The sequence below is a fragment of the Tachypleus tridentatus genome, chromosome 4, assembly GCF_004210375.1.
Source record: "Tachypleus tridentatus isolate NWPU-2018 chromosome 4, ASM421037v1, whole genome shotgun sequence".
In the NCBI taxonomy this organism is placed as follows: domain Eukaryota; kingdom Metazoa; phylum Arthropoda; class Merostomata; order Xiphosura; family Limulidae; genus Tachypleus; species Tachypleus tridentatus.
The window spans coordinates 47,952,590-48,080,472 of record NC_134828.1 but is presented as its reverse complement, the minus strand read 5'-3'; the positions used below and the strand labels follow the sequence as shown (position 1 = coordinate 48,080,472).

The window sequence follows — 127,883 nt, the reverse complement described above, 5'->3', positions numbered from 1 at the left end:
AAACTCGAAAAAATGTCAATGACACTTCCTCTGACTTGCAACTTTCACACTTTCATCTAACATATCCCACTCCTTGAGCCTAGATGTCAAAAGCTTTGCATTTGACCTTGTTAGACCAAGATCTCTGATAAAGTCATTGAGGTCTCATTAGTTGGGGTAGTATGAGTTTCTCTCTCTAGCTGCACTTCTTAAAATGTAATCTAGTTCTTTAACGTCTACCTCCTGTTCTACAACATTCTAGAAAGTTCTTGAAAATTCTCTTTCAGCTACTTAGCACTGAATCTACCTGGAATGTTCTGGAAAATGGGTGTAAATTTGAAAATTTCATTACCCAGGTCACAAAAGCAAAGTTTGAAGAGAAAAATAGGTCTTTTTCCATTTACTTTAGGCATAAGCAGTTGTGAAATAGTACTTTCTGCCCAGGAACAAGAAAGAGTAAATATTTTGTTACATAGTGTAATTAAATGAAATTTAGAAGTAATTTTAGAAACTGACTGAAATTTAAGTTTTAACAGATTATTCTTTTGTGGGAGGTTTGTTATATTTTCATTGTTTAATTTTAGATTTAAATGAAGCAAAATGTATGAAATTACACTTGTGGAACATACAACATGAAAACAGAAAGGAGAAAAAAATATTAGTTTATATGACAGTGCCAAACTAAAAAAATTAAGAAGCCTAAGTTAGAGATTTGAATTAAGGCCTGTTGCATGCTAGTCATATAAATTCTAGAATGTTGGTATGCCATTTACTGATCATTCATATGAAATGAAATTTTGAAAAGGAGTTAGTTTTTCTCTTTTCAGGCCCACTTTACCTCAAGACCCATAAAATATCTTAGGTTACCAACCACATTACCTACATACTATAATGCACCATGTCAATTTCACAGTGAACCAGCTGAAATTAATTTGCATAGTGAAAAAAACAATGAATACATTAAACAAATGTAGGGGAACTTTAAGGCAGTGCTTCCCTAACATTTTCAACTCGTAGCATATTAATTGTTTTTAAAATAATCGGCACTAATATTGCAAGAAATAGCATTTATTATTAACTAAAAAACAAATAGATTGCAATTTTAATGAGAAATACTTTATTTTTTGACTAAAAATTAAGTGTGAAATATGAGCTGCTTTCAGTGAACTTAACTGTTGAATATGTAGTTCAGCATTGGAAAGAACTACACAAAGTTCTTGATCCACATTTTTCAAACATGATATTTTCTGTTTCTTGATAAATGAAAAGAAAGAGAAACTAAGTTCACAAAGGCTGGTAGGTGAAAATGACAGCAGAACAATTAATGCTCAATTTGAGATCAATATTCATTTCCCACTTGCAGCTAAAACCGATCCAGTGAAATATCTGAATTTTAGCTAAATGCTGCAATCACTTTTTTACATCCAGATTTCTTCTTTTTTTCCTTCAAAAAGAAACTCGTTAATTCTTGCATAACAAAAGTTTGTATTTCAGTTAAGCTGAGGAATGTGATATTAATTTTCATTGTAAAGCAAAAAAGCTTGATTTATATTATGGAAGTACTACTAACACATATACATTTTCCAAATAAGTGTGTTACTCAGTGACAGATTATTTATTTTTTTATTGCTACACTTTCACATTCTAAAAATACATTTTTTAATTTTGTGAATGTTTAACTGCATAGCATCAGAATGCTGTTATGGTTAAATCGCAGTTGAATTTTTTTAATTTTCATCTTTCTAATATTATAAGTATATTATCTCAAACCAAGTATATTGTGTAAACTGAACCATAATTACAGTTTCTTTTTACTCAAGTTTACAAGGAAAGAGCCCACTGTAGATGGATTATATTACAACTGTTGCATGAAATAGCAAAAACTTTTAATGTGATTGTAAGTAGTTTTGTTTCAATGAATTAGATAAATATGTACATCAGTTTTAAAATTAGTATATAGATGTTCAAAATGGCTAATTATGTCATCTTATTTTCATCTATAAGATAATTTTAGAACTAGTGTACATATTTATTGTTAGACAGTTTTAAACTTTTTAATGACTTAGTAATGTATGCATTCTGTTTACTAGACTATTGGAGAAAAACTGAGAAGCCTTTGTACCTTATCCTTTGTAGTTGTTACAGTATTCTAATTTTAATTTTGTAATTTCATCATATAAACTTTTTCATTGTGGAACTTTAATGTTTTTATAATATTCAGCTGAACCAGTTAGTAAAATCCAGTAATGAACTGCTAAATGCAAGCCTAGAATAATGATAATGAACTCTTTACTTTGAGCAGTAAAGTTCAGATTTATTAAGAAATCTTTTTTATTTGTATCTGAAGAACTTCATGGTTTGAGGTAATATAAAAAAAATGTGTAGTTAAAAACTTGAACATTTTTTATTCATCTCTGTCCTCTCTTTTTTGTTCATTTTTATATTAACTTTTATCTGCTACTTCTTAAAACTTGGTTTATTAAACTATCACACATATTGTATTGGACATTATACATCATAAAATGCAAGATAATATACATGTAACTTCTTAAAGAGTTTTCTTCAGAATAACACAATTTTTAAATTGGATAATATCTACGTGGTATATAATGAGATTTCAAGAGACCTGAAAGTAGGTCTTTCTCTCTCTCTCTGGATTGCACAGTTCTTATTTTTTTTATTAGTTACTTTCTCTTTCATTTTAGATTATCATGAAATAAATTGTTCATGAATAAGATGTGAAGCGAGTTGTAAATGGGAATTTTATCACCAAGACAAATTATTAGTGAATTACACATTTTAGATTTTACTGATGTTATTTGCTCCAGCTTGTAATACAAAGTACAAAATAAATAGTTGCTCATCACTATATTTGCATGTTAATGTCTCTTGTATAACTCACAAATAGGCTTATGTTTGCACTATATAATATGTAAATGAAGAAATAAATTCTTTTTAAGGGGGGTTCTGGTATTTGAAACACTTGTATTCTCAGATGAAAGTGGAAACAAGTAAGCAGTTTAAAAAGTACAATGTGAGCATGGGAGCAATAGAATATGCTTTTTACAATTAATATATTTAATAAACCTGCAAATTTAAGAAATGGAACAGGTATTTTAGGTAAAAATAACAAAAACATTATTGATTACTAAATAAGATGTATTCAACTTTATTCTCTAGAAACTTTTTGTGGACATAGTTCTTTTGAACAATTCTCAACTTGCCAATTTTTACAGTTACCATGTTTGTAAACAGAGGAGACAACAATTAAACCAAGACATTTTGCAGAAACAAACACATGAAATCTATCTGGTCAAATTGTACTAAAATAGCACAGTTTAACTACCATGATTCCTAGTTGCACATACTATGAATCAGTCTTAGCGCTAACTTGGGGAGGACAAATCATCTTTATCTAGAACAACCTTTCAACAAATCAAACGCACACATTAGTGTTACTTAGTCAAGTGAAGCAAACTCATCTAGCAGCTATAGTATGTATACTTAATTGAGCATTTTATGCAAAGGCAACTGAAGTATTTGAGAAAACAAATGTTCAAACTGGATGGATTCCACACGTTTGCACAGTACTGTTGTTTGAATTTCTTTGTTACTCTTATCTTGTCCACAAAAATCAAGTACCTGTTGAATATGTTAAGGTCGGCTGAAACATTCTCTTCTCTCATCGATATTTATGGAAATGACTTCACTGGAGCTTTGATACCTTAGAGGTACATAATCATATTTACTTAATTTCAAAAAGTTTCAAAATTTGAATTAAACCCTTTACTTTCATCTGTGTGTTTCTTAACAGTAATGTTCTTTGTGTAATTGACCCACTTATGTCACGAAACACTCAATAATGGCTTAAATAATGTTCATACACATGTATTTATTTATAAAAGTATATTTCTATATAAATATATCACCATTACACATTATCACAGGATGCCTCTGGCAAATAACTGAATAGTTGATTTTGGTTACATTATACAAGTTACCTCTTAATAACTGTGAACATAATGTGGTGCTATCTAAGAGCCATTAAATTGAACAGTCTGGCTATAACAATCATTAGTCAGAATTATAGTTATGTTACTATAGTATATATATTATAACCATAAATTTTTCAGCCAAAACACATTAAAATTAAACCAAATATGCTGCATATTTTTAAAAAGATCCTTGGGTACAAGCTACAATGTGGGATTATAAAATTTATCCTAGGTTTTGGAAGTGACTGAAGTAGTAGGACCCACATTGTGGTGGGGATACACCATCTGTCAGTCTTAACCTCCAATTTGCTAGTTTCACATAAGAAGATTAGAAATTAGGAGAGTGAGATGTGGGTGCCCAAGTACACAATGTCCAACATCTATATCACCCTTCACTGCCTGCAGACAGTTGTGGAAAGGTAACTGCTCTCCCAAGTTAAAATAAGAAAAAGATGAAAATAAAAAAATAAGATACTATCATTTGGGGGTAAGTAAAATGAAACTAACCTTTTGAAGTTAGCATTCCTGCTTCTAGTATGGTAGAGGCTTTTGAATTTATTGGACAAGATATCAGCACAAAAAAAAAGACACTAAGTATGTCAAAAATGAGATCAAACATGGTGGGTAACTAAATTTCAAAAACAAATAAAAATACAAAATATACAACTATGTAAATTAACATTATAAGTTGAAGATACAAATTTTAATTTAAACCAAAAAGACAGTACAAATGAATCTGTACATGAAAGTATGTACAAGTAATTAAATAAAAAGTTACAAAAAATATATACAATTACAAAAAGAAATGTAACAAAGTTTAAAGTAAAATAAAAAAATACAAAAAACAATTATTTTAAATCTAATTACAGCAAAACAACTGCACAAATCTCTAATCTTATGTGAGACTAATGAATTGGAGAATATGACTGGTAGACGGTGTATCCCCACCGGTGGGTCCAATATCTCAGTCACCTCCAAAAGCTAGGATACATTTTATAATCTCACCCTAGGATCGTTTTTAAAAAATGCAGCCTATTTTGTTTAATTCTAATGTGTTTTATTTTGGCTTAAAAATTTATAGTTGTAATATAATTAATCATGCATTGGTATTTGCTGTTTTTAATGCAGTCCTTCCTCATGATTTTGTTAACTTAATTAACTCCATTTAAATGTAATTATTTAATTTCACTGTATGTATATATATATACATAATCAGATGAAGCATAACTCTCTCACTGCATGCAAAGAAACTATACATGCGTTTAAGTGTGTTGCTAATGAATATATGACAAGAATCATGTGAATTGCTCCATTAGCTTATGCTTTATTCAGTTCCTCAGAAAGGGCAACGATCTACTTTCAGCCATACATTTTCAACCACATTACTGTCCTAGCTTGTGATAATCAAGCAAGTATCACTTAATATCTGGCAGATATGTCTCATTGAAATTCTGCTAAATAGCTTAAAAAAAGCAAGAGTCAATAACTTTGGTGAACCTCTTGTATTCAATTATTGAATACAATAATTCAACCATGCAAACTGTTAATGTAATAAATAATACAACTACTCATAACAATTGTACAAGCTTGGGATACTCATTCAGCTATTACCCTATATCTCCTGGATATCTTTCACTGTGAAAGTTCTCAACAGCTTGGAAAGCAAAAGTTATTAAATCCTACAATCAGTAAACTGTTCCCCTGTAACAAACAGCAATCATTTACCATCTAATGAATATTTCTCATTGTGAAATTGTTTGATAGTGCAGAAATCAATGACTACAAACTTCATTTGTTCCTATTAACCTCATTATCAACAAACTATCCTCGCTTACAATAATCAAGCAGCCATCATTCAATATCTCATAAACATCTCTTATTCTGAAACTACTCAATAGCCCAGAAACCAAAGGTTATTAAGCCATTTTTGTCCCATTAATCTCAAGATAAGTAAAATGTCCTAATAATCAAGCAACACAAGCTATTTTAGTTTATGATAAACTGTCAACTCCAATCATATCAGTCGCTATTATTGTATTTAGATCTGGTGTTTCCTCATTAAGTCCATTGGAAACAGCCAGATAAATACTTTCATCTTGTTGCTCCTCATTCTCTGGGATAGGGTGAAGCATAGTGGTAATATACCTACATACGCAGTTAGTCATTTTATCATGCCTCTTTAATGCCATCATTTGTACATCAATGAAATTAACTTGTTGTAGCACAAGAAAATGCCCTGTCCATCTGAATATGAACTGATTTTATGCAACTGGCACATACTAAAGCCATACCCAGCTTCCATGCTATTATATTTATTCACTGTTTCATGACAGTACCTTTTATATTTTATTCTGACCACTTCTAGCTGTTTTGTTCCTCTGTACACTATCATCATAATCTTAGTGCTTGTTCAAGTTTGGATGGTTAGGATGAACAAACTTAGCAAGCATACACTAGATAAGTTTTTATTATCCACTGTATTAAACCATCAAACTGGTGTTTTAAGGTGAAGTACACAGACAACCACATCTTACACTTTGCACAATTCAGAGAACAGCTGAGTATTTAAATTAGCTCCCTGATACATGTGGATGTTTTCAAATACTGTTAGTGATTATCCAGTTCTCTTCTAATGCATGAGCCATGAATTTTGCCAGCATATATGTTAAGAGATAAATTGTGACTAACTTATTAATGAATACAAGTGCATACAAATAATTTTATTTCTTCTTTGAAAGTAAACAAGTGATATTCAGGGCTGTTATCTGTAAAGTAGAACCAGTAACTCTCTGTCTAAGATTACTTTTTTCTCTTGTCTATTGTGCTGAATATCATATCTCTGATGTATGAAGTATAACTACAATTAAATGTTAGCACATTGGTACCCTCAAGCCTTTGTATTATGCAAAATTTGGAAAATTTCATGCCTTAAAGAATTGGAAATTGCTATCTGCAACAAAAGCTGAGAACCATGGTTCAATAGCTGATAGTAGCACTACAAAAATAGTACTACATTTGTAAATCAACATAAAAGTGTCACAGATTAGATATTGCAGATTATTAATTAAAGTATTCAGTCACTGGTGTAATCACCTACTATATGGTTTTTTTGTTAGGGTAAATATGAGTTAAACTTCCACATGATTTTGAGAGTCAGGATACTCGGTGAATAGACAGAATTTCATTGTATAGCATTTCTCTGTTTTAGGCCCAGATGATCTTGCATGTCTAAATCACACCCTGCAATACTGTTATATAGCATGTAATTGTCTCTTACTGGCTCACAATGTTCATCAGTTATCTCAGTGATGCATATCCCACCTGAATGGTGAATTATACACCATACAAATTGTTTCAGTAGTGTTTTATGAAGACTACAACTTCTAGTAGTTCCTTTTTCGTTGAATGATATCTATACTAAGAAGCTGTGAACAAGTGACTAGGGTGCATCATTATACATTGTACTCTATTTTGTAATTGCGATAATATTGCTCTGATTTCAATATAAATGGCTTTGGTAGATATAAATAATTTACAATCTTGTCGTGAATATGCCAACACTAAAACATCTTTGCTTCAGTAATTTCTGATAATAGTGAGGAAACTTTGAAGACATTGATCCCAAATTGTCAATAGTATGATAAAAAAATCAAGGAAACTGCTGATTTTTAACTTGGTAATGGGTTGAGACCAGTTTCATCACTGTTACCTTAGTATTCATGATCACAGCATGACTGATACATTTCATTTTGTGCACATTAGTGCATATTTTTCTAGTTTCAAATTTAAGCCTGCTTTTTTTATTCATTATCAGGTTCTCAGCCACAGAATCAAATGCTAAATCAAATCACAATGACACTGAGATAGAAGAAGTATCTACCATTTTAGACCTTTAATGTAAGCTTTCCTAGCCTCTCAAAAGTTACAGGTGTGTTTCACAGGCTGAATGGCACAATATAAAATTTATACAAACTCTCTATGTTAAATATAGTCTTAGATCTAGTCTCATCATTCACTTTTACGTGCTAGTATCTGGATTCCAAACCCAAAATACTGAATCAATGGGAAGCTTCCACTGCATCCAAATATTTATGATATGGGAAAACATTTAAAATTAGTTGAATGTGTAACCTGTCTTTAGAAAAACCAAATAACTTAGACATACCTTCCTTCTTTCTGACAATCACTATTGAAGGTGACAAGGCATTATTTGAAGATTGTATGTTCCCATCCTTTAACACTGTATTTCAATACTAGCTGCATCTTTAATGCTCCATGAATTCCTGCATGGGAGACGTTTGATTGAATGCACATTATATAAATTTATGTTATTAGGGTATTGTTATTGTTGTCTGACCCAATTAATCGTCTGGTCCCTCAAATACAATGGCATATTCAACCAACATATTATCAAGACGCTGCCACTGAAATGAGTCAAACTATTTGCAAGATTCATAGATAATGGTTTTATGTGTGTTGACAAACAGTGGCTTGCTCTTGGTTTTGTTTTGATAGACTCAACCCTAGCATTACTACTAGTTTTAATTTCTCAAACTTTGTTTACCATGCCCATGCTGAGTTAAGGCTGGAAAAACGATCATTCATAATAACAGAACACCATCCATCCTTGAACAGGTAAGCACCCAAGCTAGTGCTGCTTGCTTTTTTGAACAGTAAACAGTCTCATTTGTGTGTGGACTCTATAAACATATTAGACAGCATCAAAACACTACATTCCGTCCTTTTGTGCTGCTCACGATTGTGACTTAAGATTGGAGTTAATTTTCTTGAAACATGTAGCTATGGCTTTGAAATCATTAATAGCAGGACAACAATTTCTACCACAAGTACTGGTATACAAAATGTAGTTAAGCATATTCTGCAATGGCGTTTCTTGGGAGTGACTAAACAGCACAGCAGGAAAAACCTTATTTACTAAAATCAAATTGAAAAGAGTATGCTTCCTGAGTCTATGAATTAGTTCAGTGTATATAAGGGTCTGTCAACTTCTTGTTTCAACTAAGCACACTTAATTAATGGCTGTAAACTCTGGCTAAAAAGGCTACAATCAAGCTTACAAGCGACAATAAAATCAGATAAAGGGGGTTTTCATTTAGGGTCTTCCTGCCTGGAACAGGAAGCCACAAGTAGAATTTCATAGAATGGCCATTCATTCAATTTTTACAATACTATTAAGCCACTTAAACGACTTATATTTTAAAAAGTAGCTAATTAAGACATTGTGGCATCGGAAGTCTCCTTTAATCAGTCTGTTTCAAGAACAGGATGGCTTAGACACTGAACCAATGCAACATCTAATAATCCCATGAAATTCATCCACCAAGAAAATGCTGTTACTAGTATTTACTACACTTTTGTTGGGATCGGTCTTACTTTAAACATCAAATACAGGAAGCTTGAGATGTACTACATAAGGGCAAAAACAAATAGATAAGTAAGGTTGGCATTAACAATTTTGACAGGGATAAATATTCTTCTAAATATGTATTCAAAAGGTACAGAAATAATTTTGAGAGTTGTAAAATTTGGAGCGAAGTTTGGAACATTGGCAAAAAGGGCAAAATTTAGGAAAGAAAAGGAGAATAATAAAATAAAGAAGCATGAAGAAAGAGAAAATAAAAGTAGGAAAACAGGGAAAATAAAAATTTATATTGAAAACCTCATTTTGACACCGAAGTCATACCACTCTGACACTGTTGTCAAGTGGAAAGTAGGGAATAATTAAGGAAGAATTTAGTAACTTTGGTTGAGGGTATAAAAAATCAGTGGTGTTTATAAGAGCATTTACCTTGGATAATAGAATTCTAAAACTGACATTTATGGTTGATATACAAGTATCTAAGTGGGGTGTAGGAATACGATGCTTTTTCTACCTTCTTGTTTCAAGTACAATTCAATAATTTTTCATTTGTGTATAATATGTGAAGTTTGATGGCCATAATTTCCTTTGGCAGTCGAGTAATATCTGAGACTGTAACACTTTTAATGTTTTAACGTGAATAACCAGTCAAATGGTAACACAAATCGTTCTGGTTAAGTTTGGCATTACATGATGTTATTCAGTCTGGTACAAAATTTCAACACAGTAAGTCTAAAACAAATCTCCGATAGAGCTCTCCCGTAAAGGCAGGTTTGTGAAGTTAATAAATATTATTTATTATAGTTCTATATTTGTGTCTAGTGCTATGTCCACCAAAGAGGGCAAAATCCGATTTTTAGCATTATAATCCCTGAGAAATTTATTTATAGAATGTATTAAATATGCACATAATTCTATATTCTGCACAGTTTCTTAACACTATGGTCATTTGCTCATCCTTCAAACCAAGTGGTGAATTTTAGATTGATAGATAATTCAAGGATTTTTTTAGCTATACAATTATGTTTTAAATCTACTTCCTCTAAGCCTTTGCGTTCAACAAGAAAATTAGTTTTAAATTTTTTTCTGGTTAATTAAAAAGTAATATTTCCTCTCCCAGCCATAATATTTGGCCCGACATGGCTAGGTGGGTTAAGGTGTTCGACTCGTAATCCGAGGGTAGGCTTCGAATTCCCATCGCACCAAACGTGCGTAGGGGCGTTATAAAGTGACAGTCAATCCCACTATTCGTTGGTAAAAGAGTAGCCCAAGAGTTGGAGGTGGGTGGTGATGACTAGCTACCTTCCCTCTAGTCTTACACTGTAAAATTAGGGACGGCTAGCGCAGATAGTCCTTGAGTAGTTTTGCGCGAAATTCGAAAACCAAACCATAATATTTCAACCTGGATTTTTTTCACATTAATTACATAAAGACCAAGGTGTAAAACAACATTTATTATCATTGCTGCTACTGTTATTAAACTATAACTGAAACAACTTCATTACTTGCTATTTATTCAATCGAAATACAGTACTGCATGAAAACATGGTATTAACCCTATATAAATTAAGAAAATTTATTTGTAATTATTCTTTACTAGACATCAACCAGCTCAGTGTAAGTTACATGTAGTTTTATCATACTGTACGCTTTTCTTTCTTTTAGTTTAATTGTTGCTTAAATTCCTCCGTACTTTTTAAGTTTTCAAACGTCATAAAATTACAATAGGCTGAACGTACAGGAGCCATTGATTTCATAGTTGTGTGAGTGAGTATCAAGGTTCCTTTTACACTACTTAGCAGTAATAAAGGTTATACGTATTTATATGAACGTTTGTACACATGATACATCGGAGGAGTATAATTAATTAAAAGGTAAGATGTTGATACATACATAATTGTAGAAATGATTTGGTGTTTTAACTAATAGTATATACACTTTGCTTGAAATACAGTTTAATCATCCTAATGGATGCTGCTGCGCATACGTGGTTTAAATAAGTTTTCTAAAAAAAAATTACTCGCTGACCTTGAAATTCAAAGTTGAAAAGTAGTAAGAGTTATAACTGTGCCGAAGTCGTTTAGTTAAAGACAGTGAATTATGGTAAACTTACAGGGTATGCGAAATATCAGGTTGTAGCCATGTGCTTGTTCAACAGTGTTGTATGAGTAAAATGTGGCTATACAAGCCTAAGAATTACAAGTCCTGACCGATCGTACAGAAATACCAATTAATATTTTATATGCGTATAAATAATTGATAAAAGTAATTCAGGGTTATTAAGAGATGAGGATCCTACTGGATGAAACTTGATATGATAAAGTTTACAGTAAAAATGTTTAAGCATTTAAAATTACGACGTTTCAGCCCACAGGACAGGCCATCTTCAGGCGAAGTATGATTAACGATAATTACATATTCAAAGTAGAAAGTAGCACTATTACTTTTGACATAGCATATGTTGAATTATAAGTATAAGGAGAAAGTCGCAAAAGTTATACTAACCAGACCATTACAACATTCTATAAACAAGTATCTCGGAATTTCTTTACCTCTACTAATTATAAATATAATGCATATAATTACGCACTATTGTATTTATTTTCACATGATCTAATTACCATCTATCGAAAAAAAATCCTCCTACGAAACCTACGTTAATCGTGCCAACAACTATGCATACATAAAAAACGACCTACTAACTGAACTGAAATACTTAAAGAACATAGCATTATCTAGAAGTCTTACACCCAACACCATAGAGAGGACAATCCGAGGGTCGCGAGTTCACACCAAACATGCTCGCCCTTTCAGTCGTGGGGGCATATAATGTTTCGATCAATCCCACTATTCGTTGGTAAAAGAGTAGTCCAAAAGTTGGCAGTGGGTGGTGATGACTAAGCTGCCTTCCCTCTAGACTTACACTGCTAATTTATGGACGGCTAGCACAGATAGCCCTCGTGTATCTTTGCGCGAAATTGAAAACAAACGAACATTCGCTGAACTTATAAACAGTAGAGAATATTCACACAAATTACAATATTTTACCTATCAATAACAAAAAACGCAACAAATTTGTTTCATTCCCTTTTGTTCCAAAAATTACAAACGAAATCACTAGACTTTTAAATAATTTGAGCATTTACCTTAAAACTGTATACAAACCTTCATATAAAATTAACACGTTACTATCTAACACAAGAGAACCTCTACCCAAAGAACAAAAGCAGGACATTTATAGCATTCCTTGCGAATGTGGCAAGAAATGCATAAGACAAATGTCACGCTATTTAAAAACAAGAGGCGAAGAACACCAGGGTCTTATGTGTAGAGGTGAATTTCAGACATTTGCTTTAACATATCAACAGGCCGGGCATGGCCAGGAGTGTATTACGTTCAACTCGTAATCTGAGGGTCGCGGGTTCTAATCCCTGTCACACCAAACATGCTTGTTCTTTCAGCCATGGAGGTGTTATAATGTTACGCACAAATATCACTATTTGTTGGTAAAAGAGTAGCACAAGAGTTGATAATTTAGGGAAGGCTAGCGCAGATAGCTCTCGGGTAGCTTTGCGCGAAATTAAAAAACAAACATATCAATATTAAATAGGTCTCAAAATACTACGGAATGAAATCCTCCTACAACACCAACCCAAGACCTAAAAATAAAGGAGACTATTTAGAAACAATAGAAATAATCAAAGCTTACGATCTCTCGCTAAAACCGTGAGAATGGACACAGCGACATCAACCATATTTGGCAAATTGTATTCACTAAGCGCATAACTGACCAGACTTGTCTTTAACTGTATCCGGACACCTGCTGACATCAGTTCTGTTATATAAACTGTGTATAGCTTAATACTGATCACACCTGAAGAAGCCAGACCAGTGTTCTGTTGAAACATGTAGTATATTCCAACATGAATAAAAAAAATTCCTTATGCATATAAATCGTTGCGTGCTTACTTACTGACTTGTAGACAATACTTGGCTGAAAATAAATTATAGTTTCACTAATCAGTGATGTCGAGAAACCCACGTGTTGAGAAATTTATATGCAAAAACGGCTCGTTTGGGTTGAGAAAATATTTTACATAGAAGAGCGAACAACGTTTCGACCTTCTTCAGTCATCGTAAGGTTCACAAAGAAAGAGGTAACTGACCGGAAGCTGACCACATGTTTGAAAGGGGTTGTGTAACTGTGTGTCGAAATGTATGTAGAGGGCGGTATTAGATGTTGGAATATATAATTTTATTTATTTTATTATATTAATATAGGTTTAAAGGCGTTCCTTTATATTGGTTTATTTTGGGTTTAAGTTGTTGTATAAGTAAGGCTTCTTTAATTTTGCGTTTGTTTATGTTTGTTTCTTTATTTAGTATTTGAGTGTTTTCTATAGTTATGTTGTGTTTATTTGACTTGCAGTGTTCGAAAACGTGTGAAGGTGACTTTTTATGTTCTTTGAATCTGGTTTCCATTTTTCTACTTGTTTCTCCAATATAGAAGTCGTGGCAGTTATCACATTGTATTTTATAAATAATGTTGGTGTGGTGTTTGTCAGTATAGTTTTTACATAGTATAGACCTCAATTTTGTGCCTGGTTTTTGAATAAACTTGGTATTAACTGGAATGTCGTATTTTGTTACTAGTTTTTGCCAAATGTTGGTTATTTTACTGTTGATGTTAGGAATATATGGTATGCAGCAGTATATGGTTTCAAGATTTTTTAATTTGTGGGATATATTTACTTTTGTTGGTTGATTTTGCTTTCTGTCTTGGTGTGTGCGTATAATGTTTTATACGGTTTGTGGAGGAAACTTATTGATGTTGATGAAGTATTGTTTTATTTTGTCTAATTCATCGTTAATTTTATCTGGTGAGCATAGTTTTATGGCTGTTTATTTGGTTCCTTAGTATGTTGAGTTTTTGTTTTGTTTCATGTGCTGAGTCCCAAGGAATGTATAGTCCAGTATGGGTGATTTTTCGGTGGATTTCTGTTTTGTAAAAACATAAACCTATGCTCACCAGATAAAATTAACAATAAATTAGACAAAATAAAACAATACTTCATCAACATCAATAAGTTTCCTCCACAAACCGTAGAAAACATTATACGCACACACCTAGACAGAAAGCAAAATCAACCAACTAAAGTAAATACAGCTCACGAATAAAAAAACCACGAAACCATATACTGCTGTATACCATATATTCCTGACATCAGCAAACAAATAACCAACATTTGGCAAAAATTAGTAACAAAATATGACATTCCAGTTAATACCAAATTTATTCAAAAACCAGGCACAAAACTGAGGTCTATACTATGTAAAAACTACACTGGCAAACACCACACCAACATTATTTATAAAATACAATGTGATAACTGCCACGACTTCTATATTGGAGAAACAAGTAGAAAATGGAAACCAGATTCAAAGAACATAAAAAAGTCACCTTCACACGTTTTCGAACACTGCAAGTCAAATAAACACAACATAACCATAGAAAACACTCAAATACTAAATAAAGAAACAAACATAAACAAACGCAAAATTAAAGAAGCCTTACTTATACAACAACTTAAACCCAAAATAAACCAATATAAAGGAACTCCTTTATACCTATATTAATATAATAAAATAAATAAAATTATATATTCAAACATCTAATACCGCCCTCTACATACATTTCGACACACAGTTACACAACCCCTTTCAAACATGTGGTCAGCTTCCGGTCAGTTACCTCTTTCTTTGTGAACCTTACGATGACTGAAGAAGGTCGAAACGTTGTTCGCTCTTCTATGTAAAATATTTTCTCAACCCAAACGAGCCGTTTTTGCATATAGTTTCACTAAACTTAAAAAACTTAATAGATCCATATGATGCTTCGTACCCTTAAAGTTGCAGGCACAACTGGCTGAAATAAACTATAGCTATAGCTCCATTTTTAAAACAGAAAATAACCTAATAATGCAACATTTCTATTTATTATTTTTTACGTAGCACTCTAATCTGTCAAAGTAGATCTGTGTATTTTCCTTATAGCAAAGCCACATCGGGCTATTTGCAGTGTCAATAGTGGGGAATCGAGCACCTGATTTTAGTGTTGTAAATCCGTATTGTTATCGCTGTGCCAGCGGAGGACAAAGTAAAAAGTAGATAACTTCAGTAAATAGGAAATAACAAAGCTCTACTCATATAGATTTAAAAGGAAACGTGAGAGGGATGACCTAAAAATAATTAGTTGTATAAAACATAAAACGACTTTATAAGGTCTCTTATATTATCTTTCACCCTACACTTAATTAACATGTAATACACCAGATAGTTTCATTGAATACCGAATTACTTTGTAGGCTTCTTTCTCTAATAGAAATGAGCTGCAATTAGTTTCAATAAATTACCACCATGCAAATAAGGCTCCACGCCTATAGTTGTGTGAACTGCTTTACATTAAGCCTAATCCTTTAGGATTTTTATCAGAACACACTTTCACCAAACGCTGTTGAATTGCAACTACTTCGTTTTACAAAATATTAAGTAATTATAAGACTTGTCCACATTTGCTAACATTTACGATTTCGCTCTAAAATGCTTCATCTTGGCCATTATGTTACGATAACTCGTTGAGTGATATATTGTTTACTAGTTGATTTTTATTTCGATAGTGTTAACTGAATCGTGATTTTGTAACTTATTTGTACTTGTAAGCTACTTTCTTTTGGTATTAAAAAACAGACTATAATTATTGTGTGGACTGTATTGTGTACATCTGTTAACCTGCATTTTGATCATGTATCGGATTGATTTTAAGTAATTAGTAACGGAAGAAGAAATACATAACTGGTACTGGATATTTTTAAACTCGTAAATACAGAGCTAGCTAAGTGAGTAAGCAAAGTAGACATTTGCCACAAAATGTGGGAACGGCAAAAATATTGTAGTGAGGAGACGAAAAAAGGGAGATTTTGAATAAAATGAAGAAGAGATATGAAAGGAACGGCACAAGAGAGAATTAAATAAGAGAAAAATAACATTGCACAGCCAACGTTATCAAAACAGTTGTTTGTTTCTATAGAATTTTCGAGTAAAGCTACAAAAGAGAAAAAAAAACAAGTGCTGTCAGCTCATTCTCCTCCTTACGTTTGAATGTTTGAATTGATATAAATAGGTGGAAGACAACGCTCAACATCAATTGTTATACTTCTCATGTCTAATTTACTCGTAGGCTTTAACTGTTACTCATAGCTGATGTACGGCTCTGAAGTGCCGAGTGTGTTTGTCTGGCAACGGGATGTGAACAACGAACCTTAGATTCGTAATCGAGGCACATTAACTAATACACTACACCAGGGCCCAAACAGTAGAAAGGCATTGTTTTAGACTTCAGTGTTCCTGAATCAAGGCCAGCGTTTTGTTGTTGTAGGAACTTCAAAAGTTTAGACTTGCCTGGCTGCTTGTGGCTTTATGGTCAACATGCTTGAACTGTTATATAAAAGGTGTGACTTCGATAGAAGAAAGTTTTGTTTAATCACGAAATGTTGAATGACATTAGTCACATCACTGAAGTTTTACGAGATTCCGTGTAAGTGGCTAAGATCAAACGTATTGAAAAGGTCTACTGCGTGTGATTTAAAGCTTTCACAAATTAAATGGAAACTGGCATTTTATTAACGGAGGAGACGCAGGAGTCTTGAGTAGTTTGTTCATTCAATCAGTAAAACAAATTTCTGGGTATATGCAGCAAGCCCTTTGCTTCGGCCTGGCATGGCCTAGCGCGTTAAGGCATGCGCTTCGTAATCTGAGGGTCGCGGGTTCGCGCCTGAGTCGCGCCAAACATGCTCGCCCTCCCAGCCGTGTGGGCGTTATAATGTTACGGTCAATCCCACTTTTCGTTGGTAAAAGAGTAGCCCAAGAGTTGGCGGTGGGTGGTGATGACTAGCTGCCTTCCCTCTAGTCTTACACTGCTAAATTAGGGACGGCTAGCACAGATAGCCCTCGAGTAGCTTTGTGCGAAATTCCAAAACAAACAAACAAACCCTTTGCTTCAACACGATTTGACTGATTATTACGAATGGCTGAAGAACATACAATAAATATTTAGTGTGTTTTTTATTTTTGTTACTAAAAGCAAAGCGACATTGCTGTGTCCACCGAGAGGAATCGAACCCCTGATTTTAACGTTGTAAATCCTATGATGTAATTACCGTTGTCCATCCGAAAGAAAGTCGACTGGAAGCATTTGAAAATGTAGAGTCAGAAAGAAAGGAACTATAAATTCAACATTGTGATTTAATAAGGGAAGGTATTTTAGAGAGACTTAAATCTGTCATTAAGTATTTATCACAACAGTATTTTTCACTTCAAGGAAAGTCAGACTGTTTAGTATGTGGAATTACTTACACATTGGTGGGCAACCCCCTTTCAAGAGAAACAAATGAGGAATCGAAATATAACCAATGCAGAACCTTACGAGGCCAACTTCATCCCTCAAATTTTAAAAATAACCTTTGAATTGTCGTGAGGTCTTGCTTCTATAATTGTGGGTAATGATGTATCTTATTGACTGATATTTTCAATGCAAGAAAACAGATTGTATTAATTGTAAAGTGCCCAGAGGATTAGTAATAAGCAATAATTATGGTAATTAAAAGAGGCTTATAACAGTAATGTGCGATTTTTTTAATTTCAATCGGCACAATGGACTATCTAAGCTCTGTTCACTGCCGAGAATCGAAATCCATTAGAAGTCTGTAATCTTACCATTGACTCGCTAGGAACCCACAAAAATAATAGTTTTAGAAATAAATTATTTTGAATATTTTTACATTTGTTGGTGTTTTCAATTTTGTTTATATAATGAGTCTCGTCAACACTGCCGAGACAGGTCTGACGGGTTTTCTCATATTCTGGGATCAAAAAGCAAATTATCGCAACTGTATATTAAAATTCAAACTTTTATTGAATTATTTTATGAATCTCTATCAATACGTTTGATATCAAATTGTAAGTTATAATTTATATTTTAGTATTATACATTAGTTAGTTTCTTAATTTAAAAGTAAATATTTTAAACAATAGTAAATTTCGATTTTTGTGTTTCGTGGTATGTTGAATGCAGCATTGGTTCAAATTAGATGTTTCCAAGTACAGAGTTTATAGTTTAGTACGAATTAGAGACTAAATTAGTAATATTGACAAGTTACATTATAAGATAAGAACTTACAATATTTTCTATTATTTTTAGTTATTATATGTAGTTAATCAATCATGGTGGCCCGCCAGCCTTTTCCGTTTTGAAAACACTTGCTCGCATACATCTACTTCGTCCTGTGAAGTGTAAAAAAAAATTTGAAAGCTCAGAATATTCTGCATGTATTTTGCTAAGTATTTGTAAAGTATTTAGATGAAAATACTTCTTTATTCTCATGGTAGATTCCAAGTGGTAAAGTAAGACATTATTGATCTGGAAAAATGATATTTTTAGACCCAAATACAGCTTAGTTACTAAACCTGATCGATTATAGTAAAATTCTGTGGTATTGGTTTAGTAATTTATCATTTTTGTTATTTAAAAATATATATATGAAACTTTAAAACGTGGAAAAGTTGTTAAAGCTTACCAAATTACGGCAAACAGCAAACGAGCACAACGTTCGTAACTAAAGACGTAAATGTTTTCTATACTTTTGAATTTACTGTTCCATAGTTTAAGAAAACGATTGAAATACAATAACTTATTTGCAATAGCACATATACGTATGTAATGTATTATAACCGAAATGTGATTGTATTTTACAAATTACTGGTCATTCATTAGAACACAGCCAAGGTAGGTCAGTTTGTAAAGGCAAGTTTTATATTATTGGAAACGGGAACATGAGTGCACGTGCGCCGCGTCATTCAACTTCTGTAATGTTAGACCAGGGGTGTGCAACAGGCGGCCCGCGGGCCACAACCCGGCCCGCCAAGCCATTTAGTGTGGCCCTAGTTGTTGTAATCTAACCATGTGGCCTGATCTGTAATCCAACGCAAATGGAATATTTTTAAAAGCATCGATCCTACGGGATTCCCAGGCTTCGACTCGACAAACTTCTAAAATTATCTTTGCTAGAGAGGAGCAGGCCGAATTCGATTGGTCGGCCTCCTTAGGGCATGATGACGTGCACTAGCACTATTGTCTACGACTCAACGTCATGTCCTGAACCTCGCCTTCGCCCGCTGGCGACAATTTTCCCTAACCTCTGCTGTCCGTCATTCATTATTGGTGAAAATTTTATTACCTTTTACAGTTACTACAAGAGATTGAAGGTAAATTGATTATTATTTAGCATATTGTTGTGACTTTACTGAATTTATTAAAATTTTTGCTTTCAGATGCATCTGATTCTATGTACAGTGTGACCTCGTTATTCGCGGGGGTTACGTTCTTTACCCTCCCGCGAATAGCGAAAACCGCGAATATTGGACGCAGTTTTAAAACGTATATGTATGCGATTATATACTATATGAAATGCTTCCCAAACACTAATGATACTTATACTCATTGATGCAGTAATAATGTAGCAATATTGCATACTGTTATGTATTTCACTAAATTGTACCGTGCGTTACCGGGCTGTGCTTTGCCGTTTGCGTTGTTGGGGAAGCTGAGGCAGTCAGCCAATAGCAGTCCAATCTTGTTTGGTGAAGACGACAATTGATAAAACGGCTTGATTGAGTAAATACAACAGAAATCTCCTCGAAAAGCCCTTTCAGTCTCTGTGACCTACAAAAAACGCAGTTCGCGCATAACCCGCGAATATGCGGGGCCGCGAATGGCGAACCGCGAATAGGCGAGGTCACACTGTATTTTGCTATTCTCAATTAATTTAAGTACCAGAAGGCTATGATCGGATGCCAATTTAGAAACATGTGTTTCTGTCCATAAGAGGTTCCATGTGTAAATAAATTCTATGTTTTTTCTACTTTGCTATTTTCGTGAGAATAATTTTTGTTTTGATTTCAGGGCTAGTAAAATGTCAGCAGTTAAGAAACGAAAATTGATGATGAGGGAAGGTTATTCAACAGTGAATGGTGCACAAAATATCTTGTTGTCCCACATAATCAAGGTGTTGTCTGCCTCGTCTGTCAAACTACAATTGCAGTCATGAAAGAGTACAATATTAAGCGACATTACGCAACTAAGCACTCCTCCCAGTTTGATGAAATTGTTGGTCAGGCACGAAAGGACAAAATTGAACATTTAAAAACATCCATTGAAAAGCAACAAGGTGTTTTTACCACTTTCAAGAAAAATTCAGAACTGGTGACAAAACTGAGTTTTAAGCTTTGTGAATGTATGGCAGAAAAGGGAAAGCCTTTCAGTGATGGAGAATTTATTAAAAATTGTTTAACAATATTCACAGAATATGCATGTCCAGAGAAAAAATATTTGGTGGAGCAAACTGGCCTTTCCCGCTTTACTGTCTCACGCAGGACAAAAGATCTTTCAGAGGACATCAAAGAAACTTTGAAAGAGAGATTGAATTCGTGTGAAGCTTTCAGTCTGGCTTTGGATGAAAGCACTGATATCAATGACACATCCCAACTTGTCATTTTCATCAGAGCTGTTACTGCAGGCTTTGATGTTTTCGAAGAGTTTTTAGATATGGCAAGCCTTTCCTCCACAACCACAGGACAGGATATTTGTGAACAAGTGCTTAAGGTTGTAGAAAAGTTTGAACTGAATCCTTATAAATTATGTGGTGTTACAACAGATGGTGCTCCTTCCATGACAGGTAGGACAAATGGATTCACCAAGAAATATCTAACTGCAATTGGAGCACAAGACGTAGTTGTAAGCCATTGCATTATTCACCAAGAGAGCTTGTGCACCAAAGTTCTGTATTTTGCAGAAGTCATGAAAAATGTCGTCCAATGCGTAAATTATATTCGAACACGAGGATTAAATCATCGACAATTTAAAACTTTTTTAGATGAGCTGTACGGTGAGTATTCAGATGTTTTGTACTTCTCTGCTGTACGTTGGCTTAGTAGAGCTGCTACTTTGAAGAGATTCTGGAATCTGCGAGAGGAGATTAAGTTCTTCATGGAGAGCAAACGTCAGAATGTGGACTTCTTGAGCAATGAGAACTGGCTGAATGACTTAGCATTCCTCACAGACATTACACAGCATCTGTCTGATTTAAACTTAAAACTACAAGGGAAAAGTCAACTTGTGAACAAGTTGTTTGAGCATATTTGTGCTTTTGAGAAGAAATTGGAACTTTTCCAGGTTCAGTTGAGAAGAGCCATATTGACCCATTTTACATGTCTTGCAACCAGGAAACTGGAATTTCCTAATCTGGATTGCACCAAATATGGAACCAGTGTACAAAAGCTGCGTGATGAGTTTGCAAACAGATTTCCAGATTTCAGACAAACTGAAATTAGATTGAAATTGTTCGCTCAACCTTTTGATTTGGCAGTGGAAGACAGTCCTGATGATTGCCAAATGGAACTCATTGAACTGCAGGCTGACATGGACACTAAAAGGAAATTCTCTGAAAACAGTTTGCTAGACTTTTACAAACTCTGTGTACGTGAAAAGTTTCCCAATTTGTCCCGTCATGCACAAAGAATTGCCTCCCTTTTTGGTAGCACCTACTGCTGTGAGCAATTTTTCTCCAAAATGAAGCTCATCAAAACCAAATGTAGAAGTCAGCTGACTGATGAACATTTGACCAGTCAGTTAAGAGTGGCAACCACTTCTGTCAAAGCTGATATTGACAAGCTCTGCAAGGACTCTAAATTTCAAGTGTCGCACTAAAATGATCACTCATGCAAAAATATAAAATATTATTGCTTGCATTTTGAGAATTTTTTTTAATTTATTGTGCATGTACACGAATAAGCTTGTTTTTTAAGTGGCCCCGCTTGATTGATGAAGTTGGTTATATGGCCCAATAATATTTTGAGATTTAATAATTTTAGTTTAACTATTTGTTACAACCTGTAGTAGTTCTAGAACTTAGAAAGCGTAATTTATATATTGTGGTTACGAGGTTGGTCGACCAACCCTTTTAGAGATACAGTTGTAAAAATGATAGATAATATATAATTGTTTCTGAAAAAAAAGATTGATAAATATCAGGAAATTGTAAAGATTTTGCATGTGAAATTTGACAATTTTCTGATGCATTAACTGCTTAGAAAGTGATGATTCGCTTTTCCCTTCTAGTCAGCTACCGTGTTTCTCCGAAAATAAGACAGGGCTTATATTAATTTTCACTCCAAAATATGACACTAGGGCTTATTTTCGGGGGATGTCTTATTTTGATATATTAAAAAAATGAAGTTACAAAGTAAAAATTATAAGACCTCTAAATAAATAGAAATTACGAAAAACATTCAGAAACTCATTAACAGGAATTTATTCAAAAACAATCATATCATCATCCTCTGGAATGTCTTGCAAATCATCTGTTTTTTAAAATTCCTGCTGAGTTTTCACTTAACTCAATTTCTTGTAGAATTTTCGCACCTACTCTCTTATGTTGAGCATGAGCATTAAACTATTAAACTAACTGATTAATACTTAAACAAACTAATTAACTAACTATTAAACTAATTAATAAATTAATTTTTTCTTATTTCTTTCCTCTTCCTGCCACTCTTAACTAGGGCTTATTTTAAGGGTAGGGCTTATATTAAAACTATCCCCAAAAATCACACTAGGTCTTATTTTATGGGTAGGTCTATTATCGGAGAAACACGGTATTTGAAATTTGGGGATAGTTATGCCTTATCCACAGGAGTTCCAACTAGCGTTAACGTTTTGTACGCATTCGCATGAGTCTCCGTTGAGGTTGAATATACCAAATAATTGTAAAGAAACTATAGTTGTAAAAATACATACATTTTATCGGTAAATTCGTTATGTGATAGTTTAATCAGCCTAACAACTTGATTGGTTATTACTTCTTCTCTTTATAAAATATGATTAGGATGTTTCAAGTAAAGTTTATGAGTAAATGTTGACTGTTTGTTTGTTTGTTTGTTTGTTTTGGAATTTCGCACAAAGCTACTCGAGGGCTATCTGTGCTAGCCGTCCCTAATTTAGCAGTGTAAGACTAGAGGGAAGGCAGCTAGTCATCACCACCCACCGCCAACTCTTGTTGACTCACCTTGTTTTAGATATTCACAATGCTTGTCTGCTGTTTTTGATGTTTTATGAATTTTTGTAGACCTAAATCCTTTGGTATATATGCATTGTAAATGCTCTGTTAAAAACATATCATGTTCACCAAAATTAGGATTAACCAGGAATTTACTTTCATTGTCTAGTGCAAGCAGTTCACTTTAGCGTTGCGCTAAGAGCTAGCTTTTATTGCCGGAAACTTTCTTAAACTATAAGAATAATATAAATAGCGAGGAAGATTGGATTTTGTAAATTATCCTTAAGGTTTTTAGTTAATAATACAGAAAGAGTAGTTTGAATGTTGTTACAAAGCATTTACCTTTAATTAATAAATATGTTCATTTAGTTTATTCGCTATTGCATAGTGCTTCGAGTATTGACAAGAGAATATGTAAAAATGGCAAAGTATGCTTTCAGAATACCTCATCGAAATACATAAATCATCTACCATTATTTCTTCAGTTGTAATAAGGAAACGGGCATGACATAAAGATTATTAAGGTTAGCGGATTCATACACTGTATTTATTTTCAACTTCAAAAGTATTTCAATAGACTAACAGTCAAACTGGGACTGTTAGTTGCGCTTTGAGAATAATGCCCGTGTTTTTTCCGTATTTTTAATTTTTTGAAAATGATTATCCTTTGAAACGTTACAAGAGTATTATTGGTTGTTATATGTAGTTTCTAACCGTTATTCTGTCGAGAATGCTTTCTTTTTCCGTTTTTGGTAACGATCAATGATATACATCGAAATCGTAAATAAAAATTTAAAGTTGCTGTACAAATGTTACAGCTATTAAGTAATATAGTAACAAATAACAAGGGGATGTGACATTTATACCATGTATTTAAATACGTTAGTTTGTGGTGCTGAGGGCTATAAATTGAAGAAGTGAAGGCTAATTCCATGCTAAAAATAAATACACAACAGAAATGTTATGCATTTCACTCTCTTTCTTTTCACTTTTCAGCATTGAATTTCATAAATACAGATAGTTTTATATTCGAATAGTTATGTACAAATGAGCATATCTCACTCTAGGCATAAGAAATTTAAAACACTTTTTCTTTTCTTTTTTTCTGGTTGATAGGTATTAACTGCCCCAAAACATTACATCTCCCTGCTTACTGGCAATAATTTGAATTTTGTATATTATTAAACGAAGTTGTTGCTTTTGAAACTAATGATTGTTTTGTCTTATTTTATAGGTAATATTAATCAGTCAACCCTGTTTCTTTCTTCTGAATTTTGTGCAAAACAACTCGGGGGCTATCTACGCTAGCCTCCCTGATTTTGAAGTGATAGTTCAGAGGGGAAGCCCGCTCTACGACATTTACAGTCAACTGTTAACTTACTCTTTTATCAACGAAAATAGGTTTTGATTGTTACATTATTTCGCCCCCGCGGCTGAAAAGTGATGACATTTTTAGATTTAAAAAAGATATTTTATTAATTCAGCATAAAATAGCCGTATACGCTATTTATACAACACAAGTGTGACGTTTTAAAAACTAATTTTATTACAATAATTCAAAAACCAGGGAATCAATACCCCTCTCTTAGTTAGAATGCAGAGATGTGTTAGATACCGTAAACTGTAAGACCTTATTATCATATGATAATATTTATAAGCCAATAATGTGCGTAAGTAGCCTGTTGTTCCAGGTTTTGGAGATTTTCGTACTTTTACTAATTTGTCAAAAATGGATAAGGAAGTATTACATATCGGTAAAAACAAAACAGCAAAAATAAACGATCTAGTGACAGTCAGGAAGTAAACAACAACAAAAACAAACTATCATGTATTTCTTCTGGTGACAGCTAGAAGGTAAACAAACAGATGTAATCGTGATAATGAATAACACCAAACTAAAACTTAAATGCATAAGTACCAGTAGCTCGACAGTAAGTCAGAAGACTTACAACGCTGAGCATCAAATTTTGATACTCGTGGTGTACTCAGATAGCCACTGTGTAACTTTGCGCTTGACAACAAACATAAAAACTGAACTTGATGGTATGTATCTAGAACAGTCTGAAATTGGCCACACAATTTGATAAAACCACGGATGTTGCAAACTTGCTTCAATTTCTGGTGCTTATATGAAACTGTCGTAAAGGGGAAGTATGTGAAAAGTAACTAACTTCTTTCCTGTTGACAAGTTTTTATCATTATAAACAGTCTTTCTTGAAGTACACACTGATGGGGAGTCAAATTTATGGAAAACAAAAAAAATAGGCTAGAACCAAAGTAAGTTCTCTTGCTCCAGGTGTAATATTTGCGTATTACATCATAGACAAATACTAGATTGAAAGAAATTGCAACTCAAAGGAAACAGAATGTTACAAGATGCTGTAATCTTTGTGTAATCAAGACCTTTGAACAGCAGATTGTCTTCTATTCTTTATGGAGACATTGAATCCACGCTCAAGAAGTCCCTGGTGCATACAGAGGTGTGCTGGTTGTCTCGAGGGGAGGTATTTATTTTGAAGCTGAAAGACGAACTTTATATATCTTTAGTTGAGGTATTGGCGACTTATAAAATGGCTCTGAATTCATTTTAAAGTGAAAATATTTAGCTTATAGGTCTACATTTCTTGACGTATTTGAAATCTAATTACAGTTTTGGACTTGGGAGGTCAAATCGTTTGGAGTGGTGTATCTGACAACACCCAAGGTCTCAAAGATTAATTTACTTTAAACCTACCTAAAAAAATCACTTTTAAACTACTAGAGATTCTGGTGAGTAATAAAATAGAATCAAGTTAAGACGTGCCCCATTCTAAGTAATAGTTAATAAAAAGTATATCTTATAGATTAATTTATTGCGTAAAAGCATTTCATGTGTCTCGGCTACTGAAAATAGCCACAGTTTACAGTGTATTTTATGAATGAAAACCTTAACTTACCATTACACGGTCGGAATGCCAATATTTTGTAGTTGATTCGTCAGCTTATTTGCTCCAAGGAATTTCTGAATGCTGGTTCGTATAAAATCCTGTTGAACGTGTTTTTGCCTTTCAGTTTCACACTAACATACCAGTGCAAGTCAGCGGCCAATATTTTCTGTTCTGGCAACAATTAAAACGAAACGGGGTCCGGCATTGCTAGGTGGTTAGGGCATTCGACGCGTAATCTGAGTATCTCGAGTGCGAATCACCGTCGCACCACACATGCTCGCTGTTTCAGCTGTGGGGGCGTTATAATGTAGGTCAGTTCTACGTTTGTTCGTAAAAGAGTAACCAAATAGTGAAGACTAGTTATCTTCCCTGTAGTCTTACACTGCTAAATTAGGGACGGCTAGCTTTGCGCGAGCTTAAAAGAAAGAAACAAAAGAAAAGAGCAATCTCGTCTACAGGTAGAGTAGAACTTCTGAATTACTTTGTCAACAATTCCGGCCTAGTAGTGGCTCAGCAAAGAGCCTGAGGGCTTTCATCGCTAAAAACTTGGTTTCAATACACGTTTTGATCACACTACATTGTGTAGTTTTGCGCTTAACAACAATCGAGAAATTGGCCAAGAATGGACCTCATTCCAAACTCAAGCCTATCATTCGCACTAAATTGGCGAGTGAACTGAATCTGTTTGCCTTATGCCATGTACTAAACGCACGTTTAGCTTTTGGATACTATTAAAAAGTTTGTGGATAATGTATTACACTAAATCTAGCTTTCCACGAATAATTACACAGTATATCGAGCGAATCTAGCAGCATACTCGTGTAAGTATTGTACGGGCACTAACTTCACTCGAGTTAGTAGCTAAAAATAAATCATTGTTCAGGTTGATGATTCAAAGATTGGAATTGGAGCAGTATTCTTACAAGAAAGTGAATATGGACAGTGTCCGGTAACGTCTGTTAGTAAAAGCTGTTGAGTAGTGAGAACTAGTCCATGACTGAACGAGAGTGTCTAGTCATCATATTTGCCATTCATAAGACCCAGAACTACCTATACGGTGCAAAACCTGCAATGCAAGGATCATGAAGTGAGAATTATACCTTCAAATCTATCAACTTTGATTGAAGCCACCAACAGTACTGCAAATGTTGGTGCAGACTATATGAGTAGACTTTGCGCACAAAATGAAAACAGTCATTGTGAACTGAAAAGGTATTTGTATATAGTGTGAAAAATATATTTTAAATATTTTTCCTGAAGATGGGCTTATATGAGACTGCTTAGTCTAATAGTTATTATTAATTTATTTGGAGAAGTAATATTTAGTGGTTATATAATTTATCTGCAAAGAGAATTAAAAGTAATTATTTTAAAGGTAATAGTTATAACTAGTTTGATTGCGTAACTCAATAAGAGTCATACATTGTGTGTGTAGTTTAATTGTTACAGTATTATTGACGCCAAATTACTCAAGTATTCGGTTTGATCTCGTTTCTTTAAACGCGTATTATTTCATTATGGCATCATATAGTTTATATAAAGTTCGAGGCCTCAGTGAACAAAATATAAATATAGGCAACCATATGAGTACATATTAAAGTTCAGTCAGAGAAAAGTTATGAAACTTGAAGTTAACCAGCATGTAATTGATTAGCAGGGGCGTAAATCCTGATGGGATGGGGGGATACATCCCCCTTCATTTTAGGTGGGGGTATGGTGCATACAATCATCCCCCCTACAGTTTGGTCTGTTGAATTGTTTTATTGCATCACAGGCCTACAAATTGTGTGTTTGTTCTTGTATTTCTCGTGTTCTCACCAATCGAATTAGGCCTAGATGTAGGCTTTTTCAGTAATAGAAATGTACATTTTCAATAAAGGCGTGCTTCTAAGCTTTCGATCTAAGCGATAGTTCGTAAGTATCAATCAGTAGGCCTAAGTATACATGCAAGTATCGTGACAACAAGATTACTCTGTGACTGCATGTTTACAGCTTTCAGGTTCACGTAATCAGAGATTACCAATTTGCAAATTGAACAGTCCACATAAGTGGTTGCAAAAATCATCCCCCCATCGGGTGTAAAAATTCTACGCTCCTATTGATTAACCATAACGGGCGATATTTTAAAGTGTTTGTTTGTTTTTGGAATTTCGCACAAAGCTACTCGAGGGCTATCTGTGCTAGCCGTCCCTAATTTAGCAGTGTAAGACTAGAGGGAAGGCAGCTAGTCATCACCACCTACCGCCAACTCTTGGGGTACTCTTGTACCAATGAATAGTGGGATTGACCGTAACTTTATAACGTCCCCACGGCTGGGATGGCGAGCATGTTTAGCGTGACGCGGGCGCGATCCCGCGACCCTCGAATTATGAGTCGCACGCCTTACGCGCTTGGCCATGCCAGGCCATTTTAAAGTGAGTTTCAGAGTTTAATACAAATAAGAAGAATAAGTTGTCTCGTCACAGAGTGTTTTTACTTTAGTAATTGAATTACTTTGACGAAAATGAGACAATTTTTTAAAGTTCGTGAAATGACGTCAAGCAAATCTTTTGCGAATTAATTTAATCACGGTAAGTGGTATAGAAAACAGCAGAAACAATCAAGTATTCACTGTAGAATTATTTCAGTTTTGGCCCGTGTTGAAAAAAAAAAAGAGTTTATTCACAAAGATTAATGTCCATAGAGTTTAGTTAACAAAAATCTAACAAGTTATATTACACGTTACGTATTTCTTTTATCCTGTGAAACAACTATTTTGATTCTTTTTTTTAATTGTACATCTTATTAGTTGGTTGTTAGTCACAAAACTGTACAATGAGTATCGAAACCCATTTTTTAGCCTTTTTAAGTCCTCAGACCTTCTGTTATGTCAATGAGTAGCTATATGTCTAGAATTTATGAAATGTGTGTCAGACTGTACAGTTTTCATTGGCACAATTAACCAGTTAAAAACACAACAAAGTTCTGAGTGCTGATTAAGGTTGAAGGAAAGTCATTTTAAGCTGCTTTTTGAAACTTATCTTAACACATTCAAATAATACGTTTAGTACCCCAACTCTACTTCTGGAATATTAAGTTATTTTGTTATTAGATGAAAAGGCACAGTCTTTGCATCTCACTGTTTATATACAATATATAAAAGTTGTGTAAAAATTCACACGTCCCTACGATCACTGTACTCGATCACTGTAACTACACATGTAGAGTGATGTTATCTAATATTTTTGAACCCACGTTCCATTATTACATTTTTCCAAGATTGTTACATACATTCGTAACAGTGATGTAGTGGTAAAGGCAGAAGCGAATACACTAACTTTTTTGGTGGTTGGTGTCCAGCCCAGGAAAGTAGCATGTCAGGAACTAAAGGTGTGCAGCTATTTCTCATTTGGCAAATAATGCATTTACCACTGACTATAACACTTTAATTATATTAACTAGCAAGATACTCTGCTAGCACTTGTCTTAGCATCTCACTATTCCATGTTTTACAGTGTTTCTGTCTAAGGGTTTTAAATATGATTGAACTGGGTTTCTTCTACAGTAGGTGTCTGTGACTTATTGGCTATAAATTTGAACATTAAAAGGTCAGTAGTCAATCCACTTTATTTAAAATAATATATTCAAAACAAGCTAAACATATGTGCAAAAATTATTTTTCACTGTAGAATTTCACAGTTGTGTCTAAGATTCTTAATACTTCTCTTTTCTTGTCAAAACTTCATACAGGCTGATTCAATTACTTTAGAATTCAATTGACAATAATAATTATTTTTGTCTACTTTGTTTCTTACTGTACAATGTGGGATACATTCACTTGCGTTACTCTGTGGGTTAAGGCACTCGACTCGTAATCTGAGGGTCGCGGGTTCGAATTCCCGTCACATCAAACTTGCTCGCCCTTTCAGCCATGGGGGCGTTATAATACGACGGTCAATCCCACTATTCGTTGGTAAAAGAGTGACCAAATGGTGGCTACTAGTTGCCTTTCCTCTAGTCTTACACTGCTAAATTAGGGACGGCTAGCACAGATAGCCCTCGTGTAGCTGTGCGCGAAATTCAAGACAAACCAAACAAAACCTTTTCAGTGCTTAGTACCAGAACTCATCAGAGAGGCTAGTTTTACAACACACAAAGCTTCATTTATATTGTTCACAGTGGAAACTCTTACAAAGTCAGTTAAGAAATTATCCTGAAAATTATGATCAGATTTATTAAGATAATGTATTTATTGCTAGTGTACACATCACATTTCGCCATTTTAATCGTTTAACTAGTTAAAGCCTATCATTAGTTATAAATATGAAGTTCCAATTAGCCCATTATTAGTTACAGTAATTTTAAAAATCTTTCAGCTTATTTAAATGTAAATTAAGTATGTTTGTTTTCGAATTTCGCGGAAAGCTACATGAGGGACATAAATTAATAACTTACTCTGTGAGTGTGAAAATAGTTTATTTATTTATACTTTTCATAATCATATTATTACTGGTAACTTGGAAATAATAAAGATAAACTATTATGTGAAATGCTTAAAAAAAGGATAACCACAAAATGCAATAAGTAAAATATTCTAAAATCTATGGAAAACAATAGCCGTGAATATACAGTGGAGCGCCATTAAGCCGCAGACCAGTAAACCGCGAAATCGCTTAAGCCGCTGTAACAAGTCTTACACCAAAATTTTTGATGTACTAAATCTACTACCTAGCTTTTTAAAGTTTCTCACACTCTCCTTGTCTTTATAACTTTAAGGGGATATTTAAAAAGGATTTGCTTTAATTTGGGAAATAAATAAAATATATTGCAATGGAAATCGACCGTTAATCTACCTTATCCGTTCTCTATGTCAGCTTTATGGAGACCGCCATTGTTACCGAATCACACCTCTCCATACATTAAAGTTAATCCGCGGTAAATCCGTGGAAAAAGTGATCAATAATTAAAGTATTATTTTTAATTCGATAATCCGATATTTTTATGGAATTGTATAAATATTGGCCACAAACCCAATAGAAATCACTCCAGTTTCTGAATTAATAGTGAGCATATCATACTGACATGGCGGCCCGCATGTAACACGGGAAGACGAAATTTTACAGGGAAAAGCGAACCATCGCAATGCATTGGTCGTTTGTGTTAAAACGGCACTTGTCAATTGTATCTGAATAGTCTATACATTAATATTATAATGATCACGCAATGGCCCGGATGAGGCTCCTCGGCGGAGCTGTTGGCAACTTCGGCTTTTCAGTCACAAAGGTTTAAGCCGCGGTTAAGCAGGTTGACCCCCCAAATACCGCGGCTTAACGGCGCTCCACTGTATTTTGTAACTTAACTATATCAAATCTAATCCACCAAGATGTTTACTGGAATGGAAGTTTTAGGTACTCAAAAAATAATATTTAAATTATCCCGTATAAAATTAGAGAAATACCATGTAGATTTATCGTTTCATCAGTTAAAAAATAAGATTCAAGAATTACAAGAAAAATGTATTTTTGTTCCCATTGATAGAGCTAACTGTAATTTTCATTTGTAAAAAGCTTTATACATTAATTATGATAAACGAATTCAAACTCAATGACCAATCTAAAGATACAGTAATTAATTATTTCAATAAAGCTTATAAAAAACTTTATCTTTAACCAAACTATTATTTATATTTACCTTTTCTATACGATATTCCTAAACTATAAATCTCCAATTGAATTTAGATTTATTTCTAGCTCAATGAAAACAATTATTAAAGAACCGACCATTTTATCAAACATAAGTCTCAATAATAAGAAGCATACGTTTTGAATAATAAAAAATAATTGACCCATTCTAGAATATTTAAGAAATTGTGAAGAAGTAATAAATATTCAAACATTTGACTTCACCTTAACTGCACACCACAATTCCAGTAAAAGATTTAATTTTTGTTATAAATTATGTAATAGAGCAGTTCTCTTATGCTTTCATATTGGAAGAAAGAAAATATATATTAAATTTCTGTATTTATAATAATTATATATTTTTCAATAACCAGGTTTTTAAGCACGTAAAAGGAGTTCCAATGGGACCGAATTATTCTACTGATATTGCAAATTTATATATATATATATATTTACTTTCATGAAAATAGGTTTATTAAAATTACATAAATCCAAATGTTTTTGCTTTAACTCAGATGACTTAATTAGTATACATAACCCTGAAATAACTAATCCTATCAACACTATTTATCCGATAGAATTAGAAATAATTCAACATCTAATTTAGAGGCAAATTATTTAGAAACTAAAATAATTGATAACGGTATAAATGTAAATATTTTGGTAAAAGAAAATATTTTGCGTTTCCAATATGTATATGGTTTACCCTCTTTTAGCAGTAAAACACTATACTCTTTTGTTATAAGCATTATAACTTCACAGTTATTTAGATTTTCTAAAATTTGTAATAAATTACAATATGTTATTATTAATGTCGGAATATTGATGCAAAAATTAGTATTTATTTTAATGAATTTAATAAAAAACTATAAATAAAATTATTAAAATATCCTGTGATAAACATAAGAATGTATTATATAAATATAACGAAGTAAAACTTAAGGAAATTCTACTGAACGTTTCTGATGACCATTCGCTTCGTTTCTTCTTTGTGGGTATTTAGGTGTGATGAAGTTTGAATACCCAAGAGGATTAGAAGCACAAGATCTCTTCCTCCGTCCATAACTTTCATGCCGGTTACTATTATGTTGTTGTTACAGTGCTTTTGGACCAGAGTAACCCTCAGTACTCCGGCCTTTTTCTGCCCACCACGGGTATCGAAAGCGGGTTTTTAGCGTTATAAGTCCGCAGACATACCGCTGAGCCATTTGGGGCATTTTCATATGAGAGAGGTACTTAGGACTATGTTCATAATGTACATAGTATCTGTCGAGATCATTTAATAAATAATTTTTATGCCAATTTTTATTATAATAATTTAGTGCATTATGCAAGAGTCTTTCAGATACTGTCTCTATGTTTGCATACTTGTGCATGAATGTGGATGAAGTACTGCGTGGTACTTTATAAGCTGAAGTTAAGAATCAATTTTGTATTTTTTGTAGTTTGTGTAACTGTTTTTGCGTTATGTTTTTCCAGGCTGGACATGCGTATTCTATTATAGGTCTAATATATGTTTTGTAGATTTTTATTATATTATCAGGTAATGTGCCTTCATTTTTACCTGAAAGACTTAATGCATAATTTGCTCTTTTCCAGATTCTTGTCAGGATATTGTTAGTGTGCTATATCCACGTTAATTTGGTATCGTAAGTTAATCCTAAAAATTTAGCCGAAGAAGCAGTCTGTGAAAGTGATCTGTTCATGTATAACTTTGGTGGATCTTTTTTCAGTTTATTTCATTTGGTGAATAGTATAACTTGGTTTTTCGGAATATTTATTTTTATTCCATATTTCTGGCAGTATTCTTCTAAATTATTTAGGACTGGTTGGAGGTTTGTTGCTGCTATTGAAGAAGTGGGGGTACTTTTCCAGACCGCTACATCGTCAGCAAATTGTGATGCAAAGTCTAAGTTTTGGTCCGACAGTGGCATATTACTCACATGCGTGATAAATAATATAGGGCTAACTACTCCTCTCTGTGGGACTCCTGCCTCAGGTGAAAAGGACCCTGAGTGGGCTCCCTTCACATCTACTTTACACGTTCTATTGTCCAGAAAGTTAGATAGCCAGCGAATAATTCTCTTGGGTAAATCCATTTCTGTTAACCGGTGACCGTGTCAAATGCTTTCTCAATGTAAGCAAGCTACAGTGCATTCGTTTTTGTTAAAAGCTGTCTGTAATTGTTTCAGTTAATCTGATTAAGTGGTCTGCAGTTTGTCTATATTTTCTAAATTCGTTTTAAATTTCGGGTAATTTTGAATTTGCGTCTAAGTATATAGATAATCGGTTACTAATTATTCTTTCTAAATATTTGCCGATGCAATTGGTCAGACTGATTGGGCGGTAATTGTTTGGTTTATCTGCTAGCTTTCCTTCTTTCTGGAACATTAAAATTACTGCTTCCTTCCAAGAAACAGGGATATATCCATTTGAAGTTAAAATGAGCTGTTAGGTGTTTATATAATCTCTGAGTACCATATTTTAGGAGAATGGCTTGTATACCATCATCTCCAGGAGTTTTGTTTTTTGTGTTTTTGATGACTATTAATACTTCTGTTACTGTTATATCTTTTATTAGTTGATGAGTGCTGCAGTCTATTGTTTTCTCTGGTTTTATTGATGTGTTTACTGGGAACTTTGGCATGTATATGGTTTTGTTCTGTTCAATGAAGTTATTAACTTTATTATAGAAGTATCTGTTCATGCCTGGTTCATGGTGTGTTTTGAACGTGTGTTTAGGTGGTCTTTAAACATCTCTGCTTTTTCTCGGTTAGTGTAAGCTGTTTTGCCATGTGATTCGAGTGATGGGTACTCTTTGTTTTCCTGCGTTGGTATATCTTTTCAGGTGTGTCCATAATTGTTTTGGATCTGTTTTACGATTTAATTGTGAGCAGAAGGTGTCCTAACTGTCTTGTTTTTGTTGTCGGATTTGATGTCTTAGTTTATTTCGTTTTGTGTTTATTTGTGTTTTTAGTGTCAGATTCCGATTTTGTATGTACTGTCTTCGTAGTTTTCTTCTTTCTTTTATTAGGTGTATTATTTCTTGATGTGGTTGCCATATGTGTGTTGTTGTGAAGTCTTTTTGTTTCGGTATTGAGCTGTTGGCTACATGTTTTAGGCACTCAGATTATATGACTATATGCATCTATATCTGATGCGTCCATGGCAAAGTTTAGTACTTCAGGTGGTAAAGTTTGGTCTATGATTGATTGAAATTGTGGCCAGTTAGCTTTCTTATAACTTAATTTATCATTTACTTTAATTTTGTTTAAGTGAAGGGTGAGATTGAAGATACACCAGACTGGAAGGTGGTCACTAGCTATATCGTGACCAACAGAAAGTTTACGAATTTGCGACACATATTATACGAACACAGGCATAAATCCAGTATTTCACTGGTGCCATGTGCGTACGAGATGTGTTGGTGTTCATCATTTAACAAAATCATATTAGTTTCAGTTAGAAATTTATAAAGTATTTTTACCATTGAGTTTGTACATATACAGTTAAAGGTGGTATGTTTACTATTTAAATCTCCTATAATTACAAAATTGGGGTTGTGGTTATGTATGGAATGTAATATATTGGCATCTAATACTTTGCTAGGCGAGCAGTAAATGCCCGCCACTTTTACTTCAATGTTATCTTGATCTCTTACGTCTGTTGCTATTGATTCATTGAAGGATGGTATTCTTAGTTCCTGAACTATAAGTTCAGTTTTATACAGTAATAAAATTCCTCTGTTTGAATCTCTCTTATACTTTCTATCCTGTCTTATAATAGAATATCCTTTTATTTTAAATCTGTGGTAGTTATAGAAGGCTGTTTCACTAATTACAAAGACATCTGGTTTTATGGTGGTGGTTATATCTTCAATCTCATGTTTCTTGAAAGCAATAGCACTCTGGATATTGATGTGTAGTACTGTGAATTTATCCATGGTTGATAGAGTTCATGATATATGTTGAGATTTGTGGTAGGTATTTTTGGATGTTTTTCATAATTATTTTAATGACTATGTCCATCAAACTGTTTTCATTATTTGGATTAGTGTATTCGGCCATTATTTCAAAGAAAGTGGAAGTAATGGCATCGGTCAATGTATTTTCAATATTCACAGATGTGATTTTATGTGTGACTTCAGTTGTTTTTGGTAAATCTTCACTAATTATTGGTGTGTTTTTTTCTGACTGTGTAATGTTTTTTTGACTGTTGCAGCATGTGAGTTTAGTTGTATGTTTGTAATGCAGGTTATGCTTTCTGGTTTCTGAGTGGTAGTTGGTTTTGATTGTTCTTGGATTGTGTGTGTCTTTGACTTGTGCGTGTCTGGATTTTTAATTTAGTATATATGTGTCTTAATTGATTTATATTTTTGGCATCCTTTATAGTTTGCCATGTGTTCTTCCCCACAGTTACAGCATTTTGGTTTGGGGTTTTGTTTAGTGCATTGTGATATGTGATGATTATCTCCACAGTCTACACAACGCGCAGTTGCTTGGCATGCTGCTGCTACATCTCCAAACCTTTGGCATTGGTAACACTGTGTTACTACCACTGACGGTGTTTTAGTTTGTTCTACAGTGTATCTTTGATACCATTATTTATTAGTTGTGTTATGTCCTGAGTGTTGTCTGTTACTACTTTAATTAAGTTTGTTGGTTTTTTGTTATGTTTGAAATTATGCGTTCAACTGAAATGAATTTTTTATTTTGTTCTGTTAATGCTTCTTTTATGTCGATGGAGTAGTGCAATCCCCGGATTACGAAAGATCTGGGTGTTGATCTCGCTCCAGGCAAGTGTATGGTAATGTGACCTGTTTTGAAAGCGTCTGAAAGCCATTCTTTAAACAATCTATTTAGGTCAGCGAGTTTCTGTCCTTGAACCAAAACGTTACTGTTTGACTTTGGTTTACACCTGTAAATTTCATTAGCTTGTTGAGGCTGGTTGTAAGTCCCTGGAATGCCGAAAATGGCATATTTCGGTTGTTTTGTTTCAAATTTTGAATGTGTTTGTTTATGCTTGTTTTTCTTGTTTTTTCTGACTTCTAGTCTTCACAAGTGTGAATCCTTCGTCGTCAGAAGTAGCTTCCTCACGGTCTGAGTGTGTGTTTATTTCAATATCCAGGGTGGGTTTGTATGTGTTTGTGTTTGTTTCAATATCTAGGGTGGGTTTCTTATTACCTATGCTACTACTCGTTATGTTTTCATTTTCTATTACATTGTCGATCGGTGTAGCCTCAGCTCCACTGTCAATAGAAGTTGTATTAACATTTTCTTTGCTCATTTTACATATTTTTCTTTTTTCCTTACTTTACTAGTTGTATCTTTAACTGGAGTTGTTTTTATCTTTAGATTTTCTTTTGCCAGCTGTATTAAAGTTTTCAGTTGAAGACTGTCGTTCAAGTTTGTGCCACCTACACTAGACTTACTTATTTCTCTCTTTTTCTTCTGTAGTGTCGTCTGCTTCAAGAAGCTTTGCACTGTAGCCCTGCCGCTCTTCTTTTTTAGTTTTTATGTTGATAGGGTTTTCTTTATATGTTTTTCTCTCTCCTCCTGTATTTCACGCAACAGAGTAATGTTACTTCTCAGTTTTTTATTTTTATTTTTTTTCCTCGCCTTCCAGTATACTATGCCACTGCCTGGGCCCGTTCGAGACCTACTACTATAAATCACACCACACAATACGTTCACTCTTCTTAAGAGTCCACAAAATCGCTGCTTATCTCTTCTCTTGCCAATAACGCAATCTCTTGATTGACTATTTTTAGTTGTTAATAAGGCTATTCAAACAATTTTGCACTACTTTATACGGATGAACACCTTATCACATGTATAGGTCTAGTTAGAGTCTGAAAATTGATAGTTACTGTAGGTGGTGGTTGGGAGTTATACTAGTCAGTTTAGATAACTGGTTGGGTAGGGCCCGGCATGGCCAAGTGGGTTAAGTCGTTCGACTCGTAATCCGAGGGTCGCGGGTTGGAATCCCGGTCGCACTAGACATGCTCGCCCTTTCAGCCGTGGGGGCATTATAATGTGACGTTCAATCCCACTATTCGTTGGTAAAAGAGTAGTCCAAGAGTTGGCGGTGGGTGGTGATGACTAGCTGCCTTCCCTCTAGTCTTACACTGCTAAATTAGGGACGGCTAGCACAGATAGCCCTCGAGTAGCTTTGTGCGTAATTCCAAAACAAACAAACAAACCCTTTGCTTCAACACGATTTGACTGACTGGTACGAATGGCTGAAGAACATACAATAAATATTTAGTGTTTTTTTATTTTTGTTACTAAAAGCAAAGCGACATTGCTGTGTCCACCGAGAGGAATCGAACCCCTGATTCGCGGGTTGGAATCCCGGTCGCACTAGACATGCTCGCCCTTTCAGCCATGGGGGCATTATAATGTGACGTTCAATCCCACTATTCGTTGGTAAAAGAGTAGTCCAAGAGTAGTAGGGTGGTGATGACAAGCTGCCTTCCCTCTAGTCTTACACTGCTAAATTAGGGACGGGTAGCACAGATAGCTCTCGAGTAGCTTTGTGCGAAATTCACAAAACATAGATAACTGGTTGGGACCCTTTATGCTAATGTAATTTGTTTTCTGGGCTAGTAATTAATGCCTTACCACCATAATGAGGGCTCGAATGTCAACTTTAAGAGGTAAGTTTATTTAACTTACTTATTCCCAAATGGTAAGACCTTCTTATTGGCCAGGTAGTTAAATCACTAGACTTGTAATCCAAGGGTCTCGAGTTCGAATCTCTGTCGTACCAAATATGCTCATCGTTTCAACCGTGTGGGCGTCGTTGGTAAAAGAGTAGCCTAAGAGTTGGCGGTGGGTGGTGATGACTAACTGCCTTTCCTCTTGTTTTACACTGCTAAAGTAAGGGTGGCTAGGGCAGATAGCCGTCGTGTAGCTTTGCGCGAAATTCAAAGCAAAACCAACCTCATTATTTATTTATTTTGTATTCTTTTTTACTTTAGAGAGCAGTCACTTTCCCACAACTGTTTGCAGGCAGTGAAGGGTGATATAAGTGTGGGACATTGTGGGCTTGAGCACCCACATCCCGCTCTCCATATTTTTATGTCTGTTCCTATCATTATTTTATTATTCTTGATGTGAGACTGGCGAATGGAGATTAAGACTAATAGACGATGTATCCCCATCACAATGTGGGTCCAACTTATTCTGCTACCTTATGGTTTTATTTTCTTCTTTTTTATAATGAGATTGAGTTATTAGTTCTATTTCTTTTTTTTGTGTGTGTAAATATTGGCTCCAAAATGAGACGTCAGTGCTGATACACAGAAATGAGTTTAATTTTATATTTTGAAATTATTTTGTTGAGTTGGGTTAATGGCTTTCTGCACACATATCTTGTGGAATTTCACATTTTAGAGCGAACTGATTTTATATTTAAATTGACCAAACAATTGGCTCTCCCTCCCCCTCGTGAAAGCCCATGGACCGTGCGTGTCCCAGTAATTAGCTGTGTAGGTTCCATTGTTCTTCTGTTACCAAAAACAATATACATTTCACATTTTGGAACCGTGGTGACGGTCGACTCCTAATGTTTGTTCTGGTAAGAGTATATCAAGAGTCAGTGGTGTCGGCTACCTGTGATCCCTCTAATCTTTCACTTCAAGGGACAGCTAGCGCAGATACCTGTTGTGTACGCATGCGTAAAACTAAATAGAAGAAACTGACTTTATATTATAGACTTAATTTTCTAAAGTCAAGCGAATGTATTTCATTAGTGTTTTTCATTCCATTAGTTGTTTTTTTTAACCATCTAACTAAATTTTGAAAATACATCAGTTACACAGAACAAGTTTTTCCTGTTGTCATTAAGAGTATCGAAAGTTTTTATATTACGAAAATTCGTCAGCAGCTGATCGTAAAATCCTACTGCTTTGGTAATATTACGCGGATCATTTCTCTTTGCTTTTGTCTGTTTTCTCTTTTAATGAGTATGAGTTTTGAGAGTTTAATCACTGTTTTACTTGAACTACTGTAAGATTTTGGTAATGATAGACACCTTGCACGCCATGCACTAAAACTTTCTGAATGTTAAAGATTGAAAGAGACGTGGCGTACTTGATCCATCTTAGCCATAGAAATTTTATCTCTATTTGGATTGTACAGTATATTTTTCAAGTTTTTTTGTTGTTTTTCTTTCACTGAGTGTAAAGAACTATGAAGATTAGATATCATTCACTGGGTAGAGGAGGCTTGCATTTATGAAAAATGCATCTAACGTTTCATGATATCGTTCAAACTTATACTCTTGATGCTCAGTAATAGGTCTAAAACGTTAATCTGTAATTGAACACTAACTGCATCCAGTCTATATAAGTTTTGTTGCTTTCTGAAATAAACGTCCTTATTATTTAAAAAAAAAAAACTATTCAACTTTGCAAAATGTGTCAAATCATTCTTTTGTACTTGTTCCGCAAGGAGGTTTAGCTTTAACTGAAATTCATGAATAGTTGTTGTTGTTTTGGATTAAACGCAATGCTACACAATAGGCTATCTGTGCTCTGCCCACCACGGGTATCGAAACCCGGTTTCTAGCGTTGAAAGTCCGCAGACATACCGCTGAGCCACTGGGGGCTTCATGAATAGACTGTGATTGCTTGCAGATTATTTTATTTCTTCCCTGAAGCTTCGTATTCAAATTATTCAAGTGAGCCATCATGTTGCGCAGAAAGTGCAAATCACACTGCGATAACAAAGTTTCAATTTCAGGGAAATTTTCAATTTAACCTTTTTTCAACAAGATACTCTTTTATTTGAGGAAATAAGACTTCCAAGACTTTTCCTCTACTTAACCATCTTACATTTGCAAAATCAGTAAGATCATTAAAAGTACAGTCACCGATTTTCTTTCAAAGACTCAACAAACTAATATAATTAACAATTTTTACAACAATGTCCATTACATTTTCCTGATACAAAATGCAATGGAGAGATGGCAGCTTGGTCTTCACATTATTTTCAATTAAATGCTGCTTCAAAAGAGAAACTAATACTAATTTCGCCATAGTCATGGCGGGAGCACCGTCTGTTGTGACAGAAATCAGTTTTTTTAAAATCCAGATTGAATTTGTTTGACATTTCAAGAAACTTTCAAAGATCTTTTTTCCACATGCTCGATCTCGTAATCCACAAAGGCCAAGAAGATCTGAAGTTACATGTCGAACCCAAAATATCGCTTTGCAGTGTCATTAACATCTGTTGACTCATCTTGTGCTAAAGAAAAATACAAACAGTCTTTTAGTTGTTCAAGCAATTGATTTTCTATGTCTTTCGCTAACTCTAGAATTCTGCGGACAGTTGTTCTTCGACTTAATTGCAAATTATTTACCTTTTGAGAATATCGTCTTTTATTTTTAAATCATAATTCCCCAACAGAGTTTCAATGACCACAATCAATATTTCTTTTACAAGTTCAGCATCAGAAAATGATTTCTTTTTTGAGCTAAAATCCAAGCTACTTTATAGTTAGCTAATGTAATTAGTTCTATCGATGATAAAAATCATTTTAGGCCTCCCTTTCGTTTATGAAATTGCGCTTTCAGACGGCTAATTTCATTCATACGATTTTTGCTATCAACTGGAAAATTTTATATCAAATTCGTTGTGAAAATTGTTAAAGTGTTGCTTAAGGTCGTATACTTTATTATTTCTAAGAACTTTGTTATACAAAAGATACGCTGGCTTATTATTTGCTTTGATCACTGCAAATTTCAATTTCCAACTGTCATTAAATTCTTGTTTCACGTTTTTCCAGTCACGCGCCATTCTCTTTTCGGCAGTAATGTCAGAATCAATTAAATTGTCTTCATTTTTTGAGTGTTACCATCATCTGAATTCTTTCATTTTCGAATTATCTGTTTATCCATATTATGGGATTAAAAACAAAATATATTTAAACACTTGAAAAGTTGCACACTAAAAATATGTTTGCAAGCGCATGCAAAACAACGAACACTCGATAACAAACATCTGTTTGTTTGTTTGTTTGTTTGTTTGTTTTTTGAATTTCGCACAAAGCTACTCGAGGGCTATCTGTGCTAGCCGTCCCTAATTTAGCAGTGTAAGACTAGAGGGAAGGCAGCTAGTCATCACCACCCACCGCCAACTCTTGGGCTACTCTTTTACCAACGAATAGTGGGATTGACCGTCACATTATAACGCCCCCACAGCTGGGAGGGCGAGCATGTTTGGCGCGACTCGGGCGCGAACCCGCGACCCTCAGATTACGAAGCGCACGCCTTAACGCGCTAGGCCATGCCAGGCCTGCACAAACATCTAAACTAGACTGACGTTACAAAATGGGCTGAGTCTGTGGCAGTGATGAAGCGCGCGACATTAGCAATGACGTGTGGCAGTGCAGTTGCTGATTACCAAATTTGCGATAAGAAAAATAAATAATGGAAAAAGTTGATTCCTAAACTCAAGCTGGCTAAAACTGTGCTATCCACTGGCGACATGTGGCTTTTGGCCATGAAGTTCCCCACCCCTATTCCAGAGACTTTCTTTCATTCAGTAAGGTTTATCGTTACCTTCAAAGTATCCTCTAGCGTCGTCGAAATCCTCTTCTGTTAAGATTAACATTAGTTACTCAAAAAATGGCGTTTCTGTTTGCAATGGGTAACATAAGTTAGAAAGGAGAATAAAAAAATCATTTGATGATTATCTGATCTCACTAACTCAGAAAAGCAGCTCTGACCTATCACGTGATAGTTCAGTAAACAGGTTTTTATGATAAACACAGAATAGTAAAACACAGCTTGCTTGTTGGACGTTAGCGGACTTCTATACCGCATTATAATTCACTAAAACGTCTGCCATCCTCATGTGCATGTCTGTGTGTGCTGACACGACGATGACCAAACTGTTTTCTCTATGGACTAAGAGTCAGTTTCTCTGGTATAGTCAGAGACAGCACTCGCTAGCCGCTCCATATTGGATGGCATTTGAAATATTCGTATGCAATGGGAAACCTAGCTCTATGTGACATATTACATCCTTGGTTCCTGGCAAGTTAGCGACTTCACAAATTTTCGACTGCTGTCTTGACCCTCGCATGCGCAGCAGTGGTCAGAACCTAATTCCTATTAAGTACTGTCACACTTCTACATGTACAGGACAACAAGAAGGGAAAGAGAGAGAACTAAGAGATGAATCTGCAAGCATGGAACTCGTCTTTCCTGTGTTCACTATACTTTATAGATTAACTGGTTGAAGTTTATTTCTCTAAGAGTGCCTGATTTCCCTCAACCAATAATTTTATATTCAAGTAAACATGTGTATTCTATGTAATGTTTGCCATACATATGCGCAACGTTCATATTAATATAGATTTAAGATAAGAAAACAGACCCAGCAAAACATGCGTCTCTACAACCAGTAACACAGTGGTATGTCTGCGGACTCACATCGCTAAAATACAGGTTTAGATACTCGTGGCGGGCAGAGCACAGATAGCCCATTGTGTAGCTTTGTGCTTAATTCCAAATTACCAACCAAGAACTGTCTAGTAGCTTTCTATGAGCTTAAACACTAAACTGTACTTACACAAAATAAACAATTCAACACGCCAAAAATATTAGAGATGATAAGAACAGCAAATCAGTGCTGACACTTTGTTCCTTTTTGGTGGAAATCACAATTTGTAAACAACACAATCATGAAAAATATTAATATCTTATGGGCTTTTTTTCTATCTCTTTACTATATATGAATAACCAGTTTTATATATACATGAATCATTCCTTAGTTTTTTTTCATAGTAGAAACATTGGTAATTATTATGTAAAATCATGTACGTTCCCTGTGTTATAACACCTAAATATATATACATATGGAATTTGTTTTTTACGTATTCTCTATAGAATGATGTTCTTTGTATCCTAAACAGCTTGCCAGCCACGGATGTTTTGGGCTCTCTAGCTGTCGTCACTCGTTATCTTGTTGATATTTCACTTTGAAACTCCAGTGGATGACTCCATTTCAAGTGATTAGTTCAGCTTGAGTAACAGATCCAAACGAGCAGTTTTTGAATCTTTTTATAAGGTGATCCTGGACGTTCTTGGTATTAAAGCGGAAAAAGTCGCGAATGTCACCATCTTTATGGACCATTTCAAGGTGGTAATGAGAACAACAGATGTGCTGTGTTTAACGCAAGAGTGACTGCTATGTTGTAATGCTAACTTGCTTATCGATAATTATCATTCTTCGCAACAACGACCATGTGGTCGCGAAGTCGTTCAAGTGATCGGCGCTCATTTATCAACCATGTTACCTGACATTCATCTTTTTTTTCAACTCTATGGAAGTGACGTCAAGGGGCGGTTAGATTTTCATGCCGTAAGATAAAGTATTTTCCTTTATCATACAGTATGCTGGATTTCCCAAGATTTCATATACTATTATTCTCCACAATATGAACATGCAGAATTATTTATAAATTAACTCGGAAAAGTTCATCTGTTACTTCCTCGATCTTAAACCAACTCAAATCTCGTTCACGGGTACTATAATTATTAGTAGCTTTACACTGTACTTTAGATATAAGAAAAAAAAGGCACGTGATCTACATTTTCTGATAAACCACAAGTGTCTGTGATCTGTGTGGCAGCCTTAGAGCAACCTAACATAAACAAACACGCTACAAAACTCTTATGAAACAGTTTTCTTGCCCGAATCATGATGAAAAAAGTAACACCTAATATGTATTTAACGTAAGACCTCGGCCGTATTTAGCACTCTACGAATTATAATTCAATAAATTTTGAATTTTTTGTGATGTGAATTACAGATTACACGTCTGGCAACTTAAAAATATAAAATTTCAGGTGCAGACCTTAATTAAACATTTTATGTCGCAGTAACAATGCACACACATTGAAAATGTCAGTGGGTTACTTGTATATATATAAATTATACATTGCTTTACGGTTCTATGTCATGTATATCACAGAACTAAATCTTTAAGAAACGTTATAAACTTGTTTTCGAGCAACATGTCTGAACAAAACTAAGACCAGTTTACAATTCTCATAAAATAGTTAAGTCATGTTCATACTTTTAAAGAAAAGTTAATGAACGCATGTTGGAGCAAAAAATAGTGATTTATGAAATTGATTTAATAAGTTTTAACATTTTATAACAAGAATTAGTTTCAAGTTTTAAGCTGCAAAAGTCAAACTAGAAGTAAACACTAACGTCTGCTAATCTTAATCAGAAAAGTATAAGCAGCAGTTTTACGTATACGTTGGGATTTGATAGACAGATATTTTGTTCTTATTTGTAATGGCATCTTTGAGAATTAATAGAAAAAAGAAGTAAAATCATCTAAATTAACTTCAGTGTAAAGTTATTATGTATTTGTTTTAATTAGTAACCTATATAATCATCTAACTGTAACATTAATAACTAATTTGTTTATAGGCTTCAGTGATGTCGAGAAAACCCACATACATATGTTTATAGAATTATCCTAAGTTTCTACTGTTAATCAGCTTCAGTCATCAGGGAAGTTCAGTGAAAGACTATTTCTATGTTGGTATTCCATCCTGAAGGGCAGAGGGTCTGGTGTGTTATCTATTCAACTATAATGTTTTCCATTATTATTTTAATCAGTTATGTGAATATTTTCTGGAGAGGGATAGTCTAGGTTTTTTGTGACTTTTGTGATAGGTTAACGGAGTGTTTTGTTAGTTTTGTGGATGGACAACGTATCTTTTAACTTTCCTCTTCTTGTGTGTGGTTTATATCGTATTATTTTAGTATTACTTCAATTTTTGGTGTGGTCTTTCCTGGAATGATATGCTATTGCAGATAAATCAGTAGCTTACTCTTTTATAAATATTATGTTCCTGAATTTTAACTTTTGTTTATCATTTTCTTTCGCCAGTGTATTGGAATCCACATTCACAGTGGATGTTATATGTGTTGTATATTAAGTCTTCAGATGTCTTCGATTGTATTGTTCGATTAAATACTGGTCTCACTTTATTCTGTTTACATAACTCTTTTTGTTTTCAAATAAATAACTGAAAAAGGTAATACAACTGCATGTGTATAGTTCTTTTCCCGTTTATTATTAATATTTATGTTCTATATTTTCTTCTTTATTAAATATTCCAGGTATCCAGTGTTACGGGTGGAGTTTGTAGTGGTGTGTATTTCATCCCTTTTCTTCCACCTGATTGCATTCGTTATAGGTGTTTCGGATATGTGAACACTTCCGACTGACAAGTTACTTGTCAGTTGGTTCTATCTATTTGCTAAGAGGGCCTAGCATGGTATGATGGCTAGGGCGCTCGACTTGCAATCTGCGGGTGTGGGATCGAAATCCGAAGCTTGATATACTTACTCTTTTAGTTGTGTGAACATTATAATGTAACGGCCAATTCTACTATTCATTGGTAAAAGCGTAGCCTCAGCGTTCGTGGTGGTTGCTTGAATCGATTGCTACATGTTATTCGTAGCTTTTTCAATAAACACCTCAAACTGTTTGTGAAAGGTGGCTCATCCTTCTCCTTTGCCACAGTTATGCAAGAGAGCATTAAACATTTCACTATTTCTGTTTCCTAGAGTAAATAATTTTTTCTGTATCTTAAGTGAATTTGTGAAGTGTTAGAGAAAATTAGCTTTTGTTAGTTTCAGTTTTGTTAATAGTATAAATTTACTTAGTATTTATAATATTAACTTAAAAAACGATAACTCGGCAGTAGTGCGTATTGTTGGGATTAGTATATCGTTGTTATCTTCAAACAATATTTTGGTTCTGCACCATGTCTGTACTGATGGCTTCCATTTTGGCTCAGTTAAGTACGAAAGCCAAAACGTCGAGTGTTACTCACGCTGATTAGTCAGTAGGTGATAGCTTATCTTTCTTGTGTTTTTTTCTAATTACTAGAATTACAAATTTCAGTGAAATGAAAACATGAAACCAAGTTTAACATTCAATTTGCCACTTGTCACTAAACCAGGTTTACTCATTTATCTGAAATAAACATCAAATCAAATAATTTTTTAGAATTAAACCTTTCATCAGTAATTGAAAACAAAAGTATACCTCTTGCAGTGGTTTGTATTTAAGTGTATAATGTAGGACTATCGTGCAATCAAAGCTGTGTGTTATAATGCATGTATATAAATTTTAGTGGCTTCTTCTTTCCTTCTTCCCAAATATTTTAGCCTTGCAACATTCTGATGTTTATATTCACTCTTCTGCAGAGCCTGTAATTGTGTATACAGACCATAACCCGCTGCCATTTTTAAGTTTAGGAACAAAAACAAAACAAAAAATCATTAAATTAGAGCTTGGTGTTCTCGGAGTATAATTTGGATGTTAAACATATTAAACGTAAATATAACGTAATTGCTGATGCTTTGCCTGGACATGTAATTATAATGATAGTAGTGTGTTTGTGTGTATATATATATTGTATAAATTTTTATTCATTGACGTAGAATAATGACATGTAAATGTTCAATGTTACATTATGTGCACTTGAATCTTGAATGAGAAGTGTACAAGGTTTGCCATTATATGCCATTATTTTGTTATGAGTGGAGATATTACATTTATATATATTTTAGTAGTTAGTAGCTCTCTCCCCTCCATCTTGGGCATTGATTTATTTTAGAGCACATAAATAAGTGGGCCTACTAATTACTCTTTATAATTTGATTAAAATAAGTAAATGTGGACCACAGGCTCATGGATTCACTAGTTTACTAATAATCATTACATCGTTACATTCGGAATGTTCCAGTGTATGCAACAACACAGGCAACAAATGAAAAGGTAAAGTTATGTTTCTTTTGAATAAATTTTAACGAGTAACAACAAATAAAAATACGCTTAATTTACAACACACTAGTGTACAAATGAGATATTTATACTAAATAAGCTCCATTAATTCGCCTGTTTTACTATATTTGTGTCATTGTATGTTCAATCATTGCTGGAGTTTAGTGGCTCCAGTCCTCAATTAAATGTTGTATGTTATAGTGATTCCTTTCCACTTTTCCCATTAATCCAATTTATTCTTGGTTCTTTTTCCCTTTTGTTTAGATCGTGAAAATCTTTATCACCATCCAATACCAACTAATCAACCGAATAGTCACCAACTGTCAGAAATGTCTGTTGTACAGCAGCATTATCCAAATATTAATGTAGCTTTTCAGATGTCTCGGTATACAATGCAGAACTTTACTATAGCTCGCAAGAAAACACGCCTGTATATAATGCAACCTTGCTATTTCTAGACATTCTTAGAATACCAGCACATTCTAGAATTTATGATAAACCTTACGTAATTGCTATAACTAATTATTATTGTCAAACCCCAGTGACATAAATAAAACTCGATCATTACAATACACAACACTCAGCAAAGAGAAGGGGCACTAAAAGTTATATACATGCAACATCTTCGCACCTAATTTAAAGTTAGCATATAATGGTAAATTTTATATAATTTTTATTCGAATTCACACAATGTAACATGGTAAATACTGAACCTTTTCTTGTCACTGTTCTACTTCAATAAGTAAAACTTTACGCATGTATATATCACATGTACTCCAAACACATATAAATATACTCATATTGATATATTACTACTATTATTATAATTACACGTCTAGTCAAAGCATCAACAATTACATTATATTTACCTTTAATATGTCTAGTCTACAAATTATAATACTACAACACCAAGCTTCAACTTAAGTCTTACGTTTTTGTTCCTAAGCTTACTCAATCATGTCAAGGGATTATGGTCCGTATACACAATAACTGGCTCTGCAGAAGAGTGAACATAAACACATAAGAATTTTACAAAGCTAAATTAACGTTAGCAACTCTTTCTAAATAATGGAATAAATCTTTTTAATGACAAATGAACTTTTTAGAATGATAAACAGTATATTCAATACCATCATCACTATCTTGCCACAGAATGATACCCATACTACAATTACTGACATTGATAGCCAACTTGGACAGTTTGCGAAAATGTGGTACCTTCAACACTAGAGCATTCCATTCTATACTCCAAGCAAACTTTGTTTCTTTTTCGTCAAGTTAGTGAGTGGAACTGCAATCTTAGAAAATATCTTATAAAATTTTCGATAATAACTGGCCATGCCAAAATATCTTTTAAGTGATCTTACAGTTTTCGTGTTTAAAAATTTATAATAGCTACAATTTTAGTTCTCACCTCGACCAAGAACATCACTCAAATGCACCATACTAAATAAGTATATATTGTCAGTTCTGTGAAGGTGTTATTATAAGTTGTTAATATATATACAGATATAAAATCAGGTCATCTATGTAAGCTTGCAAATCCTGAATACATTAACTCATTTATCACACAAATGTGGCTGGTGCATATTCATGTCAGAAAGCATAACCTTGTATTCATAAAAACCATCTGGTGTTACAAATGTATATCCACCTCCTTTTCAGTCAATAGAATGCTAATAATATGCTAATGCCATTTCAATAAACTACATTTGCTCACGGACTTGGATTTACCAATCTTGCCAATAAAATTATCGATCCTGAGGATTGAAAAGAAATCACCCTTGGGTGTAGAATTAACACTTAAAATATCTCTGCAAAATGTAACAAATATATGATTTGGGCAACAGAACACAAGGTGATCTCCAGTAACTTTGACTTGGTTGTATCATGCCAAATTTTATTATGTCCCCAATTTCACTTTTAATTTGTTGTGCTTTTTCAGGTGTGACCCTGTATGAATGATGCTTTGTAAATTTGGAATCAACATCATGAAACAATATATTTAGAAATCTAGAAACAAATGTTTATACATGACAAATAAACTTAATAACTGTTCTTTCTCAACTCGACTCAAGTGTCCCAATTTTATATCAATTTTTGATAAGACTATGACATTTTCAGTGACACTAACATCATTTGTTCAGTTATTGGTGTCATACATATCACTGGCACTTGCCACAACAGATGACTCATTGCAATCATGGTATGGTTGATTGATTATTTGAAATCAAGCACAAAACTACACAATGGATTTTAACACGGATTTCTCGTGGTGAGAGTCTGCAGACATACGGCTGTGCCACTGGGGGCTCGTGGTATGGTTTCATCATGTTAATAGGGCAGAGTGTATTTTCTATGAAGAGATATTTCAATCACATAATCAAGATCACTCACTTTTTTTATCGCCTGATATGGGCCATGAAACATAGGGTAACCTCTTGAGGTTTTCATGAGCTAACTCACATCCCCGACTGAACCTGGTTTTAAACTTGGAGATATAATACAGCAAATTCAGACTCTCTGACTCCTCATTGAACTAGTTCCCTAATCAACTTCAGAGGACTCCTCCTGTACAATTAACTCAAATGGACTGATATTAAGGGATGTCTGGATACAACTAGCAACAACAATAAAGGAGTACCATCATCCCATTCTTTCTCATTATCATAATCTTCAAAGTGAAGTGAAATCATTTTTGAGCTCTCCGAGAGTCTGGGTGATATTCACTAAACTTTTTCTGTTTGGTTCCCATTTGGTGTACAACCTGCTGTAAAAGTCCAGGCATAAACTTCAACCCTTGATTAGACTGGATCTCTTTGTTTTCTTTGCTTTCAGAGTCCAACAATCTAAAATTACTAACATTAATGTCAGACAGAACCACTATAACTCGACTGACATGCACTTGTAGGTGGACTTGATTTGTAGCTTTTACCAGACTACTATTTTCAGCCTTAGCAGAGGACAAATTGGTAATGCTAACCGAATGACCAGTGGAACTAGTACTATCTCCATTTCTGTGAGGGGGAGGACTAGAACGTTTGGGCCTATTGAACCAGACTTTAAAGCAAATTTATCAGCCAGTGTGGCAGCTTGTTGCAAGGTTTTTATTTCCATCTAGTCAATAAGTATGCAACACAACTTTGAAGTTATTTCACCAAAATCAGTTACTTAAGATTTTCAAAGTTGTCATTCACTTTTTTAGATGTGTATCACCTTCCAAAATATACCTCATTTTCATGGGCAAATTTTATTTGGGTTTTGTTGTTATTTTTTTTATATAAGCTTCAGGAACTATCTTATGTATTTTAATAATGGCTGCATATACAACATAGAATCATCATTAGGGAGTGTACTATAATCTTTTTGAACTTTATCTCCAATGACACTTTGCAGTAAAAGAGGTCATGAACTTTATGATCATTCTAAACTTTTGGCTACTTTCTCAAAATGTTGAAAGTATTTATCTACCGCATGATAATTGAATAGTCGTACCATTTGGACATGACGACTGTGGTTAAGTTGTAGTGGTGACTTTATACTAGAACTCTGTTTATATTTTCAACCTCTTTTAGTCTGATCCTTTTTTTCTTTTCAGTTTCTAATTTTAATTTTTCCACTATTTATAATATTTTTAATTATATTTTCTTTTGTCTTTTTTCTCTTCCTCTTTGCAATTTCAGATCTTTTAACCTCCAATCATATTCTAAACGTTTGGATTCAGGACAAACTGTTTTTTGTATAATTCTGTCAATTATATACGAGTCTGTCCCTAATAAAGAATTAAAGCTCAGCATTTTCTCAGTGACTGTTAAATTCTAGTTCCAACAGTTTACACGCCTTCAACAACTCAATAATCATAGAATAAAGTACTTCTTTTTGAGGTTTCTCCAACTTTAACCAATCAGTCTTCCTTTCCTTTTTGTTGCCTGTAGTCAACAATTTAAAGAACTGTTTAGACCTATTCCGGATGAGTCACCAATTAATTATGTTACATACAGAACTGTTAAACAGATGCAACGACACAGGCAACAAATGAAGGCAGTTATTTTACTTTTGAATAAAGTTTGATGGATAATAACGAAGAAAGTTACACGTACTGTACAATACACTAATGTAAAAATAAAATATTTGTACAAAGCCAAAAACACTTAATTCGTCAACTTAACTGTATGCGTGTCAATGGATGTTGAACCCTACTTGAATGAATGTTATAGTAACTCATTTCCGTGATCCTTTTTGTTACTCCCATTAATCCAATTTGTCCTTGGTTGTCCTTCCCTTTTGTATAGATCATGAGATTCTTTATTACCATCCAATGCCAACTAGCCAGTTAAATAGCTAGCAAATGTCAAAAATGTATGTGGTATGGCAATATTATTCAAGTATTAATGTAGTTTTTCGTATGTGTCGGCATACATTGTACAGTATTACTATAACTCGTCGAAAGAAACAAAAACCCAACAACAAACAAACCTAGTTATCTACAATATAACCTGGCTATTTATTGGTATCCAAAATAATATTAGCACGTTCTACAATTTACTATATGCCTTGCCTTATTGTTCATAACTGATTATTATTGGCAAACCTCAGTGACATAAACAAACCTCGATCATTTTGCAAAACGCCCGGTTTCCCTAAGGGGTTGGATGAAATTCTTACCTTTGTGTAAACCTCGAAGCCTAGACGATTTGTTTGCCACTGTCTAGCGAAACAGTGTACCTATGGCCTACATTTATAGGGCTGCTATAATATAAGTTTAATTTCTTTAACTGACATACAAACATTCATTAGTAGGTCTACTTATTTACACACTATAATGTAAATCGATGCGAAATTTGGGGCCTACTTTTGGGGAATCCCCTTAAAGTGTTTTTGCGAAATACCAGGGTTCTTTAAAGGGTTTGGTGAAAAGCTGTACTTTTGTGCAAACCTCAGAACAGAAATGAATTATTTGGTAACATTTATAACTCGTTTAGCAGGAATTACGTGACACACAAACACTAAATCTTATTATATAGACTAGCAGAAATAATTTATTTGGTACCATTTATAACTCGTTTAGCAGGAATTACGTGACACACAGACACTAAATCTTATTATATAGACTAGCAGAAACTGTTTATGCTAGTAATTACTAATTATAATATTCATACCTTATTAAAAATTAAGAAAATGTGAATATTTTCTGAAGAAAAGAATTTTTCTGGGAAGTATTCGGACTGTGCTGATATAAACTGTAATGTTTGTATATGTTAATAGTGATACTCTTTATTGAAAAGTAACAGTTTAAGTATTCCACGTTTTAGTACTATATTTGCAAATTACACCAACAAAAAATACGACAAACCTTCACTACAGTCCCTGCGAAAGTCGCGTTCTTGTGAGGAAAGTACTTTTATTTAAAATTTTGTTTAAATGAGTGGTTGTTACACACATTGTAGTTATTTTTTTCGTTTTCTGAATCCTGAATACCAAAGGCGTGAAGATTTTTATAAATTTTGGTTTGTGGTGCCATTCAATAAATGACGGCACATTGTATTTATTATTTTCGTTACATACATTGATACATGTATACACTATATGTCCATTATAGTATGAAGATTAAAAAGTTTGAAAACCTTTAGGAAATGAATACAACTAAAACTAAAGATTTATTCAGATAATCTGTATAATTGAAAGAGTAATTGTGTGCGTGTGTGCATTGGAAACTTTTTAAACTTCATTTATTAAACTATGCAAAAATGAATCTAACAGTAGGGAAGTATGGACGACGTCACCATATGAGTAAGGAAAATGTGGGTTTAGATAGTACTGTTTATTGCAAAAGGAAAGGTACTTAAGGAATAGATCTTACACCCCAATTATCTCCATTTCAGATAGCAGCGTTTATGTGTTAAGGTTTTGTGTGTGAATTTGCTTCTTTGTTTGTGGACATTTAGCGTAAAGAGTAATATTTGCTCCCGATATACAGGTTTGAAAGTGTTGATAGATTTAGTGTCTCACTAGATAGGTTTATCGTTTGTCATTTTTATCAGACCGTTTGGCTCAGTATGTTTTGTACTAGGGATGTTTGATGAGTATCACGTGATATGAATTGCTTAATCCACTTAGGTTTAACCTCACAATCACTGAAATACCCCAAACAGCCATTAGATTTGTGCAGAACTCTACATACCTACACATGTAAGTACTCTAGGCAGGTTACCTAACTGAAGGGCAACGAAAGAGGTTTTGATTGGTTGTACATTTTATAAACTTTGTGCATTCGAGTACAAAGTACAACAACTGAAAAAACAAAATTTTTTGTACATGAAGCACGAGATTTCTTTCTAATATTGGTGTTAACAAGCAACGATGCTGTTTAGCTTATAATTAGCTGCAGTATGATATAATAAATCTAATATAATGTCTTACGATAATTAATTATAACTCTGCTTCGTCAACTTATATAAAACTTCCACGTGTTGTTATAACAAATGTCATATATGAATAGTTATTCCAACCAATACTGTACTTGTTGTGCCCCAGCTGGTCTGATTAGCTCCTAATTGAGTGAAATGCGTTGTTGACAATAGATATGACAAATATAGTGTGGTTGTAATACAGTTATTGCAAATGGAGACATATTGTAAAAGAATTGAAATTATAGGAATTGGTACATCAGAAAGTGTGTATGTGTGTAATTTTCTTATATCAAAGCCACATCAGGCTATCAGCTGGGTCCACCGAAGGGAATTGATCCCCTGATTTTAGCGTTGTAAATCTGTATCAAGTGGGGGACCTGAAAGTAAGGAAACAAAGTAGGAATAGTCATGATATAATAAAGCTTTCCCTATACAACCTCATAAACAGGCATGTCCAGGATCCTATTCATGCCAACTGCATTTATTTATATTTTATCCTGTATACAATAGGCCAGGTGGACTAAACTTATCAAGCCTATACTTTTCATACATTGATTATAAGTTTTTGTGAGTCGAATTATTGCAGGCAATACATCTACTGTAGTCTATTTATATGACACCAAAATAATCAGATATTTGCGTAGATCCGTAATTTGTGTTTTTTATACTTTACAACTTGCTATTGTTTTTGCAATTGCATGAGAAAGAAACGGGATTTCGTAAAATTAGCTATATAGTAGCACAGTGTTTACGGACTTGCAACGATATAATCTAAGTATAAATTAGACAAAAACGTGTTTAGTGTCGAGTATATATAGCTTCGTGCTTAACTTCAATCAAATCGAATAGAGATGGATTAAAAAACAAAAATAAAAATCCTAAGAAGTTTCTATGTATCGACGTCATGGATTCATTGCTTTCTACAAAAGTAGAAGAATTTATTAGGTTCTACAGAAAAAAGGATTTAGTACTCCATGTCCATTTCTACCTTGTTTCCTCACTTTTGGTGAATTCATTCCTACACTTCCAATTTTTATTTATTTTTTACTTGTCCATGCACTTTTTCACAACAAGGTGTCATGATCTCATGCATTATGTATTCATGTTGATATTTTATATACAAATCACTAAATGTATATAAATAATGGTGTACAGTGCGCATCATAATATAGTAGTATTTGTAAATAATGGTGTGTGGTATGCGCTTTCTTCACTTATTGTATGCATACACATTGTGAGTGTGTATGTGTGATGTACATGTGGTAGCACACACTATAGCGTATAATGCCATTTGGGTGATATAGTGCGAGTTTTGTCTAAAGTTTAATAAATTAAGTAATTAACTGCTTCACGCCAGCACTAGCGCTATAGTTAAGTTTGTTTACACAGCGATAAGCGATCAATAGCGTCAATCAATCAATGAGATTGAAAAGTTTATGGTTTTGCGAATTTTTGTATCTTCTCTGCTGATTTTCTGAAGTGGTTCTAAGAGTTGTAGTTTTGTATGTGCTTTATCTTCAAAGGGTGTCTCTCATGTACTTTTATATATTTGTTATTGGTTGTTAATTGTTAAAGGTGTATATGTGTAAATAGTTTGTATTGAAAGTGTTATGTATTCGCCATACCGGCCTTTTTCTAGTTTTCTAATTATTGAAAATTCTTAAAGAGACTAGATTACAAAGGTAAGTTTGAAAATCGAATAGGTTTAACATATATTATCTTGTGGCAAGTATAATTAATTATAATATATTTTCCTCCCAGTGGCACATAGTTATGTCTGCGGAACACGCCACTAAAAACCTGGTTTCGATACTCGCGGTTGGCAGAGCACAGATAGCCCATTGTGTAACTTTGTGCTTAATTCTAAATGAACAAACAAACCAAACGTTTTATTTGTAAACAAAGAAAAATCTATTCTGCAACAAGTCTGTTTTATAAAGATCGTATATTTGCTAAACAATGTTAACTGTGATAAAAATAAGTATCTAAAATCTAGACATAAATTAGTGCATGGAAAAAACCTAATACATGAAAATTTACCATTGCAGCGTTTAATTGATGCTCACATTGTTGTATTAATATAAATATAATTAGTTATAAGCCGAGCTGTATCAGTTTCAGAAATGACATATTATGTCTATTGTTTTATATTATAAGTGGGTGTAAGGGCGTTTGGCTTTGGTTTAGTGATTTATGAAAAATAAGTGAGTGTGGCGTTCGGACATCCCTTATACTATATATCTGCTTATACAACATTAAAAAATAGTTGTTATTTCCTGAGAACAAAATAGGATGTTCGGCCCGGCATGGCCAGGTGGGTTAAGGCGTTCGACTCGTAATCTGAGGGTCTTGGATTCGAATCTCGGTCGCACCAAAACATGCTCGCCCCTTCAGCGGTGGGGCGTTATAATGTGACAGCAGTCCCACTACTCGTTGGTAAAAGAGTAGCCCAAGAGTTGGCGGTGGGTGGTGATGACTAGATACCTTCCCTCTAGTCTTATACTGCTAAACTTATGACGGCTAGCGCAGATAGCCCTCGAGTAGCTTCGCGCAAAATTAAAAAAAACAAACAAACAAGATATTCGGATCTTCTGAACTCCCTCCATTTAGTTCTGTGCCTGTTTATACAACATTACATAGTATACTTTCTCATTGTGAAACTTTGTAGAATGGACAGCAACTGCCTGTTGTGGAGACACAAGTGTAGAAGACGAAGGCGGAAGACTTTCGAAATGTCATCCTCTACACTCGTGTTTCCACAACAGGCAGTTGCTGTACATTCTACAAAGTTTCATCATGAATACTCTGCCTGAACAGTCTATAAAGGAATACTTACTCATTGTAAATTACAAACAAAACACACAATGTAAAAAAAACAGTAATTTTACACTGTATTCAACGTTTAAGAAGCCAGAACTTTGACATTGGGTGTTGCCAACTATTTAAATTAATCGATTATTTCAACAATCAGAAACAATAACATCGATTCGTTGATAACTTTTGTAACATTAATTGATTAATAATAATTATCGATTAACTGAATAGCTTACGAGACACTAATCAGTGTATTCGCTGGTTATAAGTGATTGATTATATCGATTAATTGACTAAATAACTTACCTCTACATTGCCAACTCTTTAGGTATTCTTTACTAACAAATAATGTAGTTTGTTTTTCGTTATAACGCGCCCACGGCTAAAAGGGCGAGTATGTTTATAATGGAACTTGATCCAGATACACAGAAACTGCGAGTTGAGTGCTGTAACTACAACGCCATGTCAAGCCTTCATTTAATGCTGCTTGATAACTGTGGTGATTTTTTTTTCTCATCACTATGATTATAGATTTCGATGAGAAAGAATAAAAAGACAATACCGAGGATTGACTAGAGGTATCTAGCTTCTCTTTAATCATGATACTGCCAACTGTAAGTTTGGTTGGTTGATTTGGTGTTTTATGGCACAAAGCAGCTAGGCTGTCTGCGCCAAACATTAAAACGTTAAAAGAAAAACTATAGTAATACAAGTTGTAAAGGACTTTCTGTAGCATAATTGTAATTATCATAACTCGCCAGGTTGACTAACAGGTAAGTACATAAACCACCGTCAGTCACCTGAAGTTGGTCTTTCCAGTTCTGAATCTGAGTTATTTGACGTTATGGCCATTTTTGAAAAGAAAAGTAATAAAGAGGTTTTAAAAGACATGTAGCAAAATTTTAAAAATAACTCGCCAGGATAACTAACGGATAGTTCAAACAGCAGCGTTAGTCACCTGAAGTTGGCCTTTCCAGTCCTGGTTTCGAGTTATTTGATGTTATAGTCACTTTGTAATTTCAAATCGAACTAGACGGACTTTGATTCATAAAAGGGAATCACATTAAAAAAGGTCTAATTTATAAATTAACAAAACTTAAATGGCATTAAAAATATTAATGACCTTTAAAAAACTAAAAACATTACTAAGATAGACAGTGTCACCATCACCAATAACATTGTCTAACGTTATGGACAAATCTTGGGACAGAACATGTTTAAAATTATGTCGTCGTTGAGAGTCGTAACGACGGCAAGAAAGTAAAATATGGCTTATTGTGACATGAGTGTAACACAGACTGCACATTATTGCATCAGATAAAATAAAACAAGGAGTTAAAAAAACTGTGACCAATGCATAGTCTAGTTAGAACAACTTCCTCTTTCCGACCCTTACGGAAGCAAGATGGCCAAAGTCCAGTATAGGGTTTTATTTGGGAAAACTTGTTTTTGCGTTGCTCACTCTAAGGAGCCGAACCTTGAATACAGGGTCGTAGTCCATGTGTGGAACAGGCACAGTGGTGATAGTGCCAGAGCAGATAAATTTAGTTGAGGTGTCGGCGAGCTCGTTTCCGTGAATTCCAACGTGGCCCGGTATCCAGAAAAACTGGATGGAAATAGATGTTAAAGAGAAATGGGCAAGTCGGTTTTGAATATCGGCGAGAACAGGGTGTGAACTAACGTCAAGCGATTCTAGGGCCAGTAGAGAACTAAACGAGGCAATATAAATAGTTCAGTTTGAGTACTACTTAGCTTCTATGTGATCCAGGGCAAGAGAAATGATGTATAGTACAGCACTAAACACAGAAGCTGTAGAGGGGATTCTGCACACAACCACCGAATCACAACAAACCATGGCAGAGCTCACACAGTCAACTGATTTCGAACCATTTGTATAAATAGGAATGGAAGGATGGTTCGAAAGATGTTCAGCAAATAGCAGGCAGCATTTCCAATCGGGAGTGTCTGCTTTTCTCAGATGACTTAAAGACAGGCTACATTTGGGGACTGTTAGAAGCCATGGTGGTATGGGCTGACCAGTTGATACAGCAATGTTATCCAAGGACTGACCCAATTCATCCAACTGTACCTGGGTACGAAGGCACAAAAGAGCAATGGCAGATCATCTGTTGTGAAAAAGTATGGCTAACCAAAGGAGGAATACACAGCCCCAGGTGGGATGCTTTGGTAAGGAACGAAGTTTCGAAGCATAGAGTAAAGACAGATGCATATGGCGGAGGTGCAAAGAAGGTTCACGAGACTATGTATATGTTCTGAATTGGGGAGGTGCAAAAAGCCCCAGTGCAGAGCCGAAGTCCTTGATGGTGAATAGGGTCCAGCATCTTTAAGGCCGAGGTTCTGGCAAAGCCATAGACTAGTGATCCATGGTCGAGTTTTTATCGAATAAGAACACGATATATCTTTAGCATAGAACATTGATCTTCTCCCCAAGTGGTGGAAAAGAGGACATGGAGGATGTCCAGTGCTCTTGTACATTTGACCCGCGGCTGTTTGATGTGTGGTATAAAGTTCAGCTTACAGTCAAAGATAAGCCCCAAGAATTTTGTCTCAAGGACGACAGGCAGCACAATTTCACCAATACGGAGTTCAGGATCAAGGTGAATACCCTGTTAGCAGCAAAAGTGTATGCAGACGGTTTTAGAGAGAGAGAGAAGTTAAAGCTGTTTGCTGTGGTCCACTTCAGTAAACGATTGAGGGCAGTATTTCAATTTCGTGTCAGTCGTCGACACAGAGACAATTTGCAACAGTGAAAAGAAGTTGTTCAGTGATGGCATTAATTTTTGTACTGAAAAGTGCGACACTCAAAAGACAGCTCTGAGGTACTCCAAGTTCCTGTTGAAAAGAACGGGAAAGTGTCGAACCCACATGAACTTGTAATCTCCTGTCCATTGAAAAATTAATAAAAAGGTCAAATGGCCACGTAACCCATGTATATGAAGGTCTCGCAAAATACCATACTTGCATGTTGTATTATAAGTCTTATTCAGTGTCAAAGAATACTGATACAAGATGTTGTCGTTTGAGAAAGGCTTCTCTGATTGATGTTAAGTCGAATAAGGTGGTCCACAGTGGAGTGCTGTTGTTAGAACCCACACTGGGTCGACTAAAGGATGTTGTTTTATTCGAGAAACCAAAAAGACGAGCATTAACCATCCTCTCTAAGGTCTTACAGAGACAGCTCGTCAAAGCAATTGGATGGTACTTTGAAGGAATCTTGGGATCCTTCCCATGCTTAGAGAAAGGTAGGACAATAGCCTGGAGCCAGACATCAGGAGAAACATTCTCCTGCTAGATCCAATTAAAAACAATCAGAAGAATAGCAAGAGAAGCAGGATATAGATGTTGCAGCATTTCATAGTGTGCATCATCAAGTCCAACAGATGTACTGCTAGACTGACGTAGACCCAGTATGAGTTCCACCAGTGTAAAGGGACAATTATAGTCACATAGACAATTAGCTTGAACGGAAAGAGGTGATTGCTCTGCCCGAGTCTTGATGGCCAAGAAGATGAAGGAAGAGGCAGAAGTGCTAGATATCCTGGAAAAGGTTTTACCTAGAGTTTTGGCAATGCTCTCGGTATCAGCTACTTCTTAGCAATTGGAAAGCAAGATCGAGAGGGGGACAGAATTATATTGCCTACTGACCTTTCGAATCTTGTCCCATGTGACTTTGGAACTGGTGGAACAAGATCTGCTGGTTGTGAACTTAATCCAAGATTCCTTCTGGCTTTGGCATCTTACCCACCGAGCATGTGGAGTGCTGTTGTTGGAACCCACACTGAGCCGACGAGAGGAGGTTGTTTTATTCGAGAAACCAAACAAGACGAGCATTAACAATTCTCTCTAAGGTCTTACAGAGACAGCTCATCAAAGCTATTGGATGGTACTTTCAAGGAATCTTGGAATCCTTCCCAGGCTTAGAGAAAGGTAGGACAATAGCCAGGTGCTAGGTATCAGAAGAAACATTCTCCTACCAGATCCAGTTAAAAAATAATCAGAATAATAGCAAGAGAAGCAGGAGATAGATGGTGCAGCATTTCATAGTGTACATCATCAGGACCAAATGATGTACTGCCAGACCGATGAAGGGCCAGTTTGAGTTCCACCAGTGTAAAGAGACGATTAGTGTCATAGAGAGAATCAGCTCGAAAGGACGAGGATATAGTGGAAAACGTGTCGAGGATTTAGGATTATATTGAGCAGCTGCTTGTATAATACAGTCAATTACTACTGAACACAATCTGGTCAGTGCAGGATGGCAGGATAAAGTTCTGCGAGAGCAGTGAAAGAAGGCCAGTTTGCATGATCCAGCTTCTGCCGGGGCACGCGAGTCGGGTGGCATCGACCACGGCCAGTCTTTTAGAAGTATAAGAAAATGATCACTGTCTCTTGGATTATTGTTAATCCCCCACGAAAAATGGGATAATAATGAAGGGGAGCAAATTGAGAGATCAATAGTAGTAAAGGACTGACTAGGTGCATGAAAATAAGTATAAAAACCAGTGCTGAAAAGAGAAAAGTTGTGATCAGAGAGCACACGCTCTACGGAGCGACCCCTCCTATCAACATCAGTACTTCCCCAGAAGGGATAATGTCCATTAAAGTCCCCCAGGGTTAAAAATGGAGATGGCAACTGTTCAATGAGAATATCAAGGTCTGATTGATCATATGTCTCTCCAGGCAACAGGTAGAGAGAACAAACAGTGATGGTATGACCCAAGGAAACACAGATGGCTACGGCCTCCAAAAGTGTGTCGAGTGGCAAAGACAGGTTGGGCACATGCTGATAAACCAACAGTGCCACCCATCCATGCACTTGTCCATCACACAGCCTGTCATTTCTGTACAAAGAAAACCATCGAAAGGTGACTGTATCGGCAGGTTTCAAAAATGTTTCCTGTAAGGAAAGACATACAGGATAGTAGGAAGTAGCGTTTTGATGTCATCCAGTTTGGAATGTAAACCTCGACAGTTCCATTGTAATCAAGGTGGCCACTTTTATTTATGTGAAGGCGAATTTGGTACAGAACCCTTCTGTTTATGACTATGTCTCTTTTCCTTACTGTCCTTATTCGAGGGAGGTCTATAGACCTCCATGGATCCTGGCCTGGGTCATTTGGACAGGTCTTCGCTGTTGGAAGGGGACGTGAACGAATGATCGTTTTGCATCTTGAGGAAGGAGAAGATGCATTCGAGGAAATGCATGTACCAACAACCAAAGGAAGTGGATCTTGGGATTTGTTAGAATGTATGTAAGGGACAGAGATGGGTGTTGAAGTTGATTCATCAAGTTTTTTAACCATGGAGGTCAAAAGACTTTTCATTTGTTTTGGAGGCACAGAGAGATCTATAGTAGTGGAATGAAGTGCAGCAGCATATGTCCGAGATGAAGTGGTGGACAGCAACTTTCGATTCTCAGGATAAGTCATGTTATGAATCGTTTTCAAACGCTGCACCTCTTTTTCTTCCAACCATTTAGGGCAAGAACGAAAGTAGGACTGGGAAAAGCCATTGCAATTGACGCAATGAGAGTTTGTTTCACACTCATAGACATCGTGGTCCTTGCCACCTCAACGAACACATGTCAAAGAACCATGACATGACTTCTTTGAGTGACCAAACCACTGACATTGGAAACATCTGACAGGGTTTGGAATGTATGGTTATACACTGCAATTAAGATAACCTACCTTCATGGTGGCAGTGGACGTGGTGATGTAAATGTCAGAACGAGGATATTAATCGGCATCATAATTCCATCTTTGCGAGTGGAGATACACTTCACTGCAGAAACTCCTTGGGTGGAGAAACCAGCGAGAATCTCTGACTCAAATCCCTCGCAACAATAACACCTCATGATGAATTCAAAGTAGCATGAGGTGTAACATCAATAGGTATATCCCCAATCACCTTTGAATGCAAGAGGAGTTCACTGTGTTGAGATGTGGATGTTTCCACCAATATGTCACCAGATCGAAGCAAATTTACTGACTTTGGAGAGCCAGGAAGTCTCTCTAGTCCCTTCTGAATAAAAAAAGGGAAACATTTGACCTAAAGGTTTGTCTGAAAGAGAATATAGTATAAGAAAATGAGGTACAAGTGTTACAGAAGTTGAAGATTGCTACTTAGAATCTTCAAGACATGGTTGTTTACCTATGGACTGTTTTCCACTATTTTATTTTTTATTTGTAGGATCCATAATAAAAAAGGAACATGTCAGTGCACACTGAACCCTCTACCATGGAGTCCTACGAGGGGACGCACTACAATGCCAAACAAGGACGTTTCAGCAATATGATGTCCACAACACCTGTTGAGAACATCCAACACTGGTACTTGGTTGACCCTAGCCAAAATGGACCAGCCAATTGACCCCAGGGGGCCACCCCAAGGCCACCCGTCTACAGGAATTCAAGGCCAAAGTTGTGTGTTAGGGTTGGAACCCTCAACCACCAGGATCCTTTCCTCCCTTTCACGGGTCGCCACGTACGGTAAACACGTGGGTGGATGTTTAGATCCCAGAGGAGGTAAACTGAAAAAAATAGAACCTTCTCTGAGAGGTCCCCTCACCACGTACTAGAATCAACACGGAGGGGCCAACTATAAGAACAGTGACTACCCATGAAATTGTTCCCCGAATTATTAAACCTACTCCAAGAAAAATGTATTATTTTCGAGGAAAACTTATGAAAGTATTGGCTGAGGAATTTAAGAAGTCAGGAGCACTGAAGTTTCTTATCAAAGAACTAGAATTTTACTTTTTAACTGGTGAATCATACTGTGCTTTTGATTTGTTTATTTCGAAACAATATTAGTAAATATATTCTCTCAAATAAACCCCCTAATGGCACAGGAGACTCATACTGCTAAAAACCGGATTTTGATAACCGTGATGAGCAGAGCTCTTTGTGTAGCTTTGAGCTTAATTACAAATTATCAATCAATCAATCCTCAAAGAAACTGAGAACAGTGAATAATACAGAGGGCTGATTACGTTACATTGAGACGATTTTGAATATACAGATTGACAAATCATAACAAAAGTGGTGTTGCAACGCCATGTTTCAGAACTAAATTTTGACATTTTTGGCATTCTTAAATTGTGTGATGCCACCAAAAATTTATTTCTTTTGGCAAGAGTATGCGACAACCCCTTTATATGAAAATTATTAATACACTCTGATAATATAGACTTATTCAGATAAGAAATTTAAATTTTCCTACAATAGTATATTGTGTGTGCTCAATGATATTGAAAAATGAATCATCTTGAGCCATGCAGAAAGAAACTTTCATTATTTCTAAATCAGACAGGTAAATAGTATGGCGTATTGTAGCAGGTGAAAATAAATAAATACAAAGGTCAGTAGAAAAATTCGTCCACGTGCCCCAGTTATAGTACGTAGTATAATTAAGAATCTTCATCTGAAAATGGAACACAAGATACTTGTTCACAAGTCGCTTGTATGACGTATTCGATAAACTCGTACTCTACCTGAACAGCATGAAATGGGTATTCACACTATTTCATAAGAAAATATGCCAAAAGTTGTTGGACACAGCATCTATGGATTTGTGTATGATCATACTGTTGAACAAGATGCCAGAAAACTTTCGTTCTCGTACACTGTGAGGTGTGTGGGAGGATTGCAGGGAACAGTGATATCTTTTTGACATGAAAGCTTAATGATGGAGACTTACAATGGAAACTACCCTGCAGGACTTATGACAAGATACATGGTCATCAGCTAGAACGTGACTGAATGTGGTGTCGTGGACTGTTTTATATAACTTCTACATTTGAGAGTGTGTGGACCGTGAATCTTAAGATTCGTGGTTCACAACATAATGTCACACTGAAGACCATGGGTGTGATACAAGAGTGACATTCAAATCACTGTTTAGACAAACAAGAGTATCTTTAAGTAGCTTCACGTAAAAATACGAAACAAAAAAACAAAAGAAAAATACATCATTTTCATTTTAGTAGTCTATAGAATCACCAAAGTCGAATGCAACTTATTAACTAACTTATGTATGTCAAACATTTTGGTTATAATTTTTCCCTATCTTAGTGCTTGCAGTGACACAAAGTAGCTACAAGCTAGCTGCTTTTTACGTCAAGTCAAATATATGAAATATATTGTTGAAACGAGGGTAACTAAAACTAGGGCTTGACTTTGGCCTAGTGATTAGCATACTGAGGGTCTCAACTCGCGTTTTTACCAAATACACTCAGTAATTTCAACTGGGCGCCGTTATTATTTTTACAGTATCCCGCTATTGTGTTAAGAACGGCTGCTTCAGGTGGTGGGTATTACGACAGATTACCGTCCGACAAGTCATCAGTTCACAATGAGGAATAATTATGACAGAACATCATGGATTTTTCACCTGGCTTTTTAGCTCATTCTGTGTAAAAGGTCTTCAATAGCACAGACCAATGCAGAAGAATAAAATATGGCAAGTTAACAAAATTTCCTAACTCTCAACCTTTGCACTTCTATTGGCCCAGTAATTAAACTTTGTGATCATCACTGACTTTTCCATTGTTCTTAAAGAAACATTTGCATACCAAGATTTATCTGAAGCTATTCTAAAGTGGGCTTTACGTGTTGTATAATATCCTTTATCGATTACCTGAATTAACAACATACAAGTGTAGAGCATCAATAATTCTAGAGTTATCTTTCTTTAAATCAATTTATGGGACGTTCAAGTCCTATTGGTCAGTATACCCGCTAAATCCAATGATTCATGACCTTGTGAACTTTTGTCACAAAAAGCGCGATTTACACTTAGGGATCATGGGTATGAGACAAGGTCAAATCTTATTATTCAAACGTTGGCTGTGAGTACTTTCCATCTAATCTACCACTACAAAATTGGGGAAGGGGGGCTTCATCCGTATAGCCTTTTGTAAAGTTTTGAGCGGAAACTTTGTAGAATGGACGGCAACTGCCTGTTGTGGAGACAAGTGTAGAGGACAACGTTCGAAAGTCTTCCGCCTTTCGTGTTCAGTTAGCAGTTGCCATCCATTCTATACAGGTTCATCATGAATACTTTCCCTAAACAATATATCAAAGAATGGATACTCAAAAGCTTTTAAATATAACTAATGTACTGTAAACCACATTTATAGTCAATTTCAAATTTTCATTAAGAAGGAGTGTTTCCAAACTAGTGACCACACGTACTAACTACCTATGTTATTCCCTTTATAATAAGAATGTCTGAGAGACAACTGTGAAGACAAGTTACTGTTTCTAAAAATAAAACTTTTCTAATGCTATCTTAGAGACACGTTTACTATAATTTTATAATTTTTCAGGAAACATGGAGCTTCGTGGTAATGCTAGTACAGAAGACTTGTCATTTGAGAGTGGTGTTTACTGAGCTGAGGTAAACCAGGCAACCGTTAGCAGCATGAGGTCTCTTGCGAGTGAAGCTACTTCTGTACCAGCAGAATCCTTATCTCAGACTCTTGAAGCTGCTAGAAGGCTTTCCTCTCTTCATTTCAATGTTTGGAAAAATTCTGAAAAGCTAAAGAAATCTCCATCTAGTGGACAAGTGAGAAAAAACATTCCAAACAAAGTATGTATCGTATGTTCATATTATTTTATTTGTAATGCTGTAAGTATTTAGATAATAAGAAAATAGAAAAAAAACAACAAATTATACATTTTGAAAGTGTTGGAAGTTTTTGCTATTGTATCAAAACGCAATTATAACAGAATAAATTCAAACCTCGATTAAAAGATGCTCATGGGAACATTACCACAAAACAAGACTACAAGAACACTACCCTCGTTTACAATAATAAATATGAAATAAGTAGGTGTTACTGAAGCAAATATTTTAGTGTCTCTCTAACAGGAGAATTAATTAACATTTCAAGCTATCAATAGAAGGTAAAGTTTATACGGAGGGTGACCAATTTTTAAATGTGGAAACTAAAGTACATTCAGTTTTTCAGGTCTTGAGTATGAGAAATTATAAACGACTAATTATGCAAGTAATAAATGTAATCATATGAATGTAATACTTCTACTGAAGATATTGCTACAAGAAATGCCCCTCTTACGAGTGATTTTTTCTAAGTACTTTCTTATTCTGTAGCAGTTTGTCAACTGGGTAACTTTTATTCATGTTCATTCTTGTGTAACTTTGTATAAATGCATTACGACTTGAAAATCGAACATCAGTTGTGAACAACACTTGCCATTTGTATTCAAAATATTTCTCTTTTGCTTTGTTGAGTGTAAAATTACATACTCGATGTATCGTATGTGCTAAAGTGATATATCATCTGCTGCTTCCTACCTTTTAGCTAACTTCAGAGGCTACGACGTAGGATCTGCTGAGTCATACCAAGCTGTGTGATAATTTCCTCACTAATTAAAAAATAAACCTGTTGATTACTAATAGTTGAGAGCCGTATTTCCGAAGAAATAACAAAGCTATAAGTTGCTGAAAAAGAAACCTAGAAAATTTAGGCATCCCGAAAGACATCAAGACATCTGGTCACCATTAGTTATCGGGAATGTTTAGACGCGCGCACTCATTGACTGCCTCGGGAGGGGTAGAGACGATGACACCAACGAAGTGATACTGGAGAGCGCATTGCTAGGGGCATGCTGCTACTAGAAGTTCCTTTCTCGGTCGCTTATCTCCTTGTTGGTGTTCAGGTGATGGTTATACCCTGGAGGGTCAGGGTCATTCGACCCATTTCTCCTTCCTTAACTTTTGTTAACACTTCTCTTAAATGTAACTGTAGACACTACACGAGAGCCAGAGTAACCCGCACTTACTCCAGCCCCTTTCAAGACAATGTCCTTGCACTGTCAACAGGCACATTTGTACAAGTATATCATTTCTCTTTTGAACGTTTCACAAGTATCTGCAATTTCATTTGGTAGGCCTGATTAGGAAGCATTTACATTAATACTCTTATAATGTTAATTAATTAGGTCCTACACTAATGTGGGTAAAGACTATATCCGTGATGACGAGAAAACCCACTTGTAGAGAAAATTATATCAGTAAATTCGGCTGGTATGGGTAGAGAAAGCAAACAACGTTTCGACCTTTCTCGGTCATTGTCAGGTTCGCAAAGAAAGAAAGAGATAGCTGACCACATGAGAAACAAACATAAACAAACGCAAAATTAAAGAAGCATTACTGATACAACAACTCAAGCCTAAAATAAATCAATACAAAGGAACACCTATATACCTATATTAATAAATATATTCAACATCTAAGCACGCCCTCTGCATTCCTACACTCAATTACGCAACCCTCTTCAAACATGTGGTCAGCTATCAGTCAGTTACCGCTTTCTTTCTTTGTAAACCTGACGATGACCGAAGATGGTTGAAACGTTGTTCGCTCCTTTACATAGTGCTTACTCTGTCCATACTAGCCGTTTTTACTTATATAAAGACTATAGATATATGTTTGTATATATATATAGTAGTCCAGTAGTCGGTGGCCTGGTTATTTTCTATTTCTGTGGTAATCTTTACCGGTACTTAGTTTAAAATAAATATTCACGGGCATGTGTGTTTTTCTTATAGCAAAGCCACATCGGGCTCTCTTCTGAGCCCAACCCAGTGGAATAGACCCCCTGATTTTAACGTTGTAAATCCGTAGACTTACCGATGTACTAACGGGGTACGAAATATTCATGGGAGAGAGGAACTTAGGTTTATTTGCATAATGTATGTAGTATCTATCGAGGTCACATAAATCATTTTTATGCCAATTTTTTATGGAAATTATATAAAGAATTATGCAAGAGTCTATTGGATAATGTCTATGTTTGTGTACTTGTGTATGAATACTGATGATGTGCTGCGTGGTATTTTGTATGCTGTGGGTTAATTGAATTTTGAATTTTCTGTAGTTTACTTATTTGTTTCTAAGATATGTTTATCGATGCTGGACATGCGTATTCTATAATAGGTCTCTTTATAAAATTTAATTACGTTATCTGGAGAGGTTCCTTGATTTTTACTGGTTAGACTTCTTGCATAATTACGCGTTTCCAAGTTCTGGTCAGTATACTGTTGGTGCGTTTAACCCATGATAATTTGGTATGGTAGGTCTAACCCAAGAATTTTGCCGAAGTAATGGTCTGTTCACGTAAAGTTTGGGGAGGGGGGAATCTTTTTCAGCTTGTTTGATCTTGTGAATAAAATTACTTGGTTTTTGGGTGCATTTATTTGTATTCTATATTTTTGGCAGTATTCTTTTAGGTTTTTAGTACTGGTTGGAGATTAGTCAATGCTTTTTATAAGGTCGGGGCACTTTTCCAGACCGCTACATCGGCAGCGAATTTTGACGCGTAGCCATAATTTAGGTCTTTTAGTGGCCAATTACTCACATAATAAACAAGATAGGACTAACCACCTCTCCTTGTGGGACGCCAGCCTCAGGTGTGAATGTCCCCGAGTAGGCTCTATTACATTTATTTTACAGGTTCTATATTTCAAAAACTTGGGAGCAGTAAATAATTCCCTGGGATATTTTCATTTATGTCAACCGATGTATTAACCCATTGTGCCAAAATGAGTCGAATGCTTTCTCAATATCGAGAAAGCAGGCGACCATGCATTCGTTTTTATCAGATGTAAAACTATCTGTCATTCTTTGATAGATTGTTTAGGCAAAGTATTCACGATGAAACTTTGTAGAATGGACGGCAACTGCCTGTTGTGGAGACATGTATAGAGAACGACGTTTCGAAAGTATTTCGCCTTTCGTCTTCAGGTCAACGTGTTTAACGAAAATGAAACCTTGGCAGGGGTTTACTTTAGAGAGAGAGAGAAGTCTGAAGAGTTCTTCCCCCAACAGAAGTGTTCAGGAACATTGCACTTCCTCTTCGTCCCCGCTCGTGGAAGATTATGTATCTGTACGTGGGAGTTTTCATGTATTTTAATTTGACTTGTTTGGGGCAATGAAGTGAGTTGGGGCAGTATGAAAATGTCGGGTAAGAAGGCAGAGAGAGGCAAAAGCGGCTAAAAGGAAGTGAACAAGTCCGGAGCCCGACGGCAGAAAAGAAGCAAGACGCAGACCAGTTCCACATTAATCAGTGGAACGTCCCGTGATAATGGCCACTGTCCCCATAAAACCCACTTTCACAGGACAGGCGCCGAAAGTTCTACCTGTCTTGTGCCCGTATCTGAATAGAAATACATATAAGTATCAAAATATTCACCTTATCGGCTTCGGCGTATGTGCGTGTTGTTTGTGGTTGAGTTAGTGGTCTGTGAGACTGTTGGAGTTTCTAGCAGTGGTTTTGTGGTATGAGTTGAGGGAATGTTGAGAGGCTGTGTGTTGGTGTTCATGGTTTTAAATATGATAATATTTCTGATCTGTGTATATTTGGGGCAGCCTTTGTAACTGGCGACATGTGGGCCTTGACAGTTTGCGCATGTAACTTGGTTGCGCTCATTTGAGCAATGAGCGACCTTGTGAGGCCCGCTACATCTCACACATCTGTCTTTGGCCATACAATTAACTTTAGTGTGTCCGAACCTTTGGCATTTGTAGCATTGTTTACTGATGTGGTTTCACCGGTTCTGTTGCGTGTTTTTTTAAGAATGTGAAGCAACCACCTTTTAGTAATTTATTTTGATCGTATTTCGTGTTTACGGTTACCTTAACAGGGTGGAGATTTTTTATTTCCTTCTGAATAATATTATTCGTTTTGTTTTTGTTATGTTGTAGCCTTGTGTTTTATGTTCCTCCGTGATTTCATTATCTTCGATGTCAAAATCGACACCTCTGATAACTACAGTTGTTTGAGTGGTGTTGTTTTTGGGTGTCTGGATCGTGGCTTTGACTCCTAAGGCATTCGTGGGCCAATGGGCCAAAATGTGGGCGAAGTCGTGTGCATTTAATCATAACTCTTCCGTTGGGAAGTCGTCTGATATCCGTAAATTGGATGCCTGGGAAATATAATCTCAGTTGTATAACAATCTGAGGAATGTGTGTTGTGTTCTGTATGCCTTCAATAAACAAAGTTAAGATTCTGTATTGAGGATACGTGTGTGCTTGAGTGTTTGAAATCCTGGGGATGTTGTTAGTTTTAACATTATCTGTGTTAGTGGTTGTATTGTTTATTTCGTGGTTCTTAGAGCTAGTAGAGTTATTCAAAACCTTACTTATCATAGCCTTTTTCTTCTTTTGTCTTCGTTTCTCCATGGTTGGTTCTCCTTTTTTTAGTCGGCTGGCTGGTTGGTTGTTCTGGTTCCGAGTCCGAATTATCACTGTCTGATACGTCTGTGGGAGAGCTCGAGATTTCCGAGGCTGGTCCTTCGATCGCCTTGTTCAGCATTTTAATGATCTCTTCGTTAGACATGGCTTCTCCAGTGGATCTAGTCATAACCTTGTTCATAGATCTGCTCTTCATTGCTTTTACTAGTGTTTATAAGGACTAAGGGGTTGCTTTTTTTAGTAAAACTAATATGCACACAAATTCAAATGAACGCTCGTTCGCTATACTATACTCGCTGCTGCTCACTGAACATCCTCTCTCCTCGACGTCGCCCTTGAAACACCTAGTTTGTCGAAAAACACAAACGAACTTGGCAAGGGTTTAGTTTAGAGAGAGAGAAGTCTAATTAATTCTCTTCCCAGAAGGGGTGGTCAGAAACGCTGTAGTTCCTCTTCCTCCCCCTTACGTGAAAGATTATTTAACTTTGCGTGGGAGTTTACCTGTATTTTTGCTTTGACTTATTTAAGATGATGAAGTGAGGCTGGTCAATATGAAAATGATGCGTGAGAAAGGAGAGTGAGACAAAGGCGGCATAAGGGAAGTAAGTCAGGTCAGAGCTCGTGGTCAGAATCGCCTGACGCCCGACAATACGATACATTAACTTAAACGGCTCCATTCAGGGCCAGGCAAGAATGTTGCCTTGGCTGGGATCTAGAGATCCAATGCCAGAGATTTAGGTTTACCCCGAGGAAACCCACTTTCACGGCCTGGGCGCCGAGAGAGAAAAGTCTGAGGAATTCTCTCCCCGACAGGGGTGGCCAGGAACGTTGTGGTTCTTCTTCGTCCCTCCTCATGGAAGTTTGGAAGTTTATTTACTTTTACGTGGAAGTTTTCTTGTAATTTTATTTGGCTTGTTTAAGTTGATGAAGTGAGGTGGGGCATTATAAAAAGGAAAGGTGGAGCGAGACAAAAGCGGCACAAGGGAAGTAAGCCAGACAGGAACCTGCAATCCGAAAAGCGGACGAGATATCAACTTAACTTACAACGGCCGGATTCAGGGCCGGGCAAGAATATTGCTTTGGCTAGGATCTAAAAATCCAATGCCTGAGATTTGGATGTGGAGGGAAACGGGAGTGCCCCGAGAAAACCCACTTTCACAGGACAGGCGCCGAAAGTTTACCTGTCCTGTGCCCGGATCTGAAAAGAAATAGATATAAATATAAACATATATTCACCTTATCTGTGATTATGTGTTTTGTTGAGTGATTTGTAATTGTTGAAATGTTACGGTGAAATGTATTTTGTAGGTGCACTGACTAATTTACATAATGACGCAGTTAGTTCGTTTCTGTGTTTTGCTTTTATGTAATATTTTTATGATATTTCTGTGAACTTGTTTCTGAGGGTGGGGAGGTCACTGATTTGGTGTATGTAGTTTACAGGTGTGTATGATGGTAATCTGGTTGCTGCTCTTAATATTTTATTTTGTTGTATTTGGATCTTCTGTAATGTGTTGTTAGACATATTGTATGTGACCTGACATCCATATTCTATTAACGGACGGATGTAAACCTTGTATATTTGGATTATATTTTCTGGTGAGCAGTTTGAATGTTTTCTAGATATGGTCATCAAATGTGAAATGCGTTTTTTGATGGATAAATGTATGTTGTTAACATGTTTTTTCATGTTAAGCTGGAGTCGAAAGTGATGCCAAGGAATGTGATGTGCTTGATGCCGAGTGAGAGGTTTACTTTTTCTAGAGTTTTTCTGTGTCTTTTTAATTTCCTATAAAAAGTGACTGCTTGAGTTTTTGTTGGAGTTAAAACCACTCTTCACTTGTTACTCCAGCTCGCGACAGTATTTAGTGTTTCCTGAACGCGAGACATGGCTATTAGCGGGTTTCTAGAAATACCCTAGATAGCATTGTCATCTGCGTATTGTGAACTGTAAGTTAGACTAGGAAAACGTATAATACTAACGAAAATAATGTAGAGGAGTGGCAAGAGGACGGATCCTTGGGACACACCTGCAGTTATTTGAAAGATTTTGATAAGGTTTTGTTGATTCTTACTTGAGCTGTTCTATCTGTTAGGAAGTTTGATATCCATTTGATAATAGTTAGATTTACTTTCAAATTAGTTAATTTATACTTAAAGGCGTTATACCAAACACTGTCAAATGCTTTTTTAATGTCTTAAAATACGCCTATGATTACCTGATTGTTATTGAATGCTTTGTAAACTGATTCAGTGAGTCGTGTGAGGTGATCTATTGTTTGTCTTGTTTTCCTGGAAGCGTTTTGAGGTTCGGGGAAGATGTTATTTATTTCGCAGAAATTAAGAAGGCGATTTTAAATTATTTTCTCCATCAGTTTGCCAAGACAACTTAATAGACTGATGAGACGGAAGTTGTCAGGATTAGACCTGTTTGTTTGTTTCTTTGGAATCGTGGTGGTAAAGGCTTTTTTCCAAGTGTCGGGGTAATAACCTGTTAGTGAGAGATTCATGATATTTGTGAGATGTTGTGATAGGAGATTGAAGCCTTTTTTGAGAATAATATTAGGTATGTGATCATGTTCGGGGAAAGTATTTTTGAGTTTTCAGTGTTAATTTTGAGTTCAGTGGTGGTGATTTTTCTATTAATTGAACTGGAATGGTTGTTTAGAGTGTTACCAGGGAATTGTGGCGTGAAAGAAGATTGATTTGTATTATGTAGTTGTTAACTTGTTGTTGGTGTTGCGTGTCAAAATCAGCAGAGTTTAGGTCGCTGAAGGAGGATTCGCAATAGTCGTCTTTCTCAGAGTCCATCCTCGCGATTGTGTTGTTGTGTGTGATGTATTGAAGTAAGTAATTTGTGTTTGTCCGAGGAAATGCTCTTAAATTTTTTCCAAAATTCTTTTGGGTTATTCTAAGTTTTTCCAATTTTTTTTTTTACAAAAGTTTATTTATTTTATTTTAAACTTGGTAGTAGTTTAGGTTTTAAAGACCTTAGGGGAGACCCCTAAGGCAAACCTGGGGCTCTCAGAAACTTCTGTTTCTCTTCAGCCCTGCACATGAACGAAGGATAAAGTCATTAAGAAGAGTAAGGTAAACATTTGGGTGATTTGAGTCTGCCCCCCGATAGTACAGCGGTATGTCTCCGGATTTACAACGCTAAAATCGGGGGTTCGATTCTCCTCAGTGGGCTGAGCAGATAGCCCTTTTTGGCTTTGCTATACAAAAAAGAAGAAAGAAAGAAGAAGATTTGAGTCTCGATAGATTTCTGATGTTTGACTCAGGGTTATTGGGATGTTGCTGTAATGGAGACCAGATGAACTGGAGGGGAAAAGGAGGAACGAGCTGTATTGTGAAGGGGAGAAATCGAGCAGAGTAAGGAAACAGATAGATGTAGATGCAGCATGAGTGAAAGTAATACAGGGTAACGGACCTCTTGTCAGGGCCTGGGTACATAAGTACCCAAAATTTTTGCGGTGGGAGAAACGGGAGTACCCGCGAAAACCCTCTTTCACGTTCAGGGCGCCGAATAATCTACCTTGAACGTGCCCTGGATAGCCAGGGAAGTTTGAGCAAGGATATCTCATAATGCTGAGGTCCAGGCTCTGTAGTAGCTGGGATGTACATATAAACAGAGCTGGAAGAAACAAAGAGAGTAAACAGTGGATCAGTAATCAAGGGGGTGAGGGTTCCTTAATATTGCCCTGGTGAAAGGTGAAAATTCCTCATCCTTGGGCCACCATGGTGGAGAATGTTCAGAAGGCTGACACTGAGGGTTATCGAAGGTAGTTAATCGTGGCAGCGGTGATACAGGGTTCAGTTGCGGAGGGGGGGAGTGGGAGCTGATCTTGTACAGGTAAGTTATCCAGGTGTTCCTCAGTTGTCTGGGAAAATTTATGTCTTCTGGGTATTCTGGTTTGAGTGGCTTGGGATATGGTGGGATGCTTGTCTTTATAGTTGACTTATCTGAACAGGTAGCTTGTGATGTTAGCAGCTGGGAAGGCGTATTAGAGCAAAATGAAGTAAATTTGCTGAGATTCTGAGACTTGTTCGGTCCAGGATTGGAGGTCGTATTGTCACTTGACTGAGAATGGTTGTCGTGCACCTTGATGGAAGTTTGTGCTGACTTTACGGGATACGATTTCTCTGTAGACTGTGAGGGGCGGTTAATAGGATAAGATGATATGAAAGGTGGCCAAACAGAATCTGTTTGCTTGGGTGTCAAAGGTTTAGTTGAGCGACGGCGGGGGCGTTCGGCACTAAAATGAAAAATATGGTAGTAGCAGCCATTCCGTAGAATGGTATCGGTAATATACTTCGAGGTTGTTACTACCTTCATGAAGTTGGTAGCTTGTCTGGAGGATTTCGAGAAGATACGATGTACGGCAAATACCTCGGACTTTGTTTGACTTTCAATGGCGCATTTGATTTTGTAAGGGTGAATGGAAGGGTGTATCCCTTTCAGGAAGACAGATAAGAGGCTAGCTGGGCTCTTGGTGGGTGAACATCTGACATTAATTGGGGTATTCCATGGCTCGCAAAAGTAAGATAGGTCTGCAGGCGTTGACGGCTGGAGGAGAAAAGAAGGAGCGAGCTAACTTCAAGTGAGAAAAAAAAAAGAATAAAGCTAATGTAACGAGCAGGGGTAGGCAAATCGGGTAGAGTAGGGAAGTGTATTAACTTAGATTCAGCATGCAATGAAGAGAAGTCACAGGGTAACGGAACACCTTTTCAGGGTTTGGGTAAAGAAATACTCAAAATTTTGCTGTGGGGGGCAAACGGGAGTACCCCGAGAAAACCCACTTTCACGATCAGGGCGCCAATTACAAAAATTATAATAAATAATAATAATAAAAAACTTGGTAGGCGTTTTGGTTTTAAAGACCTTTGGGGAGACCCCAAAGGCAAACCAGGGGCGCTCAGAAACTTCTGTTTCTCTTCAATCCCGCGCATGAAAAAGGCTAAAGTCATCAGGAATTGAAGGATAAGCACTTGGTAGTTTGGTGACTTGGTATATTTCTGCAGGTCGACTTGGGGTTGTTCGGGGGGAAGTTGCAGTGAAGGCCAGAGAGTCGGAGGAGAAAAGGAGGAACGGGCTAACTTGAAGTGAGGAAAAAAGTAACAAGACTAACGTAACGAGCAGGGGTAGAGAAAGAGGGTAGAGTAGGGAAGTGTGTTAACTGAGATTCAGCATGCAATGAAGATAAGTCACAGGATAACGGATCACCTTTTCAGGGCCTAGGTAAGGAAATACCCAAAATTTTGCTGTGGGGGAAACGGGAGTACCCCGAGAAAACCTACTTTCACGATCAGGGCGCCGAATAATCTACCCTGATCGTACCCTGGATAGCTGGAGAATTTACATCAAATAATTATGGGGGGGGGGGGTAGACATGGCCAATCCTCATAGGAGAGAGACTGTGCTTGTTGGAGCTCCAGTGCTTGTTGGACCTCAGATATAACTTACTAAGTGCCAGCGAGAGACTTTGGTTCTCTAGTCTTTATATTTTGGCGAGTTTCGATTGTAGCCTTATTGTCGAGGGGGTCAGTCGTAATGATTCACGTGTTGAATCGTTGTCTTGGTCAATTGTACTGGCGTGTGATAATCTTAGTTTCGGTGGGTGTGGTGTTTGAACTAGTATAGGTAAGTTTCCTAGAGTTCCTCAACTGTCTGGGAAAATTTATTTCTTTTGGGCAATCTAGTTTGAATAGCTTGAGAGATGGTAGACAGCTTGTCTGTTATGGTTGATTTGTCCGCATAGGTAACGTAAATAGTTTGCATCTGGGAAAACGTTTTCGGGCGAAGTGGAATAGATAACGTCTGCGTTTGTTGAGATACTTTGCCAAGTAAACGCAAACACAAACTAACGTGGCAGGGGTTTAGTTTAGAGAGAGAGAAGTAAGAAGAAGAATTCTCTCTCCAACTGGGGTGTTCAGGAACGTTGTGGTTCCTCTTCGTCCCCTTTCGTGGAAGGTTATTGAATTTAGCTGGTTTTTTTTTTAACTTTTTTGGGTGAAGGAGTGGATAATATTATTCATGAACAAGGCAAAGGTAGCACCGGAGAAAACAGCCAGAACTCGTCCCGATAGGCAGATGCCATAGTAAATGTGAACACAAACGACCCGATTCAGGGCATGGCAATAAAGTTACCTTGGCTGGGATCTAAAGATCCAATGCCTAAGTTTCTGCTGTGGGGGGAAACGGGAGCGCCCCGAGAATAAACCACTTTCACAGGACAGGCGCCGAAAGTTTTACCTGTCCTGTGCCCGAAACCTGAAAAAGAAAATACATAATATTTACGCGAATTTTGCCCTTTAAGTACTTTGTTGTGTAACTTGTGATTCTTGAAATATGTTGTATGGTGAAATAAATTTGGTTGGTGCACTAGTTAATTTACAGAGTGATGCCGTTAGTTTATTTCTGTGTTCTGCTTTAAATCGTATTTGTGTGACATTTCTGTTAGTCTGTTTCTTAGTGTTGGTAAGTTGCTGATTTGATGTATATAATTTACTTGAGTGTATGATGGTAGACTGAATGCAGATTTTAGTATTTTGTTTTGTTGAACTTGGATTTTCAGGAGTGTGTTATTTGACATATTATATGTGACTTGACATCCATATTCTATTAGTGGACGGATGTAAGCCCTGTGCCAAGTTATTATTTATTTAGACTTGGCAGTAATTTTGGTTTTAAAGACCATAGGGAGATCCCTAAGGCAAACCAGGGGCGCTCAGAAACTTTTGTTTCTCTTCAGCCCCACACGTGTGTAAGGTTGGACGTGTCATGAAGGAAGGAAGAACAAATTGACTGTTGTATGACAGAATGTGACAATAAAATATGAAAGTTGAGAGTTGAAGAGCGGGAGAGCTGGACTGGTCGGCTTTGGTCGGAAATCTTCTTGATCATGGGCAGGGAGACCAAGGCTGCAGCAGGTCGCACATTCTTCAGGGGACCAGTGACATAGAGGGAGACGGGAGACATGAGTAGTGAGAGAGAGAAAGAAAGAAATATATATATACACACACACAGAGAGAGAGAAAAGAGAAAAAAAATAAAGAATAATACGTGGAGAGAAAGGAGAGGGAGGGGTGGATAGACATGGGAGTAGAGACAGACGGTCCTTTCAGGGCCAGAGTGCCTGGGATCTATAAATCCAATGGCGAGAAATTAGATGTGGGGGAAATCGGAGTACCCAGAGAAAACCACTTTCACTGGATGGGCGCCGAAAAAAATACCCACCCAGTGCCCAACCTGGAAGGTTAAAAAGAAATATTAATGACATGTAAACACTACATTGTGTGTTCTAACATTACTGGATGGTATTGGTCACTGTGGGTAATGGTCCAATCTAATAGTGAAGTATACTTAGTCCAGGTATGAGGGGTATCTGCTATTTGGAATAATTGACGAGTTTGGAGGTTTCTATCATAAGCATTGGTATAATAGCGTTTGGTGAGTTTGATGAATCAGTCCTTAATTGGTAATAGTGGAGTTAGGGAGTTGAGGTAGCTTGCGGGAGTGTAGTTGGGGAGACGGTAAGCAATTTTAATGATGCGGTTTTGTAATAATGAGTATTTTCTTTCGGTCATGTTACATGTGGCTGAATTACCACATTCAATCAGGGGTCTAATGAATGCTTTATATATAGTGATAATGGTTTTGGGAGAACAGCCTTTGTTGGGGCTACTAATACGTTTCAGAAAGAAGATTCTTTTACTTGCTCGGGTAGCGGTGTTCTGGAAGTGTGGGGTCCAAGAAAGGTTATGGGTTAAGGTAAGGCCTAGGAAGGTTATAGATTTAGTGAAAATAATGTCAGTTTTATTGAGGTTGAGTTTAATGTTTTTGAATTTTTTCCTATACTTGTTAACTTTTCTGTGGAAGGCAATAGCTTGCGATTTAGAGGATTTAAGATGACACGCCATTTATTACACCATTGAGATACTGCATCAAGGGTTGCTTGAACTCGTGAGGCTGCAGTATGGGGGTTACATGAGGTGCTCCAAATAGCGATATCGTCTGCATATTGAGAGATGAGTTTGAGTTTAGTGAGGGAAAAGGTATGTCATTAATATATATATTGTAGAGTATTGGACTGAGTACAGAACCTTGGGTCACGCCTGCGTTAAAGCTGAATGGGTGTGAGATCGAGTTGTTTATCTTAATACTTGCATTACGATTGGTGAGGAAGCTGGATATCCAGCAGACTAAAATATGTGGGATGCAGATGGTTAAATGCTTTTTGAACATCTAGGAAGGTAGCGACGGTTGTTTGTTTTCTGTTAAATCCTTTAAATGTTGATTCTGTGAGACGAGCGATGTGGTCAGTGGTTTGTCTGTTTTTCCTACCAGAGTTTTGGTTTTCGTTAATTAGGTTGTTAGTCTCGAGGTAGCAAGTAATTCTATTGGTGATGGATTTTTCCATAAGTTTTCCTAGGGTGTTTAGAGGGCTAATCGGTCTGTAATTATTCCGATTAGAAAGATCTTTATATTTTTTAGGTATGACTTTAATTAAAGCGGATTTCCATAGGTTTGGGTTGTGCCAAATTATTATTATTATTTAGACATGGCAGTAATTTTGGTTTTAAAGACCTTAGGGAGACCCCTAAGGCAAACCAGGGGCGCTCAGAAACTTTTGTTTCTCTTCAGCCCTGCACATGGTTGAGGGTTAAAGACCTCTCGATGAGCAAATTGGATATTTGGGTAGTTTCTGAAGAATTTCTTGAGGTTGGTTGGATATAGTCGTGTAGGAGACAAACGAAGTCGGAGGAGAAAGGGAGGGACGACGCATGAAGTAGAGGAGTGCAGAAAGATATAAGAGTAGTACGAGACAGGATAACGTGCCGCTTTTCAGGGCCTGGGTATAGACATACCCAATAATTTTGCTGTGGGGGGAAACGGGAGTGCCCCGAGAAAACCCACTTTCACGATCAGGTCGCCGAATAGTCTACCCTATTCTACTGCATCAAATGATTATGGAGGAGTTAGACATGGCCACTCATCGTAGGAAAGGGGCTGCTCTTGTCGGAGCCTAGCAGATAGCTTTCTTTGGTTCTCTCGTCTAACAGCGAGTCTACGACGGCTTCTTATTAAAGCGGCCTGGCGTATTTCTTCATACCATGATCAGAATTCTGGGTCACTTTCTTGGTCGTCTTGATAGGTCTGCGATGGACATGGTTGCGGTTGATGAGGTGTCTGAACTTGTATAGGTAGGTTATCAGGATATACCTCTATTGTTTGGGTAGATTTATGTCTTCTGGGCACTTTGGCTTGACTAGCATGCGAGATGGTAGAGGGCTTGTCTGTTGTGGTTGATTTGTCCTCATAGGTAACTTGAGTAGATTTTATCTGGGACATCGTTTTCGGACGAAGTGGACTGGATAAAGTCTGAGTGAGTTTGTTGAGATATTGTGGCTTGTTCGTTGCTTGGACAGCGGAGATATCATCGGTTGTCTGAGTGAAGTTATGGATCTTATTGGTGGAGATTTGGGTTGAATGGGTAGGCGGTTGTACAGAAAATGAACTGACAATAGTCTGTGGGGGGTGGATACGTAGTTTAGGTGAAACTTTGGGCGGCAAAACAGGTTCTGGTTGCTTGGGTAGTCTAGGATTAACTGAGCGTCGATGGGGACGTTCAGCACTAAAATGGAATATGTGGTAATAGCACCCATTACGCAGGATGGTATCGGCATACTGTTTGGTGGTCGTAACAGTTTTCATGTAGTCTCTAGCTTGCTTGGAGTTTTTCGATAATATCCGGTGCACGGCGTAGATCTCGGATTGTGTTTGGCTCTCAATGGCGTGTTTAATTTCACTTGGTTGGATTGAATGGTGAATTCCTCTCAGGAAGACAGTGAAAAGGTTAGTAGGGCTCTTGGTAGGTGAACATTTAATATTATATTGTGAATTCCAAGGTTCGCAGAAATAGGATAGATCAGCAGGCGTTGACGGTTGGAGGAGAATTCCCCCTCAGCGAAGAATTCGCGTTCTGGAAGGGTCTAGGGAGGCGCCAGGTTTAGCCTGCGTGATGAACGTGGTGATGTGGAGAGGCGATAGGTGGAGTGGCAGGCCGTCGACGATTACCGGCGGGACCGTTGGCGAGTTCGGCACAGCAGGACCAGGCAGTGAGAACGTCATTCTGGTGTAGCAAGAGGAGAAAAAACACGTCTGACTAGCTCGTCTGGGGTTGTGCCAAGTTCAAACGCAAACTAACGTGGCAGGGGTTTAGTTTAGAGAGAGAGAAATCAGAAGAATTCTTTCTCCAACTCGGGTGTTCAGGAATGTTGTGGTTCCTCTTCGTCCCATTTCGTGAAAGGTTATTAGGTTTAGTTTTATTTATTGGGCCTGGCATGGCCTAGCGCGTTAAGGCGTGCGCTTCGTAATCTGAGGGTCGCGGGTTCGCGCCCGAGTCGCGCCAAACATGCTCGCCCTCCCAGCCGTTGGGGTGTTATAATGTGACGGTCAATCCCACTATTCGTTGGTAAAAGAGTAGCCCAAGAGTTGGCGGTGGGTGGTGATGACTAGCTGCCTTCCCTCTAGTCTTACACTGCAAAATTAGGGACGGCTAGCACAGATAGCCCTCGAGTAGCTTTGTGCGAAATTCCGAAACAACCAACCAATTTTATTTATTTATTTATTAAATAATTTTTGACTCTTTTTTTGGGTGAAGGAGGTCACTCTTAATGTTATCCTAGACCGAGGCAAAGGCGCACCGGAAAGAAAGGCCAGGTCCCGTCCCGACAGGCAAGGCAGAGGTCAAAGTAGATATGAACATGGACTCAAACGACCCAAATCAGGGTCTGGCAATAAAGTTGCCTGGGCTGGGATCTAAAAATCCAATGCCTAAGTTTTTGCTGTGGGGGGAAACGGGAGTGCCCCGAGAAAACCCACTTTCACAGGACAGGAGCCGAAAGTTTTGCCTGTCCTGTGCCCGATATCTGAAAAAGAGAATACATATCATTGACATGAGTTTAGTTCTTTAGATACTTTGTTGTGTAATTTGTGATTCTTGAAATATGTTGTAAGGTGAAATGTATTTTGTTGGTGCACTAGTTAATTTGTATAGTGATGCCGTTAGTTTGTTTCTGTTTTCTGCTTTTAGATAATATTTGTGTGATATTTCCGTTAGTCTATTTCTTAGTGTTGGTAAGTTGCTGATTTGATGTATATAATTTACTGGCGTGAATGACGGTAAACTGAATGCAGATCTTAGTATTCTGTTCTGTCGAACTTGGATTTTCTGGAGTGTGTTGTTTGACATATTGTATGTTACTTGACATCCATACTCTATTAGTGGACGGATGTAAGCCTTGCATATTTGGATAATGGTGTTTGGTGAACATTTTGATTGTCTACTGGTTAGAGTCATTAGGTGTGAAATCCGTTTTCTAATTGATGAGTGTATATTGTTAACATGTTTTTTCCATGTTAGTTTTGTGTCGAAAGTGATGCCAAGGAATGTGATGTTTTTGCTCATGTTAATGGTCGTATTTCCGAGTGATAATTTTATTTTTTCTAGATTTTTTCTTTGTTTTTTTAATTTCCTGTAGAAGGTGATTGCTTGTGTTTTGGTTGGATTTAACACTACTCTCCACTTATTACTCCATGTTGAGACGTTGTTCAGTGATTCTTGTACGCGAGACATGGCCATCACTGGGTTTCTGGAGGTGCTCCAGATAGCGATGTCGTCTGCATATTGTGAATTATGCGTGTATATTAGATTTGGGAAAGGTATGTCACTGACGAAAATAATATATAGAAATGGAGAGAGGACTGGTCCTTGGGGCACTCCTGCGGTTATATTAAATGATTCAGATATGGTATTATTGACTTTTACTTGTGCTGTTCTATCTGTTAAGAAATTTGAAATCCATTTAACTATAGTGGGATTTATTTTCAGGTGTTTTAGTTTGTATTTGATGGCATTGTGCCATACGCTGTCGAATGCTTTTCTGACATCTAGGAATACCCCAATGGTTACTTGGTTGTTGTTGAAAGCTTTATAGATTGATTCGGTGAGTCGTGTGAGGTGATCTGTTGTTTGCCTGTTTTTCCTGGAGGCATTTTGGGATTCTGGAAGGATGTTATTTGATTCACAAAAATGGAGAAGACGGTTGGAGATAACTCTCTCCATCAGTTTGCCAAGGCAGCTTAACAGACTGATGGGACGGAAATTATCTGGATTGGTTCTGTTGGTTTGTTTCTTTGGGATCGTGGTTATGATGGCTTTTTTCGAAGTGTCAGGGTAATATCCAGTTGCTAGTGAAATGTTCATGATGTTTGTGAGGTGTTGTAATAGGAGAGTAGAGCTTTTTTCAGAATAATGTTTGGAATTTGGTCATGTCCGGGGTAAGTATTATTCAAGTTTTGATAATAATTTTAGTTCAGTTATGGTTATTTTTCTATTGATTGAGTTTGAGTATGCTTCTAGTGTCTTGCCATGGAACTGTGGTGAGAATGAAGCTTGGTTTATATTTATGAAGTTGTTGACATGATGTTGGTGTTGTGTGTCAAAGTCTACTGAATTTAGGTCGCTAAAGGAGGATTCGTAGTAGTCAGCTAATAGGTCAGCTTTCTCTACGTCCGTCCTTGCGATTTTATTGTTGTGTGTGATATGTTGGAGCATGTGATTTGTGTTTTTGTCAGAAGCAATACTCTTGAATTTTTCCAAAATTCTTTTGGATTGTTCTTGATTTTTTCTAAGTTTTTATAGAAGTTTTGCCAATTAGTTTTTTTTTGCTGTTTTAATTTCTTGTTTAATTTTTGCATTTGTTTTATTGATTTGTGTTTTGATAGATGGATCACATGTAATATAGTGTGTTCGTCTTAATTGTCTGCGTTTGATTATTAGTGCGTGAATTTCTGGTGTTAGAGTCCATTGATTATGTGATTGCTTTCTTCTTGTTTTAGGGATTGTGTTTTTTTATGGCGTTCTGTAACTTGATTTACATAATTGTTTAGTTCTGTTTTGTTGTTAGCATGTTCAATTGGGTGGGGTAGGTATGAGTCCAGTGTAGCATTGAAAATATATGGCTAGAATCGGAATAGTTAGCCGGTTGTTAAAGTGTATATTACAAAAAATGGTTTCATTTATGTTAGATCTAAAGGAATCTTTAGATTGATTATTGAGATTAAATGCGAAATTTCTGTACTAAAGTAGGCTATTATACCTCTGTTGTTTCCTGAGTAAGGTATGCTGTGCGTGATGAATCCGGGGATTGTGGTATTTTGTTTCTCTGTGCAGAGTGTTTCTGATACGATGATAATGTTGGCATTTATATGTTTGTTTATGTTGTATATTTCTATTCTTTTATCTTTGAGGTTTCCTTGGCAGTTGATGTGTAAAATTTTAATGTGTTGTATCATTGTGTTGTTTTACTTCCCTTGCATGAATTTTAAGTGAAAGATGGTGTGGTTTGAGATGGGGAAGGTGAAAGTAATAACTTGCAAGACTACAAAGAGCCTTGAGTGATTCGTGCCTTGATTCAAATGTAGGGAATTCACTCAATTCTATTAGCATTGCTAATAAATTTGTGGTGAATTCTGTGGGGTTGAATGTATGTGTTGTTTTCGAGCGTGTAACGTCTGCGTATGTACGTGTTGGTTGTGGCTGAGAGTTTGTGATCTGTGTGTCTGTTGGAGTTTGTAGTAATGGTTAGATAAAACAGATGAGAAAAGATGAGTTTTTTACTTTTTCATTTTTTCATTTTAGACTTGGCAGTATTTTTGGTTTTAAAGACCTCAAGGGAGACCCTTAAGGCAAACCAGGGGCGCTCAGAAACTTTTGTTTCTCTTCAGCCCCAGACGCGTGTAATGTTGGACGTGTCATTTAGAAAGGGAGACCGACTTGACTGTAGTGTGCCAGGATGTAACTATGATATATGGTAGTTGAGGTTAGAGGAGCGGGAGAGCTGGACTGATAGGCTTTGGTCGGAAATTTTCTTGATCACGGGCAGGGAGACCAAGGCTGCAGCAGGTCTTTCATTATTCATGGGACCAGTGACATAGAGGGAGACCTAAGTAGTGGGCGAGAGAGAGAGATGTAGGAAGATAGATAGTGAGAGAGATTTAAAATAGATAGTGAGAGAGATTTAAAAGGAGAGCGATATAGAGAGTATAATACGTGTAGAGAAAGGAAATACGAGGGCTGTTCAAAAAATACGCGGACTGTTTGAATTGCGCGGCTCCAGTTGGTTCCAGGGGAATCCGCTTGGTGTCGCTAGGTTCGCACAGATCAGCTGATTGCGACGCCATTTCCCGATTGAAGATATCTTCATTTGTGTATTAGCTACGCGGTTTTAAGTGAAATGCGATTTTTTCGTTTGGCGGATTTCAGAATGAATGACCTGAAGGAGCAACGACTTGCTGTGAAATTTTGTGTTAAACTTGGAAAATCTGCAACTGAAACTTTTGCTATGCTTAACACGGCTTACGGTGATGTTGCTATGAAGCGTACGGCATGTTTCAAGTGGCATGAACGTTTTAAGGATGGTCGACAGTCCATTGAAGATGATGAGCGTCCTGGACGTTCTTCCACGTCAACTGACGACCCACACGTCGACAAAATCAACACCCTGGTGCGGGCAAATCGACGTCTGACTGTCAGGGAGCTTGCTGAAGAGTGTGGGATATCAGTTGGATCTTGTTACGAGATTTTGACCGAAAAATTGAAGATGCACCGCGTTTCTGCGAAATTCAGCCCTCAGAACTCGTGTGTTTTTGGCCAAACACTCGATCACTGTTCTTCCCCACCCCCCCTACTCACCTGACCTTGCTCCTTGCGATTTTTTCTTGTTCCCCAAACTCAAAAGACCTTTGAAAGGAAGAAGATTTGAGACGATTCCCGAGATTAAGGCAAATGCGACGAAGGAGCTGGAGGACATTACAAAAGAAGCGTACCAGGACTGTTTCAACAAGTGGAAACACCATTGGGATAAGTGTGTGCGTTGGGGAGGAGAGTACTTTGAAGGGGTCCCAAACCTGTAACTTCTAAATAAAGTACATTTTGTTTTATGACGTCAGTCCGCGTATTTTTTTAACAGACCTCGTAGGATAACGAAGGGAGTAGAGATAGACGGTCCTTTCAGGGCCAGGGTGCCAGGGATCTATAAATCCAATGGCGAAAAAAATTTGTTGTAGGGGAAACCGGAGTACCCGGAGAAAACCACTTTCACTGGGTGGGCGCCGAAAAAATATACCCACCCAGTGCCCAACCTGGAATGTAAAAAGAAGTATAAATGGCATATATATACTATATAGTTTGTTCTATCATCACTGGTTAGTGTTGGTCACTATGGTTAATGGTCCAATTTAAAGGTGAAGTGTACTTAGTCCAGGTATGAGGGGTATCTTCTATTTGAAATAATTGACGTGTTTGGAGGTTTCCATCATAAACTTTGGTATAATAGCGTTTGAATAGTTTGATGAATCGGTCCTTAATTGGTGATAGTTGAGTTAGGGAAATGAGGTAGCTTGGGGGAGTGTAGTTGGGGAGACGGTAAGCAATTTTAATGACCCGGTTTTGCAGGTTTTGTAGTAATGTATATTGTCTTTCAGTCATGTTACATGTGGTTTGATTACCATATTCGAACAAGGGTCTAATGAATGCTTTAAATATAGTGATAATGGTTTTGGCGGAACATCCTTTGTTGGGTCCACTGATGTGTTTCAAGAAAAAGATTCTTTTACTTGCTCGTTTGGCGGTTTTCTGAAAGTGTGGGGTCCAGGAAAGGTTGTGAGTTAGGTAAGACCTAGAAAAGTTATAGATTTTGTAAAAAGAATGTCTGTGTTATTGAGGTTTTTTTAGTTTTTTACTTTACTTTTCTTCGGTCTCTTATAGTGTTCTGGTGGATTGTGGAGGGCGTGTTATGATTGGTTGGATTATCATTGTTTCTGATTGGAGGAGAGATTTCCTGTAGATTCAACCAATGGTAGCCACAGGTTACTCACTTCTAATCCGGAATCTCTGTTCAGTGAAGGTTTTGTAATCTGTAATTGTTTCGGTTAATTTTTACCAGTTGGTTTGTTGTCTTTCTAAATTTTCTGAATCCGTTTTGGATTTGTGGTACTTTCGAGATAATTTCTAAGTAATTTGTTAGTCTATTGCTAATTATTCTTTCTAAAATTTTTTTCTGTGCAACTAGTTAGGCTGATCAGGCGGTAATTGTTTGGTTTATTTGCTGGCTTTCCTTTTTTATGGAAGAAGTTGCTTTTTGTCGGTTTGTTTGTTTGTTTTTGAATTTCGCGCAAAGCTACACGAAAGCTATCTTCGCTAGCCATTCCTACTTTAGTTGTATAAGACTAGAGTGAAGGCAGCTAGTCATCACCACCCACCGCCAGCTCTTGGAATACACTTTTACCACCGAATAGTGCAATTGACCGTACCATTATAACGCTCCCACAGCTGAAAGGGTGTACATGTTTGGTGCAACGGGGATTCGAACTCCCGACCCTCAGGTTACGAGTCGAGCTCCTTAACCACCTGGCCATGCCGGGCCTTATTTTCTGTTAGAGAACGCATTCGAGTGTTACATAACAGAGAACATGTTGCTAAAACCACAGAGGCGGGTTGGTATGATGAGAGTGGAAATAGATCTGTTAAAATTAACTTTATGGTACTAATCTAAGTCTTAAAATTAATGACATGATTTATACAGTTTCTCTTTAGAAATAAAATATTAAATACGTTTTACAAAGGTAGACTGTGTTTCTCTAGGTAGATTGAGGATACATCTACAGTTGGTGTCTGTGACTAGCTGGTGATAACTTTGAACAACTATCAGACAGCACACAATTCACCCACCGCCAGCTCTTGGACTACACTTTTACCACCGAATAGTGCAATTGACCGTCACATTATATTATTTTAAAACAAATTAAGTTATGTTCATTTTTTACACTGTAGTTATCACTGTTGCATCTCAAACTCTAAAAAAAAATTATATTTTCTCGTCAAAATTCCCTTTAGACTGATTTAATTACTTTAGAACCAGTTCATAAGACGAACTATTTTTCTCTCTTTTATGACAATAATATGAGTGAATAGTTCATATACACCACGTTTTACTAGTTGTATCCTGAACTGCAAATAATTATTTCCTTTTCTTCAATGTTTGTACAGACGGGTTAAATTATTTCAGAACACTTTAAACCGCAAAATGCACTTTAAAATATCGCCCTTTATGATTGATCACTTACATGCCAAATAACTTCATGTTTTCTTTGGCTAACTATTTTCTGACTGCTCTGTACTTGATATGCACACACTTGGTCGCATATGTTTATGTGTCCTTGTATTTTCTCTAAACTACGCGAGCGATGATTCAACAAAACTCCGTTAAGGTAACGATAAAAATTCTAAAGATTCGAATAACGTGACGTCAACAATATTAGTAAAACCTAGACAACAAAGTAATCGCAAACACAATGTACAACTCGTGCAGAATTACGTAACAAGCATTTGTCACAACTAAGAGTTTTAAAACAATCAATCGTCCATATAGCTGTCATGAAAACAAAACAATTGTTAGATATTAAGACATAAAATAAATGAAATATTTACGCCTACACTATAGAAGTCTTTTATATTCAACAGTTGTGTTGCTAAAGGTAATGTTTGTTTGAGTGTATTGTACGAGGTATTACTAAGGTCCTATAGGTTGATAGTTTTGCTATGGGTACTGTGTATGTTTTACAAAGGCGGATAATGCCACTACGTTTCTATAGGAATGCCTATAGATTTCATCTTATGTTCATAGTTTTAATTTATATTATACATTACACGTATTTCTCTAGGAGGATAACGTTACTAACACATTTAACATACTGCCGAAAAGTTTCTATTTAACATATTGGTTAGTTTTCTTCCTGTATTTAAATAATACTTTCACATTTCCAAACATTTTCTGTGTAAAATTATTGTTAAACCATTTCTATAGTTACTTTATATCATCTATTCATACTGAAAACGATGATTATTTAAATATATAAATGCTACAGAATAATTTAACATACAAAGTTACTGTTTATATCGAAACCCAAGCACAGATAATTCATTATGTAGCTTTGTGCTTGATTAGAAATGAACAACTAAAATTTTAAATGTTTTGATACCTTTCGAAGGTTACAAATGTTTTTAACATTTTTATAAGGTATATTCTTAAACAGAAAATATTAATAATGAAAGTAATTAAATCAAACTGGGGAAAGCTCTACGAAAATGAAAATCATGTTGATGATTTTCATACTGTGAGCTGGTGAGGAGCGTCGTTTATCATTTATATTGATGACAAAGCTATTAGGATTGTTTTTTGCTTTCCCTAATTTCAAACTACTGAAGAAAAGAAAGACGGCCAAGGATTAACTGTTATTCTTATGGTGCACTCACAAGTTGAAATGTGGGCAGTATTTTGTAGCATTGTACAAGTATGAACCCAGCTTGCGAGCCTGTTGTTTTGTTGTTGTTTTTGAATTAAGCACAAAGCTACTCAGTGGGCTATCTGTGCTCTGCCCACCACGGGTATCGAAACCCGGTTTTTAGCGTTGTAAGTCCGCAGACATACCGCTGAGCCACTGGGGGGCGCTTGCGAGCCTACGCCTATCTTTCATATAAGAATACACTAGAAAGTGTGTTTAGTGTTGTACAGTTTTTAGAGAACATAAATTATTATTATTATTTGGTATTAAGCACAAAGCTACACCTGTATACGTCTGTTGTTTCAACTCTACTCAGAGTAAGTTTTGCAGCCCCCAAGCAGCATGGACAAGAAGGACTTTCGTCTCATTTTCCTCTACGACTTCAAACTTGGACGAAAAGCTACCGAAACTACATGGAAGATCAACCAGGTATTCATCCGTAAATCTTCTACTGAACGTACAGATTTCAACATGAATATGGAAGTTTTGAAGATCACGAAGGTCGTGGAAGGAAGCCATTTTTAGATGAAAATACGTTAAGGGAAGCAGTTGAGACAGACCCTCGCACAACAATGCGTGAGCTTGCAGAAAAGCTAAGCAGGCACAAGCAAATCAAGCATTGCCAATCACCTGAGTGCGATTAGAAAGACGAAAAGCTGGATAAGTGGGTTCTGCATGAACTGACTGAAGGTCAATAAAATCGGCGTTATGAGACCTGTCAGGATGAACTGTCCAAAAATTAAACGAATTTGGTATCGAGATTCTGCCTCATCCACCTTATTCCCCAGACTTTTCTCCTAAAGAGTTTCAATTTTTCAAACACTTTGATAACGTTTTGAACAATAAACGCTTTCAAAACCAGGCAGCTGCAGAAGAAGCTTTCAGGGAGTTCATTGACCATAGAAACTTTGATTTCTACAGCAGGGGCATAAACAGCATCATTACACGTTGGCAAAAGTGTATTGAAGCAAAAGGTGCTTACTTTGATTAAAACATGTTTTACAACACTAGTTTATACTTTTCCAAACTTCGCAGTTCAAAAACGACATTTATTTCTGGACAACCTAATAATAAAGCGTTCTTTGTTTATTAGAATGTGCTTTACGCTAATATCAAAGTGTTATTGTTGATTACACCAAATTAGTTGTTATGCAAAAGTATTCTGGAAAGTAGCATTATGCGTATTTAATATATTTTTCTTTTCTTTGGCGCTAAGTATCGTCATAGAAAACTTGACAATACTTAGTGCAATTGTATTTAAACTTGATTTAGTTTTAAAGATAAGAATCGTTCTGATGATAGTATACGTTATCAGTATGTTTTTTTTCCTTGTTAACGTCCTAGTTATTTTGTACTTTCTTTTATATTTACAGGTAGCACAATTTTCTGCTGTGATTCGTCGAAGCAAAATATCAGACTTTAAATTCAGGTTCTTCTTAGTGCTATTGCTTTTTAGTATTGTAGGTTTGGTAACATTTACGTGGTTTTTATATAAGCAGAAATTGGTGGAGATCGCATTCGACGACAAGATTTAGTTTCACGAGGCTCAGAGACGGCTTAATCTACAAGACAAAGGCAAAGTACGTCTTACTGGATATTTAGGCTTAAACATTCCTTCTATGCTTGGGCCTTACAACTGCCAAAATGTTAATCATGTTCCAGAACCCAACATCTGTATGGAATGGAAATACAGAGCTCGACTGCAATCGAGTACTGGCATGAAAGAAACTTCAGTTGTTACAATGTTACCCCTCTCTCACAACACTCATTTACGAGACTGTTTCAACCTTCAAGGAGCTTTATGGTATGGAATGGGCGAGGTACAGAATATATCGTGGCCGTTGTCTAACGTTTCCTTAAATATGCAGCCCTATGTAACAGGAGACGTCTCACGTGATGACTTAGGTTCTGTTCTGGACCGCAATTGGTTGTCATCAGAAGGAATTGCTATTCATGTAAATCCTGAAATTCCCCTGTATGTTAGTCTGAATGAAAGTGGAAATGAACAACTATGCTTTGAAACAAAACACCAAAGATTTCCTTACCATGTTTTTGATGATGTTTTGGGTGCCTTAAATTATACTTTATGTATTGGTCCAGATATGAAGTCTGTTTACCTTGACACTATGCATAAGTTTTACAATTTTCCACCCAATATTTCCAGTTCAAAGTTTTTGGAAGGTCCAGTATGGGCTACATGACCGAAATTGGGTACTTCATTGAGTCAAGAATCACTGCAAGTGTATGCCAACCACATTATGGAACACGGGTTTGAGGCTGGAAATATTTTAATAGATACCAGATGGCAGACACAAGAAGGAGATCTCCAATTTCGATCAGACAGTTTTACAAATCCCGAAGAAATACTTAACATTCTTCACCATAAGAGATTTAAGGTGTTGCTAGCAGTTCACTCCTATGTCTGTTTGGATTCTGTAGCCTTTAAGCCTGGTATAGATGAAACATACTTTATTTCTGATGACAAATGGCATGTTCCACAACTAATTCGGTGGTAAAATTCAGTTTGTGCTGTTATTGATGTAACAAGTGAGAGATCAGCCAAATGGTTTATGGAACGTCTACAGGAAGTGAAATTAAAGTACAGAGTTGATGGTTTTGTTTTTTTGGGAGGCCAAACTTCATACTTACCAACATTCTATAATTTCGAAACAATGCTTGTCAATCCTGACATTTATTTAACACGCTACCTAGAGATTTCTTCTAAAGTTGGTTCATTCATGGGAGCAGGAATAGGATTTAACATACAAAGCATCTCTGTCTTTGTTGCCATGACACCAAGAACATCTACCTGGGATGCAATTAGTGGTTTGCGATCTATTTTGACAACAGTTATTACACTTGAATTGCTTGGCTATCCAATTATTAATCCAGGTTCAGTTGGAGGAGACGTCTTAATTGTAGAAAATGCTACTTTACCTGATAAAGAACTGTACCTTCGATGGTTACAGCTTGCTGCATTCATGCCTGTTGATCAGTTTTCTGTACCACCAGGGGATTATGACCTTGATGTTATTAAGGCTGCCAAGGTGTTATTTAAAGTCAGAGAAGAACGTGTTTTACCAGTCATGCAGCGTGGTGTCCAAGAGTACCTCCAAACTGGTGATCCAATTCTTAGACCACTTTGGTGGCTTGAGCCGAAAGAATATGATGCTCATATTTCTGATACACAGTTTTCTATTGGCGAGGAGATCCTTGTTGCCCTAGTACTGGAAGAGGGAAAGCGAAACAGAGATATTTATTTACCTAGAGGATGGTGGCGAGATGAGTTATTGGGTATATCCATCGTGGTGGCAAATGGTTACACAATTATTCTGTACCACTAAACAAAATAGCCTACTTTTCTCGAACTGAGAAGCTAAGCTAACGTAGTGTCCCATATAGTATTACATTGAGGTGTTTAGAATAAGCATAACGTTGTTTAAAGTTAATTTTTAAGGGAATTCGCGGCTTTAACAATTCTGTGATTTTTTATTTAAAAAAAAGCCTCAGTACTCAAAACTGTTTTGGCAAATGCAAAGTGAGTTAATCGATTTTGTAATTCTTAGTTCATCTAAGGTGTTTTGCAAAGCGTAAACTAATTCGGTGGCAAGATTCAGTTTGTGCTGTTATTGATGTAACAAGTGAGAGATCAGCCAAATGGTTTATGGAACGTCTACAGGAAGTGAAATTAAAGTACAGAGTTGATGGTTTTGTTTTTATGGGAGGCCAAACTTCAAACTTATCAACATTCTATAATTTTGAAACAATGTTTGTCAATCCTGACATTTATTTAACACGCTACCTAGAGATTACTTCTAAAGTTGGTTCATTCATGGGAGCAGGAATAGGATTTAACACACAAAAATCCTTGTCTTTGTTGCCATGACCTCAAGAACATCTACCTGGGATGCATTTGTTGAATCATATACCAAAATATACATGGCTGTTGCTCTTTTTTCTTATTAAGAGTATTATTTATGGTGAGCGTATATACTATTTTCAGTTAATGATTTTGTACTGTGGCATATCTAAAAAATTAGTAATAGTGCATTGTAATATTTATTTTTGAGAAATATTTTTAATATTATTAAAACCAGAAAATATTTGTATGTATGGCAAAAGTTTCAAGCTAATTTGTGAATAAAATGACAAACTATGAACATCGAAACACCGTATTTTCTGATTGAAGGAATGTTTTGAAATGTACACTTCCAGCTTCTTGCTAATTAATAAGCAAACAACTTTAGTAAATAAAAGAGATTCCAATGTCACAAACTACAATAATATAAATTCACCTAGGAGTTTTTCAACTTGGTTGCTTTACCATACGTTCCTATAGCGTCGGACTGGAAAGTTCCAGCGAAAATTTATATTTTACACCCCTAGATCTTTTAAAGTTCCCTTAGTGGTTCGGCAGTAAGTTTCCGAAATTATAACATTAAAAAGATACGTTTCTCTATGTGTAAAGCAGTGTTATCTCAACTACAATATTTTTAACGTTAATGAAATAATGATAAAAAAGAGGAGCAATTAAGATTTCGGTTTATGCCCTAAAGCTAAAACAACTTACACAATCTAACCTTTGAAATAAAGTTTCTTGCCCGTTTTAGTTATTCATAAATCTTCTTTAGGAAGAGGAAAGTTTAAAAAAGTTCATAAAACTCTTAGTTGAAGGATAAACGTAGCTCCTAACATTTAGGAATATAGGTAACACTGGCGATGTGCTATATAGCATTATAAGCTTATCGCTGAACACGCGTGATGTATTTTGATGTTTATTACCAGATCCTTAAAGAATATTTTCTTCAGAAGCATTTTTCTTTTTGATATAGTAATCTTGGAAGTGTGATTTCTTAAAACTAAATAGGTTACATTTTGTAGGTGGTGTATTTATCTGTAGGAATGCAAATTATATTTTTAACTTGTTTATTATTTAAATTTGTAACTATAACGTTAATGAACATTTGTAGCATTTATTAAAAACGTTTATGACATATATAATTGTGAGTGAAGTAATGCGTTTTAAATAAATAATCAACCAATCATACGACGGATTTAAAGCTTTGAAGTATAATTAACACTCCTACGAAAATTGGGGCCTAACAGGCCCCAGAGCAACTTGAAAGGTTATTAATATTAGGCTAATAATTTTGTATTTAAATGAAATTGCCATAAACTGACCCTATCCCTTTATATTTTAAGGAGTAATAATATTTTGACTTTTCAGACATTTGCGAAATAATATTTAAAATTTTTTTTTTAAAACATCCAGTAAGGGTATTTTGGGACCTATTAGGCCCCAGATCAAAAAACATAAAAATGACTTTATTTATTTCCTGAATAATTCTAGAACAGGCCTAGGGCAACCGAAAAAAGCAAATTATAGTACAAATATATTAATTTTAGAACTTCTTTACAAAAGATGGATATTTAGGATAAGAACTCTACTCCAACAATAATTTTAGACGGTCCTGATTATTGCCTAGTTTGCCCACGCCTGTTCTAGAACATTCTAGAAACTTTACAGAAGTATTTAGAATAATCTAGAATATTCTAGAAGAATCCACAAATCCTATATGTATAGGAGCTGAAATCTTCAAACCGTGTCAAAAATGATATCTCTTGATGAAGCTGTACATTTACTGACAAAACCATCCGACGATGAAAGTGAACATGATAATGTCGAAGACTACTCTGAAAGTTATGATGATGATCCTTCTGAAGCCGAAAATGATGAACAAATCGCGCCGTACCCTTCTGAAAGTGAAGAAAGTAATCAAGAAGATCTTACTACGATGCCAGTGAACGAACTTTTGTCCAAAGATAAGAATTTTCGTTATTCAACAACACCTTCAAGGATCAACAGGAGAACCGCAGCTCTCAATATTCAATGGGAACCCAGGCATTACAAGGCAAGCTGCTCCAAGAGTCTCTACACCATTCGAAACATTCAAAATTTTCATTTCTGATAATATGATGGAACAGATCATTCACTCAACAAACACCGTCATGAAAGAACCAATTTTTGAAGAAGACCTCTGGAAATGGATTGCAGCTAATCTTTTTCTTGGAATAAGCAAATCCAAAAATGCATCGATAGACGAAATGTTTTCAACCGAATTCGGTTTGCCATTTTTGCGAAAACTGATAACACAAGACAAATTCAAAAAAATGTGCTCAAAAATCAGATTTGACATCCACTCTCAAAGAAATAGAGAAATCAAAGATGCCGCCATCTCTGGAGTCTGGAATTTTTTCATTGAAAATTGCAAAAACAGTTACAACCCAAGCGAATACCTGACAGTGGATGAACAACTATGTAACTTCAAAGGAAGATTTGGCTTGAGAACATACATTCCGACAAAGCCAGGCAAATACGGAATAAAGATTTGGTGCCTAACAGATGCAAAGACAAGTTACCTCCTCAACGCTCAAGTTTATACTGGAAAGGTTGGAAATACGACAGAAACAAATCAAGGAGAAAGAATAGTCAGATAACTGAGTCAGCCATTTCTTGGAAAAGGAAGGACAATAACGACAGATAATTTCTTCACAACGATGACACTTGCCAAGTACCTACGAACAAAAGAACAGGACTTGTTGGAACCATACGGAAATCAAGAACCTTCCTGCCTCCTGAAATAAATGCAAAATCTAGAGAGTTATCACCAAAGTTTTTCTACCATGACGACATCACTCTTCTCAGGCACTCAGACAAACCAGGAAAATATGTGCTACTACTGAGTTCTCAGCATCAGTCTGGTGAAGTAGAAGAGAATGGAAAGCCCGAAATCGTCAATCTTTACAATGCAACGAAGGCAGGTGTCGACACTCTCGATCAACTGGTGAGATATTATACAACAAAGAGGCGATCAAAGCGCTGGTCAGTCTGCATATTCTGTAACATTCTAGATCTTGCTGCGTACAATGCTTTCGTTCTATACTCGACAAAACATCCAGAATTTCTTCGTCAACATAAATCAAGAGCCAGAAGAGAATTTATACGGCAATTGGTGCTTGAAATCAAAGAAATTTACTGCAAAGATAATGACAAAACAACCTCATGTGAACCGCCTGCAAAGAGGGCAAAAAGAGGACGATGCCATTTGTGCGGCAGATCAAAAGATAGACAGTCGAAAATTGTTTGCTCAAATTGTAAAAAAAATGTTTGTCAGAGCCATTCTAAAGTTGTTTGTAATGAATGTTGCTAAATCACTGTGTTTCTATTGGAAAAATATATGGGGCCTGATAGGCTCCAAAATCACTTTAGTGGATGTAAATATTTTTTTCGTAGGAGTGTTAACAAGCAATAAGACAAAAAGCTGAGGAAAATATAGTTAATTATTGTATCTCAGAACGGCTGTTATGAATGTGACCGTTCACGGACACGTCTTAGGGACGAGAGTATAAATGGGTACGGGATTGTAGGTGGATGTTAGGTTATTAATCAGTATACGTATAAAGGTGTTCCTTTATATTGGTTTAATTTTGGTTTTAGTTGCTGTATAAGTAGGGTTTCTTTGAATTTGCGTTTGTTTATATTTGTTTCCCCACTTAAGGGTCACATTCAAATTCTTTCTTAATCTGAAGATGACCAAGGAAGACCGAAACGTTGTTCTCTCCTTACCAATAGAAGTGTTGATACCCATACCAGCCGTTCTGAAATATATTTTTATTTCATGTGGATTTCTCGTCATTAAGGATAGTTAATTATTATTCGTAAGCTTCTTATTGCTCAAAGAATGCCGATTGGCTGTCTCAGTGGAGGGGAAGAGGGTGACGTCATCAAATATGACGAAACCACAGTTCAAAAAGTTGTCACAAGTCGTTAGGGACGCGTTGTTGTGCCGCATTGGTAGACGGCCATGATGAAGAATTACGTTACAGAGTAAATTACCTGTTTCAATGTGATATCATAATATCAAATTTGTCACCATATTTAATTATTACATAACTACCAGAAGTTCAGAACATAGCTTAAAAATTATTAATATTATTATAATAAAAAATATGCAGACAGTAATTATTTTTAATATTTTATTTTCTCACAATAAAAATTTTACAGTCTGATCTACATAAAAGGGCACATCCATTAAGGATGTATTTACATGAAAAACATTTTACAACAAAGTCATGAACAAATATATTATTACTACCTTTATCAGATCGAGCTTGGCTAGATGGTTAAGGCACGCAACTTATAATTTCAGGGTCGCGGGTTCAAATCCCCATTGTACCAAACATGGGACTTTATAATGTTATAGTCAATCCCACTATTCGTTAGTAAAAGAGTAGCCCAAGAGTGGGCGATACCATTCTAGTAACACTTTCCAACAATTCAATGTTGTTCCTAAAGGAGCCAAAGACCAAACACTATTCCAAATGTGGCCTAACCACTGTCCTGTACAATGAAACTATAACCTCTTTGGACTTGTATACAGTGTTTCTGTAGATATAAACTAAATTCCTCTTTGCTCTACTACTAGCAACAGCACACTGCTTGGATGGATTTAGATGCTAATTAACTATTGCATCAAGATCATTTTCCTTCATAACTGTGTTGAAGTTATTTTCAACCAAATTATATTTATAATTCAAATTATGAGAACCACCTTGCATTTTCTTGCACTTATTATAATTAAAACCCATCTACTATTTATCTGTTCAACTCACTAAATGATCTAAATCCTTTTGAAAAGTAGCATCCTCTTCAGAGCCAGCAACATCCAAGACCCAATACTTTAATACCATCACTCATGACATTAATTCAGTTTGACTGAACTCCTTTTATGAAAACTCTACTTTCTTCCATCCAGCCACTCTTCTATCCAGTTTGCTAAACTTATCTCTCCACATCTACATATATTTTTTTTACATGCCTTTTGTGTGGCACCTTGTCAAATGCTTTCTGAAAATAAAGGTAAACCGAATCTACACCATTACCCATAAGCAGTAATCTTTACAAAGAATGTCATAAGATTTGAAAGGCAAGATTAGTGAAATCATACTGATTATCCAATAAAATTCTGAACTGTTAAATAACTTTGTAAAGCATCTTTTAACAGACTTTGAAAAATTTTTCCCACAACTGATGTAAGACTAATAGGTCTATAATTACAGGGACAATTTTCATTACCTCCCTTGAAAAAACAAGTTACATAAGCTAATTTCTAATCCTCTAGTACTTTCCCACTCTTTAAATGCTGACAAAAAGTAGTAGCTAGTGGCTCACATATCCAATCTTTACCCTCCTTTAAAACTCTTGTAGAAATATATATCTGGCTCAAGAGACTTATCAAATTTCTTCTTAACCAGCTCAGAATTAATGCACTCATTTTGTTTGATCTCATTTCCATTTATCAATTGTTCAGGATGTGAAATACTGCTTAAATCTTTGTTAGTAAAAACCAAAGAGGAAGCTAAATTTAATAACCCAGTCATCTCATAAATATCAGATACCAGCCTTCCTTTATCATTCCTCAATGTCCCATTCTAATATTTTGTTTACCTTTAATGTATTTAAAGAAATTCAAACTGTTAATTTTAACATTTTTAGTCAACCCTTTGTGTGAACTCTTTGTGAGCCAACCTGGTTTTTTTACTTGCAGCTACCATTTTTTATGATAAGGAATATGTTTACCTTATATAATTAAAAATTTATCTTTATAAACTTTATGCAACTGATCAATGTTTCAAAATAACTAGTCTGTCCAATCCACAACAGATAATTCTTGTTGTATCCCTTCAAAATTTGTTTTTGAAATTTGTAACCAAAATATCATTATTCCTATCTTCATATACAGCAAAACATTGAAACTAATAGGAAAATGATCACATGCATAAAGATATTCACCAATTTCCTTTATCTTCATCATTTCTATATATGAAGTAAACAATAAATCTAAAATAGCATTGTTTTCATTAGGTTCCTTGGCTAACTGGTGAAGAAAGCTATCCTGAAAATGTTTCCAAAAACCTTTCTCCCTCATGGCCCAACTTTAGCATTTCTTAATCTATATGCTTGAAATTAAAATTACCCATAATTATGACTTTATTAAGAGCTGAAATCTTAATTTTATCAAAAGGTTTTCACTAATTTCATCAATATCATTTGGTGGTCTGTAACATTCTCACTATAAAAGTATTTTCCCTGTATATCCACTAACAGGAACTAAAATGGATTCAATCTCTTTGATATCCTCAGTTTCAGCAGGATGTATCTCACATTTTACATATAAAGCCACTCCTTCCCCTTCCCCCACCTTAATACTCTTTCCCTATTAAGTAACCTGTAACCATACATTTCAAAGAAACTTCTGCCTTCAATATCATCTACATTAACCGTGTTTCCTTTATTCTCATTATATCAAAATCCTTCATTCCTACCAGTGCTCTAAATTAAATTATTTCTTATACTTTTAGCATTACAATAACATAACAATTATGCCTATTCTTATAACTACTATATTAACTTCCTATGCTAAACTTTTTTTTACCTCTTATTTTTTTTTGCATTTAGTTTTTCCTGGCTCTCACCACTGGCTGGTTCTAATTTTAAAACTTTCCTTACAGATGAGTTAATAGCCTTAGCAAACAATTCAGCCATTACTCTATTTAAGTGTAAACCATCCATTCCAACAAAATTCTTTTGTTTCATGAACTGATCCCACAAGTCCAACCAGCCTATCTGCTCATCTTTACATACTGACCTAAGCTGAGCATTTAACCATTGTGACCTACTTATAACTTCAACCCCACAGTTAATACTGGGCAGTATCTCTAACAAACGTAAATTATGGTCTTTTTCTTTAAATGCCTTTACCAACCCTTTGTATTCATTTTCTCTTGTAATTAGCTCCTCTGACCTACCTTTCCCTATATCTTTAACCCATACATGCACCACGAAAACGAAATATCTGCTAACCTCCTCTATTTTATCTCCAGCTCTATCATTTATATCTGCCACTTATGCCCTTAGGTAACATAATCTGATTCTTTTCTCCAACCTACAAACTCTATATAAAAATTGCACATCTTCATTACTACCTTTCTTAACTGTGTGTCGAAATGTAGAGGGCGGTATTAGATGTTTGAATATATAATTTTATTTATTTTATTATATTAATATAGGTATAAAGGTGTTCCTTTATATTGGTTTATTTTGGGTTTAAGTTGTTGTATAAGTAAGGCTTCTTTAATTTTGCATTTGTTTATGTTTGTTTCTTTATTTAGTATTTGAGTGTTTTCTATGGTTATATTGTGTTTATTTGACTTGCAGTGTTCGAAAACGTGTGAAGGTGACTTTTATGTTCTTTGAATCTGGTTTCCATTTTCTACTTGTTTCTCAATATAGAAGTCGTGGCAGTTATCACATTGTATTTTATAAATAATGTTGGTGTGGTGTTTGTCAGTGTAGTTTTACATAGTATAAACCTCAGTTTTGTGCGGGTTTTGAATAAATTTGGTATTAACTGGAATGTCATATTTTGTTACTAATTTTGCCAAATGTTGGTTATTTGTTTGCTGATGTCAGGAATATATGGTATACAGCAGTATATGGTTTCGTGGTTTTTTGATTCGTGAGCTGTATTTACTTTAGTTGGTTGATTTTGCTTTCTGTGTAGGTGTGTGCTTATAATGTTTTCTACGGTTTGTGGAGGAAACTTATTGATGTTGATGAAGTATTGTTTTATTTTGTCTAATTCATCGTTAATTTTATCTGGTGAGCATAGTTTTATGGCTGTGTTTATTTGGTTTCTTAGTATGTTGAGTTTTTGTTTTGTTTCATGTGCTGAGTTCCAAGGAATGTATAGTCCAGTATGGGTGATTTTTCGGTGGATTTCTGTTTTGAATTGTGTGTCAGTTCTTGTAATTTTGAGGTTAAGAAATGATATTTGATTGCTTTCTTCCTGTTCACATGTGAAGTTAATGTTGGGATGTATAGAGTTAATGTGATTGGAAAAATTAAGTATGTGTTCTGTAGATTTGAATCCCGCAACCATGTCATCTACATATCTGTACCAGTATAGTGGTGGATGTAATGCTGTGTTAATTGCTTGTGTTTCAACTTGTGTCATAAAAATATTGGCTAGGACTGGTGATAATGGGTTGCCCATGCTTAGGCCATTTGTTTGTATATAGTTTTGGTTGGTTATTATACATTATATACACACACACACACATTACTATTTAGAAATAATTTATTAAACTTATTTTTCTTAAAATATAAAATAATGAGTCATGAAGTAAAGCAAACATTTATTTCTTCTCATTATGACCTCTGTACTTGGTTCCTGCTGGACATAGGTTGCTAAGCCTTTTGATATTTTGCACAAATATCAAAGATTTTATATACACACACACACATTTGAATAACCAAAAAATCATAAATAACTACAATGATACCATAGAATTTCACTATAATTTATTAAGCTCAGTAATTAAGATACATTTATATTTTAAAAAATATAAAACTTTAAGCAAACTAAAAACACAACCTATTTCCTTGAAATTTTAGATTGAAAATGGGTGAGAAACCACTATGAAGACAGTCTAAGCTGTTGATTGGTTATTCACATGTCATATATTGAAGTAAGTGTATAAGAGACCATTTTCAAAAAAGGGAAAGAAGTGAACAGGGGCATTGTATTTGATTCAGTACATACATCATATCTCAACAAAATAGAAAGATATGAGGTTCTTGTTTTATATTCTCGCTCACCAATATCAGTAATTTGAGTCCCTTACTTGTACAAAACTATAGATTCAGTATTTTGACATCACAAACATATAATTTTAAACAGTGCTGCATTCTACATACCAGTAAAATCTATATTCATGTGCTATTTTAATATTTAGTTTAAAATTAAGAAATTAACTCATATAATATTAAAGTCTGAATTATAATCTACACTTTGATTTTAAACTTATTGACATAAATTCACAAAATAGTAGTTAAATAAAATTTTGGATGCACATCAACAGATATGATGACATGGCCTTTGACCCATGACCTGCTTCAAAATGGTTAATGCATGCAAATATTAGTTGTCCACACGAAAGCAAGTTAGGTAAGTCTAGTTAAATATTTTTATGGAAATTTTTCTTCACAAATATGAGCTTAACTATGTCATGTAAAAACCTTTATTATAATGTGATTAAGATGTAAGTACAGAAAGTGAACAAACAAACTATACTGCATTTTCTTTTTACATATAATATACAGTGTCTGTCATAGTCAAAATTAGATATTTTAACCCTTAATAGCAGCAGTAACTTAAAAACATCCTCTTCCTCCTAAAATTACAGTCTCTATAATGTCAATTCATATCAATATGAAAATACAATTACATTTTATGGAATCGTGTTTTGAAAATATAATTTAGAGGATTTTTCATAAAAATGTTAATGCAGTATAAAGATTATAGAAAAAATTAAATACTTTTTATTCAGTTGTTTGTACTTCAAGTAACAGCTGAACTACAAAAATGTATAAATACATTCAGTTTTATTTGATTTAATGATCTTACCCTTATACATAATAAGTGAAGCACAGAATGTCCTAAATCAAAACTGAAAATTACTATGTAAGATCAACATTGCATCTTTCCATTCCCATTGCTGCAGAAATGATGCATTTTAAGTTTAATTACACTTTTAGTATGGCAAAAGGAAACAAAACTGTTAATTACACAACACCTAGTCTAAATTAAAACATTATCTAAATCCTTATATGCATATATACAAATATAAAATTTTTCTACCTTTTCAGGAACAGAACGAGACAGATCAAATTCTTCAGCATAGCCATAGATAGTAGCATCAGTTGAGGTCTTCATCTCAACAACAATTTCATCTTCGAGACGTTTAAAGTGTTCAAAATTATGACGAAGTTGCTCAAGTACTTCAGCCCACTTTTGACTTAAGAAATATGATACAAAAGTAAAACACCAATTACACAATGGGAAAAAAACTATACAGAACTATACAGAATTTGTTTTAAAGACTATAAAAACTGTGCATACTACTATGCAAGTTCAAAAACCAATGTTAAAACTTTCTTACTCAGAAAATGTATTTCTGACAGGTTCTTACCTTCATTCTGACCCAAAGCTATCTCAATCCTGTCTGTCTGATAAGCATTGCCAAAAATATATTGTGCTACAACACTCCAATCATATATTTCATCAGTTTCCTACCATTTCAAAACGTGCTGATCATGCGACTACTCTCCACCAATCACCCTGCACTTTCTATTCTGGTGCAGCTACCTCCCTCTACTATTGTAGAACAATCCTCACCTTCTTGATTGACTTTCTGTGGTGTAGATGAATGTTTCATCAATGCTATCCAAGTTACTATAAAATTTTAGTGATGCTCAATTTAGAATCCAATAATGCAAATATTCATTAATTTTTATCTTTGGTTCATGGATTATTGTCATTTGTTGTCCCTTTTTGTTAAGTTTTTTCAAACAGAATTTGTTACTGTCATTTTTACCATTCTACTGTGATTCCTGAAATGTTATATTTATTCAATCTTGATAAATTTTTTTAATGGTGTCTATCATAAGAGATCACTTGCTTATATGATGTTGTGCCCTATCATTTATGTTTTCCAGTTTCTCATTTGATGGCATCTTCATTTTTAAATTAAAATGTTCATTCATGCCATGTTTCATATGTGTCTCACTTTTATTCTAACAGGTCTTGCATGAGCTTTATAAAGCTAAATATCTCAGTCCCTGCCACCCAGTAGTTCAGGGTAAGTCTGAGGACTTAAAACAATAAAAATTGGTTTTTGTTACTTGTGGTTGGCACAACACAGATAGTCCATTGGGTGGTTTAATAAAAACAGGCAAAGAAAGACCTTGGCCTCACCAGCATTTTCACCTATAGAACAGAGTGAATATTTGAACTAATTTTGCTTTATTTACATACCATGAAATGCTCTGTTTCTTTAATTTTTTATTTCCATTGTATATTGCTGTAATTTCTTTCATGATGATTAAATGCAATAATAATGTTTTATGTCTAGGAAATAAAAATGTAACCTACTTCAAAAAAAAAATCTGTTAGTTCATTATATCACTGAAATTTTTATTATTGTAACATTTATATTTCTGAAATGTTATTACATATTCTCACCCAAACCTATCTTGATCCTGGCCTGCCCAATAAGAACTGCTAAAAAAAATAATTTTGCTGCATGCACCAGTCTTTACACCTAAAAGTTTTGGGCCATTTTAGAACTGATCATGTGATTACTCTCTCAGTCAAACTGTGTTATCTATGTTGGTGCATCTAACTCCCTGTACTGTTTTAGTACAATCCTCACTTTCTTGATTGTCATTCTGAGGTGTAGACATGGGTTTTAACTTGCTATCCATGTTATTACAAAATTTTGATTTTACTTAATCATAAATTTATATGTTTCAATTATAGGTTTTGATTTCTTGTGTTTGAATTCTGCTGTTTCTTCTCGTTTGTGCTAGAAATATTTTAATTAAAAATTCTAATTCGTCCATACAGATTTGAGATTTAATCTGATGGATGAGGAAATTCTGATGACAATCGACAGTGGTTCTGACACAAGTCCCAAAATTATAGGGTTGACAATATCTGATGGAAAGTATAGACCTTAGTTCAAATTTCTTTCTACAGCACTTTCCACCTGTTATTATGCCTCATATAATCTCCTGGGTTAGTTATTGTTCTTTTTCCCATGAGATCTGGGGTAAGGTTTTCATTTGTATTACTCCCTCCCAGTAGGCATACCCTTCTGGAGGGAGTTTGTGTGGATTGATCTAATTTCCTCACGTGATAATTTAGGTTTTTCATGTCTTCTCAGTATTTGGGGATTAGATTTTTATAATTCTTTTACCATCTAAATTTCTTTTTTTTGTGTTTAGAGTTTGTTTATTTATTTGTTTTTTGAAATATTCATGGGTTTTATACAATAGCTACAGCTTGAGTACTTGTAACTTTGTCAGTTCTTTTTCTTGACTAACAGTCACATCTGATTGGGGATTAGACCTGAGTTAGATTTTGTTGTTGTGGATTGGATGCCTTTTCATTCTCATGCTTTACAGGGTAAGTTTTACTTTCATGTCCTTTGTCTTATCAGTTCTTTGAGCAGTCTTATGAGTTCATTATTTATGTATATTTTTATTTTGTACTTTTTTGTTTTCTTATTGTTTTATGTTTTAGGTCAAATTTAATAATTTTTCAAGTTCATTATTTGTATGTGCTTTGTAGATCTAGCAAACCTTCAGGTTTTTACTAGTTTGTTAATAATGGATAATTGTTGTAAGCTTATTTAGTTTATATGTATTTTTGGCTGCATTTCACAACAGTTCCATGGGTTCTGCAAGTCATGTCTGAAGGTTTCTGCCTTCAGCTCTGCTCTTCCCCCTGTCCACTTCCTGGATCTCCATTTCTTCTCAATAGGATTGACTTCTTCCAGTCACCTTGCCTAGGATATTTAAATCCTACTAAATAAAGAGAAAGTCAAACAGGTGATATTCATTCAACTGGAGTTTCACTCCTATATAACTGTTGTTCCTCAAATTGTTGGAAATTGCAGACCTGTCCTGGAGCCATCTCGCTTCACCATGGAATCCTCTCTCTCACTTCATGTGGTTTTTTGCTGGAAACCTGGATGACCAAATCATTATGAAAGATGCCTATATTCATATGCCAACTGCTCCAGTGCCATATAGTTTTCTTCTGTTTGTCTACAAGAGTTATATCTTCCAGTTCCAGATGCTGCTATTCAGTTCTTTTTAACTTTGTGCATGTTGTTGAGTTGTACACTTTTGATCATCATTTTCAGTTGTTGGGTCTTTTGACTATTTTTTTCTGGATGAGACTTCTGTTCACCTCTTTGCATGCCCAACTGACTAATCATGCCTGCTCACTTCTTTGAGTGGGGTTTTCTGTTCCAGTTGTAGAAGTCCATTCTTACCCCTACTCAATATATTATTCCATTGGGCATTTTTCTCAACATCCATCTTTGTTAGACCCAGTTTTTCCACTTTAGGTCAGGGATATGGAGTAAGCAGTCTCGAGAGCCATACTTTTTCCTTTTCCCATTGTGCAAATGGATCTCTATTTTATTGGAGATGTGGGCCAAGACTATGTTTTAACTTATCCATAAAAGGTTGCCATGTGCATACTATTTTTTAGCACCCAGTTCCTTATCAGATTTTGTCTTTAGCTGATCACCTTTGCCAGTCCTCACAGGAGATTGTTCCAGCTGGAATGTGGACAACTTTTATCTGCACAACCTAGCTGTCCTCCTCTGGCAGGTGTCATCTTCCTTCTGTGGTGAATCTACATACATCTGTTTGGCTCAGCATGGCTGGGTGGATAAGGCCTCATAATCTGAGCATCGTGGGTTTGAATCCCTGTCACACCAAACATGCTTGCCTTTCAGCTGTGGGGGCATTATAATGTGATGGTCAATCCCACTATCTCTTGATAAAAGAGTAGTCCAAAATTTAGCAGTGGATGGTGATGACTAGCTGCCTTCCCTCTAGTCTTACACTACTAAATTAGGGACAAAAACACATCTGTTCATCTTCAACTGGGGTAAGTCAAAATATTACTTTTTGTTTATATCTTTTATTGATATATATTATATTTAAGGGTCCCACCTAGTGATGGGTGTTACCTGGTCAGTTATGCTTCATATTATATTTGTATTAGATATGAATAATTATATAATGATCACTGTTGAGATGGAGGTGTTTCTTTAAGACCACCAGCATTTTGTATGAGAGTATGTATGTCATTTTTCTTTTACTAAAAATTACTAGTTTTATTTATAAAGAACCATCACTTATGGACCTCATGAGTAAAGCAGATGGGTATTTCTGCCCATCTTTACTGACCTATAATTCCTACAATCAGGGTCTATCTTCTTTTCAAAATAAGGAATTGCAGACACTCATTGCACTGTCTCTGATGTGTATTTTTCCTAACTCCCTAGCACATATTAACCCCCCTTCCCCTTTTCTTCCAGTGGAGCATAGAAATTCTTATGACTTGCAGTTCCCAGATGCTGGAATGGTGGACCATGGAAGTTTCTTCCTGAGTAGGTTTTGAAAACAAAATAAAACGTTTTAGCTCATGTGTACCCATTCAGCAAAAAGAGGGCTAAAGTTGTTATTGTTATTACAATAGCAAATTGTACAATAATATTCACTATGTAAGGCACTTCCCCAAGATGTTTTTGCCTGAGCAGACTGCGTTTGTTTTTCATATATTTCTGGTGCAAGAAGCTTCCATTTGATGTTTTTACCCAGATGGACTGCACTTTGCATAATCTAACATAACCCCAAGCAGATCTGAATCCTATGTATCCAAGGCATTTCCACTGGATGTTTTTTGTTTGTACTTTACTTGTTGATTTGAAGTTGTTATGCTAAATTTTGGGTGTTTGTTGCCTAGACATATCCTATGGCACTTCCTCTGCACGTGTTTTTGTCTGGGTGGATCCCACTTGTCCTATTCAAGTACATTTCATTGCCCTTATTAAGCCCAAGCTACATATCATTATTTCATTATTCTTGTTTCTTACAGTAGCTCGTTATGACCTAGATTTGGACAGAGGACTCATTATGATGACTCTCATGATTGCACTCATAACAGCAATTTATATCTGTCATAATCTCCCATATCTCAGGCACTCTTCTGGACGTTTTTGCCCAGGCAGACCACATGTGTTGATTGTTATATGTGATATGAGGCATTTCCATTGGATGGACTGCAGTTAGCATATTCTGATGTAAACTAAGGCAGATCCTTTGGAACATAGATCTAAGAGAAAGTTGTTGCATACACACAAGCCTTTCCATGTTTGTCTGCACCATACTGATTCATGTCAGAGTTATCTGGCATTTTATACATTGATTCAGTGCTGTACATCTCGTTATTGACTTCATGTGTGCATGTCAATTCACCTACTGTATTGATTGCTGGGCAAAGACCATACTTGTTCCAGAAGTAGTACCCCACTGGTGTGCTTTTTTTTTTTATTACAACATAGGTCACTTTCCACTTTGTTTGAGATATGTGCATCAGTCTCAAACCAAGCCCCTCATAACTTCTGAGACAAAAAAAAAAAAGAGCCCTTACTGACAAAGCTGTAAACGAGATCCATGAGGAATAATATAATGTCAATTCAGAACACTACAATAACAGGCCTATAATGGTGTGGAGATATTTGCTGTTGCAAGAGTGGCAAAATTTTGAAAAAATAACAGTATCAAAACATCCTGGATTGTTGCAAAAGTAAGATTACTGTTTCAATGAACACCAGGAAGACAGTGAACTAAAATAGAAAGCTTCTCTCAATATTTAAAAGCTGTATTTGCAGGAGTGGAAAAAGCAACCGATATAAATGTTATTGAAAGCCCAGGATTGGTCTCATGGAAAATATTGATTATTCATGTTTTGCAAATTAATTTCCAATGGGTAATATTGTGATATTGAGTATAAATATAACATGTAAACAAAAACAAGTTTTCAATACTTTTTTTTACCATAGAGAGTCTGTCATGTAAAGGACATGATTTTTCATTTCAAAGCCATCACTAAGTTCAATTTTAGAAAATATGTCAAACTTGCACTTTTACCTACTGCCAATTCTGCCAATTTGGTGAAAAAAGTGAAATTTTATCATCTTTGAAACCTCCCAATCTTTCAGTCTTGCTAAACTGAAAGTGTATTTTAGTTGTATGTTCAATTTTTATGCATCAGTTCAATCTGTTTCTAAATAAAAGCTTTCATAATATATCCTATTATCTTCTTGTTAGAAAATACCAAACCCTGCACCAATAATTAACGATAAAGTATAAGGTACTCATGGATGGCATTAGAAGGGTACTTGTTCTGAACAACATATCTTGCACTTTCTTGATATGTCTACACACCACAAAGAGCTCTCAGCTGTTATGATAAGAAACATTTGGAGGACGTTTTTCAATATGTAAATTGTTAGCATGGTGTCATTTTTAATGTTAAGCTCATACAAATATGAGATGATAGTGCAATCCAACCAGTGAGGGTAACTGTTTATAAATTCAGTAGAATATAAACTTACTGTATTTGATAATCTCTACATCAGGGATTATCTTACAGTGGGCTAATACCTCTTGATACATCTGTCTATACATCTCTGTATATCTTCATATTTCTTAAACTTCAAGTTCAACATGTTAAATGATTGTCCATTATCATTTTGCATCTTAATCTTCTATCTTCAATAGCAAGTGGAGCAACTATACAGTCAACTCTAAATTGTGTTTGTATATCGTACCTGTCATATTGGATAATTAAAGAATAGCAGTATAATCTTTTAATGCCAATAATTCTTTTCTAATAGCTTATTGTTCTCCTTTATGGAACCTGATGTTGTGGTAAAGTGCTTGTATATGCAGTAGCTCAAAAAAATCTGTATTTAACCTAGTCACACATGCTATTACAACAACCATCCAACATGAAAATTAATTTGCTCAAGTATCTTTGCCATAAGGAAAGTTCATCCAGAAAACTGATTCAGTTCACCAACATAAAAGAAAGTCTGAACAAAATTAGACCACTTGTTCAAGAAATATGCCAAGGACAAGTCAAGCACATAAAACTGCCCATACAAATCAGTATTTACTTACAGATATGCAATTATATAAAAAAACACACAATTACAGATTAAGATCAGTCAATATGGCTGTAATACACAAGCAGAATCCAAATTTTTTTACCATGTGATTTTACAAAAACTTTGCTTTGTAACTTTAGTGTTAGTAATGCAAATAATTACATCACACAGTCATCTTCTGTGTATGACTAAGTACAGGAAGAAGTATTGAAAAAAGAACAAGAATTACAAATATTGATGGTACTGTATGTATACAACTATTAAATAACAGAAAAATTAAATATGAAGTAACAGTTCTGGGTCAACTGGGTGATAGCCAACTCAGCGATAACCTATTTGCTGACAATATTATCACTTGCTAACAGACTTGTTGACATATCAATATTTCGAATATACCAGTAGTACTGCTGATAGTAGGTTAGGCAAGTGCTTATAGCTATCAAAGCAAAATAATTAACTCAAGTTTTTGGCAAGACTGTAGCTTTTTTACTGTATAAATTCAATACACAGCAAACTTGTTTCATTTATATCAAATCACTGTATTTTGTATTTATTTATTCAAAATGAACAAATTATTCACATACATTCTAAATCTGATACAGGTACACGTAACCATACGTGCATTCATCTAAGTAGACGTAAATATAATAACAAATCCATCACATGACACAATTGTTGACAGTCTGCTGTCAACAAGTTGATTTTTTGACTAGTTATATTTAGACAACTTGTCTTTTGACATAATTTACTGTTGTCCAATCTGCTGTTGCTGAATTGTACTGTCACTGAGTTGGTTATATTAAAACAAATTGTTTTAACGTAAAACAATAAAACCTTATCTTATTGATGGGAATTAACTTGTGATGGATTAGCATTCCTTCCAGTAGAAATGTGTCGTCTTTCTTATATGATTAATTTACAGGACACAAAAGTTGAGTATCAGCTTTATATGCTTTTCAGATGCAAAAAGACTAAAGTTTAGAACACTAAATATGTATAGAACTCAGAAAAAGATAAAGCAAGTACAGAATAGAGGACAATGGCAAAGAAATATAACATCCAGAATAATATCAACATGTAGAAAATCTATGTCTGATAAGCATATATTCCAGAGTAAAATGATATGGATATAAAAATCTAGAATAATATCATACCTGCATAGATTTTAACAATTTTAAATTAGTATATAATTCAGAACATGTTAGGAAGGTAAAAACATGTGTAGCAATATAATATTCCTATGGAAAATGAATACTTACCTTCTGAAGATACCTCAGAGTTGTGAGTCTCCTTAAGAGTACTTTCCAGCAGAGCTGCACAGACTAAAGAGATAGGAACATGAAAAGATGCACTTAAGTCAGGGAAAGCATACCTGGTGTAAGTTGAATCAATCTGGAAGAAATTTAATTACAGTTATTTTTATGATACTTTTACCTTAATCTGGACTGAATATAATTAATGTAGATAAAAAAAAACATGTTAAACAAGGTAAAACAATGAAAGCATTAAATCACTCAATGATTAACTGGTTGTACATTCTGTAATAGAATATTTACTAATTATGTTGACATGTTTCAAAAACAAGTTCGGTTCAATGTTCCCTAGATTTTTAACAATGTTAAATTCATATATAATTGAGCAATATGTTAGGAAGATAGTAAATACACAGCAACATAATATTCCTCGATAAAATAAATACTTTCTGAAGACACCTCACAGTTGCGACTTTCCATCAAAGTGCTTCAATAATTACAACCTTTTAAACCTATATACATTGTTAAACTTTTCACAAATGCCACCTTTAAGGTGAGAAAAGGCAATAGGCTCAATACCTTAACCATGCCAGATGGGTAGGAAGTACAGTTCACGGCCAGGTTGATTGTCTTGCTGGTTGGCTAGATGCCAGCACATATACTGGAGATTGGCTCATAAACTTTGCCTCAATTAATAAATTCTACATGCATCTTAAGCAGATAAACACCACATACAATGTATATGATGGTTCCCCCAACACACACTCATTGGGGTTATTGATGTGGGAAACCACCACTGTCAGCTTCCCTCATCCCAAACACAAGCACCTGCAGTGTGGAACAATAAAATAATTGAAAGTTATCATCCTGGATGATACAAGGTGGCTGTTAGACAGCAACACAGTTATGATATTTGCTGTTTTTGAAACAAAATAAGCATAATTGGCAAATATGTTAGTTGCCGTATGTCCATAAAGGCCAAAAAGCACAATGAGATTTGGGTACTAGCTGAAGCAAAGCTTAATATGATGGTTGACCACATGTTCATCACCCTGGTTGACAAAATGGTCTCAGGTCAAAAGTTCTGGTTTACCCTGGGCAAGGTAGAGAAGTATCACCAAATGAAAGATCAGATCCAAGTAAAAAAGAACATGGTGCTGCACAGCTAGATGAGGCAACAACAAAAACAGGCTCATTAAACAAGGAAGAGACAAGACCAGAGCATTTTCCACAAAACAATTGGCAAGCTAAATTGACTATCTTTTATTTAAATTTGTTTGATTCATTCCCACAGCTTGACAATGTGTCCCCCCACCAAGTGAATACACTGCCTTGCATGCCACTGTGTGCATGACCCTACCTTTAGTGACTCTATATCTTATGTATGAAAGCAGCTTTTCCTGTAACCAGCTAGAAACACTCAAAAATCATGTTGACAATCTCCAAAAAGGTTTCTACAGTGGGAACCATAGAAGCAGTAAAACTAAGCCCTGGTGAAAGCACAAAAAAATTGGTTCTGTACATCAGTCACTGGTTACCCCTAATACCAAAACTACACAAAGTACCTGCAGCCAGGATGGTGATAGCAATGAATCACACAGGCTCACTTACCCACTGCAAAATACTGAGACAGCACTGGATTGCCAATAACCCCTACCCTGCAAACTTCTAGACCCTCTGAGAATTGATCAGCATAGAAAGGATCTAGTCTTGAATTGTCCAATCCCTTATTTTCTTCATGGGGACCACACAGGCAAGTGGTACAACGTGAGAAGAGAAAAAGGAAGTGGGGCAAAATGTGATGAATGACCAAATGCTCAAGAAAAGTGAGAGGAAAGAGATTCTGATTGACTGGATGTCACAGTTTGAACCTCATCATTCTAAAGAGGAATATGCGAATAGATATAAATCAAGATGAGGATGAGTAAGCAACACTCCCACTGTGATCTGGTCTCTGTCTAACCATCAAGCCAGGATTCTCAGAAGTTACACCAATCTAGAAGTTTCCACTAAAGGGAATGCACATTAGCCCACAAGAGCTTCCAAAAAATTCCACATTCCCAAAGAGATAGAACACTTCAAGGTGTAAGAAATGTGAGATGAGGAACATGTGAACTGTTGCTCTGAACCAAAGAGGAGAAGGATGGGTCCAATTGAGGTTGGAAAGAAGCCTCAACTCTCCCCTAAATGAAAATAAAGGGTATTAAGAAACAGTAATAGTGGACTTACCCACTGTCATCAGAAATCCCACTCACACTGTTTCCTGTAGCAGCAAAGGAGTCTGATTTATGAACTGCAAATGGGAAGCAGCAAGCAGAAGCAAGTCATCTAAAGAAAGAAATGTGCAAAGACTCATAGAATGAAGATGTTGGGCAAAGGTTTGTACCTGCTTGGCAAAACACTTAAAGAGTCAAGGTTAGTCCAAACAGTAGGGTCTTGCACTGGAAACTTGACTTACAACAATACATAACTAACAATGAAGTGGACACTGTGGGGAAGAGCTCTGAATTGTATATAACAGGAGAAAATGAGGTTTTAAGTATCACCAATTTAGGAAAAAAGAGCCAAAGCCAAGTTTTTCATTTCTCATGGAAATGAAAAAAATAAACACTGCAGCAATGTAGAAAAGCAAAATATTTAATTCCTACACTGAAAAAATTGGGATTACAAGACATCTAGATAACAATTACAAAAAAATTAAAATAGAAAGATGAATTACATATATTAATATGTAACATAAAAACTATACCAACATACCAAGTTAACAAAGTATCTAGTCTACAGAATATGTAATCATAACGAATCTATAAACCAATTAAAATTACCTAGAAAAACTAATAACACAGGTCTGTAAATTTAAACTTCATAAATGTTGTTCTGTTTTTAATAACAAATTTTTCCATAATTCAGCTATGTAAATTTCAAAAATAATATTCATTTTTTTTATCCTTTAAGGATTTTTTTACAAGTTTGAAAAGGAAAAAAAAATCTTGCTTAGATTAAATTATTATTTCATTTACCACAATTATATGTGTGTTTCTTGGTTATAGAAGGATCGATAATATTCTCACATTATGATTGATCTAGAAAAAAATAGTTAGTGGTTGTCAAAGTTTTAAGCATAACATAATGTAACCTGAGCAGCAAAACCCCCTACACATAGAATCTATTGTGATTATCAATGTACTTGCTGATGTTGGGGTCAGAACCCATAAACAGGGGATGAACTATGATGCCTGTAGGAGGTGATGACATTCAAGACCCCAACAACAACAGGGAAGAATGTAGCAGCTGAAAACTGAATAAATATGCATGCTAACAATGGATCTAGCTCATTATCAATGAAGTGGGTGATCCTTAAAGTCTTCCAACAAAGTGATGTGAAAAGAAAACAAAATGTTGGATTTTAAAGTTTTAAGTTTGTAGACTTACTCTGTTTCATCTGGGAACATAATCTTTTCAGGTTAATCACAAGCACCACTTTAGAACCCCAAAATTTCAGGAGCAGATATATTATATGAGAATCAGCAAATGTTTCCATTTGGAGACAGTAGGCTAAATTGCAAAGTTCTAACAACATATCAAGTAATGCATAACTGCCTATTCTCGTAACTGAGAAGTAAACCTTTTAGCATGAAACACAATATCTGTGGATAGAAACACAACTAAAACTTTGCTCCCAGACCTTTCATTTGTCAAGTAATGTGCAGACTCAAAATAAAATGGGTAAGAGCCAAAACATCACATTCTTGATGGACCAACAGAAGAAAACAAATCAAAGGCAACTTATTCCAAAGTGATCTCATGTGTGAGTTTGGTAGGTAATTTAAAGACTGTGTCAATTACAGTTGATTGGAACAACAGTTTGTCAAGTAAATTCTTTTACATTAGAGTAAAGCAACATTTGGAATGAATGAAAATAACCCTCAATCTCCAAATGTTATGCAATGAGATGCAAGATAGGAGAGGCTTGATGTACCTCTATGCCAAAAATAATATCGGAATTCATACTGTAAGTTGGCTTGCCAACTGGAAAAAGTTTTTAAATTCTTTTTATGAAAATCAACTAGAAAACACAGATAATGTTCAAAGTATCTCTGAAAGATTTTAATATTGGAAATGGAGAATGCACAGATGTAGGTGGAGAACATCATGAGATAAGTATTGCAAAAGGCAACTGAGTGGAGTATAAAAAACTAGAACAAGCAAGAAATAATCAGACCAATGCTTAGATGGGCAAAAGGAAAAACATGGTAATTGAGTAATAGTTATAAATGAAAGCAGAGGTAAGTATGTTTAGGATTGTTTTCTCACTGATTGTATTCTGATGCAGAAACACTGTCATGTTGAAAAGAAAAAAAAACTGCCAGTCAAACACATGAATCTAGCTCCCTGCAAATTAAGGCCTGTACTTCCTCTGCAAAGACAAACTAGTAGCATTTTTTACTGTAATGGTAATATCCATAGTAGATAAATTGATTGCAAATTCATAGTAAGATCTGTTATAATTTACTAACAAAAATTTAAATGCAAAAAAACTGTTGAAAATAAAAAGTGAAATAGCAAATTTATTCACAACTACATCAATAAGTATGAAATGTAACATAAATTACCCACTATAAAATCATCATCGCTCATAAAAACCATAATTTTTATACCCTTCAATATTATTTGGTTACAGAGCTATCAAATAGTAAATGACATCCCTCTTGTCACATCTTCTCTTTCAGAATTTGGTAATAATTCTCTCTCACATTTGATACCACATTATTTATAACCAATAGAAAGCCAAAGTTTAAATCTATCAAGTGATATATTATATTATGTTTTTTCTAAGCAGATAATTGTCAATTCATCCTTTAGCACACATTTTGTTCCCATGGGAAACATATTGGATGAATTTGTAATGGCTCTTCTTGTATAGTTAGAAAACCAGAAAATTGTGATAGCTATGTGACATTGTGTTTTTTTATGTTATTTTTCTGTGTTATTTGAAAATTAATTTATTAGATAAAAAAAACTATTTAGTGCACTATAACCATTAGCATAAAAATGTAGGAATAAGCAAAACTAACAGCAAAAAAAACCCCTACTAGCTAGTTATTTTATTACGTGTTTTTCATGTGTATATTTTATTTATTATAATAAAAGTAACCAAATGTAAAAATAGGAATCTCTTTAGGTTAGTCTATGTTAAGTTCGGTAAAATAAATAATAACAACATAATAAAAGCAGCTTGAGGATAATGTTATTACATAGCATAACAAGAGCTCCTTGCTTCCCAAATTATTTACAACTTATAAAGGCATGAACAGTACTTAAACATGGTTTGGTAATAAAACAATAAAATTTAAGTATAAATAGATGTATGCTGCATGAGTTTAAAGCTACTTAGAATAACTGTTGTTTCACATAACAATTTGAAGTCACCACAGAAAGAGAAAAAGAGTAATTTAAATTTATTTTGATTTTTTTTTGTATTTACAAGGTTGAACAATTTCATCAACCTTATACAGAATTAGGGTAGAGAAAAAAAACAGGAATAAAATATGAAGTTTTACTAAGAACAAATATTTAAAATGCATTTATGAGGTTTCAGAACAACTCAAATCAAATTTGGGATTTTAAAGAAAAGTATTTTCATTCTTAACATAAAGATCGCTTTGCACTCAGACTAGAAAAAAAATGTCTTGATATATTCACAGACAAATCTTTTGTCAATCTGTTAAAAACCTTCAATAAAAAATCTAATTTTTTGTATGTGAGAAACTTGTCTGACTAAAAATGTAGAAAACTTCAACAAACTTACCAAATGGTATTTTGTCCTTGATAGAAAATAATTATCATTTGCTTTAGTGTTTCTATAATTTCTAAAGTTTTGAAGTTTCCAAGCTATTGTTGCAAAATAAAGTCAACACACTAGACTAGGGGTCACCAAACTTTTTCACAGAGGGCCAGATTACATGGGGAATGAGAAGTAAAGGCTGCATCATGATCATTATGTTCAATACTCATAAACTAGAATGAAAGCTCTGTAAAAACGTTAACACTAAGTTTAGGATGCCACATTAGCCATGTGGGAGTAGCATGCAATACACACATAAAACAACAAACAAACAGAAATACAACCAACATTTTTATTTACCAAAAGGTTATCAAAGAAGGTGACATTAGCAAAAACAATTGTCACATTGCACATAGTAAGTACATATCTGAATTTTACTAAGCCGCAAAAAAGTTAGTGAGATTTATAAAATTGGGAGTTTGGCTTTCAAAATATCTTCAATGTTCAGTTTTGAATTGCTGCATCCAATCATTAGAAATGCTTTCAAATGTTCATCAGTCAACCTTGATCAATGTACCGACTTCACATACTTCATTTTTGAAATTGCTTATTCACAAACATAAATTGTTCCGTACACTGATGCCATGCCAGATGAGAACTGCTTCAGCTTTGGAAAATCATCTTCAGGTATGCAGCTGTAAAATTCAATAAGTTGCCACTCTCTTTTTTTTGCTTTCAACAAGTCATTTCCTTGCAAATCAATGACCTCCAGCTGAAGTTCCACTGGCACATCATCAATGACACAATTAAAAGGATTCTGAAAAAGGAGAATGTCACTTTAGATTCTGTCGAGATCTGAAAATCTCTCTAAAAAATGCTTATTTAAATCACCAATAATCTTTTTCTGAAACTCCAGGTTGACATCTGTGATTCCAGCATGAAACTCATTGAAACACTGAAAATGAGAGAGGTTTCCTCCTTCCAAATATGCTTCAAACAATGACAGCTTTCTCCAAAATCCTTTAATGATTCTATAGAGATCACAGACAAGGTTATTCTTCCCCTGAAGTTTCAAGTTCAATTCATTCATGTGAGATGTGATGTCAACCAAAAATGACAACTTTGACAACCAGGTTGGATCCGACAGAAGTGGATTGACTCTATATTTCTCGATAAGAAATATGTCTATTTTTCTTCTCAGCTTATAAAAACAAGACAAGACTTTATCGCAGCTAAGCTGTGTGATAAGGCAAGTCACAGAAATCCGAATCAATTTCTTCAAGAAATGCCTTGAACTGGCAATGATTAAGTGCATGACCGCAAATGAAATTCACTGCAGAAATGACTGGTTTCAGTGAGCAAGAAATATCTAAGTCTTTTTCCACAGAATGCTTGCTGATGTATGATGCAGTGTATAAACAGAGCGCTTGGGAGTTGAAGATCTTCCAACTGTTTCCTGATAAGCCCCACCAGACCCTTCTTTACTCCAGTCATGTTTTTTCCTCCATCAACTGTTACACTTCTAAGCCGATTCCACTGAAGGTTATAGTCTTGCAAAGTTTTATGCACTTCCATGAAAATGTCTTCTCCAGTTGTTCTTCCATGCATGCTGCAAACTGATGCCAACTCTTCCGTGATCTGAAAGTCCAAATTAACTCCATGAATGAACATGAGAAGTTGTGACGTACTCGAGAGATCAGTAGACTCATCCAGTGCCAGAGAATACCATAGGACATTTCTAGCTTTTTGGCATATCTGTAATGCGATGTTCTCTCCAAGTTCTTCTGCTCTCCGTACAACTGAAGTTGCTGAAAGGCTGATACTTTCAAAGAAATTGGCTTTTTCAGAACACAGCTCATTTGTTGCTTCCATCATACACTCTTTGATAAAGTTGCTGTCAGTAAAAGGTTTTCCTCGCTCTGCCATCCTATGCACTGTTTTGTAACTTGTACAAGTGACAGATTCATTTTCAGCAAACTTTTTCGTGAAGAGATTCTTTTGAGATTCAAAAGCACGTTTCATGGATTCAAATTTCTGAGAACAAAACTTTCCCGAAAATTTCAAATATGTTGATAGATGTTTTGTTTCATAGTGATACCGAAAATTGTACTCTTTCAAAACAGCAACACTTTTGGTGCATATCACACAAGCAGCTTTCTGGGTTTTTGTTTCCACAAAGAAGTACTTTTCTCCTCATTCTTCATTGAAAGCACGATACTCAGAGTCCACTTTTCTTCTTTTAAAAGCAGCCATAACAATGGGTGAAAAAAAAACAGGATCTGAAAATGAAAAACACAGAACGCTGTGAGAAAAGTATTGTACTGGTCCAAGAACACACAAAAAAGTATACTGAAACGTACGTTTGCCATTACACTTACATAAGAATGAATTACGAAAAGCGCATAACCTGTCTACTAAGAGAAAGGAGCTTGCTGAAGCGGTAATCTTTGGCTGCTGAATTTAAAAGACGAGTCGACAGGACAAAGGTTAAGTCTGTATTTGTTTTCAAAATCCTAATGCTTTCATAGATACGTGCCTTGATATGAATAAATGGACAGCAAGGACGAAAGAAGAATTTTCCTTTTGGTTTAAAATGTGTGTGACAGCCTTGTTTCTTTTTATCATAACATCTTGTGTTTGCCAGCTTAAAGCGACCATCGGTGTGATTTATTTTGTTATAACAGTCGGACATTTGATGAAATGTCACTTTTTATTTCCAAGCAGCTAACTGCTGGCAGGCCGGACAAAATGACTTCGAGGGCCGTATCTGGCCCGCAGGCCATAGTTTGGTGGCCCCTGCCCTAGACTACAGTTTATGCACTTAAGTTTAGGAAGTTCTATAAAGTAGATTATTGAATACCTTTTCTTATGTTCTTTATTTGATACAAAATGCATATAGACATTTAACCAATACAATTTCTTGTTTAAACTTCATTGAAAGTTAAGAGAAAGCTCTTAGTACTCAAATTTAATTGCTTACACTCTGGATGCCAAATGACTTTTGTTGCTGGATAATGGTTACACATTTAGAGGAGACCTGATTTAAGCATTCATGAAGTAAATTAACTGCTTTAATAACAAAGCTATTCATGCAGATTCTTAAAGGCTTATCTTAGTTAAATCAGATAAGGAATACAGACAGTTTAATTACATTTGATGAAGAGAAAATGCAACATAAATACATAAACATTTTAGAATACTGGCCAAGATTACAAATGATTACCTGCTATGATGGTAGGATTAGAGCATAGCAATAATCTAACTCATCTCCTTTGGAGGTAATGTATAACACAGGATTAATTTATATGGTAGAAGTTAAGTTCTCTGAATGACCGTATCTCAGCTCATAGGTATTTGACCACACAATCTGGCCAAGTGTATCTTGCAATGCTCTAGTTTTATCCAAATGGTTACTTCAAAGATGATAATTTCACCAATTAAAGTAATTTGTGATTGGTTCATGAAGCATGATACAGATTCTGAACATACACCCTAGCTTGCACAGTATAAATATATAAATATAAAACCCAAGAAAACTCTACAAGATGTTACATAATAAGTTGTCTAGAAACATAGTCCACTACCATTAGCATAATCTGAGTTTGTGAAGATACTGATTAATTGATAGTAAAAGATTGAAGCATGTACCTTCATTGCCACACAGCATCCAAATTGTAATCAAGGTCCATAATAGTAGAATTTTTTTTTTTGTGTGTTTCAAGTTTTCTGGCTAATGAGTATACCTGTAATAACCATTTTTGAACAGTTATATTTTAATATACATAGTATAAAAACATTACAGTTACATATAAATTTTCTTATCTAGTACTTGCTTTAAAAAATTAAGAAAAATCTTTATATACAGTAAATACTTACAAGTCTTAGGTCATAAAAACTTTCATATCTAGTACATGTCCATAAATACTACATTAGGAAAATTTTTACAACTATTAAAAGTCTATAGATATTGAAGAAATTTTCAAATCTAATACATGTCCATAAACATTATATTAAAAATACAGGGTGTTCGGAAAGTCACTGTGCAGTTTTGTAATCATAATTTATTCAGTCTATTTCAAGCCAGCAACTGATAGCGCTGTTTAGAAACAAAATAAGAAGGATCTTGGCCTGTATTGATGCCAACGGGGTTCACTTTCAACATTGTTTATAATTATCATTCATATTTACCTCCTGTATTCTATATTGAAACATGTCTCTTAATAAATATATAAGTTCCGAACACCCTGTACTTTAACATCCAATCTTATATAAAGATTACATTACAGCATTAGATTAGAGATTCTCTCATTCCTAGCATCTGTCTATAAACACTGGAATAAGCAAATTTCAAGCTTGTCTGTGAATATTAGAAAAGTGTTTCGAAACTTTTACATATAGCACTTATATGTACAGTTTAAATTACAATTTTCTCTACCTTTTATTATCTTTTTCAAAAAAACTGATTTTTATGATAAAATTTATGACATTAAACCTTTCAATTCTATCATTTATCTACAAACACATTCATCTTTTACACTGAAACCACAGTAACTATAATCTTAGTATTTAAGTTAGGAAAATCTCAACTTTTTAGTTCAAAAGTACATATATATTCCTTTATCTTAATTAAAAGGTAGTTATAGACCCTAATGATTTCAAAATAAAATCTTTATCAGTTGTTTGATATTTCACATTTTTCTTTTTTTTCCAACAGTTACATTAAAAATGTTTAACAAGTCAAATCAACACCAAAATTACTTTCTTTCAGAACCATAAAAATTATGGGAATAAATACAAAATACATTTACCTTTCCAATATGAACAGTCTTCAAACAGTGAAGCATAGAATGTTGAGGCACACTATTTGTTTAATTCTACAGTGTTAAGTCCAGCATTCAGACCAGCATCAATTTCATCCCCAAAGCTCAAAGAATTAATCCGCCTGTTAAAAAATTTGGCCACTGTTGAAAATTCTAAAAATTTGATTTTTACATATGTTCTGATAAATTTATTTTGCCTTCAGTGAGTCTAATTAAACATAAGATGGTCTAAACATAACTACAGAAAACATTAAAATACCTCTGAATGCTAATGCTTCTAATGAGCAATTTTTTATTCAGGCAAACTATGCGGTAATTAAGTTATAATATTCAACTTGTTGAATTATAACAAATGCTAAACCCAAGGTTAAATAATAAGTTTTTACTGCAACCTAGTCAGCTAATGATAATCATTCTGTCCATATTTTGCATATTCTGTTTCCTGTATTTAACTTTAAATAAACTTTTGTGACAACCACCAGTAACAATGGACATTAAAACATACAGATAAAGTTTCAATTTCACAAATGTGGATTTTTATTCAAAGAAAAAAAAAAGAAGCTACATGGGTAGAAACACTACTAATGTTTGGCAAAGAAAGAAAAAAAGACTGCTGGCTGTTTAGCATCCATTTTAACCCACATGTAAAATAATTTATTTTATTTTCAGATCTAATGCTTTCTGCATCCAATAAGGTTTTAATTCAATGGATCTCTAAAGCTGGTTGTATGAGAAAAGAAGCAATTTGGTATGCTCACATATATGAGCCTCAGTATATCATACATGTACCTAAAAGCATTACAAAAATCTCCTGTATCAATTACACATTATATTTCAAAACACGTTTTTGAATTTGAACAAATATTACATTTTTAAGTTCTTTTCTCACAAATAAGCTCAAAATACATCAAAGAAAAGGTCTTACTTTGTTGTATCTTTCCAATTGAGCATCTGTTACAGAAGAAAACACAGCTTTGGTCGTTTCTGTTCTGGATTGTAAAATTTCCAAGGTGGCTTCATGAGTTTGGTGAAGTGTATTTAAAGTAAAATTTGTTTCACTATTTCTATTTTCATCCTAGGAGCAAGTAGAATGTTTAACAGCAAAAAACATAACAGAACTACTTACATTATAAGAAATATGTTTAATCCTTAATGTTTATCTATAGAATAAGTGCTTTATGTGCAATTTACATTTGCACTTTTAGAAATGCTTACATATATGCATATACTTAATCAAGCACATTCACAACAATAAAGCATGTCATAAGGTGTACAAGTAGTCTTTTGGATTACTGTTCATGATAATTAGGATCAAGGCTCATAAAGTTCTTGCCCTTTTTGCTATAGTATTCAAGTATCTATTGTTCATTTATTAATTGTTTCTTTCATGCAACAACAGAAAGAAATTGTAAATAATCAGAACAGTAAGAGAGGCACTGTTGATCTTGCTTTTTAAGGTAATTACACACAAATTTTCATAGTTTTCAGAGTTAAACAATTTTATTATGTCAAGTGTTTTAATTTCAATTTCATATGAAATCTCTTATAAAATAAAGTCAATGGTAATGACCAAAAAAATCAATGTCCTTTTTCTTCAATAATGTTCCTTGCATGTTTATGTAAGTATGCTTGGATCTACTTTGTATTATCTTTAAGCACAACTAGTTTTAATATGTTTGTAAGTTTTATTCTTTCTTTATTGTTAATGTTGTAAACAGTATTGGTTACCAATAGTTCTAGTTCTAAACACAAAATAAACTCTCACTGTCCTTGTATTTAGACTGGAACTAAATATTTTTAAAAAATGTGAAAAAATTTATCTGTATCTAATCGTAATAAGGCTTTTTTTAAATAAACTTCACAAAATCTGTTTTAAAAAAGTTAAGAATTTGTGAAAATATCTTTATCTGCATATATAATCCTAACTGAACTTTGCTCCATGTACTTTAAAACAACACAATGACAGAAAAAAAGAAAAATAATGTTCTTCTTTGAAGATTAAATTTGTTTTTTTTAATTTGGTCAAATCCACAGCAGCATAAAATATGGCAAAATAAAAGTGAAATTATACACTCCAAAAAAAGTTTTAAGAAATTACAAACATGTACACTTCTGGTTTTAATTATGTCTTTATAGAATAGGAAAAATAATTAATTCAACTTCACATGTAAAGCATGAGAACAAAGTTAAACAGTAACATGATCTTCAAGAATGAGTTTGGCCTTGAAACTGAATGTAAATGGAATATAAACAGTAACATCATTTCATCTGTAAAAACTTCACATAAGACTAAATGAGTATGCATCTGTATCTTTATTGCTTATTATATATATCAACCACAGTTTTGTGACTGTATGCAATATGCAATATATATTGTTTAAAAACAGGAGAGAAGACATTTTTTCATCAGTGTTTACAGTAAAAACCTTTATATCACCAGAATAGAATACACCAATTACATTCACATAATTTGAGCAAATAATAAAGAAAATGTTTTTCCAAGTTTATAATGCTAATTTAGCACAAGCCACAGATAAAGTCACAACATTTTCATAGATCTGTTTAATATAATTCTTAAGCAAAAATTCTTTAACAAACATACAAACCTTAAAGAAACTGTTGTTTCCAAAAATCTAAACTTCAGGCTTGTTTTGATTGAGATGAGATTTAACTTTTGTGTATATCATCTATAAAATTTTCAAAACTCACACTGTATTCTGTATATATTTCTAGTATACAAGCTACTTCTATGCTAGGATTTTCTTCCTTCACACCTCATTTTCAGAAATAGAATTCTCACAATATATTCCATCAAAAGCTGATAAAAGTCAAGCAGCATTAGGTGTTTAATAAGCATGTTATGGGAAACAAAATTGTTAAGCTATATATGTAAAAAACGGCTGAGTATGGGTTGAGAAAATTTTATGTAGAGGAGCTAACAACGTTTCAATCTTCTTCGGTCATCGTTAGGTTCACAAAGAAAGAAAGAGGTAACTGACTGATAGCTGACCACATGTTTGAAGGGGGTTATGTAATTAAGTTTAGAAATGTGGAGGGAATGATTAGATGTTTGATTATATTTATTAATATAGGTATAAAGGTGTTCCTTTGTATTGGTTTATTTTGGTTTACTTATGTTGTATAAGTACGGCTTCTTTAATTTTGTGTTTGTTTATGTTTGTTTCTTTATTTAGTATTTGAGTGTTTTCTATGGTTATGTTGTGTTTATTTGACTTGCAGTGTTCGAAAACGTGTAAAGGTGACTTTTTATGTTCTTTGAATCTGGTTTCCATTTTTCTACTTGTTTCTCCAATATAGAAGTCGTGGCAGTTATCACATTGTATTTTATAAATAATGTTGGTGTGGTGTTTGTCAGTATAGTTTTTACATAGTATAGACCTCAATTTTGTGCCTGGTTTTTGAATAAACTTGGTATTAACTGGAATGTCATATTTTGTTACTAGTTTTTGCCAAATGTTGGTTATTTTTTCTGTTGATGTTAGGAATATATGGTATGCAGCAGTATATGGTTTCAAGATTTTTTAATTTGTGGGATATATTTACTTTTGTTAGATGATTTTGCCTTTTGTCTAGGTGTGTGCATATGATGTTTTCTATGATTTGGGGAGGAAACTTATTGATGTTGATGAAGTATTGTTTTATTTTGTCTAATTTATTGTTAATTTTATCTGGTGAGCATAGTTTTATGGCAGTGTTTATTTGTTTCTTAGTATGTTGAGTTTTTGTTTTGTTTCATGTGCTGAGTCCCAAGGAATGTATAGTTCAGTAAGGGTGATTTTTTGGTGGATTTCTGTTTTGAATTGTGTGTTTGTTCTTGTAATTTTGAGGTTAAGAAATGATATTTGATTAATTTCTTCCTGTTCACATATTTTTATCAATGTTTCTCAATTTTTTTCTAATGTTTAAACTTTTTTTCTTGTGGTAATGAGTTAATTGAATCCAGAGAACTTTATTTTGTTTCAGCCAATGTTTTTGTAGCATGTAGTTTTTTTTCAGTAGTAACAAGCTATAAATTGTTTTAAATAACCATGTACAATTTTGGTTAACAATTTTCCATGATGATGAGAAAACCTACTTGTAGAGAAACATTCATATGTAAAAACGGCTGGTATGGGTTTAGAAATTTTTATGTAGAGGAGTGAACAACGTTTCAACCTTCTTTAGTCATCGTCAGGTTCACAAAGAAAGAAAGAGGTAAGTGACCAATAGCTGACCACATGTTTGAAGGGGGTTGTGTAATTGAGTGTAGGAATGTAGAGGACGTGCTTAGATGTTTGATTATATTTATTAATATAGGTATGAAGGTGTTCCTTTGTATTGGTTTATTTTGGGATTGAGTTGTTGTATAAGTAAGGCTTCCTTAATTTTTTGTTTGTTTGTTTCTTTATTTAGTATTTGGGTATTTTTTATGGTTATGCTATGTTTATTTGATTTGCAGTGTTTGAAATTTCATTTCTGGATAAGCAGTGAGATAGGTAATAAGTTTCCACAGCTATGGGAGAAGGCAAAGCTGTATTTTATTGCTTTTCCCACATCTTATCTGGTTGAACCTCATTTTAGTTGGGTGACTTATTCGCTCTCAAAAAATGTGTAACAGCTTTGCTGTTGTGAAGAGAGGTGATCTTTGATTGTTACTGACCACAGTGCAACTGGACAAAACTTTCAAGTATTCATCAGGCCCAAGAATCGCATTGAATAAAATATCAATGATTAACAATATCTTTTATTTGTATAAGTAAACAGTATGTTATAAACAAAATATTTGAAAACAATATAATATTTTAAAAATAATATTATATTATAAACATATTAACATTACTTTTCCCTAAGTTACAGCATCTATGAAGAGTGGGACCACAGAAATAAATCAAACTAAAAAGGGGGCCACAAGCAAAAAAAAAAAAGGTTGAGTAACACTTATTTGATAGTGATCACTGATCAGGTCATAAAACATACACATTAAAAGTTTTAATTCACTTAACAGCAATGACTTTAAGAACTCAAAGCATGTAGAAACAAGCTTTCAGTTATTTGATAGTGGTAACTGTAAGATCAATTGGTTGGTTGGTGTTTATTGGCACAAAGCAACTAGGTTATCTGTGTCAATTAACTGGTTAAAATCATAAATTAAAATTAACAATTCCAAAAATTCAGATAAAAGATTTAAACAGAATTAAAAAGGCCAATGGCTTACAAAGAGTTAAAAAGACAATCAAGTTGGACAGTGTTACCATCACGAATAACAGTCCAATGCCAGGACTAAATCCAGAGAAAACACATGTCTAAAACAGTGCCATTGCTCAGAGTCATAATGATGGCCCAAGAGTATATGCTGGGCTATTGTGACTTGAGTGTTACAAAGGCCACACATTGATGGATTAGATTTGGTTTGCTTTGTTTTGAATTTTGTGCAAAGCTACACGAGAACTATCTGCACGAGTTGTCCCTAATTTAGCAGTGCAAGACTAAAAGGAAGGCATCACCACCCACCACCAACTCTTTTACCAATGAATACTGGGATTGACC

The 127,883-nt window shown here is 35.2% G+C and overlaps 1 protein-coding gene and 1 pseudogene across 3 annotated transcripts; one reads left to right on the top strand and one right to left on the bottom strand.

The window, feature by feature from the left end:
- Positions 1-11,097: 11,097 nt before the first annotated feature.
- Positions 11,098-94,695, top strand: LOC143249075 (myogenesis-regulating glycosidase-like; annotated as a pseudogene). The gene is made up of 3 exons (XR_013027505.1): positions 11,098-11,228; positions 66,517-66,779; positions 91,191-94,695. The product of XR_013027505.1 is annotated as a myogenesis-regulating glycosidase-like (transcript).
- A 3,172-nt stretch (positions 94,696-97,867) lies between these two features.
- On the bottom strand, positions 97,868-123,555 carry LOC143249073 (general transcription factor II-I repeat domain-containing protein 2-like). Of its 2 annotated transcripts, XR_013027504.1 has the most exons (6): positions 123,262-123,555; positions 122,325-122,458; positions 121,165-121,259; positions 111,738-111,870; positions 103,581-103,737; positions 97,868-98,725 (listed from the first exon to the last, which is right to left on the bottom strand). XR_013027504.1 is itself a non-coding variant. In XM_076498279.1 (4 exons), the coding sequence occupies exon 4, from the start codon at positions 119,536-119,538 to the stop codon at positions 118,822-118,824; it is 717 nt and encodes a 238-aa protein (XP_076354394.1). In that variant the 5' UTR covers positions 119,539-119,795; positions 121,165-121,259; positions 122,325-122,458; positions 123,262-123,554; the 3' UTR covers positions 117,855-118,821. The 2 variants fall into 2 exon arrangements, 1 of the variants encoding a protein (XP_076354394.1); XM_076498279.1 differs by lacking the exons at positions 97,868-98,725; positions 103,581-103,737; positions 111,738-111,870 and adding an exon at positions 117,855-119,795 and having other exon boundaries at positions 123,262-123,554.
- Positions 123,556-127,883: the final 4,328 nt, after the last annotated feature.

Coding starts and splice junctions, on each gene's coding strand:
- LOC143249073 (XM_076498279.1), bottom strand. CDS start 119,538: ATGAAACGTGCTTTTGAATCTCAAAAGAATCTCTTCACGAAAAAGTTT.